The sequence below is a fragment of the Corvus moneduloides genome, chromosome 1 (assembly GCF_009650955.1).
Source record: "Corvus moneduloides isolate bCorMon1 chromosome 1, bCorMon1.pri, whole genome shotgun sequence".
NCBI lineage: Eukaryota > Metazoa > Chordata > Aves > Passeriformes > Corvidae > Corvus > Corvus moneduloides.
This window is the reverse complement of record NC_045476.1, coordinates 54,384,792-54,528,970: the sequence shown is the minus strand read 5'-3', so window position 1 is coordinate 54,528,970 and position 144,179 is coordinate 54,384,792. Positions and strand designations below refer to the sequence as shown.

At 38.2% G+C, this 144,179-nt stretch overlaps 1 protein-coding gene and 1 long non-coding RNA gene across 6 annotated transcripts; both read right to left on the bottom strand.

The window, feature by feature from the left end:
* Positions 1-13,751: 13,751 nt before the first annotated feature.
* On the bottom strand, positions 13,752-33,193 carry TMEM196 (transmembrane protein 196). 5 transcript variants are annotated; one of them, XM_032110141.1, is made up of 5 exons: positions 32,831-33,188; positions 20,912-20,968; positions 18,844-19,098; positions 16,878-16,951; positions 13,752-14,581 (listed from the first exon to the last, which is right to left on the bottom strand). In XM_032110141.1, the coding sequence occupies exons 1-5, from the start codon at positions 32,975-32,977 to the stop codon at positions 14,575-14,577; spliced, it is 540 nt and encodes a 179-aa protein (XP_031966032.1). In that variant the 5' UTR covers positions 32,978-33,188; the 3' UTR covers positions 13,752-14,574. The 5 variants fall into 5 exon arrangements, with proteins under 5 accessions (XP_031966032.1, XP_031966008.1, XP_031966017.1 ...); XM_032110117.1 differs by having other exon boundaries at positions 32,813-33,182; XM_032110126.1 differs by having other exon boundaries at positions 32,819-33,149.
* A 17,108-nt stretch (positions 33,194-50,301) lies between these two features.
* On the bottom strand, positions 50,302-114,910 carry LOC116444574. Its single transcript, XR_004240387.1, has 5 exons — positions 114,806-114,910; positions 80,404-80,461; positions 79,531-79,598; positions 51,509-51,648; positions 50,302-51,214 (listed from the first exon to the last, which is right to left on the bottom strand). It is a non-coding gene; the product is annotated as an uncharacterized LOC116444574 (long non-coding RNA).
* Positions 114,911-144,179: the final 29,269 nt, after the last annotated feature.

The following is a 144,179-nucleotide window of genomic DNA, read 5'->3' as shown; positions in this document are numbered from 1 at the left end:
TGTTTGCCAAGTCCCACAGTGGCTGATAAGACTGTTCTGAGCCTGTTTTTCTCTAGAGGTCAGGTTGCCAGTAACAATGGGGACCAAACCCAAAAGCTGCATTTGCAATCACTGCTGTTCTTTTCCTTCCTATTTTATCTGGGTTTGTCTTATTTTCTCTGTGAAACAAAGGCCAGATTACAAAAAGGAGATTCCTTGACAACCTCAAATTCAGCACTTCTCAGCTGGTCTTTTCTACCCATGCTGTTATTGCCATCTTGTATCCAGGTGTCTGAATTGACCATATATGTTGGGTAGAAAGCTCATCCAGTTGCTTATTGATGCTCTGTTGTGGCAGGTGCATTCATTCAGAGGGCAGCCCTCATCCCGCCTTAAAATCCTGGAAGTCATAGCTGTGACAGAGTACAGTGCATCTTATGCAGAGTGGAAGAATGCCTGTGGCAGTGTGCTGGAGTAGGAAATACCCTCCCCCTTAGGACTGTGAGCTCAAAGGACTCAGTGCATTTTGAAATTTATCCCACTGCGGGTTCCTTATACCACAGCTTGCACTCTATAAAAAAGATAAATGAAGAAATGCCTCAGTTGCATAGGAAGGGTAGATACGATACAAAACTTGTGCTCTGAACTTTTTTTTTAAATATTTCAGCTGGCTTCTCATTTTTCATTTTTAACCCTACAGTACTTCTGTTGACAGTTGTTGCTGTCATACTCAGAAGGAAGAATCAGTACTCAAACACTCAGTTTTGTTTTCAAAGTTGTGTGGTAATATGTTTGCTTCAGTCTTTGACGCTCATCTCAAATAGAGACTAATAACATGTTTGGTCATTGAGAACTAAGCATCTAAATGCCATTGTGGATGTCAACTTGTGGTCCTAAATACGGAATTCTGTTACGCTGGTTTTGTGGAAGTTATTTTTGAGAGGGCCACCATTCAATTATGGTGAATTATATTATATTTAGAAAAAATGCATCAGTGCAAAGGGTTAGCTGAAGTTAACAACAGTTACCATAGTAAAGGCTCTTTTGACTGCGAATGTGAGAGGAATTAAGTTACTACTGTAAGGCAAACATTAATTTGAGCAAATACAGGATGATAAGACGAATACTGTCAGTGGCCAAAGAAGGTAGATACTCCTGACAGTGTAGCAGGACTCTCTTTATTTGTACTTAAACAAAATGCACCAAATGCTGAAAGTCCACCAGATGGCACACGAAAGCCTTGATACGGAAAAGTGCCGTCATCCAGGAGAACGAGGGGAACTGCATGCCTGGCTGAAAATTTAATCTGTGTTACACTATGCAGACTCTGTTTTGTCAGCAATTAGTAGGTCAGTCTCTAATAGCTAGGAAATGACTTAGAAAAACATTCAGGGAAAGAATGCGATAAGACAGCAATTATGTTAATTTCTGTCAGCTAATAATTTATCTTGATTTGTAGTGACATTCATGATGTAAGGACAGGGAGCAGTTGGAGTGAGTCCAGAGGAGCGTCACAAAGATGATCAGAGGGCTGGAGCACCTCTCTGTGAAGACAGATTGAGAGAGCTGGGGTTGTGCAGGCTGGAGAAGAGAGGGCTCCAGGGAGACCTTACAGCACCTTCCATTACCTACAAGAGAGCTGAAGAGAGACTTTTTATGAGGGCATGGAGTGATGGGGCAAAGGGAGAGTGGCTTCAAACTAAAAAGGAGTGATCTTAGATTAGATATGAAGAAGAAGTTCTTTCTTGTTAGGGTGATGCGGCACTGAAACATTGTGCCCACAAAAGTTGTGAATGTCCCTTCCCTGAAAGTGTTCAAGGCCAGATTGGATGGGACTTTGAGCCAATGGAAGGAATCCCTCCCCACAGCAGGAGGAGTTGGACCTAGACAACATTTCAGGTCTCTTCCATCCAAACAATTCCATGATTCTGTGCTTGGGATGGACATCTTTGAACATTTGGGGACTGACTAGATTTGCCTTTGGCCCTTGATTCTCTTGAGTAGGTTATTGCCTGCTGGGAAATGGCTGATATGGTTGGCGATCACTCTTGTGGAGATAAAATATCTTGTTTATAGGTATGCTCCTGAAAGACCTGTGTTCAAGTAGCTCCCTGGCCTTATATCTGTAGAAATGAAGGAACCTGATGTAAGATGCCTGGTGCTGACTGTGGTGCCCCTGACCAGCTCTACTGGTGCTTGAAGGCATAGTTGCAGTAGCAGAGAAATCATGGCCTGTGGAGATCTGGCTCTTGGTCTAATGCTGAGACTCTCCTGTGTGTTTCCAGCCAGTGAGTGAAGTGTGTTCAGATAGTGGATTAAATAATGTGATAACGTGACTTTTCTCATATATACAACAAGTGAAGTTGCCACAGAAACAAGGGAGGAAAGCAGCTTGTGTCACTGTAGGAACAGTAAGGCTTTTCTACAGCATTGTGAATGCTTCTGATGAATGATGCTAACAAATGAGATGGATGCACAGGTTGTAAATGGGGTAAATGAGGTGTCCCTTGACAGTCTGTCTGTGCTATTTTGCAGTTTATACTCTGAGAAACTTCTAGCAACCCTTTACTCCTGTGTTTTTAAAATTGTCAGGAAAGATGGGAATTAAGGATCCACTGGGGATTGCCTCCAGAAAAGTCAGCTGCTATTCATTTTAAGAGTAGAAAATGTCTTTTTGTCATCCTGTTTAATGACTCCTATACTTCTTCCAGATACTGCAAAAGACAAAATAATCTTCTGGTTCTACTAGTAGTAGCCTACTCTGTCTTTTCAGTGCTCCTCATATCCTGAGCACTGTTGAAAATGGAATTGTGAAGACATTTGTAAATGTAAGGAAGAACATTGAGGCATTTATACCTTAATCCTTTCTTGCATGGTGCTATTCCTAATTTTTTTTATTTTTTTTTTTTTTTTAATAGAAACCTGTTAATCCTTCTGGCCTGGAAAACAGGTCCCAGATCTGAGGAGTTTGCCATTCAAGAGAGGTCCAAAGTAACCATCCATTTGATAGAAAGATAGCTGATTATATCTCCTAGGCTACTTTCAAGCCCCTGTACTGCAATCTCATTTTTACAAGTGAGTTTCGGGAGGGTTAACACTTGAGAAATATTAAAAACAAGGGTGAAGAATTCAGTTATGTGGATTTTTTTTTTTTTCATTTTATCTACAGACTTTAGCAGGTAGCTCTGTTATCAACTGTGTTTAGGGTAGCAAATTAATCTGGGGTTTTTTGTCTGTATTTTCTTCTGCAGTTAAATGTACTTTTGCATTGATAGACTGGAAGCCTTTGCCCCAAATGTAATGGAGATGAGAGACAAATCTTTTTGAAGTTAAAAAATGTGATTAGTTTTAGTCTCCTAAATGTATGGTTTTGTTCTGGATCAAATATGGACTTGCTTGGATAATATCAAAACAATTGTTCTTGTTGTATTTCCATCCTACAAGAATGAAAAATAAAATCTCAAATCTAATGGGGATTCTGTTTTCATATTGCAAGCCAAAGAGGCTGAGTAATCATTACAGCATTTTCCTGTTTATCCTGTTTATTTCCAGGAGCCACTGAGATTCATTTTTCAGGAATACTTTTTGATAACTCAAAGATAAGCTTTTAATTATTATAATCAGTATTTTGTATATGAAAATATGCCTCTGCTTGAAGATGAGCATAAAAGAAATGACATCAGTGTAAAACAATTCTAGATTTATTATTTTTTTGCTGCCCTTCTCAGGTAGTGTATACTACTTCAGAAAGTCTGTAATATAATTGATTTTCTTAGAGGAGCTGAGCCTCTGACTATCAATAGCAGCATTATCTATCTTCAGGAAAATAAAGGGTAGTAGTCATTATTTTGAGTGAATGCTGAAGAGCTTGAGGTCACTATTTTCATTTGAGTACAGAAGCTGGAGGTGCTGAAGCAAATGTACCTTCAATAGATTAGGTAATCTCCAATGTGCTGTGCCTTATCTTGAAAACTGTTGGAGCATTAGTCACCTCTGAATGAATCAGTGCTAGGTATCACTTGATGCCTGAATGATAACTGAATGTCAAGGTTGAAGACAAGGTAGGATAATTTTTAGGCAATTGCCAAGTTGTTCTTATTTAAAGAGAAAATTTTCCGTTCTCATTTGACTTCCTGCTGAGTTCATGGTTTAGTTTGGTACGTCACATTCTCAGTGACCTGGTTCAAGTGCTTACTATTACATTCACCCTCCTACATGTAAAAATCCCAAGATTTCAGAAGTCATGGTAATAGTAAAAAAACTGAAACCAACCAACCAACAAAAAAAAACCCACCCAACACCCTCCCCCAAAAAAACCCCCAACCCCCAAACCAAAACCAACCAATAAAACAAAACCCCAAAGCAACCAATCCCCCAACAACCAAGGCAAAACAAAACACGAGTGTCAGGGACTCTTCTGTGAGAAACAATTTTAGTGTTCCCTACACTGGTGAAAGTAGGAAAAAATAAATGAGCTGTGGACAAAATCCTGCTCTCATATCAGATTATCTTCTCACTTACCCAAATCACTTATGAGCATTTTTCTGCTTAGGCGGTGATGGAGGAAGGAAACTCCAACACCCAAACCTGAGAGAAACTGCAACAAGCTGACAGCAAATTCAAGGCCTGCAGCTGACTGTCCTAGTCAGTAGTTTCCTGAGCAGTGCTTCTGTTCGTGCTCCTCTGTGCAGTAAATCATTCTTACTTCATTCCGACAGAAGAGGGCCTCCCAGTGTAACCTTTAGCGAGACAGTGGATGCTGCTGAGAAATCGGAATGGGAGCTTGGATGCTTTCAGACTGAGCAAAATAGGCTCTTGCTGTCGAGGTGTGGTTCAGGAGGTAGGACCCTGAAGTCCTCTTGAGGCAGCCTGAGTTTTTAAGTGCCCAGTTTTTTAACAGGTTACTGATTTATGGTAAAATTTATGAGCTCTGGATTAGGAGAAATTAGGAGAAATCTTCCTCTGGAGAGCCAAAGCTCACCCCTTTCTCCACAACTAGCCAAATATCTAAATAAACTTTGGACATTCCACTCTGAGAGCAAGGGACATAAGATATCAGGCTTGCAAGACCTTGTTTGAAGCTCCTCAAAGCATTTATCAGAATCTAATGCTTTTTAATGCTGGACTCATCAGTGGGATTTAACATGACATGGTCCTAAACTGTGCTTACTCTCAGTTTGAGACCATGTTCACTATCTCCATTGGAGGGTCTCTAAGAAAATGCAGACCTGTTGTCAAACTGGAGTTCACTAGCACAGCCAGGCTCAAGCTGAACTCCAGAGAAGTGGTGTGAGGACATCCCATGCCTTGGAGTGCTCCCAGGTTGTCCATGGCTGGATGAGCCAGGTGTTGTGCGGCCGGGCTCGCTCGCAGGAGCCCAGGGCCAGCAGCTCCGAGGCTGTACGGTGGTGGCAGCCAGGCTGGCCAGCTGGAGGGGGCTACAGACTGTGCAGGCCATGGGCTTCAGCACACTTAAACCCATGCTTAGGCCTGTTCCTAATCTTGTGCTGATGAGCTATCCAAAAAGTTAAGTCATCTGGCTAAACCAGTACTGAGCTCTTTCTCGGTAAGTAGTGTCGCTTCTGCAGTGATCCCCACTGCCGTCAGTGGGGCAGTTGATGTGGCATATGCGGTTGTCATTTGGAAAAATACACTGTTTTTTTTAAATTTTGTTTTCATTTTTATTCTGGTTTCATTCTGTGTCTCAGAGCAGAAGGCAAGACGCCCATATTAGTGTTGCAAATCTTTGGACCATCTCTACAGATACTTGCAGACAGGAGGAACTGAACAGATCTCCCTGGCAGCCTCCTCACTGCTCAGCTGTGTGCATCCCAGCAAAAAGGACAACTTGGGGTGTCTTCGTCTTCTTCACTTTTTGCAAGTTTTCAGCTCAGCAGAAAATGATGAAAAACGTTTCCTGTAATTTTCCGCCACAACTGCATTCAACTGAACCTATGGGTTATTCTAACATACAGTACAATTATAATTTTCCTGGCAAGTCACTGCTTTTTCATACTTTTTATTTAATCATTTACCTTTACTGGAGATGTATATTTTTAATTATGCCTGTGCAAACTCATTATGTTGGATGAGCTCTCTCATGCAGGTTTATAGATTGAGAATAATTAAACTTCATGGCTGTCACACACTTTTGGTAAGAAATAATACATATGTTTATATGAAAAAGGATTTATAGTTCTTATATTTATAAAGACAACCTGAGTCTGCCAAGTTATGAAACTTTATTTGCAAATAAATATTCTACTTAAGTGTTCTTAAGACATCAGTATAAACATTGGAAATGTAAATGCCAAAGAATGAGTGCCATCAAAGAAGGAGATTTTAAATTAAATTCTTAGTTCCCAAAAAAATGTGCTGTTTTGACAGAACGTCCTGTCTTTGCCAGTAAGCTGGGGGGCATCTGTAATGTTTCCATTCCTTGATAGAAGCAGTATATATCCTGGAAGTCCCCAGAATGTACTTTTACTTGAAATCAAAAGTAAATTCTTCCAAACAAACCTGCAGTGTTCAAGCATGAACCTTTTTTGGGGGTTAAGAGCAGTGTATTTGAGGAAACCATTAAAAGGAGTCATCTTAAAGGCTTGCAGGTATTGCAGACTGTAAATGTAGGTGTCGTGAGGGGTGAAGGATGGTGCAGTCTATCTCGTAGGAGTGTGCAGGCAAGGCAGCTGTGATTGCACTGACTGATGGAAATGGGCATTTTTCACTATTGGGTGCTAATGGAAAGGTGGGGAGAAAGCAGAAAAAATCCCTTTGTTTATCCCTTTCCTTTTTTTATCCTTCAGTAAATCTGTACTTATAAAATTCATTTATTCTGATTGATCAGTTCTGTGTCTGCACATCCACTTACTATTTTTTGCAGTGTTCAGGGCAATGCAGATTAAGGCCCTGATTCTCACACTAACACCACTACAAAAATAGTTACTAATCATTGGACTTGTCTGAGTGTTAGGCTGCCATTAAAAAGGAATCCTTGTTTGAGACAGTTGTCCAGGTTTAACTTTAAACATAAATCTTAGTCCAGTTACTCTCAGTGGAAGCAGCTTCTTAAGCATATCTTTAAATACAGACCTCAAAAGAGACATTAACTTAGCATTTGAGAAGCTGAACCCCAAGGTACATGAACATACTACCTTTTGTTCATAAAGCATGAACAATTACTTTCAAATATTTTTCAATATTTTTTTCTGTTTGTGGGATTTTTCAAACCAAATATTGAATATAGTACTATAGAGCATTGGGGAGTCACAAGCATAACATAAAAGAATAAACTGAATACACAAAAAAATTGTTACAATGAAAGTGAAGAACTTAAAGATATATTGAATAGACCTATATTAGTGGGATTTTTTTGTTTTGGTTTTGCTTTTGGATTTGGATTTGTTTTGTTATTTCTTTTGGGTGTTGGTTTTGTTTTTTGGTTTTTTTTTTTTTTTTTGTCAGCCATTAAAGGTATGATGTGCCAATACATCACTAAACTCTTAAGCCCTTCTTCTCAGAGGTTTTTTTTCCAAATTTTCCAGTCTTGCAACAGATCTGCAACTGGCTCCTTTGTGCCTACACAATCTCATCACTGCAGCCATAGAATAACCACAGAGTTAAGACTGTTGCAACATTTTCTTGAAAGACCAATTGCAACAAATTAATATTTATATATCCTTGAAGCTGTTTTGTTGGATGCTCATTCTGGCTCCATCACTTGCCAAGAGACTGTTGTGACTCAAGTACATAGCGTAGACTCTGAAAAAGCTAACGTGTATCCTAAGAGGGGGAAGAAAGGTCATTCCCTCTTGAGCAAACCATTTAACATAAGGGAAACATCTTTCTTTTGACAGATGGGAATGTAATCCCTGCATAGTCTTCCAGCTTTGTTTGACAGCTGGGTTTGAAGCAGTGTAGGCGTGCCTGTGCTGCACAGTGCATCCTGTACGTGACCTGCAGCGTGCAGGAGCAGTGCGTCCGCGCGCGTGGGCTCTGTGTTCTGGTGTCAGCCCCACCTCCCAGCGTGCCCCAGAAGCTCAGCTCAGGGGTGCCTAACGAAGCAAATGCTTGCAAAACATGCTGATAGGCATGACTGGCTCTCTCACCTGTGTGTACTGAAGCAACGACTGCACCTGAAAAGGTATCCACTGATACATGTATATTTTTAAATTTCCCGAAAGGTGGGTGGGTATTTGGTATTAACTTTACCATGACTCTGTATCTGTGTTCTGCAGAATTCCTTTTGGCACAGCGTAAATGTTTTAAAATCCTAGATATATAGGCATCACTATTAAACTTGCCAGCCTGTGACAAATTCACACAAGAGATCTGTCTATCCATTGATGGAAATCAGGGAAGGAGACAGATTCTAAAATATAAAATAATTCCTTATTTTCCTCATTACTCCTATGGGTAAAGCAAGCTGTTTATCTGACAAGAAACTGGGCAGAGTTAGACAGTATGAAATTTTATTCAATTTTAATATCCTTGTAGGATAAAGATTAGTTCAAAGCAATCAAGGAGAGATGAGATGAGATGAGATGAGAACTCTTAGCCTACTAGCTGTTGGTCCAATGTAAGTTTGGTAAGGCAAAGTAAAGATACTGACATAATTCCTATGCACAGGACAGAAAGAATAAGTTTACATGGGAAGATTTTAAAGGATTCAGGAAAGAAGTTATGTGTGTGTATATATATATTCTGGAAATCTGCCCCAGGGTGAGGGAATTTAAGAAGCTAACCCAAGAGAAGGTTAAGAAATTATTTGATCCCACTTTGTCCCAGGCTCCTTAATTTAGCAGACAATAGCATAGTGAGAGCCAGTGCCTGGGAAATCTGCATAGAAACAAATCACTTTAAAGTGGGTAAGTTTGTGCTCACTGGAATAAGGGAGGTGATAGATTACATCTTCTGAGGGGAAAAATATATATTGCTTCCAAAGATGTTTTGTGATTGATAAAAGGATTATCAGATAAGTGTCCTGTCTTGTGCTATACAGAAGGAAAAGTTAATCATAAAATCCATTCAGGTATTTCTTCATGTTTGAATATTTTAATTTACAAACTCAACAGTTTTCTTCATAGTTTTATACATTATTTTTAGCAAGTGTAAAATAGAAACAAAACAATCCATTGCATAAATAGAATCATGCAGAATCCTGTTCCTTTTAGGTCCAGAACTCTTGGACCATTTTGAGATCTCTGCTGCTGCCACCATAGTGTGGGTATAAATATTAACCTACTGTTCTTCATGTGTAATAGTTAAAAAAGGAGCTCTGACACATACTTTTCCAGGGTGCTACACAGTGCTACAATGAATAGTCCTCAGAAAAATATTAGCTATCAGCATTCCTGGAGTTTATTCCTGGGTTAAGGGGGGAAGAGAGCAATGATATCAGTAATGTAGCAAACCACAGGCATTTAATACTGTCAGTCTGCATGTTTGGACTTCATGGTTTACATTTAGATTTGCCTTGTTTGCAATCTCACTGTAAAATGAAGGCAGTGATCAGTATTTCCTTTCTCTGGGCAAGAAAGGTAAGAATTGATTTGATGCTAAACACTTTAAAGGATACAGCTGCATTTTAACAGAAGAGAAGACATGATCTCCTAACTTGAACCAGCATGAAGAGGGAGGGAGAGAAAAAAGGGTTCACCGAATGATGTGGGAGAGCAGCTGAACAAGTTTGTGGTCCTGGTAACATAATTTGATTTGTCTCACACTGGCTACTAGCCATGGGATGCAGGAAAGAGGGTAAGAAATCCTAATGGTTCTTAGATCTCTTTTAATGTATGTATGATTTCTTAAGGATGCAGAAGGAAGTTTTGTTGACTCCCGTGCCTGGTTTATATCAGCAGAATCATATACAGCTTTTCAGTTGTGCTTATGGTGCCTCTTTGTCCCTGCCTTCCTACCATGTTCCCATTGCACATTATGCCAGCTCATTTAAACAGCTATTTTCAATATGCAGATGAAGTAATTTTTAATTAATGTACCTGGTCAACCTGTTCAAGATGCGATAACTGCATGTATTTTTGGAAAGACACACTTTGCAGTTTATGGCAGGATTTTAAATTAATGTCAGTGATCTCTGGGAAAAAAAAAACCCAAACCTTCCACTGGTTATGAAGCAAAATTGCACTGATATGGAAGTCACTAAAGCAGCCTGCTATGACTGGTGGTTAAAGGACATAAAAAGTACCTTACAGCAAATCAAATGTAAGGGGAAAAAACAAAAAACCTGCCGCTTCTGTATATGCTCGGAACTCATTTGAGGGAACCATAGAGCAACTGTGAGGTTGCTCTGCACAGCTTATTGTTGGTTCTCTGGCAGAGCTAGGTGTGTCTGTGCTGTGTCTTCAGTGTTTCTTTGCTTTGATGAAAAGTGGCAGGAGAGACCCTGGTGCAGCTCTCTGGACTTTCTGCTCCAAGTCAAAGCTGCTTCTTTCTGTAGCAGAACAACACTTTCATAGCCAAGCAAGTCTCTCCAGGCACACACCTTCTGCTGAAATTCCAGCTACTGATTAATCTTATCCAGTTCCTTTTTTTTCCTTCAGAATACCAAATTGCATTCTCATAATTTTATAATTAGAAGTAAAAAGGCCTTTCCAAGCAAGCTTCCCAAGGTCATTTAGAGCTCCTCAGGTTGGTGATATTAAACTAGGATGCGTTTAGCGTCTTCAATCAAATTATGTTTTACCAAAAATATTCTGCCATTTTCTTCTTATTATTTTTTTCTACCCCCTTGGCAACTCTGAGTCTGTCTGGTTAGCCTTTGGACAAGTTCTAAAAATATTCCTCAAAATCAGTCTCCAGATGCATGTACAGCAGCTTTGGTTGTTTATGTTGGAGGTTTATGGTGGAGCTAAAGATGTCACTTTGATACAGAAAAGGAAAGCTAGGCAGAATCATTTTAGGCAGGAAGATTATGCAGTAACATCTACAGTGATATGGTAGCCTAATACCAGTCTGCATTTAGCTGTTTCTAAGCATTTAATTATAAAAGTCTTCTTTTAACTCCTTAACCTGCCTGGGACTGGGATCTGAAAGGATTAAAAACGGCTTAAACCACTAGACTCTCTTTTCACTGTATCTTTAAAATCACACTGTCAGGGAAAATTTAGATATAAGCATGATTATTTGTGATTACAGCTTAATGTATAGCAATTTCCTATTGAATGTGGCCTGCTCCACTGTTCTTCACGCTTCTCCAGACGATCTGAAGGGAAATTTGGATGTCCTAATACAACAAATATATACTGAAGATTGTGCAAGAAAGAGATTTAAAACATATTATATGCACTTTTCTGCACAGTTTGCAATAAGCACTGCTGATTGTTGTAAATTCAAAACGTGTGTGTTTCTCATCAGCTGAGGTTCAATGAAATGCAAACTATAGTATTAAATATAGCCTAAGGTATAGCACATATCAAGGACTTACCAGCTAAGTCTTCTGCACAAAGTTCAATAAGTAAGTTCCTTCAGGAAGAGTGTTGCTTGACCTAGTAAATAACAGCTGAATATCTCAGAGAGAATCTGAGCCAGCATCTGATTTTACAGTAGCATGAATCCGACAACTGTGTCAACGGCAATACATGTTTCATCCTATTTAGATTGAAAAGGACTTTGGTGCCCAGCCTTCAAGCTATTGGTGTAGATACACTGACTGGTCACATTTTGAAAAGTGAAAGTTTTGTTTTTCATGCAGTTGGATAAGTGGAATGAATGTCCTTTCATCTGTACCAGTAATGAAAACATACAGAGAATGCTTCCATTACAGTTGAATTCTGTATGCAATTATGGAACAAAGCCATTAAACAAAGTGAAACTTTTCCCAGAATTCCCCTACCACACACATATTGTGGTAATTTACTTTGAATTTAAGAATTCTGATCCTCTTTTTATGTCTCAAGTAGCAGTGCTCTTTGTCACATTTGTTCCCAAGTCTTTTAATTTCCAGATTTGCATTTTCAAGGCTTTTATTAATGTAGGGACCAGCCAGTTTTTCTACATTCTAAAGGCTTGGCCCCAAAAGAAGGGAAAAGAACCCTACCAATTGAATTTGGGGCCCAGATCTCTTTTCTCTCCTCCCAGCACATCTGTGAATGCAGCAGAAATGGTGTGGTGCCATTTCATAATTTACAGCAGGGCATCAAACATTAGGAGATTAGAGAATGGATCCTCCTTTCCTGTCCAAAGTGGCTGTTGTACTGCACTACTGTGTTGGATGCAGAAGATCCACATATTTCCCTGCACTATTCTATACTCTCACTAACATGCCAGGAAAGTGTTTGTGATAAATAACTGGGTGGTGTTACGGTCAGTACTTTCATGTCATTCCTGAGCAGATTCTGAACTGCAACTCCAAACTGCTCCAGGATCTGAAGCTACCATTCCCAGTCCTGAGGTGTCACAAGAGACTCTGGTGAACTGTGATATTATAGTTGTGCTATGGAGGTAGTGATGAACCTCAGCCAGGTAGTTCCAAGGTGGATTTCTGAGTAATTTTTTAATTTACTCTTGATTTTATTTGATAAGGCCCTTTTACATGTTTTTTGCTGAGACAGTGAGGAAAGGAATGTTACAGAACCACCTCCTCAGGCTGTATGTTCAATGTGCATTTTTCAACATATGTGAATCTCTGCACCCATTTATACCGTGGTCCTGCCTTGGCAGGTTGTGTCCAGAGCTGCAGCAAAAATGCTCCCATAAGGGGCATGTACTGGGGACAGATATATCTCATGCTTCCTGCTGCAAAGGAAGAGGAGTATCAAACTGAAGGGACAATGCCACCTGTAAAGAGCACAAACAATCTGTAATGTAGTGAAGGAGACAGGTTAAAGACTGGCAGTGCCTGGGAAGGGGAGCACCTCCTTGAGCAGAGATACCTTAACATCTAGCTGTTTTGCTATGACAGTATCTGTATTCTTTATGAACCTGAACAGTGTCATTAGCAATTTCTAAGGTATGTAATAAATACTAGTATATCAGGGCCTTTGAGGAAGTTCAAAAACTCTTTGGGACAGTAAGTAAGTGAAGAGAAGCCTTATAAGGTGGACCGTTTTTTGACTCATAAGCTTAGCCATCCAACTAATTAGCATGGAGTTTAAGTGAGAGACTTAAATTGCAGAGAAGATATTCCCCATGTTGTAATTAGATAGGAAACTCCCTTATGGAATTCAGAAATTCTAAGACAGGTGATTTAAAGATTATTTTGTACCATATAGATTCACAAAACAATTTAATGTAATTTATAGCGGCTTTTAGGGCGTGGTTTGAACAGTAGTAAGGTTCTATTCATTCCTGTCTGGGAATATGGGTATGAATTACCAAATGCTGCCAGTCATCATTGATGCTCACATCTGAAACTTATGTTGCTGTGCTGGGCAATACTGCAAAGTCATAGACTCACTATGTAACATATGAGTGATTTTATACTAATATTTTATATTAATATTATGCTGTAATTGTTCTTTTACAGATCATACCTTCCATTTTTCACGGCTATACAAACCACTAGATTCTACAATAAAGTTTGGGGTCAGTTAAAGCTGCTACCTTAACATACCTGCAAACTTTATTGTGGGTGTGGAGAATTGCCAGTAACTTCTGACCTTGACCATGATTCTGTTCAGCCTTCATTTTTCTCCTTTCTGAGCTTGATTCACTGTTTTGGAAACTTTTCAATATATTGTGCTAAACTGCAAGCATGACAGTTCAGCTTTGCGAGATCTTTCTAACAACAAAAAACCCCAAAAATCTCTCTTAAATCTCTGGTTTAGATTTCATTTTATTTGTCATCTTTTATGAACAAATTACGAAATATACTTCATTCACAAATTGGAAATATTTACAATTTCTTTACAACAAGGCATTATTGAGGTTTTGATTTATGGCATTCTTAGAGCATTCTGTCTTTCAAAACAAAGACATTGGTGTTGTTTTCAGCACACTGTTCATTTACTCTCTGGATGTGAAATAGGAGCTTTTTGGAAGAGGAGTTTGCACTCTCTTTTGATATGATCTACTGAGAAAACTGAGGCAGGATGCATTCAAAATGTGAGGAGAGGGACTGTGCAGATGTGTTGCTGTACCATGCCATGATCTGAAGCCATTGTATTACACCAGATGCTGCTAAGTGAAGAGGAGAAAAAGATTCCCCTGAGCCATTCTTCCTCTGCCTTCTCCTTTGAGTGGGCTAAACGCAGTTCAGTTTAATTTTTTTCTGATTTTCGAGTCTTCATGAGAATAAGAGTCTTGAGAAGTCTATTTGAAATACTATCACAATTCAGAAAGATTATTCAGACAAAAAACTGAGAGTAGCCAGGAAGTGAATAAATATTGTATATCCGCAAAATGTTTAGGAGACAAATTTTGAACATGGTTCTAAAAGGGAATTGCAACTGTGCTGGTCTGCAGTTGTGACATTTGAGCCATAAAAGCTAAGATAGTTTCATTTTTTAATTTCTTGGAGTCTATTTTTTTTCCTGAAGAAAATTCTAAAACCACTTCCTTCCATGGAACTTTTAAAAATTTCTTAATATACACCTCCATTATAAATCAGATGTGGGCCACCATTGCTTAGGTTGTCTGTCATTTCCTAGAACAAGAATAGAAAACATTAATTAAAATTAGAATTACTGTAAGGTGTTCAAAATTCAGTTATCTAAGGTTGTGATGAAATTTGAACAAACTCTGAATTTCAAACATTCAGAAACACTTTACATTTTTATTTAGCTTAATAAATCTCATGATAAAAAAAAATTAGATTTCTTCCTACATAAATTAAGTACATTTGAAAGCTGATAGACTCATTGATAGTGATTGAATTGGACATTACACTCAGACCACACATACAGCATTGATGGCATCTGTACAAGTTTGTGATGTTGTCCTTTGAATCGCATCAACTCAAGCTTGTGTGCTGATCTACAAAAGAACGAAATGGTGAAGTCTCTGTTGCCATTCAAACCTCTATCTGTGCTGACATGCTACAAACAGATGCCATTCAATGCTTGCTGAAATAGACATTTGGGAAGTAGATCTACGTCCAAACAGGATCTAAGGTTTTTAACTGTTTGTTTTCCCTTGGGATGGGACTGATTTTAGTTTTCCCTTAATATGCCAGTCTACACTTTTTAGCAGTTTGGGGATTGCTTCTCCAGTGGCAGGTGAGTCATCCCAGAGTAAGCTGACCGGCTCATGAGTCAGAATCATAAAGCACCTAAACCAAGATTTGTTCGGAGATAGATTTTCTAATTCTCAAATTGAAATCCAAACAATACCCCCTTAGCAGCTGTCTAAGCATAGACATGGCTACATTAATTAAACAGTTCCCTGATCTTCAAGGCTGCAAAGCCACACTGAGTTTATGGTCAGAACTAACTTATTCTGAGCAGTCCCAGGCCTGTGTCATACCTAATTGAATCTGGATGCAGAAATAAGTGATCTGCTGCTTATGTCCAATGACAAGAGAACATTCAGCTATGGCAAGAGGAATGGGTACAGGTAAAAATGCAGCTTGGGGTATTTCTAAAATTCTGGTAGATGAGGTGGAGGTGCCAGTGTTGGACTAGTTCTAAAATAGTTGCATGATGACCAGAGGCTCTTCTCTGCATGGAAAGATTAAATTCATCTCTTCTTCCTCCTAGGTACACTTGGAGAAAATGTGGAATAAAAGGGATTTGTTTGTCTCCCTTCCTGCAGAAGCTTCTGTAAAAAAAGTGAAGCAAGATTCATTGGGCTAGACAGAGAGAGAGAGAAAAAGACAGAAAGAAAGAGCCCGACTCCATAGCATAGTAGCTGAGATTCATGGTAAAGAGAAGAAAATTATACAACCTGGTCTTTATTACTAGTCTTACTCTGTCTCTCTCTTATTTTAATCCACAATATTTGGCAAGCAGAGACCAGAACTCAGAGTAACATAAAGTTAAAAAGCACTGATGCCTCCTTTCTCAGGTGTTCCCAGCTACATTCTAAAGTAAATCAAGGACTTAATCATTCCCTCCACAGTTTTTGAAAGAAGGGACGTTATATTCTTCTCTACAGTGTAAGCTTAGGGTCATCAAACCAAGTAGCCTTGCCAATTAATACTCCTGAATCAAGCATAAGCTTCAGAGAAAATCAGGCGTGAAACTAATTTTGAGTATTTTCTACCACCCAGGTCTCCATTTGTAGATGATGGTGTTGGATGTTTTGGTATTATGCCTTATTCTTCTTACAGATTGAAGAGGAACATGCATGCCTAACACTGGACTACGGATCCCAGTTTGGGGTTGTCTGTTCTGAAACAAGGCACTGTAATATCCTTATTTGTGGGTGCCTAAAGCCTTTTTTGGATCTACACTGAAGATACATGTCAGCTGGGAAAGGGACCAAGAATACCAAAGCCATTTAATAGCAGCTATCAGTCAACCATATTTTGATAGTAATGATCTGTCAGAAGGCTACTCATGAGTTTCCTTTTGTCAGCTTCATCACTTGAATCATCCGCAGACATCAGCTATTAAAATATCATCATAATTTCAGAAATATATCAAAACCCATTTATTTTCCCCAATATTTCTATTTAAAAAAAATAATTAAAAAAAAAAGTTGCTGAATTCAGGGAATGAAGGAGCACAGAGATTAGAAGCAGAGTGAATCAATGGTGGCTACATCCAAATAAGAGTATTTGGATGCCTATAACTAGGGTGATTATTTTAAATACTCAACTTACTTCCAGATTGCAGCATTCACCACGTAGAGTTATGTCACTACCTGGAAGCACCATTCCTGCCTCAGAGTGACATCACAGCATCAGCCAACTTTGATTAGCTGAAACTATGACTTCCTCGTAGAGGTGGCCCTTCCTGAAGTGACATAACAACATGGTAGCTCCCTAGTGTGCAGCGTACCTTGGAGGTAACTCTGGTGTCGGGGGAATCACCGGACAGCTGGGCAGGTCGGTTATTTCAATACCCCTCAATCTCTAATATAAATATAACAATTATACAATAAATATAGCACAAACAAATGCACATGCAGTACATGTCTATATTACTGTATATCAGTATAAATATACAATATAGTCTTATATATAAAACACTTTCAAGCTATTTTCTAAATTAGGGTCTAATTTAATGTAAGTTTTAAGTAGACTTCATTATTTTTAGGGGCATGCTGTGAGCTAGTGTACTCAGCCCTGCCATCAGCAGGCACTCTATGGGTCTAAGAAGTCCCGAGTGAGGCCAAGTGTACGTGGATACTTGACCCTACAGCAGACACGTGGGAAGTCTGCCATCGATGGGGCACATCCCACATCCACTGAGCGTGTGCAATAGGGTAGCTCTGCACATGCATCATAGCCCAAGATACGTGGACACCTGGCAGTCCTTGCTGCTCAGTGTCAAAAAGCTCAGTAGGTCAACAGGCCAGGAAGGTAGGCAATGAACTACTGCTACACATGGTCATCTTCACCCCAAACTGATTGGGTTGGCAGGTTTTTTTTTATTTTGAAAGGTTTTTCTTTCCAAGCCATTTCTTCTTCCTTTCCCTCTCTTCTTTTCTCCCATCTTTGTCCTTGTTGAGGCAAGAATCTCTCTGAAAGCCAAGATCTAGCCTTCCATCAGCAAGACCATCATACTTGCCTAATAGCTCATCAGAATTCTTCTTCATTTTAAAATGAGATGGAGAAATGTATCTCTTCTGTTGATTTTATCACCCTGCTTTATGTTGCTGTTGTAACCTCTACTATTGAACTTTTTAAAACATGTTTAAATCATCATCTTTTTAAAATGTTTCAAACATCCTCTTTTTAAAACATGTTTCAAACATCTAAGATTAATTCAGTGTATTTTTCTACTTGGAGTCTCATCTCAGTTAAGAAACCAAAGAATAGTGACGAGTCATTTTAACTGCTATATCATATTTTGTCATGGAATCTGAAAACAATTCTACAGTCTGAGCAAATTAATCCTTGCTCTGCTCCTCAGAGGTTTCAGTAGACAACAGACTCTTGAACTTAACAGTCATGAAAACTTGCATGTGAAGGTTTAGGTGAACAGTCCACTTGACTTCTGTTCTTTTTTCTGCTCATTTCTCAAATGAAAGGCATTGGATAGATACTGAGTCCAAATGCAAAGCACAGGGTTACAGCGAACACTTAACTCCTCAAATATTATTCAGATGGTTAAGTCAAGGAAGTGATCTCAAGAATTCCATTCAATCAATTGTTTTGATCCTATGTGCTCAGTTTTGGGAGCTTCAGTTTCAAGCACCTAAATATGTTCCTACACACCTTGGTAGGCTTCCTGTTAATACAGAACGGAAGTAAATGCTCAGTGCTGCTGCAAATGAGACCAGTTTCATTTAGGTGTCTAAATATGCCCTTAGATGCTTAGGTTAAATCATCTAGGTTTGTGAACTGTGGCTTTTCTGTTTAAATAACCAAATTTATATGCTGAGTACTTGGGAGAGGAAGAAATTGATTAAATCCTGGAAGCATGCAATGATGTGGTTACAGAAAGCTTTCTGTGCTTTTTTTCACAGTAAAATACATGATAATCCATATTAATAAGGCTTCCAATTATTTATGAGGTGCTATATTTAGCAGCTAAGCCCCTGAATAGCTATACAATGGAATTATGTTGAAAATGGATGTACTTCATTGAAATGGATGTACTGCAAATATACAGTACCTAAAAATAGCTCCATATAATGCAACATAATAAAGCTTACACAGAATGGCAGCATTTCATTTTCCAGAAGCTCTTTCTCATATAAAACTGAAAACTGAACACATCTCTTGCCAATTGTAAACGTTAACACATACAGTAACATTTCAGGAGAAGCAGAACAAATAAGGGAGGACACACAACTCACTTTTTCTGCCATTTCATGGGAGTGATGCAATGAATGTTCCCTTTCTGAGAACATTCGCCTTTGTTCATAGCTGGCTAGCCGACAAGTGAGCCATGAAGAAAGGGTGCAACCACCAATTCCAATGCATGCAAGAGACATGGAGGCAAGATGCAAAGAATAGAGAGCAGATGACTTCTTTGTCAGAGCACGAAGAAATTGAAAATTTAGGATTCCTCCTATTAGTCCACAGATGCAACAGGCAGAAAAAAGTATCATCTGTCAGGAGAGACAAGAGAGGTTATGTCACAGTGATATTTTTCAGAGATGGATTCATGCTTATAAAATATGAGACTAACCATTGTTCAATTCTTTGATAGCATCATTGACTGCAAAACACTGCACAGACACTTATTTAACTCTCTTATCTCCCACATTGCTCCCAGGGAATACATTACCTTCTGGTATACAAGAGTTAAGATTGATGTTGCATGTAAGGACAAGTTGGGTAAAATGAGTAGGTAAAGCTAAAACCTATTCAATGGAAGGACTGCTAGGACACAAATGTGATTTCCAGCTGTTCATGCAGAACAGTAACATGACAGAATGTGTCGTAATTTTCTATTGTGCAGTTTATCACTCCTGCCTCAGGAGTGAATGCCTCATGTATTTGTAGTGAATCTCTCTTGCTTTGTGTGCCATCTGACTCTGCCTCCTGCTCAATTATAATTTATTCAGTCAGACAGCAGATTGGAGGTTTTCTGCAGCTTTTGCGGGGTTTTTGAAAGTGTTCAAGGTGAATGTGCTGGTCAAAGAAGCAAAAGAAACAACAAAGAAATCTGTGATGCTGCTTTGCAGAAGGTCAGTTAGGTGACTATATGGTTGGTTGGTTTGCTTGATTTTAACTTGACTAAAATGTTCCTGGGAATTTTAGAAGGCTGTGAAACAGGCTGAAATCAATGAGAAATATTTAAGGACCTCCTATTGCTTTTAACTGCAAAGATGTTATGCTGGTTCAGGATGTGCTTTAATCACAAATGACTCAGAAGCAAAAGACCTTATTATGGGGACAGTGCTAAATGATTGTCTTATTCACTTCCCTTGATACTGCTGCCCTGTCAGATGATGATCTAGATGGGCTTTTGATGTTTCTCGATACAGCCTTGTATATGTACTTATCTACTCTGGTGGCAAAAACTTATAGAGTCTTACAGACGACTTCTGTACACAACTGGGATGAGAATTTCATCAGGAATGTTGCACTGAGGATGTATATTGCAATCCACTGGCAAGTGACTATTCCATGAGACCCCCGGAACAGATGGCTTTTAGAAACTGGTTATGGTACACATTGTAAGAAATGGAACTGTCATTTTAACAGGGTTTAGGAAAACTCATTGATATTAAAAAGTAATCAGAGAGAACTCTTGGTTCCCATCACACTTATACTGGTTTTATGTGACTTCCATCTGTATGTGGCAGAATAATCAAGCTGACGGCAAATTAGGACTAGCATTATCACTTACAATAGGATCATGTCTTTAACGCAAAGTTCTGCTGTGACTTGTTGAGTAATAACACCATTTTTCTACAGTCAGAAAATGACTGTATCCAAAGAGACATCTTCCATCATTTTAAAACTTACTTACACGTGTTTCAGATTGCTAAACAAACTTATTAAAACCCTTAACAGCTATGATATCTAGAAACAAACTTGGTCAGCAGCCTTATTGAGATGGCAGCCCAGTGTTGTGTTTTTGAAGGAGAGAAGATACATTCCAGTGACATTACTGAGAAGCATTTATTGACTTGGCATAAATCTACGTGAAGTGGTTTCCCATCAAAGTTTATCCAGACACGGATAAATAGGGATGTATGGCTTAAATAGCATGACCTTCTTGGGCCATTTCAGAACTGCCTTGTTTTTATGATTATTCCAAAGTGCTGATTTCTTTTTCTGGATTGCTGACTCGCAATTTTTCTAATTGTTTATCAAAAACACTTGGATACAGAAAGCCCCCAGTAAAGAGTTCAAATTAGATAAATAAGCCTTTCAAATACTTTATGTTATAGATGCAGTGGAAAAACTTACAACAAGTCCAGATTTCTTTTTGGCGCACAATATTCCACATATGCCACAAAGCAAGAACTGCAAAAAACAAAAAAAACAAACAATTACTTCATCATTTAAGGTATGAAGTTCAAATCCCACTGTGTTGCCGTGGTGGTGACCACAGTTTAGGCAATGGTTACATTTGTCAGCATTTTTGCCACAAACCTTATGCTTCAGGAGGTTATAACTCAACCATAAACACTCTTATCTGATAAGAAACTGGAATGAGAAGTCAGAGTGACCATGATAACTCATGAGAAAAGAAAGAAAATCTGAATTTTAAGCTGCTTAGGTAAACAAGGTGGAAAAAAATCCCCCGTGTTGCAAGGATAAAAATGCCTTTTTACTGTTTTTCTCTCAGAAAAGTTTAGCAAGGTACTAGTCAGTGATCCAAATCATCTACTTCTAAGCATAGCATAGGAACTTAATGCCCTGATCCTACCATCTGAGCCACTGAAGAATTACATATGGATCTTTTTCTTCAGGACAGTGGAACTCTGGGCAAGAATGTAATTCAGTCATGTCTGTGGGTGCAGGTGTAAATATGAGTACATCTGTTGGTGTGCCTACTCTGGGCATGCAGAAAGATCTGTTTCAAACTCTTGATAGATGAATTTGCAAGAGATAGCGTGAAGGTATCTATACTTTTTTTTAAGTCATTCCATCACACAAACTGATCTGCCAATTGCAGCATCAAGCATCAGGCAAAAATTAATTAACAAAACCGGACAAAAACGCCTACCAGCTGATAAAAATAGATGGTAATGCTTAATAGTGACCTCTGTCAAAGACCAGTGATGTCCTCTGATGTCTTTTTCCTCCTACAGAAAAGTTTAACGAGGAAAACAATGAATAGTCCCCAAGGAAGCAGTCATGGTAGGAACTACAGTAGTTGTATGAAAGCAATAAGTCCTTCTCCAGGTGTTAGCAATACTGTCAAAAGATTTCCTTGATACCTCATAAACTCCTTTGTTAAGAAATCTGTGCTATTTATTTCAATAAAACAAACCCTACATCCCTATTGGGAAGTAATTTTATAGTTTTAAAACTGGATTTTTCCACATCCTTTTTCCTTTGAGATGGCACTTCTAGCAAAAGGCTCTGCTTGACCCTGATTTGGAATTAAATCACAAAACAGACCTGGCTGTTACAGAAGAAATTAAAAAAACCCAAACAAACGAAAAAACTGAGAGTTTCTATACAGCATTCAGGGTCTGTGTAATATATTGCAGGTACTTGTTATTCACACTCTAAAACTTTGGAACTTCACTATTTCAGTTGAGGAGTTGCTTTAACTCATAGTTTATCTCCCTCTAACTAAAGCAGTTCATGTGTATAAATATAAACCTTGAGGTATCCTTCTACTCTGAGTTAGACCCATGAAATCAGTTCCCCATAATGAATGTGGATAAATTTTGTATATTATTTACCTTCACACTAAGCATGGGATGTGAATTTAATACTACTCTGATTATGGAGAGGGCTGGGTCATGTAGACCATGGTGCTGAATGGCTCAGGACATACCAGAACACACAACTGGTAATTGCTACTAGAACCCACTGACTGAAATAACAATAAAACAAAACAAATCACCAGGGGCAATGCTCCCTCTGCACCTTTCCCACACACAAAGAAGATTTCAGCTCATCACCTCTGCTTTATAAGTGTTCACTCAGACTTTCTGTGAAGTTTTGGGGTTTCACTCCCAGTCCTGCCGTTGCAGATTGCCTTCAACTGAAGGCATGCTTCAGATTTTCACATGTAGTGTTTTGTATTCCTCAAAATGCAGAAACCGCAAATGAAATTTGTTGAAGACATCTTTGTAATTAAGTTCTATTCAGTCAGACTTGATAAACTGGATTAATAATATATTTTCTCTCTGTAGTGATTGAATAGGATTGAAAGGAAATTTTTGTATATAGAAAAATTAATTAGTGTTGGAAGATACCATCATAGATAGTTTTAACTTGTTAACTAGTTTAAAAAACTGTGGGTTTGATAATTTACCTTCAAAGCTGAAAGAGTATGAAAGAGGTCACCCATTTTTTCAGGAATGCTTTAATTCTGCTCCAGTTTGAGTCAATGAAGCTAATCTATGAGCCCTAAGGTACCACCTTCTCAAAACAAGGGGTGACTATTCCATTTAAAGTATCTGACTACCTGGAGTAAAGATCTGGATGCAGTAGTTAAATGCACATTAAGTTTGCTAATGATATCCATTAGGATATACTATACTAGGAGATATTGTGGGCTCTGTTAAGTGTAGAGAGGCCTTACAGAGAGATGTGAATAGACCTGAGAGCTGGGCAATCACCAACCATATGAAATTTAACAAGAGCAAGTGCCGTATTCTGCACGTAGGACAGCATAATCCTGGTTATACATAAGTATTGGGGATCAAGACATTGGAAAGCAGCCATATGGAAAGCGATCTGGGGTCTGGCTTGATGCCAAGCTGAATGTGAATCAACAGTACCCTAGCAGCAAAAAAAGGCCAGCCATGTCGTGGGGTACATCAAGAACAGCATCACCAGCTGGTCGAGGGAAGTGATTGTCCTGCTCTATTCTGCTCTGGTGCAGCCCCATGATGAGTGCTGTGTGCTGGGTTGGAGGCCTCAGTATAAGAAAAGCATGAAACTATTGGAATTTGTCCAGAGGAGGATGACCAAGATGGTGAAAGGCCTCAAGGGCAAGACTTACAAGGAGCAGCTGAGGTCACTTGGTTTGTTCTGCTTGAAGAAGAGAAGGCTGAGGGGTGACCTCCACACAGTCTACAGTCCTCAAGGGAGGCAGTGGAGGGAGAGGTGCTGATCTCCTCTCTTTGATGATCAATGATAGGGCACAAGGAAATGGAGTGAAGTTTCATCAGAAAGAGGTTCTTTGCTGAGAGGGTGGTCAGTAACTGGAATGGGCTCCCCAGGAAAGGGATCATGGCACCAAGTCTGTCAGAGGTCAAGGAGCACTCGTGGATGCTGCTCTTAGTCGTAAGGTTTAGTGTTAGGTAGTCCTGCAAGGAGCATGGAGTTGGACTTGGCAATCTTTATGCGTCCCTTCCAACTTGAAAAATTCTATGATTTTATGATAATATTGTATTGTGACATGTATACTCTGTATGTACTGTCTCTCTTTACATCTACAGTATTTATACATATAGGCAAGGAATAACATATTCCATAGTTAAAGAACTAAAAGAGTTCTTTGTATTCTGACTCAGAGGAATTGGATATTCATGCTTCCTCCACATTCTTCTGTTTAATCTTGAGGTCATGCTGAAGTTTTATAATCTGTATGGCTATGAGATAAACAAGTTGTGAAACCGAATGCACTCAAGTGCCTGAATATGTTAAAAACCTTGGAAGAAAAGCATTCGGGCAGTAGCAAAGGATTAATGTTACGTAGGTTGAGGGTTTTTTTATATGACAATGTATTGCATTAATAGAGAAAAGGCTTGCCCAAAACCCAGTATAGTTATTTATTTATGTCAGCAAGCATTTTGCAATTAAAACCAATGGATGACTTTGAGCCACAGGGTCAGGCAATTATACCTCATGCAAAGCTTTGAATATTATGAACCAAGTTTACCACTTTCTTCTAAGGCTGATTCACTGGAAACAGTGGAAACCTGCTGTATGAAGCGAGTATTAGTAATACTTGTGGCTCAGGAACACTGCTTATGTAGTTTCTTTAGCTAAGCTTCTCAATGTGGAGACTTCTAGATTTCAGTGGGACATTATGTGGTTAACTCTGTTCTCTGCTTTTTGATAGCATAGAGACGATTTTTTTCTTTTTTTGGTGGTGCTATAGGAATTTCCTGTAGAATTTTTGATGTCTCAGTGTTGTGATCAGCAGTAGTGAAAACTGGATGGGAAAAGCTACACTAGCTCTTTGTACCAGAAAAAGGATGCAGTAAAAATGAGATTGAAAGTGTCTTTAACTTAGAATCTTCTATTTTATAGTACTGCCAACTGGAATACAGCCATCAGAGGCTCTGTTGTCTTGACACTCTCTCTGTTCTTGGCTATCCTGAAAGACTTCATGTCAATATGTCAGAACAGTAAAACTTGGTTTGTAAATGTTGAGCTACTCTGGACTACAGTTTACCCTTGACTAACTAATACTGTCATGGTGAGGACTTGCTCCTTTCTACTTGATCATTGATTATGCTTACCAATTTTTTCTAACCAATCTCATGGACTCTTTAAATACAGTTATATTTTCTAACCATGTCAGTCTTGAGGTAGGTTAGACAAAGAGACTTCTACTGAGAATACAGTAAATCAGGAGTGGAAAAGGAATATATTACTGAAGATAAGCTCCTTGTAAAGAATGGTCAGTTGTTGAAGTGTTCACAGCTCATGCAGAGAATAAGGCTAAAACATTTCAGTAAGGATAAGCTAAGCTAATAAGCCCTACAAAATGCCCTGGAAGCCAGAGAGGGAATTTCAGCTGGAACTTTTTTAAACAGATGTCTCATAGTTGGGCTTCCATTTTAACTATGATTCATAAGAAAAAAAAAATAATAAAATGCTAAAAGACCCAAAGACTCACTTAAAAACCTACAAGATCAACAATTACACTCAGTCCCTATTGATTATAGGGTTACTTTTGGTTGCAGACTTATGCACACCTCCTATACATACATGATGCTTTGTGTCAAGACTAGCAGAGAAGTCATGTATTGAAACTGTTGGCACAAGTCCAGAGCAGGGCCAAAAAGTTGTTAAGAGGGCAGGCAGAGCAAGTTTGGGCTGTTCTGCCTGAAGAAGAGAAGGTTCAGAGATTCACAGATTGACAGAATATTCTGAGTTGGAAAGGACCCACAAGGATCATTGGGTTTGCATGGAGACCTCATAGCAACCTTGCAGTATCTGGGAGACTTCATCAGGAACTGTAGTTATAGGACAAGGAGTAATGAGGTAACTGGAAGAGGGGAAATTTAGACTAGATGTTAGGAAGAGATTCATTACTGCGAGGGTGATGAGGCACTGGAACAGGTTGCCCAGAGAGGCTTTGGATGACCCAACCATCGCAATGTTCAAGGCCAGGTTATACAAGGCCTTAAGCAACCAGGTCTAGTAGTAGGAGGGATCCCTGCCTATAGCAGGGACAGTTGGGACTAGATGATCTTTAAGGTCCCTTCCAAGCCTTAAGCAACCAGGTCTAGTAGGAGGTGTCCCTGCCTATGGCAGAAACAGTTGAAACTAGATGATCTTTAAAGTCCCTTCCAACCCTTACTGTATGATTCTGTGATTCTATGAGTTTATGAGACTGTATCATCAAGTAATAGACAGGGGCATAACCCCTCTTGGGTGAATGGTAAAAAATCCAAAGAAAGATACTACAAAAGCACAAAAGCTACTTAGAAACCAAGTGCCTCAATCCCACTTTCAGCAATGATTCACCATGGACCCACCAAAGTCAGAGTCGCTCTGACAGCACCAGTGTGATTGCAAGGTGATGTAGTAGTGTCTGTTTGTCTGAGGAGGTTTTGCCATTCACACTGCAGCGGTACCTGCTAATGTTCTATATGCATATTGGAAAACCTCTCCTTTTGTCTGTTGAACTTTGAACAAAAACCCCAAAGACCTCCCAGAAAAGTGGAATGTTTATTTTGAGACTGCTTTAATTTACTTTATATTGAATATTGCCTTGAAACAAAACCTCAGATCAAAAACCCCATAAATTTTGGTACGAAGGCCAAAATCTCAATTTATATTCAAGTTCTGTGGTTTGGATCCATCCCTATTTCATATTTTCTGTAACAAAAGACTTGTCTTCTTTCACTTTCTTCTGGAAAATGGGTACTTTCTCCCTGGTAGTCTGAAAAAAAGATTCAGTTTTAGTTAATCTGCAGGAAGCCAAAGATTTGTTTCTTTCCACCATGCAGAAGAAAAGGAGCTATTTTTATTTTATATCTTGAAGCTAAGAAACCTTTCTGTCTTATGTTTTGAAAAGGCAAAAGCAATGGTGAGTGTAATTCCCTTGAAAAAATGAAAATGGCACATAGAAAAATTTCCTGGACACAGGGTGAACAAAATAGTAGAGAAAACCTGTTGAATATAAGGACACCTTGATCCCTAGTCATTGTTCATGACAAAAAAGACAGCTAAACTGTATACACTCTATGGAAAGTCCTCCACCATTCCGGGTCATCCATATGTATCTCATGAAACAGAGGAAGGGAAGGTATTCCAAAATGGAATATAACACAGTGAAAATGCATCATATCTATTCAATGTATCATACCTATTCAAGTGACACTCTACTTGGAAGACTAAACCATCAAGACAGAATTAACAGGTTCCCTTTTATCTACCCTTGTCAGGTAGTAAACTAGAAAAATCTGTGTTTTACACTAAAGCTGCATAACCATGTGACTTCCAGGAGAAAAATCAGGAATTTGAATTTAATAATGTAAAGAAAGAAAGATTCTATTTAATAATGTTGTTTCAACTCCATCCAAATGAGAAAAAAGCTGAAATCCCTAATGGATGAACTAAGCAGAAGAGATATCTCTAATTGTAATCCTTCTCCTAAGCAGTATTTCAGAACAAAGATTAAATTTTCTTAGCGCAGGCACAAAGGGCACAGAATCTACTCATGAAAACAAAGACATCAAACTAAATAAAAATTACAACAGGCCAGAAAATCAAGCTTAGGTACTAGGTTTGCCCATTACCTCCACAGAGAAACACAATAATCTTTGCAAAAGGGGGATGGAAACTTCTAATGACGTCCCATGCAAGTGGTTGTGGGGACAGGAATGTCTAGCTGGCAGAAAGTCATCCAGACACAGAACAAGAAGCAACAGCATTTCTACAACCCAACCTTGTGTTCCACCAAATCTGTCATGCTGAGAGGGGAGGCTCTGTTATAACTGAGGCATGGTGTTAAAGCATGTCTAATCTGAGCCAATACCTTGTCTGGCAGTGTGCTATTGGGTCTTATCAGATCAGGTGCTGCTACACTTCCCACTGATTCAAGCCATATGCCAGCAGTTAAAACTCCATCCCAGTCCCTGTGATTAGTGTTTCCACTCGTCTTGTTACAGACCTGCAGAGACGCTTTAAAAATGGGAATTGGTTTTTAGAAACAATCAAGGAAATTTAGAAGTGTGTTTCTAAATTTGAATCTGAAAGTTTACCTAATGTCCATGATTCGAAAAACCTCCACCCATCTCTAAAAACACTTAAATTCTCAGCACAAAATAATAATATTTACTTTTTGTTTGTTTAGAGACTATCAGAATAACAAATAAGAATAGTGCTTTCTGTTTGTTTTCTACCAAGTATTTGGTTTCGAGTGTGACTGGTTACATCTCAAAAAAGTAATAAATGAAAGATTATTCCCTGCAGGTGAACTAAAGTCTTATCGTAGTAAAACATTTAAGCATATGCTTAAGTCAGTCTCTATTCAACAGAACCTCTAAATACAACCCAGGAACTAGATGGACCATCTTCCAGGTTGGTTTGTGCCTCTGGAGTCTCTGAATGACAAAGAAAACCTACTGAAAGACTTTAGCTCAATTCAGTGAATTGTCCTGGCTCCATGCAAGGCAAGGAGCTTCCACCCTTGGCATGTCCTTCCCCATCTATAGGTACAGAACTCTTTCCAGCTTCCACTGAGCTCACTGAACGTCCTGTGATTAATTTCATCACGAGTGAGAGCCAGATAGAAATACGGTCAGTTTGATGAAAATGCAATGCATATGTTAAAATAAAGTAGGATCACATCTGCATTTTGTCTGCATGCTAAACAATAATGTGATTTTTTTAGTGCTGTTTTGAAAAAAAAAAAAATAGTTTGACTGTTCTTTCCAAAGGAAACTTGGCAACAGTAAAACTAGATGCAAAATTTAGTGGTTTAAAATTTCAGGCCACCAACATTGATTTAACAGTATAAAAAGGTTTTCTTGCTCTGAGAAAGTCCATACAGACTGACACTTGTTCTTTTCCTTCAAATTTTGGATAAAAAATTAAAGTAATTTAAATCAAATATTTCAAGTGCCAACTAGGAACAAATTTCTGTAGCCAAATGCAGATTTTTAATGAGCAAGCAGACTTCCACTGTGATAAAATCCCAAATCATGGAAACAATAATTCTGCCTCTATCTACAGACAAGCAAACAGACCACCATACAGAAAGTGCATATCTCTCAAGTAAATTCAGATATTTGCCTTTATAAGGGAGAAAATGATTACTCTTGAGGGGTATAGCCATAAGTGAATCATCAGGTATCTCTCCTGCATATGAAGATAGATGACATATTTGTCTAAAGATGTGGGTTTTGTCTCTCATTCTCTCTCTCTGTGAGGGAGACTCATTTACAACAAGGATTTATTCACTACTGCAAAATAAATGAGGATTAGACCCATACACATGTATGTGTGTGTGTGAACATCTATTCACTACTCATAGTGATGGTGATGAAACCACTATGCTCTAAATATAGATGGGGAAGTATGTGACCATTAAAAAAAATATCTGTGAATACTTTTTGGTTGACTACCAACTGATTTTTTTTTTTTTTGTTTGTGCAAAAGCCTCTGCTATGGATGCTGTCATTCTTACTATGTTATTGTTAGTGGTTCAGCATTCTCATTGGTTGAATTATTTCTATAGTATGTCATATAACTGAACTGGAATGGTGGATTTCAGAAATATCCCTCCGTTCTGGGAAACAAGGAAATCTGGGAGACACTGATTATAGCCTGTAGAATAGTTTATCCCAAAACAAACGTAACAAACAGAAAGAAAATTCAGAAATCAACAACGTGTGCACTTTAGAGTATTTGGGACTGTTTTTATTGTGGGTTTGGTTTTGGTTTTGGGATTTTTTTGCAATTTAACAGCCATGGCCTATTTTAAAAAGAACAGATTGGTGATGATGTAAACTGGTTAGTTGTTTCCACATGCTCCAGATAATTTGAGAAGACGGTTACACCTTCAGTTGTTTTCTTTTGGCTACTTTTTAAACAATTTGTACTACCTTAATCCAATTCAACTCCAATGAGAACAACAGATTTGAAACTTTTTTTCCCCATTTTTATGCATTTTTTGATACAGACATTGCCTAGGCTTTCAATTTCTTCATTCTGGTGCACTCTACTTTCCCTGGCTTGCTTATACATAATGCATGGCATGCAATGATCAGGGTACTTCAGCCCATGCTTAACTTCACTCGTGTCCATAACCCTGTGGATGGAATCCACATGGTTAAAACTAGGTATGTTAGTAAATCATCTGTCTGAGTGGAGGCAGTGAACAATAAGAAAACCTCTTTTAATAGAAAAGCTAATGTTTGTCAAATGCAAAGCATCATAGGGAGGCAAGCATAGAAGATAGAATGTGCAGGATTTTTTAGATGCCCAAATTTTAGGAATTCAGGTTAAGGTTTCCATGGTGATGCTATCTTCATCTACTTCCTTATGAACTTCGGTCTCTGCTGAGTTCCACCCACATAAAAGGATAGAACAGGGTCAAAGGTTTTCTGTGTATTTCCAAGTAAATTGCAACAGGAGGACTGGTGCTGTTCAACTTAAGTGTTTTGTATCTTAACATGTCAAAGAATTAGTTTTTCCTTTAATGTCCCCTTCTTTTCCTTAGTGTTCACTTCTCAAAGGAAAACCCTGACTCAAGAGTGTGAATTGGAAAAAAATAACATATTTTATGCAAGACATATCCTTTAATAGAGGCAACACGAGCTCAGTGTAAGATTCAGTGAGCAGAAAGACGGCTTATGCCACTTCTGAAGCAGGACAGTCCTGAGGATTGTCCAAATAAACCTTTGTCCAGGTGTTTAAATTTGAAACTAGTTACCCATGGCCCTAAGCATCCCTGGAGAACAGTAAATCTCTGGCTTCTTTCTTGGCCTGCCTCACCTGCTGGTCCCTTAGTCAGAAGAATGCAACCTAGCAGTTTTACCTGCTGGAGTAGTACAAAGAGAGTGGTATAATGGTGACAATTTAGACAACATATCTTCAGTCCAAGGAAAAGTAAGTCAGCGTTTAGAAACGTGTCACCCCACTCTCCACGTCACTTTGATTTCTCATTTCCTCTGCTACATGAAGCATAAGCTTCTTGCTTCCACTTTGCATTTTCTTTGAGGCCTCTCTCTGCCTATTCAACTTGCAGTTTTTTGCTCAGTTCCCAGCACTTGATGCCATCCTCTGCTGACTCTGGTTGTGGGCATCCGTTGCCCACTTTTTACATTTGCAAACAAGTCCCTTTGGGTTACCTTCCATGCCTCTGCACTCACATATGAGAATAATTTCCTATAAACATCTGCAAAACCCCTTCATTGTCCTCTGTCTTATTCCTCTCTAAAACTCTATCTATGAACAGCTTGAAAGCAGCCAGACTGCTGGTGTGTTAATGCAACCACCTGTTATACCACTCAGTTTTGGTTTGTTGTTTCTTCATACTCGCTTACCCCCTTTTATACGGTATCTGTCTCTTACTACGATTATAAGGTCCTTGGAAGCCAACATCTAATATAACAGAATCTTAATCTATGCCTAGTACAAACTCTGGGGTAACAGAAAGCATAAAAATGAATGAGGCAGTTATGCAGGAAATGTGCATCGTCATGAAATGATATCAGCTGTGATAGCATTGTCACAAAATACAATCACTGCATAAAATACTGATCTCACTGACTGATCAAAGCTCTTTGACTTCAGTGAAACCCAGGAAATTGCCCTTTGCCATTAAATCTTCAGATAGACACATGGTTTAAAGTAGTTTTTTTCTTCATCAACCATGATCAGAAACCTCCCTTTTTGAAGTGATTTTGATAATATCATTACCTGTTGGCCTGGTAATATTACCTGTCTGAGCTGGTCTTCACTTTCATTTCTTGCCTACCTATTCTGCAGTGCAGAATTATATGTGTGTTTATATACTGCCAAAAATATTTATCACTGTTGTCAATAATTAATAATTATTGACAGTGCGAATATTACATGAAGCACTTTGGCTGGATGAATCTATAAATTAGAGGAGGTTATGCTGGTGAATAACCAAGAGTGTTTTGCATTTATCATATTATCTGAAACAAAGCAAACAATCCTATTAGAAATACTGCTGTAATACAAGCTGGCCAAAACCAGCTTTGGACTTCAAAAATGCCCACTCATGTTTAGACTGAAAACTCTGTATTTCCTATTCTTTGTTTCATAAACATAAACAACCATTTGGAGGAAAAATCTTCCTAGAAACATGCATATCTCAAACTGGAAAAATAAGAAACATTTTTGAGAAGTAAGAAATGCTCTGTGATATGAACGTGCTACTTCTATTAACCCATTATTTGGTTTTAATTTTTTTGTTCATTTTACAAGAAGCTCAGGGTGCCGAGATCATGAGAACATCATTCTCCTTTTCCTTCCCAATGCCTCTATTTTTCCTCCAAAAGCTCAGGACTCAGCTGGTATACCCCTGACATTAATTTAAAGCACCTTTTGACAGTCTCCTCATCACGGACAGGGTTGTTCTTTTTAAAAAGCAAAACTCACAGTCAATTTAGAGACTGTAAGCTATGGCCCGGGTTCCACGCGAAGCATCGGGCTTTGCCGGGTGTGACAAGGGGCTCAGAGAAAGTTCAATTGTTCACAGCAAGACTGAAAAACGGAAAGGAGCGAGAAAGAAGGGGTCTCCCCCCGCCCAACACACACATACATCTGTCCCCGCCGTGCCTCCCCCTCTCCCCACGACTCTGCAGACCGTACCCCAAGCACATCGGAAATGGACCCGGCGACATCGGCGCAACATGCACTCGCGGGAGGGAAGGGAAGGGAAGGGAAGGGAAGAGGGGATGCCTTCGCACGGTCTGATCATCACCATAAAGAGTTAAAGAGAGAGTGAAATGGCTAACGTACACACACCCCGCTCCATACCGGAGAAGAGTCTCCCAGCTGAGGTTTATGCTCTGTGAGGACCAGGCTGAAACTGACCGCCCCCACGGCCACGCTGGACACCCCTAACCCTATCTCCAGCACGGAGAGCACCAGGAGGCTCCCGATGATCTGGCTGCTGGTGCACATCCTCCCTCGGTCATCCTTCCTTCCCGATCAGCCGGGGAAACCGCGCATCCTCCTCCTCCTCCGGCGCTCCCGCGGCCCTAAGTCGCCCCCAAACTTTTCTTCCTTCGCCGGCAGCCGGGGCGGAGCGGCGCATCCGCGGCCGGCGGGCGCTGCCGAGGGACGGCGGGGCGGCCCCGGCGCCACCGGGCCCCGCGCAGGCAGCGCCGCGCCGGCCCCGAGCGCGGCCCCGAGCGCGGCCCCGAGCGCGGCCCCGAGCGCGGCCCCGGCGCGGCCCCGGCGCGGCGGAGCTCTCCAAGGTGCCGGGCCGGCGATGGGTGCGCGGCTCCGCGCCCCTAAGGGCTGCGCCTCCGCCGGGAAAGTCGACCTTGTCCGCTCGCCTCCTGCGCTCTCATTGGAATGACCTCACCGGGATTTTTTCCCCCCCTTCTTGTTTCTCTCCCCCTTCTCTTCCTGGGCTGGGGGGCGGGGGGTAGAGGACAGTGGCGAGCCCAGCCCGTCTATATTTATGTATGATTCTAGACCCAATGCACGGGCAAGGCGCACGGCAGCCCCGCCCCGGGGCACAAGGCACGCCACCTTCCCCGGTCCTCCCCCGGCACGTCGCTCGCACACCTCCGCCGTCCCGCGCCGATCGCGCTGGCGGCGGGACCCGGGAGCCGATGGCAGCCACAGGCGGACGTCTGAAAGGTGACCCTTCTCGGGGGATGGGGGGGAGGTCCGCAGGCCTCCCTCCCCCCAGGTGCTGCTGACAAAATTCAGGAGGAAGCCCGTCTTCCTCTTGTATTAGTAAAAGGGCTGGAGCTTGTTGTGTCTCACCACTGCAAAACTCTGGTCTTCTGCAAACCCTACTGCCAAAATAGGCAATTTCTGTAGCCGTTCCTGACACTGACAATGGCCAGAACTGTGTCAGTCCCAAAGCAAATGAGCAATAAAGCAAAACAGAACAAGAGGTTCAGGGCTGCTACTTAAACCATACTGGATTGCTTGGTACCAGTCTTTATTACTGTGTCTGAGATACAGAGAATGCTGTGCCACTCTGACTACAGTTTTGCAATCCAGATGTGTTGCACAACATGGTAACACACAGACACTCAATGTTGCACCTTGGCTTTCCTAAATGTAGATCACCAACATTTGGATATTTACCTTAACAAGAGGGCAAAAGAACTGCGTAGATAATTATATCCCCCAAATCTATACCAGGATTCAAAAATATTGGCATCCTGCATGATTTAATTATTTCCTCTATATACACGCTATTTTTTTATTCTAACAAAAACTTATATAGAATCTTTCCTTTTATCAATTCGTAGCCTGTATATAAATCTTACACTCAGATGTCAGAATCCAGAATGTCAGTCTAGACTTGTCCAGTATTTCATGGTGCAATTTGGAAGCAAGACCATAAGATTAGCAAGCTCTGACTGAATATTTTTCTCTGGACTTCACAACCTGTCTTGTGTTTTGAGAGTAGGTATTATATACACTTGAGAAGACTGGATCCACCACTGCAGTCCAGAGTTTAGTTCTCATTTGTGGAAATCCTCAATAGTTAATTGTGGTTAGTGGAGTTAGACTGGCATCAAAGTCTGTCACCTTATGGTGTATGTTTTTTAGGTATCCAAGGGTAAGAGTAAGTGGTCCTAAGATAGGATCTTATGCTTTCTAGTTTAGAACTTTATCTGTTTCATATTTTCACACACTTTTCCCACTTCACAGAAGCAGAACAGTTGACTACGTCCAAAGGAAAGCTGTGTTATAGTTAAAGCTGAATTGCCCCCTTTTCATGTCTTATGTTTTAAATGGTACGTGGCATCTCTTATCATTAAAAATCAAGGCACAGCATAAAAGTTCCTAAGCTACTATATTTATGTAGGAGGATGGAGAAAGCACAGATTTTCAAGTACCCACATGGGTGTAGGAAGGTGTTTCTGCAATGACAGTATCCTTATTATGTCAGATTGTTATAAACTCTAAAGTGTGCTAAGGTGCAATGCTTTTGGCACTCAGAGTATATTTTACCAGGTCTATAAAATCCAGTGGTGATAAGAGGAGAATTGCATAATGACAGATATAATTAATATATTTAATGCTTGCAGCCAGATAGAGAGCCTGTCACATCAGAATAGAGCTCATGTGACAGAAATAAGATTTCCATAAACAGCTTGTTTTATGTAACATTTCCACTTCAGTCATAATAAGCTGTCAGAAAGATGGGGGGAAAGAGACCTTGTGAAAAGTGTGCCCTAGATGGAGATCATTTCATGCAACAGTTAATAAAACAGAGATGTAAAACTGGAGTCCAACATCAGGAGAGCAAGTGTTCTGGGTACCTGCTTTCTAATCAGCAGGCTACAGAGAGGTGAAGGGCTAAGCAAGACCTCAGCCACAGTTAATAAGACTGCTCAGGAGGAGCTGTCTGAGTTATCTCTGTTTTGCACCCTTTCCAATAAAGACAGGAAGGAAATGTAAAGTTCTAATCACTACCTTTTTTAAAATTAAAAGATACAGTCTTTGTCCATGTAATCGCTTGTGTTTACTTGTACTGTGGTGCTGCATCATCATTATGTGCTGATCTAGGCAATTAACTTTACTTACGGGACTATTCATGCATACATTTTAGCACATGCTTACATCTTTGCAACATTAAGTTATTTAACTGCTTGCTGTCTCAACTGCTTGCTGGCTGGTTTTAAAATGTTTTCTGTATTTGTGATTCCAGTAACAAAAAGATTATGATGAAATATGAAGGAAAAAAAAGGAAAAAATCCTTCTATGTGCAGGGAAGTTTTCATTATAACTGCATAAAGTTAAATACTAAAATCCCATCTCCAAAGTAAAATTAATTAGAGTCATGAGGGGTTTGGATCTTTTAATTTAAACTGTTGGGTTCATGAACAAAAGACATCAATCTTATTCTTCTTGATTTCTTTGAAGGAAAACTTTTTTCTCTCTTTTTTGTCATTGGAGACTTTAAAAATGGTTCATGGCAAAAAAAATTCTAGTCACACAGCAGGATGAAGGGTAATTGGATGACATAGCACTGGCAATGAAGAAGTAGAAATCAGAGCACAAAGATTCATTTATACTTAGTCCCTTTTACACGTCTCTGATGACCAAGAGACCCTAAGAAGGTTATAGCCTCTCCATTGGAAATTACCAGCTTTATGTAACACTTGAGTATGTATTCATAACTGAATACACTCTGTTCAAGTAGTTCAGTTTATTGATTTCCTAATTTCATATGTCTCGAAAACAATACTGTATAGATTTTCATTATGAATAAGAACTGGGCCTATAGCATTAAATCAGAACTCAGGCCCTTGAATCGAGTTCACCCTAGGAAATTGTGAATAAAGTTGAAACTGTACACATCTTGTGTCTGCTTAGACAATGAGAAATAAGTTGGTGCAGTCCAAGAGGGGAAATACTCCCTAAATATGATGTTCCTAATATGCAGGTATAAGCTAGCAGTTTTGGAGAAATAAACACAATTTTGAGTGATCTTGAAAGCTGGATTACTCTTTTACCTTATGGATTTATTTTCTTGTCAGTACCAAGGCATATCAGTTGTGCTATCTTGGAATATTTGACATAGACTAAATGAATTCTACCAGGACATTCTCTGGGAAATGGAAAAAAGTCAGCCTCAAGGGCAGCTTGCAAATCCTCTTTTTTTCACAAGTACCTTATGCTTTCAACTTTGCAGATTCCATTTTGTTACACTGTTTTGTCACCTGGATCCCTTCAATTAAGTTTGACTGAAGCAAAACCAAGGAAAACCAGTACTCTAACAAACAGCTTTTAAGTGTTTGGAGTGCCGCACTGCCTTGGGTTCTACGAAGAGTTGCCTACTGATTTCATTCTAAAACCAGCTGTATCAACTGCATCCTATCTATAGAAATGTGTGCAAAACAGTCTTTAGCGCATTCCTTCTTTTTTTTCCTTTTTTTTATCTTTTTTCTTTTTTTTTTTTTTTTTTTTGCAGAATCAACTCTTAGTAACTCCCTGGTTTGTTCATACTCTAAATTAATATGTGCTGGTGTTCTAAACTGGGAAGCAAAACCTATGTAAATCTCATACAGCAGAAGATAAGGGACTGTCATTGATTTTGTCTGTTCAAAGTTCAATACCCAGGCAAACTTTCTGCTGAATGCGTAGTTCAGGCCCAATAAAGCTAGGATCTGTGTCACTGAAGTGACTGTTAAGCTTGTTAGGTCAAAACTGGTTTTTTTTGGATCAAGTCATTAAGGCATTGGCTTATAACACGCACAGAAAAATCTGAGGACATAATCTAAAATTACTTGGCACATATTTTCATTCTCACTTCTACTTTGTACAGTTGCAGGAAGTTATTCCACATCTCTATGTACATCTCATAGTTCCACTCCTGAAGCAGTGAAGCTGTGGAGAGATGTTAGAGAAGATCAGCATGAACAGTTGCAGAGGATCAGCATATAGCAGCTCTGCAAAGAAAAAGCCATCGCCATGGACTGCCTTCTTGTACTGTACCCAATAATTATTAAATCTACCAAGACAGTGAGCATTTTGTTCAGACCATTTCTGAAACCTGCCTACAACCATGAAGCAATTGCACTTTTCAGTAATGCACTACCATAGTAGGTGTGAGCATATTAAAGTTCCAGACAGTTCCTAGCTATGCCGCGAGTATCTCACTGACATCTTCTGAACATATCTCATTTTCATCTTGTCCTCTGCAACAAATGGAGTAGTTTTCAAATGACATTTGTGTCATCACTGCTTGCAAGAATCTCCACCAATTTACTCTGCTGTTTGGGAATACTGAAAATAAAAAAGGATTGGGATCTGAAATAAAAAAGGAACATAAATCTTTAATCCAAATAATTTATTCAATGCAATGATGAGGAAAAATACTGACTTAGTTACCTTTTTTTTGTTTTATTATCTCAGTTGGTTAGAGCATGGTGCTAATAACACAAAGGTTGCAGGTTGGATCCCTGTATGGGCCATTCACTTAAGAGTTGGACTTGTGGGTCCCTTTCAACTAAGACTATTCTGTGATTCTGTTATTAACCTTGTATGTTCAAAACAAAGCAAAAGTGAGATAACATCATTCCTGTCTTGCTATATAAACAGAATGTGTAAACAGTCTCTTCAGGATAATAAATTAATGTGTGCTTTGAATTTCATGACTTACATAACTTACCTGACATTCTGCCATCTTTCAGTCTCTGGCCTTCCCTTTTTGGGGTAAGTTTCATATTCCACAGAAACCCATTAAATCGTGATTTAATTAAATTCTTCTGATCTGAAAGCAGTCAAAATATTTTCTTACAATGAGGACTGTAATACAGCATTCTCAAACCTGAAATGCTGTGAAATGGGTGTCTAAGTAATGCCTCAGTATATTGTAGATCTGCCATTGTACTTTAGAACCCTGCAGCACTTTCAAGTAGTAAGGTTAGAAAGTGTCTCAGTAGTATCAGCCCTCATACAGTACAGCACTCAAGTGAGTTCAGAATTCACCTTATGTATAACACATTTCTGAATGAGGGTGAATCTAACACATGTACAGCTAAATATGCACTGAAGGGCTTTGCTGAATCAGTCATTACAGCTTCCATCATGTAGACTCCCAAAGCTCACATTTGTCTAAGTGGGAGCACAGCCTGAGTGAGGGCTAGAACAGACCTGCACATGTTAAGTGCCCTGACGCACCACATAACTCCTGCGTGAAAGGAATTTGTGCTGCTACAGTGACCAGGAATAGTGCTATCCCAGAAACTAGCACTTGAGAACCTCAGGACTAGTATCTGCTCCCATTTTCAGCATCCCATACACTGTAGAAAAAGGCAGAGACAAAGCTCCAGCTGTTGGCTGCTCATACATTTTGGATGAGTCATGAAAGAGATAACAGCTGGTGGGAACCCTGTTAAGAGCCCTAATCTGAAGCCTCTCAGGATAGTTTTGCTGTTGAGTAAGGAGTGTGGTTTTTTTCCTTCACCAGCTCTTTTAATTAGATCAGAATTTGTCTCTCACAGAGTAATTTTTTTCTAGTGATGAGATATATTGTGTTGAAGAAAGTCCTTGACCACGGGGCACCTGAGCTGTTACTTGAGAAGATTTGAAATGAGGTTTTCTTTTGTGGCATTGTTCTTTGCAAAACAATTGTTAAATTTTTTGTGTCAAAGGTACAGTACAGAAAAAAAATCATTAGCAGTCTAAAATAAAAATGAAAGTATTTAGGGACTAAAGTTTAATTATTCACATTCTTTCAATGTTAAGCAAAAATAGGAATTAATGGTTAACAAAAAGATTTCCTTTGAACTGTACATGCCTCCATCATCCCCTGTTCTCTGCCAAACTGTAATAATAATTTTTATTAGAAACACACTTTATGAAGAAAGTGAAGAAAGAGTCCAAAATAGTAAGCTCAGAGGGCACGGAGTTGAAAGAGTGATTTGTCAACATGCCTGGAAATCATAGTTTTTCTTGGACTCTACCCAGCAAATTGTTAGTTACTGTAACACATGATTTTATGGAAGACCTGTAGTCTGACCCAATTCCTTATCTAGTTGGTAAAAATCTTACAACTGAATGAAATGTAAGTTGAATTGCTGTATTATGGCTATTCATTGGTCAACATTTACAAGTAATTTGTACAGCTGAAAAAACACAGGGTATATTGCTAGACTAAAGTCCTGTTACATCCATCTATAAAACTCAGATTATTTTTGGCCAATCATATCTGCAGATTGCTGACAGTTTAGCAGCAGCAGACCTGCTGGAAAAGTTATCCAGTCACATCAGTGTCAGGGAATTAGGGGCTTATGCAGAAATACCCAATGCTAACAGCGTGAAGAAGCCATAGTTACCCCAGCTCTTTCTTTCACTTTATAAAATCACATCTGGACTATATAAGAATATGTGCTACAGATATAAAATTATAAATTAGAATTCTGGCCTTACAGCTCTGAAAAGCAAGCATGTCTGAAACAACCATCCCTGGAGACATCTCTGGGCTGCTGGTTGCCCATGGTGCATTTGGTTCCCACATGTTTTGGTCAGACCAGTTCACACATGTCTGTCAACAATATCAGGTCCCACAGACAATATCTCCCTTCACCTAAGTTCTGACATAATTCACTCCAGGAGAGCTCTGCTCACCCAGGTGAGTACTCTGCACCTGGTGAGACAAGATAGTGTGCTTTGGTTTGCATCTGACTCTTTATGGTCTGTGCTATCATACTGTACTGCTAATCAGCTCTTCAACTCTTTCTAATGAAATGTTAAAAACAACAGCACATCAACAAAATTATATTCCTTAGCTAAACTGCACAATGATTAATTTCATAGCGTTTTATCCTGGGTGAGCAAGAAAAGAATGTATCTCAGCAAAAAACTGCTGAGGAACATATTAATTGCAATTGTTTCAAGATAAAGTACTGAGAGCACAGGAAGGATTACAAATAATGATCTTAAAATTGCATCCATCTGGCAGCAGTTAATGTAGTTGAGCAATCAAAAAGATGTCATACCTTCCCAACCAGCAGAACAGTGAGTTCTAGCTTATAGTAAAGACTGATTTTGTAATAATTTCTAAGGGTTGTATTACAGTAGTATTTTCACTTCTGCTTAGTGCTTTTTAATTCACCTTGAAAAGGTGAACACAGAGCTGGTTTGGTTTCTGATTCAAAGCTCATACCCCAGTATGTGTTCCTGATACATTTTTTGACATTGTCTATTCTCTATGATAATTACAGTAAACTACTCTTAAAACTGCTGATTACTGCATAATAATTTTTGAGGGTTGGTTTTTGCGTGTGTGTGTAGAGAAAATCAAAACATCTTAAAATAAAACAATGGTAACCTAAGAAGTGTGTATTTAAAAGACCTTCACCAATTGTCTCCTGTCTCTGCTGGAAGGGTGCAGGTTATTTTCATGGGACTGGCATTTCCTTTCAGAGCTGGGGCTGAGCTACTCAGAGAGAGAGAGTCAACCAGACCTTCAGTAGGGGAGGAATAGCACTGCCTTAGGTCATCTCAGCCATCTCTAGGACACTTCACTCCCATTTGATTTTTGCATTTCTTTTTCCATTGGGACTGAACAGACTGCCTCTCGTGAAAGCGTGATTTCCCTCAGCTTTGTTCCAAACTTTCTTAGTTTAAACCATACTCGTAGAAGTCACTGATCATGTTTTACATATTTTGACTGTTTTAACTACCATAAAAAAAAAAAAAAGGAAACTATTTTTATGACCTACCAACCATTTGAGGATGTTTCCCTTTTAGTACAGTCAATATGAGACTTTCCTCCCAGGCGTATCAGGAATAATTTTTAACATGTTTGAACTGTATATTTTTCCCAAAAATTAACTCTTGGTCTAAATGAATTGCCTCCTAAACAATATTTTCCTTCTGAAAACTAAATGCTAAATGTACATATAATTAATAAAAATACCTTGAACTTATTTTTAAGATTAAAGTTAAAAAATAAGGTAAATTGTATCATGTCTGTAAGATGCCTACATGAAAAATGGTGACAGTTCAGAAATAGATGCTTTTATGAAAAAAAAATATTTTGAAGAAAGAAAGAGAGGCCACTTCAATATAATAAACAGAAAACATGATTTTCCTCTTGCCATGCTACCTCATCTCCCTCCAATAGCACTCTAGAAATAACAGCATAGATTTCTGCTTACAACATGATATTTTGGAATCGTAAGGAAAAGATAAAATATTATTGAAATAAGTATATTTTAATCAGTTCCTAGCTATTGTGGTCAAATGCAACTCAACATAGGTCAAAAAAATAAATTTCTGTCATTTACAGACTTAAGTAGGCTTCATATTAATCATTGAGTGCATTAATCTATTTTAAATCTGGTGGAGCTGAACCAATGAATTATCACCCAAAAACCTACCCTGCAGAAATAGACATGAATAAAAACATCCTCACCCATATTTAACACCAGAATAATTAAGGTTTCTAAATTTACCAACTCCTACCACACCACATACAACTTTTTATTTGTCAGCTATTTCTCAGAGCTATAGTGCCTTGGGGAAAATTGTCACCCCGGAAGATTGTCCTGTCATTCATAATTCATCTGTGGTTCCACACACTGTAGATATAGGTTACAAACCAAGACAGGGAATTTGAAATATATAGGAAAAAAATCAGGTTTTTTACAGGAGATGTTCTTTTTATATTATATTTGTTTCATCAGTGCTTCAAATTATTTAATAGTCCTCTTTACTGATATAGAAGGAAAATTTTCACAGAGAAGAATATGATTGCCTTGGTTCAAATAATTTAAATATGTCAACCAAATTAATATTACTTGAAATTATACTTGAATTATATTATTTGATCTAAACAAACACTTTACTGAAATCTTCTAGCATGCAAACACAGGTAAATTATTTCTATGTGGCCCTATCTATTTAATATTCATAAAGAAAAAAAACAAATACAAGGGCATCACAACTTGGAAAAAAAACCCCAAACCAGAAAACATTAATCAGATTAAAATCTACAAGGCTAGTGATATACCAAGCCAAATTCCTACTCACATTTAAAGTTAAATAAGAAAAAAAGTCTTATCCAGGTATATTTCCTACTCCCTTATATCACTGTAAATTAGGAATATACAGCTGAAAGTAGTGGGCCATCAGCAGACATAAAAATGAAGGGAAGTGCTTCTGTGACCAGGTACGTAGTTTCTACACCACATGCTCATGTATAACACCTGCATTTCCAGAGCAGCATAAAGAGATTTAAATATGTATTATAATCAGAATATTTGCTTCCCATTAAGCTTGGAGTTTATTAAATAAGAATCTGTTGTTCCCTGAAAATAGCCTTTCCCTTTTGTAAGACAGAAATAATCCTTGTGCTTTTCTTTTTGTCTGATTTGATGTAGAGCATGCCCTTTCTCAGAGGCGGGTTCTTGTTACATGTCAGCACTGTGCCTCACTCCAGTGCCGTTTGTTGTCATGGAAGAAAGCAGTAAGTGTTGTCACTCCAGGTCTGAATCAGTAGGATTTGGCTGTCATGCCAGCCTAAGGCACAGTATTCTGTGGTTATGGACAGACATGGGGACGCTTCAGCCCAGAGCCTGTCAGTAGGAGAGTATCCTCATTAAAGGGAAGGTCCCCAAATGTTTAAGCTTTAAGGTTTCTTTGTGAGATGCTTCAGGATAACCACCTGGGCTCTTGAGGACAGGCCATATCCCTGACTTCCCCTCTTGTTTCAAGAGGATAAAGGTCTTCAATTAACTGGAGAACCACTAAATCAGATTTTCCTTATTTGGAAATAAATGAATGATTTTGGTTTCAATTTCCTTGCTCTCCATTTACAGAAGTGTGTGAAAAGAAACATTAATTACAGATTATATAATTTTAATCTTTGCTGCTGGGCAGAGAAAATGCTGCATAGTCCTGAGAATTCATAACATGTCGGTAGGCATACAGTTTTCTTAATTTAAATAAACAAAACAATTAGTATATTAACAGAAGGGACTGAAGTTATTTCTTGTTTTTCAGTTTCCAAAACAAATGACTATTATTCATTGTACTTTAGCTCCAGAACAACATTTTTCAAATTAATTTAATTCAAAGAGATCAGAGGAAAATGCCTCTGGATGAGGGAAATACAGCATAATCTATGACACAGGCTATTTTAATAGATGCCACTGGCTTCAACTCTTTGTGTTGCCATATAAGCATAAATCACAGTTTGAAATTATTTGAACATTAATGCAAAAACAAACAATGTCTATAAATAGGGTAAAATAATTTTAAGAGAGTCGTTCTTTTGAGAAAATATAAACTACATAGGAATTATTTTATTTCAGTAACATTTTTAATTAAAAATATGACCTATTTTCTTTATTTCCTATTAGTCATTTTGATTTCCATTTTTTGTGGATCAATGTGAAATTACTCTCCATATAATAATAACTATTAACTTGATGATGATGTTCTGCGGCAAAATAAAATATTTTAATTTGACTTTGTTCCAACAGGACAGAAATCAAATTAGAAGCATTTCTCTCAAAAAAGAAATGCCTTTCAAAAGAGAAGGGGTTTCTTACACCTTCCACAACTTATCATACCGGTTTTATTCCACAGCTATAAAGATTAAGGTGTAAGCCAACTAGTTTGTCTATTCTGCATACAACTTGAAAACTAGTTTTCCACACGTAAGGAAATTGCCTTACTTAAAATCCTAAGCCAGGTACAAGACATTTCCTGCTCCACTGGTCAATCTGCAAAAGAACACTGCATCTTGTTTCCTACTCATTCCTACTCATCCTCTCTCATCTTCCATTTCTCTCTCTGTCGTAGGTAAAAGTCTTTCAACAGGTTACTGTGATATTTTAGAAATGCCAATACTGCGGTATAGACTACTGCTCTTTCATTTTTGTTCCTTAAAGTCACATTTGTTTGAAAAAATACTTTATCAGCTTCTTCCTCTGTGAAGGAAGACACCTCTGTGTGTCCGCAGGAAGTGGTGTCAGCTCTTAAAGATTTGATCCTGCTGTCCCTGAAATAATTTAAAAGTGTCTGCCGAGATCTGGTACACTGGAATAGCTGCAATGGTAAATCCAACTGGAAGATTGTAAAAATTCAGTGACAGCAACATTGTGGAGTATATTAACTTTCTACTGGGCAGGAGTCCATCCCAGCTATTTTGCTGGGCTTCTTACCTGGCTATGTAGATGAAGGTAAATATTTGCTTACTGTTTCACCACTACCACCACCACAAGCTATTATATCAGTAACATAGAGCTAAACCAGATTTGGAAGAACAACCTGGATTTTTGTCTGCCTTGTGTATCAGCAGGAAAATTGCCAGCTAAACCCTAATTGTGGATTCTTTATGACAGGTAATAATAGGAGATGCAGAGAAGAGCACAGCTTGTATTTCATCTACCATGCTGAGCTGAAAGAGCGAACAGCTTAAAAAAAATGTTTTGATTTGTAAGCAAAGCACATTTTATTTGGGTGTCACCAAGCAAGGATATACAAGGGACTGTACTGTAGAGTGAAGCTGACCCTGGGGAAGTCGATAGGAATTTTCCTAATACTTTAGTGAACCAGGAATTAATTCAATATCTCTTTTCTCAACAACCCACAGCTTTTCAGGCTTATTAAAAAAAAAACCAAACAAACAAACAAGCAACAAAAAAACCCCCAAAACAGAAAAAAACCCCACAGTACCAAACAATACTTGTAAATAATGCAAGAAAGATTTCTTTGCAGAAATATATCTTTGTCAAACGCTCTGCCTTGCAGTGTAGACATGCTGCTCCCACCAGCTTTGTCAGGAGCAGGGCGTACTCACAATGGGAAGAATTTGGCCCCTGAACTTGGTGCCCGTTTAGTGGTTTGGCACACGACCACCAGACCCTTTGGATCTTGTGGCCTTATTCCATCTATGTATTGACTGTAATTTAACATTACATCCTCAGCTAATCTAGCTCTTGATTGATTTCTGAGCAAATCACAACCTTGAATCATAAATGACACTAATTCTTTTCAATGTGTAAGTCCAGCTAGAAGTTTTGTGTGACTGCAGATGGTTTCTAAATCAGCTTTCCCATAATGTGACATAGGATACTGTGTTTTCATTAGTACAATGCAACTTTCCATATAGCCAGTTTTGTGCAGTAACTGGCTCAGTAAATCTCTCATTTAAAGTTGTTCCATAGCCGATGACTGAACTTGGAAACACACAGCAGGGTTTTTAAGATAAGTCTCAGACACGTTTCCTAGACTATGAATCCTTCTCAGGTTAGCAGTTTTAAATATAGTCTGGTTGGGAATGACTTTTGCCCTCACTTCATTGTAGTTGTCAATTATTTAGACAGACATCTGACATTCCTAGGTCTGGTGTCTCTTGTAAAGCCTCATGCCTGGCAGCAGAGAATAGGTCTTTGAGCTCATTCTTTTCTACTTTGCCCCTGCCAAGCTCATGCTCATGCTTTCTTGTAGAAAGTAAGAAGCGATTCTAAAATGTCCCAAAACTGGAATAAAGTCATCTCACCACAAGAATATGTGTCATGGACAAAAAAAGCTAACAGGTAGTGGAACTGTGGACCTAAATCTGCTTTCTGAGTCATAGTATTGATATTCTTATTTTGTATTTATTCTTTTCATTGGCAGTGTAAAGGTGGATTCAATCATCTAAATCTTAAACTAGGTTTTCCCTCCCTGGAATAAATGATTTAAACCAATGCTGTTAATTTTTATTCTGTGGTCTTCCTGGTTAATCTTTGTCTAAACATTTTCATTCCATGGAAAAGTGCTTACTAAGAAAAACTTCAGTTAAGTATGTAAAGAATTTCAATCACATGCATTTTTCAACATGCCACTTCCTTTTTAAAAACATTTTGTATTGATTCTGCAAATTACAGGCGACTTTTTATTTATTTTGAGGACAAATTTTTAGGTGGAGAATACCTTGAGCTAAAGCTTCACAGAAAGTTAATAAAATTCCTATACATAGTTTCAGTATTAACTACTTAAATTATGTATTTTGACGGAATTCAGTTTTTAAATTTTTAGTTTTAATACTAAAATTGTCAGGAAGAATCTTTAATAAAGAAGTTTGCTTCTCATCACTTTTATGAAACCAATTACTCTCAAATCAGCTACTCTGAAGCTGATTTTCTAAGGAGTTTCTTCTTGGGCTTTTCTCCACTAACCTGTGGGACAAACAACAAAGGTATGTGGTAATGGCATGTACTGATCTGAACCCATACCAAAAGACGCACACCGTTGCCCCTCCTGATCCTTTGGAGCCCAGGAGTAGGAAACAGATGGCTGATCCAACTCCCCATGCAGCACTCATTGCAGTCTGTTCTGGCCTAGCTACACTGACTCAGTGGATCCTCGAGGCCTGAGTGAATATTTGATTGTGGTCTTAAAGAGCTAACACTGTTAATTATTGCAGCTGCTAATAGTTTTTGAGCTCTCAGCTTCTTGGAAAAATGGGTCCTGCACTCCGCTGTTGTGCTGCAACTCATTTTGGCCAGTGGAATGTGCTTTGTGTCCACAGAGCATTAATGGGTACCTACTCATGGGTTGGCATAGAGCAATTCTGATAGCATAACTGTTACAAAAATGCCATTTGTTTGTATAAATATGCATCTAATCACCCTAACGATGCTGGCTATACCAGTTTTTCTTGTCAGTAACAGACTTCAATCTCCACCAACAGCTTTGCATTGAACTTCATAACCTTCAGATCGATGGCAGATTGAACATAGCTGTAGGTTGTCTTAATACTAGAGGGGAACAAAAGCCACCTCACCGCTGGTGCCAGCCAGGCTAACCAGGGCTGCCTGGCAGTCAGGCCAGCTCCTGAGCTCTGCGGAGTACATTGTGTCTCCAGTTCCATTAACACTCAACTCCTCTGCTTATGTTCAGGTCCTCATGGACTGCAGGAACACTGCTGAAGAGCAGTAGCCTGCATGAGACTTTGTTGAAGACCAAAGGAGATGAGACTCGTGTTCTGGCAAGCTGTGCCCTGTGGTTCAACTTTATTCTTGAGGAGAACATTGGTCTGGCAACAGCTGCTGTGCCCTTTTCACAAGCACATTAATTGGTTTCCAAAAGCATGGCTTCATGGAACCTGATACTTTGCAATCATGTTGCTAAATGGCCTGTTTGGGGGGATCCTAATGACTGACCTGGGGGAGGATGTTAGGGACTGCTCTGGTCCAGACACAGTCAGCTCCAGCCACCTCGATGGACGCATGGCAGGTCAAAACTCAGTCTGACAGTGTGTGCCAGTCTGTCCAAATCTAGAAATACATCCTCTGAGAGAAGGCAGGTCACAACCACCTCTCCCCCACCAGGTTAGGGAAAAATAAATTTTCCTTGAAGGAAAGTGAAAGAGATAAAAACTATTTATTTAACAAACACATGGGAAAAGGATAATAATGCTAAATGATAAAACCTCCCGCTATACTGAGAGAAACCTGGGGGAAAATTTCAGAGTCCTTCCATAGATCTCTCTACCCCTCCTTGGAGCTGGGACGGGGTGGTGGGCCCACCTCCAGGGCCAAGGCCTCGGTGGAAAGTCCTCCCAATGTATTCTGATGTTGAAACAGTTCAGCAGAGAAAAAAGGAAAAAAATGAAGTCCCAAGAAAAACAAAAGTTCAGCTCTCTGGAGGAAAAGGAGCTGAGAAAAAAAAACCTGCCAAAAGCTGGCTGGAAGGAAGAGCAAGCTGGGTGCTTCCCTTCCCTCTCCCTCTCCTGCCACTCTGAAAAAAATGTCTCTATCTCTGTGTGACCTTGGAACATGAAAGCAAACTGCTTTGAAAAAATTTTGCTCAGTTTTTCCTTCCCCCTCTCAGGCTCAGTGTAAAGGCATAGAAAGGCAAAAAAAAAAAAAAAAAAAAAAAAAAAAAAAGAATCTGGGCATGGGGCAGCGATAGGGGATACACATCATTAAGTCACTCCAAGACACAGTGGAGTTGATGTAGTTGATGTAGCCTCCAAACCAGAGAAGGCTGCAGTGATGCAGTGAAATCATATTTCAGAAATTACAGAAAGTCACAAGGCCAGAGGAGCAGGAGGTGCTTTGTGCTGGAGCAGGGACATCCCCAAGGTAACTGAAGCCCATGCACAACCTGCACCAGAGCATATGCGCCCATTGCAGCCCTCAGCATTTAAATGTTTGTCATCATTGTTTCCCAATACCTGAAACAGTAATTAAACATTGCAAATTAAGTTAAATCCCCCAAGCCAAGTCTGCTTTGCCCATGATAGTAACTGCTGAGTGATTTGTTTTGACCCACAAGCTTTCTCTTGTACTGCCTGTTTTCTCCTCTGTTCTGCTAGAATGTGGGGAGTGAGTGAGTGCATGAGTGAGTGGCTCTGTGTGCTTGGCTGCTAGGTCAGGGCCAACCCACCATGTGATGCTCATTTTTTCTAAGGACTATTTTTTTTCCTGGCTATTTTTTGTACTTTGTGTATATTTTAACACTTTCAAAGTGCAAGAAAGTAGATTTGACAGTAATTCATGACAGAAACAGGGAGAGAGTAGACAGCTTGTTAGTTCTACATACTGCCAGGTGTGTGAGTGAACCTAATGACAGGCATCATGCAAGGTATGAACATATATTTGGGTTCCTTAAATTGAGAGAAAATTTGACTGCTTAAAGATGTATTCATATAAATGAGAGTTACTGACAGAAAGACAAGTATTATTTCCCTGATAAAAATGTTCAAATGTTTCTTCTTCTGTTTTCAGTTACATTTATATAATTTTCATTTCAATTCCAAGTTACCTATGGGGGTTATTTTCTCCTAAGTATATAGATATTAATTCTTGGGAGCAGGTGGCATGCAAACATGCAAGATGACAACTATCAACATCAGGGTAAGATATTGATATTTCAATCCATGTCAAAATTTGGCCAGCCCTTTCTATTCTCTATAGAACAATAACAGTTGAATTCCTCCAACCACAAATTGTGAGATCTTGCTCACTTTTTATTTGAAGACTGCACATGCCCAGGGTTATGCAGTATAGTAGCCTCTTTCTTTTTGAGCTCAGAAAAAATTCAATATAAACAAAAATGCTGCAGCAAATCTGTTCAATGACCCAGAATAACTCTGTATTTTTCTCTCTTTGTTCCTTTTCATATATGATTAGAAAAGCTTTTCCTTTGTCTCTGATGTGCCCTCCGCCTCTGTTTATCCTTGCCTTTTAGTTATTTCACTCTGTAATTGCACTTTTCTTATTCTGAGGATTCTCTTGTCATGGCATCTTTATTATGTAAGGAGAGGTGGTCTGAAAGTAATAATCACAACTTTGTGAAAGTCATGAGCTGCACAATTTGTTTGAGAATACTAAATTTTTTAATTTTTTTTTTTTTAACTGAGCTCTAGAAGTAGTCTTCCATCAGTAATTGTCCATCTGGAGACATTGTTGTGCAGTCACTCTGAAATACAAAGAAATATCTTTATTTAAAAAAGCCCTATATTTCACAGAACATTCCCCATCACCAAGATCCCATACAGTTGAACTGACGGGTTAGAAATCTAAAGAAAGAGGGAAGAGGCATCTACTATAAAAATCTCTCCTGAAAAGAGTGGTAAAGTTACAAAGAACATGACAAAAAGAAGGTTTGGAGCCAGTAAGGATTTGCCTTACCTTTGTGAAAAAGGGAGAAGTATTGGAAGGGTTTAATTTTTTTTTTTTTTTTTTTTTTTTTTTTTTTTTTTTTTTTTTTTTTTTTGGTTTCTGTTAATAAGTAGCTCTTCCTTTTCGTAATTAAATCTGTCTAAATACACATGGGCTTCAGGCACCTGATGATGGTGATGATGGTAATAATAATGCTGTTTGCTATGTGTGTAATTAAAAATCCTACACTGATATTTTGCAATGTTATTTCTAGAAAGCCTTAAATAAACTCCAAGGCAAATTAGAAGCTATATATACTTCATAAGGCTTAAAAAATGTTTTAAGCACACCAAGTGCTCCAGTCATTTTTTTCAGTGTCTTCAGGCAAGGTGGTTCACCTCAAAGCATCCAAAGTGCACAGCAAGAGATTGTGGGATATTTCTTGCTGATTCAGATGGGGTGCAACACGCTCAGTCTTGATCTGGCCAAATAACAGAATGATTGCTTGGTGCTGTGCTGAGATACAAGAATTTCATTCTCTCCTCTTCGGTAAAGCTCATCCTCTGGTATTTTCTGGATATTTTCTTGGCCTTGCAAATCTCTTGACTCTGTGCTCACTGTTTATTTTGGTGAAATTGCTAAACATCAAGCTCCCATTGCCTGCTTTTTTCCCTAGTTTAGTGAACGATATCAACGGTGCAATTTGGTTTTCTACCAGGTGACAGAACTGAAAGAACAGAAAGAAACTGTATTTTCTCATGGTAACTTTTTAATTTAAATACAAGTCCACTTAACTAATCACATTTATTTGTATTCTTCTTGGACACTAGGTTTCTAGTTTGGTAGAGTTAATGGAGTATGCACATTAAAAATTAATGAAATCAGCATGAACAAATACAATAAATAACTTCTTTGTTTGCCTGGCCACGTAATTTTGTAGACTTTTCTTCTGTTTACTTAAATGCAAGAAGTGAAACATTCACAGTATTAATCCTATGTGGTTGTGGGGATAAATGGTTTCTCTACATTACCATGATGATGGAGGCTTATTGCCAGACTTCCAGTTCTTCATGCATTACAATGCACAAGCAGTAGAGCTTTGACAGTGCTGTCAGAGTATAAAATAATTATTAAAAAAAAATTAGTCAAGTGGAATTCTCAAAATGTCAACCCAAGATAAACTATTTATCTATATTGAACGCAGACAAATATTCTGCTTTTGGAGCATAAGTAAATGCTTTGAGACAAGGACTCAGTGGGAAATTCTGATGGTACTAGAACAATGCCAAAGTGGGAAAAAAGTCCTTCAGGCCTGACTTTATGGGGGTGTGGACACACAGTAGGATGTGTTTTGGATGACATCAGAATGAAAATCATAAACATTGACAGCTGCCCACAGTACCTGCTGTTATAGCTAAGAGCAATCAGATGGCTGACAGGATATGCGATTTTTCAGGACCTCTCCTTTTAGAGGCTCACTGTGGTTCTTCTGGCCTTGGTGGAAGGACTGTTTTATCAATGGCAAGTGTTTTGGTAATCCAGCTGGAGAAGACATAAAAATTTTTAGACAGAGTCTGACAGGGCTCCCAAGAAAAGTTGCCTCTGCAGAAAAGAAGTTAGACTGAATGAAGGGGACAGGCTTTTCTCTGTGTTACTCAGGAGATCAAAGATCTGTCTGGATAGCCAGATTGGGCTGTAAATTACATTGGGTACTCTTCTTGCCTGAACAAGTCTTTCTAAATAGTACTGGAGATAAGCCAGAGGGATCAGTAATTGTAGGCTGGCCTGAGAAACAATCAGTTCTCTCTGACGGCTCACAGCAAGCTAACAAAAGGTTTTCTGCAAGCCTTTGCTTATTCCGAAGCAGGTAACTCTCTTGAATGCTGGAGAAATAGAGCTACTGTGTTAGAAGTTTCCTACTAGCTCCTTCTTCCTTTGTGGATCATCAGTGTATTTATCGCTTTCTGAGAGTGACTATGTAAATCAGAAGTGCAGCTTGAGCAAAACACAGTGAGAATCAACTGGGAGATCTGCCACAAATCTCAGTGAGGTTGCAATAAATGATGATCAAAGCAGGCAACTATTATCGACCCCAATAACACTGCAAATTAATCACTGTCTCTACAGAAGAAATAGCTCTAATTGTCATGCCAGCTCCTTAACATTAGGTTTAGAGTTCGGCTAAAATCCAATCCTTAAGAAAATATTTGAACTTCATATCCTGCAACACCAATTCAGCTGGACAATTTCAACCATCACAACATACCTGCAAAAGAATGGATTTTGAATGATAAATCCAACATATTTTGTTGCAGATGAAGGGAGAATGAAATGCTGGTTGGGGGCACTTTCCTCAATTCCTCTCCCTCAAATGTGTCCTGGCTAGGAAGAAGCGCATGGTGTATACAAGGCCATACTGACCATTTTATGTAACACCCAGCCTCAGTTTTTAAAATTCCTGTCTTGAGAAGTCCTAATCAAGTTCAAAAAGTGAGGAAAAAGTATTTGTTAGTAGAACAATCTCTCAAAGATAAGGATGAATATATAAAAGAAGAAAAACCTCCAGAATTTTCTCCATACAAAGATGAATAAAAAAAATCTTCAGCCTAGAGCAGTCAACATCCCCCTTTGTTTTTATTTTGTTTGGTACCACAAAAGAATCAATAGAGCCCTGGGAGAAGGATACTGGGTGTACAGTATGAGTTGTGCTCTACTTTTCTAAACTACAAAATAATTGTTAAAATGAAAAACTTGCAACATTACTTCAATCACCAAGGACATCCTCCAGCTCAGTGAATCTGTCAACAAAGCTACAAACTACAGGATTTTACATTTTGGGGAAGAAAAATGAAACAGAAAGCTTCTAATTTAAGCAGGTAGACGAAAAGAAGGAGGTTGTAGTCTCTAGCAGGAGAATTCCAGGTAGCATAATTTACAGAAAAATGAAAAAGTCTGAACAGGAGAGTAAGTATCAGAATAAAATACTATCTAATAAAATCATATTTAAATGCATCAATCCTGAACAACAGCAGAGAACACTTCAGAAAGCATTTCTGGTATCATCACTCCAAAGGTCACAATGCAAAACCATGACATACATTTTCATGCAGTCTTGTATATGTAATAGCTTTATCTGAGACAAAGCAGAACTCCAGATGGAGTTGTATGGTATAGCTTGACTCATGAAAGGTGTTCCTCCTATATTTGTGCACATACATATTTGTGCATAGTAAGTCTTTTCTATGTAGCACACATAAAAATATTGACAAGGAATTATCTCTAACAGTAAAACGAACTGAGGGGAAAACATGCATCAAATTCAAAGTTAATATAACTGCATTATTGTCTGCAAAGTCATACCACTTTGTGATATTTACCTGAATTCAATTACAGCAGAGATTAATATAAAACAAGGTCTAATTCACTGAGAGCTTAAGAACTAAATGTGCAGGTATGTTAAACCTGCATGTATCTAATTAAAGCAGATTAATAGAGAAAGAGATGAAGATGCAACCAATATCCCACTAACGTCTACAGCTAACAATGGAATGCTAAATGTTTTGAACTCATGCTTAGCTGCCATAAGTATAAATTTACACCACACAGGGACCTACATTTTTATTTATCACAATGCCCAACATTCTAAGCAATTTGTTTCTAATTTAAGTGTATAAGTTTGCTTCTGCTCTAGTGTTTATTAATGCAAGTCATAGAACTGAAGTAAAATGTACAGCTTTGAGTAGATGTGGCTGGATTTTTGGATGAAGCAAGAGCAGTGACTGCAGACTTCCAGGCTGCAAAGTAATTCTGGGGATATTGGAAGCCTGTGAACATGAGACAGATGTGCTCACTTGGCAGCAAAGAAGGTCAGCAGTATCCAGGAGCATATAAACACAAGTAGAGTCAGCGGATGGAGGGAAGTAAGTACGCCCCTTTACTTAGCACTCATTAGAGCACAAATCATTAGATCTAGATATTGCATCAACTGTTGGGATCCTCACGACAAGAAAGATGCTGATAAATTGGAATGAGGTCAGTGTAGGGCCACCAAGATGTTTGCAGGCTGCAGGATTTGGCCTTGTGAGGAGAGGCTGACAGAACTGGCCTTGTCCAATTTGGAGAAGAGATAGCTCCTGGAAGCCCCCACTTGGGCCTGGAGAGACGCTATTGGGAATGTAAGTCAGGCTCTTCACAGCTGTATGTACAGTTGTGCATAGTGGGAGGCTGGGAGGCAACGGGCACAAGATGAGAGGCTTCAGAGAGCTCTTCAGGCTGGATATAACACAGATAAAAAAAGATTGATCATGAAAATAGTTGAGCAGTGGAACAGGGTGCCTAGAAAATTTGTACTGTCTGTACACCTGGAAGTTTTCAATATGAGGCTGGACACAGACCTGGAACAGCATGGTCTGATCTCTGAGCTGGTCCAGTTCTGAGCAGGAGTTTGTGTAAGAGACTTCCTGAAGTCTCTTCCTGACTTGTATTGCCATTTGATTTTAGGGCGGCTTTCAATATGCGTTCGTGAGAATATGAGGAAGGAAATATTTCCTATTGCAGATTCTTGCTTATCAACACAAAGGTCCCTGGTCTGTCTTGTGTCGTTTATTTTAGTCTTTTCTTTTCCCCTGAGGAAAGTTCTGCCATTCAGGAAGCAAATCTTAGTAATAAAACTGAAAAACTCAAGCTTGACTTCCTCAAACTGAATTAGAAATGATTCATCATTAGTTTAAACAGACCCAAGTCAGTATTTTATATAATTATACAAATATTCACCATGAAAGAGTTGAATCTGAGATGATTCAGTACATAGATCACCTAGTATGATTCTGCCCCAATCCTGGATGAGTACATTAATCTTAGTCAGGCATGAATATTTACAGTAACAAAGGATAAACTTTTGTTTTTAAAATATTTTTTCATCCTCTCTTAGAAGTCACTGTACTGGTAAACAGAATGAAACTGGATTCATTTATCATAATATTTGCAAAGAAGTGACAAAAATGGAAACATTGAAAAATGAAGCAGTTGAAAAATTTCTTAAAGTCCCTCAGACTATTCTGATTTTAGAAGTTTTAGTTGGTGTTCAATGATTGTTAACTTGTGCACATGGCAGGAAGATCAAGGCTCATTGCTCTTTCAGCTCAGAAAGTCATGAGACAGGCAAGGATGGAACTATGCAGTCAAATACTTTAGCAGTCTGCTTTTACTGGCCTTATTACCACTTTTATAAATATATATAATGTATATCACTGGAAGAAAAAGAAAAAAATCTGATGATGAATGGCTTATTCTTTTAAATATGTCAACTGTTAAGGAAATCTCTGGATAAGATTAAACTACATAGAAAACTCTTATCTGTATCATCTACTCTTTCCAGTTTTCTCATACGGCCTTTCTTTTCATTCTAATAATCCCAATGATTTTAAGTCATCAAGGGTATAAGTTTATGTAATTTTCCTATAATAATTTCATCTGAAGGTTATTGAATATCTAGGAACTGTTACCATGGGGAAATAAAAGTAGAATAATTCAAATACAACTTGAAAACATGAAGGGCTACTCTAGAGAATTTCACATGGTGCAGAGTAATCCATTGCAATGAATATTTCAAAGTGGAAATTTAAGGCTACAGTTGTAAAAGATTCACATAACATTTATAAAGAGTCAGCCTAAACTGCAAGTGTCACTCTTTCTTAAATGCAGTGCACAGCCATGCAAGTTTCAGGATTTGGGAATTTTCCTCTTTTCAGTTTGCCATTACGGTCAAGCCACAAAAGACAATCTAAAAAGACAGGAAGCATGGAAACAGATGTTCCAGCTATAAAATATAAAAGGAGGTGTGGAGAGGAGGAAAAGAGTGAGTTACAATATGGCAAAATTGGCATATTATGTTTATCAAGTGTATTAAAAGATAGGGAAGGGGCAGAGGAACAAACTGGTCAGGGACATGTCAGCATGGTTACTACCAGAGTTTTCATCTGCTAATTCTATCTCTTATTAACACTTGATCCACATGTCAATTCCTCTGCAGAATAATATAGTGTGGTGGGCTATTTAGAAGTTGATTACTGATCACAAATGAAAAGCAATTGAGATTTTCATTTTAAAAAGTAACAAAATGAAGGAAAAGCATTTAACTGCAAAATCAGATCCATAAGAGTGAGGAAATCCAACCCACTGACTTTGATGCCTGACTTTCATGTTGAATTCCTGCAAGGACAGAAAAGGTAAAGGGCTTCAGGTGCTGTGGCTACCGAGCAGAATTTATTCCACGGTTGTCTCCTATAATTTACAGTACACAGAGCCAGATTCTCTCCTCAACCTACATCCAGTTGGTGCAGAAGATATTAATTATCACTGAAAGTGAACTGTATATACTGCAGGTATTTTAGTTTGCTGCTAAAAGCTGGCCTGTACATAACCTAGGGCAGCCACAGGGCTGCCCTAATTTATGGCAGCTTCTTAACACCCAAACATAGTGAATTAGAGCTCCTTTCTGCTTCTCATCTTGATCAGGTATAAATAGAATATAGACAGTTGTGCCCAGCCAAAGGAAAGAAGACAAACAACTTATCTGGGATAATCTTCATACCAACAGAGGCAGCCTAAATTGGCTATTTTGTCTGAAAGTGGTCAGATAAACTGACCCAAGGGATAGAAAAACACCAAATCAAAATACCTGAAGTACAAACATGGCCTGAATATAACCTAGGAAGTTTGGTTTGTTTTCTGAAGCCATGACCTGAACTGAACCATCTAACAGGATGGTCCCATATTTGTAAGAATAAACAAATAAAAGCCATGACATTCTTGGTTCCAGTAAAGTCTGTTTTCTTCCTGGGCTGGTATTGAAAGATTTTACATACAGCTGCTGTACATAGGCAGCTGCCAGTTTAGTCAGCATTTGGGAATCCCCAGATGCCATAAGAAAGGACAAAGCTTTTTCACAACTGCAATAGTTCTGTGCTGAAGAACATTTCTAGGAGAGCTAGGACAATACTTCAATTTACTTGGGGACTTGTTCATCACTGTACTAAAATCACTGAAAACATCCAACCAGCCAAGTGAGTGAAAACCAAAGCTGTATAACTCCATTGATCAAGCCACAGCATGGCCCAGGAAGTGATAATTGAATCAATATGACAAGCAGGTCAAAAGAGCCTGATAGTTTTGGCTTCTTCTGAGGAAAGCAGTGAATCATTTTAAGACAAAAGTTGCCTAATTTCTTGTCCACTCTTATAGCAGAATGAAAACCCAGTCCACAGCCTTTACTAGGGAAACAAAATCCTGAAAAAACAAAAACAAGTGTCATCATGATGTCTTGAGTTTTGGACGTAAATCTTAAAAACAACTGGTCTGAATTGCCAGTAAATGTGTGCTTCCTATGCACAGTAAATATGGAATGTTATTCAATTAACACCTGCTGTCCTATATCATCAAAAATTTTACAATCCCTTTTCATCAGAATGAATAGCTATAGAGAGGAACACTAGTGGAAAAGCAGACCTTTAGGTAGAATATTTAATTTCATTTCGTCTTAAGTATCTTATATGGCATCTTATATCTTTTAGACCTACAGTAGAATCAGACATTTAGATTGCAGGAAACTTCATTCCCTCACTCCAGATTCCTCATTGTCTAACTACCATATCCTTTCATTGGTTATTTTTGACTTATGGGGAACATTTTTTTTCAGACTACTGTTGAAAATATTTGATTTCTCAGTGCTTTGCACCATTAAAGGAAGATAGCCATCAGCTTTGCCCAGATTTCATTCTTTCTTACACCAAAAATATATCTTTGAAATAAATGTATCTCTCTTCTAATAATGAAAACAACTATCCCATTCAGCATCTGATTTTTGGAAGGTTTCTGGAACTCCTGCATTAAATCATGCTCTAGAGCTAATGTCCTCTTACTGTCGTTCTTTTAAGTATGGCTGGCACTGTTCTTAGACAACAGCCAAAAACTTCTGCTGTTCAGTTTACAATGCCATGTAGACATGTGCATTTTTCCTCTGGTCATCTAATACCTTCATTGTGAGAGGTCTGCCTGGATCTGTACACCAAAGTGTGCAGCTTCTTTAAATGCTTTCACTTGAGACTAACAGAATGTTAGGGGCAGCCAGCTTGCTGTCTGCAGCCAATAGATGAGAGCCTCTAGAGGAGGGCCTTCTGCTAAGCAGGGATTTGTGAGTAACCCTGGCCTTCAGCATTGCACAGAGAGCATTTTTATGCTGTTATTTTCTTCGCAAATGTACGTGTAGGGGTGGTAGATAGTTCTATACTTGGCTGTCCTATCTAGGATGTTGGTAGTCTTCCTGTTCAATGAGAAGCAGGTTTTTCTTCTGTTACATTGCATAAGCATTTACATTAATGGTTCACTAATGAACTCCAGTGCAATTTGGTTCCCTATATACATAAAAGGATGGAAAGAAAACTTTCTACCAACACCTCTATTATTGTCCCCAAGCCCTTTTGCTTCAGGAGCTTAGGACAATATGAAATATGCAGGATAGGTTTTAATATTAATCAGATGGTGTGATTGTAATACTACCAGTTACTGAGAAATGGCTAATTTTTCAGAGAAGTGGCAAAAAAAAACCTATGGGAGAGCAGAAGTTGAAAAAGAAAAGAATATAAGTTATAAAATTGATGTCACAGATAAAAAGTAAATCTGCAGTTCCACAGGAATCCCTGTTCAGCCATTCAGAAGAAATACTTCTGAAGCAGCACAAGCTGGCATTGGACTTTTTGAAAAATTTGAAAGTACTTTTTCCATTTGTATTTAATTTGTCTCATAAATCCTTAATTCAAACACATTGAGGGGGGCTTTGCAAATTTCAAATTTAAGTCTAGAGAAAGAGTCAAGTGAGAAGCATAATAAAAAAGAAGTTCTTTCAAGAGAGGCACAGAACAGGTAAATGTATCAGTGTGCTGAGTGATGGGGAGGATATGAAAGGAGGAAAGGAGAGAAGACAAAGGAAGATATTCTAAATTTTAAACAATCTCTTTGTGGCATGATGTTCAGGGACCAACACAGAGATAAGTGCTGACATCCTGAATGTGTGCCATGCAATTCAAATTTTCCTTCTATTGTCATCTAAAATGGCTTCTGCAACAATTGATTCTGGCCAACACAATCTATTTGAATACTAAACTATATAAGGTAGAAAGTCAGTTATCTTTGTATTTAAGGCATCTACATTTATTTCCATGGTAGTAGAGTAGCTAACAATACACCTCAAACTAGCATTTCAGTATGGTAGTTTTGTGCTTAGTTTGTTTGGATTATCTTTTTAAATTTTACATTACCATTTCCAATTAAGCAAATAACAGTATTTTTCAACTAAGTTCAGTGAAAACGGTGAAAAAAAAATGTTGGTTACTTTTGTTTTACACTTCCACAGATGCAAGCAAATTTTCACCCAATGCCGAACTCAATTGTAAACTCTTTAAAACACGTTGAAACATTGCAGAGCAGAATTCAAAATGACACAGGCTTTTAAGCAATGAAGATTCAGGAAAGACTGAAAGAATATTTGCCTAAAAGCTTGGGTGAGAAATGTTTCCCCATTGTGAGAAGAGTTGCTGAGATTTGTTTTACATTTCATCACAATGAGCTCAGCATAACTGTAAAGATTTTCAGACTGGTTACAGCTCTGACAGGAACACTATCACTGTCAATTATTTCACCCATAATGCCAGAAAAATAGAAAAAAAAAAAGACAAGAATGAGACATGAAATTCCAATGAAGTCTTTGGATACTTGTGGGTTTGGGATTTTATCTGTTTCACTAGTTGTACCTGTGATGACTGGATTTGAATTTAAGTGTATTTTTTCCTCACAGCTTTCATGAGTGGCTTGGCTTGTTTTTTTTAAGAATAGGAGCATCATGAGTTCTTCAATTTTCTAGTTGTATCACGAGAGTGACAAAAGCCTGTAAAGCTAAGGAAAACGAAAAGAAATTATAAAATTGTTTAAATGTGAGATACCTATCTTTCACACTTACACTTTGCTACAGAAAACAGAAAAATTAAATCAGTGCAACAGGCATATTTCGAATATATACTTGCTTTGAGCTTAGCAAGAAATTTCACACAAGGAGAGAAGATGATTAATGATGAATATGTAACAAAGAACTCTTTCCATATGACAAAACAATTCTCTCCTAGAAATTTTTGTTATCATTCTGCAAGGGAAGTAAGAGAGGTTATTCCTTCCTGTAATACAAGAAGTCCATGGACCTGCCTCAGAAAAAGAGGGAAATATATATAAAATGTTTGAAAGCAGTTGGTGTAGATTTCTGAGAGCAACTGGAACTGGGTTCTGCTAAAAAATGCAGCAAAATGCTCCATAAAAATTCACTTATTTATGCCAAAATACCAGCAAACTCAGCGGCCAATCACTTTGAACCTGAATGATGATCTGCATGTCACCAGTTTGGTGACACTTTTTTCACTCTCTTCAGTAAATTATATTTCAAAATATAAACTTGCAAGATGCCAGTTCCTGTACATGCAACTTCCAAAATAAAGCAATGTGGTATGAGTCATGATTTCTACACAAGGTAAGTTCAGAAACAAAAGATTAGAGAGCAGGTCTCCTAGGACCAATAGGCCTACAGAACCTCACAGGTTACTGTCTCTAGATCTGAGTTCAAAGGCAGTGCTTCAAGTGTTTCAAAGAATGTCTTTGACTTCTGTAGAAATAAAATTCACTTTCTTTTAAGAAGAGTCCTTCAAATTGCTATACATGTAAATGCTCTTTACAAATATTTGAAGAGATACCAATTGAGTACTTTATTTTTGGTCCTGTTAATACCTGCTTGTCTGTTGTTTTGCTCTCTTTTATGTGTGGGCATGAATAGATGAATTAGAGAAGAGCACACAGTCAGTAGTGCTATGAAACATCATAGTTTTCTTCCCAATCCTCATTTAATACGTGAGCTAACAATAGAAGAAAAATTGGCATTAAAGGATATTCTTATTAAGAGAAATACAGCAAGCAAGCAGTTTTGCTGTTTACTGTTTGATGGAATTAAATACAACTGGTTTTAAAAGCTTTAGTCACACAGTCATTTGTATTAGTGTTGTCTTAAATTTGTCTTGCATTTTCATTGGCATGGTAGGTGACTGCAGTGCCTACATCATAGTTTGATGTAATTTAGGGCAATTAATATTTCAAGGTTGATTTAGTTGGGATTGATGATGATTTCTTTTCAGGCTAGCATGCTCTCCCCAGATGGTTCAAACTACTGCCTCAGTGCTGGTCTCTCTACAGATTTGGGAAGTCTTGATGCATGCAAAAATTTACCATATGCATGTATTTTCACAACATTGCAGCTTTTCTAGGCAGAGATGATGGTTTGATGTGTGAAGGCTGGAAACCAGACCTTTGGTGCTAGCTTCAGTGTTCCTGAAACTATTTTTGTACTCCTGACCAAACAAGTGTTGATGCTGTCTGTATATGTTACCCACCCGTGCTCATGTGCTGTGTGGAGCTGTTGAGAAATGAGGGTCACAGTAGCTGCTACCCACAGAGAGACTACCTGCTTCACCTTCATTTTGAACTATGCTCTTCCTGCCTCTCATCTTATTGACATCCAGTGCAGCCGGTATCTGTGACAGTGACCCAGGACCAAAACATGCTGTACACGATTGTCACATTAATCTTCTAGTAATCTGTGTTTTGATCATAATTCCATAACCAGTATTTCAGATTGAAGCCTGTTAATGCTTTGTTATGAGGACATAAATTTGTTTGTACAGAAGTTTGTACAGAAGCTCACCTAAGTAGCCTAGCTATGCAGGTGGAAAGACTGGGCTCTGGAAGGGTGTCTCAGTGTTGACTGCATATTTAAATGTAGAGCTGCATGTTTAAAACCAGCTGGGCCTTAGCTGTGACCCAGAAAGCAGTGTCATAGCACACAAACATCTTCCCAAACAAAGCTCAGGGAGTGGTATGCTGCTTTACACTGACAAATGATGAACTGATAATGTTTTCATAATTGCAATCCTTTCAATATGAGGGCAAGTTAATGATATTCTACTTCTACCTAGCTAAAAATCATGCTAAAGGCTCTTCATTAACAGGTATTAAGGTTTTCAGAAAGAGCAGTCTCTGATCATGTCTTATTGTATTTATGATGACGATATTCTGTCTTTAAGAGTTTGCAAATGTCCTTTTCTTGAGACATAATTTAGAGGGTTAGTTGAAATCTTTTAGAACTGCACTTTTCAGTGATACAGTGAGGTTATCTGTAAATGCTACCTTTTGTTTTGTTTCTGTGCTCAAAAGTTCATAATTACAAGGTTGGCAATTTTAAAAATTTTATGGAAAAGTGAGTTCTGAGCTGCAGACTTATGAACACAGCAGCAATTTCATAAAATTCACTGTGAGATTATAGTGTAGCCGAGACATCAATTCCTGAGAGATTTAAAAACCTGTCCAGAAGCATTCATTTTTTCAGATGTAATAATGTTAAATGTGAAGATTGAGTCATTAATGTATGAGTAACTCATTCTGTGAAGTTTTTTACAAAACCATTTTCAGGTTATTATGATTTCCCCTTATGCAGAGGTATGAAACCAGTCAGATATCTATTGTATGAATGACTTAGCAGAAAGCATGGTTTGACTGGAATATTAAGACAAGGTAGATGCTATTAAAATGCTTCATCTTTGTTATCAAGTTATCTAGGTGAGGTGAAGAAGGAAGAAAAGAGAGAGGCTTATTGATGAAGCACTAATGCTAAAAATTAAAAAGAAAAAAGCACTATTATTATTATTATTATTATTATTATTATTGCTACTACTACTACTAACATTATTGCTATTATAATTGTTGGTTGCTATACATTCAGGGAAAGCTGAACAGTAGTCAGCCTGTGATTTGAAAAACATTGCTAACCTAGTTCTAGTACTATTTGCATTAGCTGCCTGATCAACACACTGAATTTTTTAACATTGAGTCATAGGTTACAGGTTTTACAAAGTGCTAGGAAAAAAATTCTCATGATCGACTAAAGCAGTAGCTCAGTTCTGAATGAAGGGAACAAGCTGAAATTATATTAGTTGCTGCATGGCTGTATGCCATCCCTAGACATACCCAAATCAAATCCTAAACCTAAATGACCCAAGCAGTCACTTGTTCCTGAGAATTGTAATAACTTCTTTGACTATTCAGTATGAATTGTCTTGGAGGAATCATTTATTAACTGGACCTCTGCTGACTACAAAAGTGTTTTAGGCACCTTACTCACACGCAGTTACATACACTTAAATGCATAAATTAGGCATTTTAATTTCATCCTGAGTTCTACCTGAAATAATTTATATGGACTATCCATGTACTTCCTCAAAAGCAGTGGTTCCAAAATGACAGCAGCTCACTTTTTCTTATATCCAATCCTACCTCATGCCACAGATTGAAGGGTACCTCAAAAAACCAAAAACAAACAAAACCGAACCAAACCAAAACAAAACCCCACAAAACTATAAACAAACCTAAAATCTCGTAAGTACAAATAATATTGTCCTAAATTTAGCCCTGACATGTTTTTTAACCACAATATGAAAATGAATCTTAATCTCTTTGTATTATTTACCCCAAACTCCAGATTTAACTCTGGCGCAGTATAATGGAAGTGATGGAAAGTCACTTACCATATTACTTCCTTTCATGTACAATTCCTAAAGGTTATGTTAGAGAACATTTCTAAACCCAGAATTTACTGCAGCTCAGAACTCTTTACATTTCAGAATCCTAACCAAATTCTAACTCTTGCAATCACGCCACCTTAGAATTAGAAACCTAATCTTGTATACGTTAGAATACCGTGAAAATACCCTGGAAATATCCAGAAATAATATTACTCAGGATCCTAAGTGAACTAGCCATAAGCCTAGGTTGATTAATGTGTCTAGATCCTAAAATAACAGGAGCTGCTCAGACCTTCTATATCCAAATAGTGAATGCTACATGTGCTTTACTTCCAGAGTGGTACCTTGGAATTTTATATCCTAATCTAGGATTATAGTTGTAGTATTTGATTTAATTCTAGAGAAATAAATTAAGTCCATCAAGTTTTAGGACCTTTAAGACAGGTTAGCAAACCTACCTACACTATGACTCAGCCCTCCCTCTATTCAGCATTACTGAGTCCCAAACTGAGAGATCTTAGTTTCTCCAAAATAAATCATGTCAGGTTTGTCTTTCCCCTTGCAGAATCAGATGTAATAGTCAGGAAGAAAACTTATGGGAACCCACCAGTAACTGCAGTTCATGTTCCCTGGCATTCCCAGGCAAACCCTATATCTAGACCTAACCCTAATCCTGTTTATGTTGCTTGTTCACTTGCACCAAAGTCAAGGAGAGAGAAGAGCCTTAATGCCTTCAAGCAGGTTACTAAGAATAATCTGCCTGCTCCTGTCCAGAGCCTCCAGATAACCCCACTGCCAGCTGAGAGCCGCTGTCACATAGAAAATGGCACACACCCCTTGTCTGTAGAAAAGGTTTGAAGATATAAACCAGCAACATGCATCCCAAGAGCTCCCTCTGATATTCTTCTTGTGCTTTCTTCCTTAATCATCTGTCTGCTTCTGTGTGGAGAATACTTTACAGTACCTCCCTTGCCTGCCACAGGTCTATTAGCAAAGTAACAGTTATCAACAGAATAAAAAGCAGCCATAAAAGGAAGAGAAATAAGCTGAAAATAAAATAAATAAGCACTGGATTCAAGCAGCAAGGAATATTTAGCCTAGACACTAAAAAACTTTTTCGTGATTTGAATAGCTAATTATCAAAATGGATTCTTGAGGTGGTGCTGTTGTGTATCTGAAAAGTTTGCAAGTTTCTATGCAGGGAAACAACAGGCTCCTGAAGAGGAGGTCTCACAGTTCCTCTTGTTTTCCTCTGATTTGTATCTAAATAACAGAGTCAGGTGATGCCAAACATCCAAATGTAAATCTGTCTTTCCCTTGAGACTAAGGAGGCGACCATCTCTAGATTCCTGCAGTGAACAGTGCTGTGTCCCAGATAAGCTTCATGTCTGAATAATCCAGTTGTTTTAAGTATCAAGAATAAAATGTTTTTGATACTTCTTCATTGCATTTTTATTTTCAGTCCTTGCCTGACATTACTTAGATATCAGCCAGATTCAAACTATGAAATGCTTTAAAGGGATGACAGTTGTATCTTCACTAGCATAAATGATGCACTTCTTGAGAATGTTCCTATCTATTTGTTCACATTCTTTAAATGAGAAATGTGAGTTTCTATTAACAACCAAACAATTCTATTACCCAGTTCTCTCACTAAAAGAGACACTTTGGTCAGAGTATGCTCTGCAAGACTTTACAGAGTCTAGACAAGCCCTATAACTTACACTAAATCAAGTCTGTTTTGTCAAACCAAGCATCTGGGCAGGAGTGGCAAACAGCATGAACCTGTACCAGTAAAATATAGAAAAAGAAAATGTGCTAGAAGAAACAAACAAACAAACAAAAAAAAAGAAATAGGTACAGAACACAGACAGTTTAACCAAAAGTTTCAAAAGTATTTTAGGAGCTGAAGGAAAAAAAACCCAAACTGCAAATGTCCAGATGATTTATCGAAGCCATAAGGTATTATGTTCTTTAGTGTTTAACATTGTGACTATTACATAATGCATTGCCTGATTGCAGAATTCCTTGCAATTAATAAAAGTGTTATTTCTTTCTTGTACATTGTACTGCTGTAGAATGAACAGTTAGCAAGAGTAATTTTCTAAGCGGTCTGATTAATATCAAATTAGTCTTGTTTAAGTTTCGGTGGCCAAATTCTTATAAGAATAATTTTCCTAATTAGCTTGAGATGTACTCCTCTTCCTGCTGAAAAGAAAAGGAAGTTTGGGTGTTGTTTTTTTTCCTGTGGATTCTCATCTAACACTAGATGAGGTGTCAACCATAGTCCATTGTCCTTTCTGAACATCTGTAAGTTTCACAGTCACCCTACTTTGTTCTCCGTGGAGCTGGCAGGTCTACTCCCACTCCTAAAACCACAGGTCAGTGAAAGAGGGCTGGAATGGGTCAAATTTTGATTTACAAGAGGTTAAGAGTAGCAGGTCATAGCAGGACATCTCCCCTCCTTCTTCATTCCCAAGGGTGATATAAATTCAAGTTCTTCCTAGTTTTGAATTTTCTTACTTTTTTCCTTCTCTCCCCCATCCTGCAGTGGGCCAGGGAGGGTCAGTAATCAGCTGTGTGGGACTTAGTTGCCAGCTGGGGTTAAACCATGACACTGTGGAAGCTTGCACTAGATCCAGCTTTGCTGAATTAAGTAAAAAGGCAAAAAGCCCCAAACCAGAAATGCCAACAAGTGGTAATGAAAATTTAACTTCCAGAGGAAATGAAAAAGTTATTTGACTGTGGTGCTGTTTATCCTTTGAAACTGATCAGGAATTGATTAAATGGAAGGAATCAAAAAAATTCCGTGGCTCAATGAACCTTGTGTGTGTATCTGTACAATTCATTATACCGGTAATAAAAAAAAGGCTTATAACATTACCATAGTGTTATCTCATCCTTGATGAAGAGTACAGTGGCATAACATAGCAAATTCTCTGTCCTCCAGAGACCCATAACAGTCACGACCTGTCACTTGCATAATTCTATCTCTTTAAGATCCGTTTTTAAATTCAGAATATTCTGTGATTCTGTGGTAAGATGTGTCACTGTTGGACGTTACAAAGGACGTCTAAAGTCTTGTATGTCCCTAACTGGTAAAAATTCAGACAAATTTCAAGTTTAAATAATGTTTCAGCTTCTCTAAAATACTGATGTAGGGATGCCTCGTAATTTTCATTTTTAAAATTATCCCTCATAAATGCAATAGCATTTGAAATAGCGTTGTTCTGAAACCAACAACTTGGAGGAATGATAAGAACAGTTCAATATCTCAGTTCTCGAGTGGCACTTCACACTTCCCAGGAAGGGCTGTTTAGCACTCTAGAAATATGAGCAAGTATGTTCTGTTTCATTTAAACAGACTCTGCTCATGTCCTTTAACAGGCAAACTGTTTGCCTTTCAAAGAAAACATTTGGTTAGATGCAACCACAAGATGTGTTTCTTTGATCACTATAAATAGCTGACTTTTGTTTATACAATGTGATTTAAGCTTTAGCACAGCTTGAGAGGTGTCATAGTGCAGCACATTCTTAGGGAATATTTTTATCTGAGTTTTCTCTAATATTCTTGGAAAATCAAACCCAAAGTCTGAAATTTCATCACCCTTATGAGGACTTCTGGTCTGCATATGCATCTCAGGCCAGCTACTGCTGCAAAGCATTGGTGGCAGAACACAACTAAAAATGAGGTTTTGCCTGAAGGCACCTATGCTTCTTCAAGCAGCAAAAAACTGGTTGCCTGGTGGAGCACATTCTTCACACACTCAGGGTTAAATTGTGTCAGGAAGAAGTTTTTGTCTGGTCAGGTGGACAGAGAGGTTTTTGGAGGGATAGCTGGGAGGACAGGCTACGTTTCTAGTCTCTCCTCTGCTCTGCTCTGCTTGTGGGACCTTGCAAATTTTGAGACCTCATTTGCAAAAGTCCTTATTTTACTTTCTGTTCCAAGAAAAAAAATGTAAGTTTTCACAGATTTTATATATATATGTGTGTGTGTGTGTTCAGATAATGTGAATAACATGCTAAGCAAGATACATGCATTTGCCTGCTTTCTTTACCATCAGAAAAACAAAATATGTATGAGCATGTTTTGTCAAAGCAAAATACATGTAGGAGATAAAGGGAAGTATTGCTAAAAATGGTGGGGACATTTAATTTAGTTGGCTTTTCTTACACCTACAAACCATGCAGTTTCCTTTACATTTAGTTGCAGTGCACTCACAAATGTTAATGTGAGCAAATAATAATGAATAAATCTAAATTGACAGCAGAATTCAGTTAAAGAAAATACAGTTAAAGAACTCTGTGTTCCCAAAACTTATACCAGCAGGAAACGAGGGCAATATGGAGATAACATATGTGATTAAACCCGTGGTGCCAATAGTGAACCCTGATGAACAGCATATAGTAAGTACTGGCTTGCAGACAAAGTTTTATGTCCTGATAATGCCCATCACACGCTGTGTGAGCACGTACAGCATGCTGCCCTCCTGAGCAGCTTACTATCTAACAAGCATATTTCATCAGAGTGTTTGGAAAAACAACACATATTTCAACACATTCAGTGATGGTTTGTGAACTAAAAATGGCTACACTTGTCCTCTATGTTATTTTCAGTGAAACATTCACGAAAGTCTTGTGAAGTTGCAGACCTCATCTGTCTTCTGGCAATGCAAAGGAAATGTGGATCATGCAACTAAAAATGTCATTTGCAAGGTACACCTTGGATTAGATTTTGTATATTGCTAAACAGTCTTTATTGAGAGACTGGAAGCTTTTTTACTGTGTCCACAACAGTACCTTGCAGCAAATGCTCATGTTTTCCTAATTACTTTTCTCTACAACATTTTCCAGTTTCAGCAGGAGCATAATTAGGCAGCATTACTAAACAGCTGAAGATAAGACATCCCTTGCTAGGCTTTTATCTGGTGACATTCATTATGAATAAACACATTTTCATTTCATTTTAAGGAATGTTGTTTTAAGAAAGATGCACATATATTGCTGTTAAGTTGCAGCCTGAATAGTCATGATCTCTAGTTATTCAGATTGTTTGGGATGTATTATTTCCAATTTAGCAAATATTGTGCTGCAAAAGGATGAGGTTTGGAAAAGAGCTGTCTAAAAATAGAACTGCTGATTCCACAATGGTCGTTACTTTACCCTCAGGCTTTATGCCTAACTGAACAGCAGTGCTTGCTGAGGTGCCGATGCAATAACCTCGCTGAATGTACTCTGCTATTTCAGGATTATCACTTCAGCATCTATACAGACTCCAGCTTTGAAATCTGCCTCTCCTAAACTGCACATATCACAGCAAAAAGCTACATTCTGTGCAAATTGTATGTTTAAGTAATTTCAGGACATAATGTAGAGTAAATATATGCAGGAGCACATCTACAATAGACAAAGTGCTTATGAAGAAGCTGTTTGTAATGTAAGGGACCCTTTTCTGAACCACTGTGGGTCAGTGGCTTTTTCTCTGTATTTTTCAAAATATACTCAGTGCTATGCTGTGGCACCTTCCACAGACTATATTTAAAGCACCATAATCATAAATCATATGCTACTCAATACCCGCAGGCAAAATCAGTTATAATTCAATTGGTTAGCCTTGCTAAATGCTGCAAGGGTCTCAACCACCCAGCTGAGGTGAAGTTTAACCATCTGCTTCAAAAGAGTAGCAGCAGAGAAAAACTAACAGAGCTGACATGCAAGTCTCTCAAGGAGAAAAGAAGCCTTGGGCTGCTAAATGTCAAAACTGCTTACTTCTCAACCCACCCCAGTGCCGAGTCAGCTGTGGAGTTTGAAGATAAATGACCCACTGAGCCTAAAAACAAGTGCTTTGACTGTTGGCTGAGCCCAAAAGGAGGGTATTTTAATCTATCACGTTGCTTCCTTTATCAAGCCCATTACACCATCTGAAGCATAGTAGCTTTGTTTCCAAATTAACAACACATAAGCCTACGAGCAAAACAGAATAGCTGAAAAGCGCTGGTAGTCCCTCAACTGTGCTTCATTTGCTAGCAAATATACAGCTGAGCAGATGCACGGGTGGCTTTGTGAGACATTTTTAGTCAAAATGTCTGCTGCGCTCCCTTCTAACCCCCCTGAGAAGGTGCCATGCTAACACTAAACATTGTTTCCTTTGATTTCTTTGCTGTTTCCCCTCCACACTGAGTGCAGACTTTCAATACAGAGTGGTTTGCAGGGTAGTTTGAAGCCTAGGATGCTTTCATCAACAGCCCCCAAACAGCAGTTAGCCTAGACATGGGATCTTGCTTCTAAAACTGCTGTGCCATCATTACTGATACTTGTCTCTGCTTGCAAGAAAGCTAGTGCCCAGCAAAAATAACAGAACAGATCTTCTTTGAGCCCAGGAGCACTTTCCTTAGAAGGATCCATGTATTTTGTACCACATCAAGGAGAAAATTAAAATCAGTATCAGTATTCCCTTTAAAAAGCAGAGCAAAAATAGGCTGCACAATGTAAAGAGAGGACAGGAAAAGAGGGTAAGGCATTCAGATGTTGCTCTGTGAGGCCCACAGCATGGGCTGCTTTGATATGGCCTCCCTAGACTCTACAGATGTGTTGGGTAGCAATCCCACTGGCCTCTATTATAATTTCAGGCATCCAGTGAATCAGTCCCCAGACATCACCAGAAAAATTCCTAAACTAGTCCACATGACAACAATTTTCCAGAAAGAAATCCTGCATAGATAATTTTAGATCCTAGCAGTGGTGTTGACAGAGCTGCTACAAGGGGCTCCAGAGACACTTGCCCTTGCCACCGCTGAGGAGGCAGACAGGCATTGGTTTTAGGAGTGGACCTCTGAGGAACCCCATGTGTATCTATCAGTTAGGTGCTCCTCTTGTTTCATACACAAGGACACCCTACTGACTCAGTTAGACATTCTGAATTTCAGCTTCCCTCATACTAAACTCTCCTTTTGAAGTGTGGCAGAGATGCAGACATGGTACGCTTTACAGGAATATAATTGATGTTATTTATAGCAAGAAAACTTTAAAGTCATTTTTCCCATGATCTCATAAATTCTTTCAATTTTTTTGTCAATTAATAGTGGTGAATTTTTTAATCTTGTACATATATTTTTTCTTGAAGTAGATGCTGTGGAGAGATTCCAGGTTTCCAACACACCCCTATGTTCACTTAATTATGAACAAAAACTATTTGGTGTCTTACACTCTGCATCCATAGTCTCATACTCTAAATTACTTCTTTTTAAATGAAAATTTTAGCAGATATCTGCCCATTCAGGCAAAATAAACAAAAAATCTTCCATGTGCATCATTTTCTTCCCACTTTTAGAGCACCTTGAACCCAACAATCTCATCAAACTTTTCCCAATACTGGTCAGTATTGCAATGGAACTATAAGACTGCATTAAGGCTAACACAGCCTGTGCTGGTGGAAGACTGCTGATGTTCACAGGCAGCTGGTTCCTCAACACTAAATTTTCCTTTAAGTATCAACTATATGCTCCCTGTGAATGTTAATGGAGCTGTGATTACCTCTCACAGCCAAGGAGGGAGATGAAAATGTGAATTTGAAAGTTATTTGAGTTGAAGAATGAAAGCCAAAACCATGCAAAATTTTCAAATTAAAATTCTGAACTCCAGTTATCTTGATTCAAGTTCAGTATTCATTTATAAGGACAGATCATAAATAATATAATCAGAACAATTATTGTGCATTATGTTACTTGTGTTGTCCCTAGCTATACACAGTATAAGAGCAAAGTTTGCTAGCAAGTCTCAAGTAAAAATGGTATTTTAGAGATGTGACATTTCTGCTCTATTTTTTATGATTGAAAGAGGTATGAATCCATCATACTTAGATTTTGCATAGCCATTACACCCACTCTATTGTTATTTGCTAAACATAAGCAATTCAAATCCATCAAAATATTCCAATTCTTTAAACCATTACCTGTGTTTAGAGACTGAGTTGATGTATGGTGGAATGGAAGTCTAAAATACTGTTGAAGTCAGCTCTTAAATTAATTCAGGATTTCCTGATATATAACTCAAAGAAAGTACAATTGTGGTGACTGTGCCTTTGTGTCTGAACCCCTGGCAGGAATCATAGGAAATATGTCACCTGTCCTAAGGTTTCTTTTTATGTGAGCCCATCTATTTCCTTTTTAGTCATTTTACCTTTGTGAAAATATGTTTTGTGCATTTTCTGTAGTTCTGGATTATTTATACTATCTACCTAAGAAATTTGGTCACTATAAAAGCAATAAAAAAAGATTTGCACTCCAAGATGTTCCTTAGAAGACCCAGGATGCTGAACAGAGGGAATTCTCTTATTCTCAATGACAAAGTTATGAACCCTAAATTCATTTTCTACATCACAATCCCGTGACAACATCTATACTTGTTCTGTCACTTTATATTAATAAGCATTTCCTTAGCTCAGATTTCTGAAGTATCCATTCACAGAAAAGATAAAAAAGATCTTATCATTTATTTAGTAATAGCCCTTGTCTGTTAATCAAGTATTGCACACTCTCTATTGGCTATCAAATACAAAGAATTCAAGGTTCACCTGAGATATCTGCATCACACCCATTCATTTTCTCCCATAAGGAACACAAAACAGTAGCAAACTTTAGTTCACAGATGAACTAAATACTTCAGTCACCATAATCTAATACTAATGCACAAATCTGGTATCTTGAAAAAATACTTTTTGTCTAAATTGGATTTTTAGTGCTCCTTTTATTAAATCAGAATAGAGAAATGGGTTTTCTGTGTTTTGAAACCATATTTATTTGCAATATTAATCTCTGGAGACAAAGCTTGCATGAAGTTTGTTAACCAGGATGCAATTTCACCTGAATTACAGATTTCATATACAAAAGTCTATGCACTAAGGTTTGGATCCCACCGGGAAACTTAGAATGTAATAACTCCAAATCAATAAAACTCCCCAAATGTTAGTTAAGAAGGATGGTCATTAACATAGTCTGTTTACTGTCTGAACAGGAGATGGCTCCAGATAGCCATACCCAAGGGGCACTAGCATTTTCTAAGTGCAATGTAACACTATCATGAAGTTATAAATGATGAGAAATCTTTCAGAGAAGATACAATGCAACCTGAAAAAACCCACATAAACATAAAAAGAGAGGCTTGTCTCCAGATGCAAATCATCTGAACTGTGAGTGGCGTCCAGAACTTAGGAAGTTAAAAAGAGGTAGCGATCCCCTGTAACCTATTTGTTTCTAAATTTGGTAGCTGTGTTAATATCGGGATTACAGAAAATACGTATCTAGTTTACATTAAGCAGCTGTCTGATTTTGAAAGTGAGTGCAGGGAACTACCAAATAAAATGGCATTCCATCCATAGCAGGGTGATGATCTCAAAACCTGGAGTACTGTGTATGCTGTCTTAGACTACCACTTCCTAGCATTCCAGAATATTAAAAAACTTTCTTGCCCTTTCAAAAGGAACAGATTTTAAACACAGGTATATACACTCTATTTTAACAGAGCCAGCAAATTAATTGGTATGAGCCAACTTATCTCTGAGGCAACTGATTTCAAAGTTCCAGAACGGAAGAAAAGTTTAAACCATGAACTTCCCTCTTTACAGCCAAAAAACTTATTTTGGGGGAAAAAAAGTCACCATAACTGCCCCAGTACATGCTTATGATTTCCAGAAGTGGATGAACTCCTTCATGGATCCAGAGATGTGCTGAAAATAAACGTTTTCCTTGGGATGTCTGACAATTTTCATAAAAATATGGCAGCTGCTTTGGTGATTTTTAGGAGTTCAGGTCAGATATACCAAATATATGGAGCCTGTGTATCTAATTGAGGACCTCGGATCCCATCAGGCCAAAATCCTTTTGTGGATGGGACTATACAGAGGTTGCTACTATTGTGGCAGAGAAAGGAGCTCTATTCTCTAATGCCCTCCACTATCATCTTAACAATCAGGAAAAGCAGAGTAGGACTATCCTAATGAGACTATCCTTTGTACATTTTTATAACACCTGTTTTGACAGCACATACCACAGTGAGACAAGGGAAGGAGAAACAAAAGGAGATTCATTTTCTGATTTGCAACCAGGCAAACTTTAAAGTAGGTATGGAATAGAGTGGGAGGGATGTGGAAATGGGCTGTAGTCATTAAGCTATGGAATCAGCAATTTGTTTAGCTCTCACAAAGCCCTTGACAAAACATTCATTGACTTAATGCAAATGTTTTAGCCCCAAGTAACACACAGCAATACTCTGCAGTCTCTTTGTTATGGGAAAAAAAAATCTCTGTGCTGAAAAAGCAAAATACTTAATACCACTTTCAGAAAAAAATGTCTTTGCAATGCCTAACAGTAGTTAATGTAGAAAATAACTCCAGCTGTGCTGTCTCTGTTTCCCAGCCAGCTGACATCCCTTTTCAGCTTTTTGACGTGTTATCTTGTGCCTGAAAACATTACTTTTCCCCCCATTCCATTTCCTTGAGCTTGAGATTCAGAATGCAAATATATGGAAAACAGCATATATATTGTTTACAGCAAGCAGCAAGAGGCCTTCATTGGCTTACTTTTTGAACAAGAAAGGAAGGTTGGTCAGTCTGCAGTTAGACAAGAAACTGAGTTCAGAGTTCAGGTCTCGCACAATTGTCTGTTTCATTTCCACACTCCTCTGTAAATCATTTAAAATACAGCACATTGGCACTGCATCATATTTCACTATGTGGAATGTAAAGAATAATCACTCCTTGGATGAGAAGCCAGAGCAGCAAAGATGCTAGTGAAGAATAGCTGGAAAAGGGTTAGTTCAGGTCAAAGAGCTGTTACACCATCTAGCACATAGCATCTGAGTCAATTGCTGACACAGACAAATTTGGAAGATAAACAGGGGCCTCATATAGAAACAGGGAAAGAAAATGAGTTTAAAAAAGGCCACCAGGAAACTCTGTAAGTATTCTGCCATCGGAAAATGATTCTGTAGCATATTGGAAAGGACCATACAAAATGACTTTTTCAGTGAGGCACAGTAAATGAAACTTTTAGTAGTTCTCTGCAAAAATGAAAGAACATCCTTAAAATAATATAAAAAAAAGGAAAGGATGGGGATAGCTATAGAAATATGTCTTCTGCCCAAGTATACTGTAAGGAACTTGGTATCTGTGGAAGCAAGAAGTTATTCAAACATCATAAGTTACCAATTTATGAAGATCCTTCACCATAACCACCATACCATAACATAAACTATAACCTATGGGCTTGCATGGGCATGCATGGGTATACATATACATATGTATAGAATACCTATGTGTAGTATCATATACCTATGTATACCTAGGAGTGTAGTATTTAGACATCTATAGAAAATATAAAAATTTGCATTATTTCTCCTTTGGGGAACTGGAACAAGGCAAATGTTTTAGTGAAGAAATTACATGAAAAAAATGAGTCCAAATGAAAGGCTGAAGCGATCAAAGAAACATAGTAAAGAAAATATGAGTATATAAGCAATATATATATGAGCAATAAATTTGAGTGTCTATTCTACATGATTTATAGAAAAAAGCAGAAGTAGTGAAGTTAAAATGACATTAAGATAGTCTCAGTCTCAGGATTTTATGAAAGATATCTAATACTTGTGACTTCAATTTTCTTTATTTAAAAATTATTTCTTTGAGGAGCACTCAGGTCACAATTCAACCTTCTTGTTGGGTAACCACAAAACAGAAAATGTAATTTAGGGAAAAAAAGAGAAAGCTAAAAGTTCCAAGGTGATCCTCTAAGGTCAGTTAAAAAAAAAGTTACATTCACAGTATCTGTGACATTTGGTGACATCCCAAGTTTCTTCATCTCCTACAACAAAAAAGGAGTGACAACCTGAAGGCAAAAGGCATTACACTTAAAAGCCAAAACTCTCCTTGTACTGCATCCTAAGGTTTTAGTGGAAACCCCCATGATTCCATCTCATCTGATTCCCTCCTCCCAGTCAAAGGGAACACGATTGATTTACTCACAGGATTATCCTGATGCTGTGAATTGGCCAGGGATGAAGCCTACTCTGGAGAAGTACTCCCCCAGAGTGAAACTCCTTGCTTGAAAAAATGCATCACTACTCATGACTCCCACACAATTTCCCTTTTCCTCATATGCCAAGCTTAAAAGCAGAAACTCATAACCAAACTGGCATCAAAACAACTATTCCCCCAGAATTTGCATATTATGTGCCAAATGCTCTCATGTCAAAATGAGAATACAACTTGAGAGGAAAATTGCTGAAACATTGCAGGCCTGACTCTGGTTGTGCTGATCTTAAGGAAACAATGTCCCACTAAGACACTGTGCCTGTGCAGCACATCTCATGCTGAGCATTCCAGCCAGCTTTCCTTGGGCCAAAGAGTGAACCGGACAATTTCATACAGTGTGCACAGCCCTGCCTGGCAAACATACTCGCTGCAATGCAGGGTGCTTTTGCAGAGTGTTTAATTCAGCTTCCAACCCATCCAAAGAGTCTTCCAACCCATCCAAAAGCCAGGACACAAAATACACTGGACTTCTATACTGCTTTGTGGGTAGATATGCTTCTTATGCTAGACATATATCCTAGGGAAGTGACTAAAGGGCTTCCAGGGACTGAAGACATCCCTTTTTTGTTGGTCTCTCAAAGTTACAGTGACACAGCTGGTTCTCCATACAAGGTTTATGAATTATGAACTCACAAACCTGAATGGGAAAGAAAGCCAGGATCAGAAAAAAATCCGAATCCACATACTGATTTACATAAAACAGCTAAGGTGCTTGTCATGAGAATCACTGATTTTTAGACTCGGGAAATAAAGGAAAATACTTGAATACGTTAATATAGAAACAGATAAAGAGCAATATCAGGAATGCAATTTATTTTTATTTTTATTCTTATTTTTCAAGGCAGTTTTGTATTCCTGAATTCTTTTTTAAAAAAGAAAGGCCAAAGTTGGAGCACTGGTACCCAAAATCTGAAGCAGACTACAGCCTTTTCTGTATTTGCTCTCAGTACAGAAAAAGCAGGGATTTTTCCAACACATTTTGCTGCAAGGATGCCACCAAGACAGCAGCATATATACCTCAATGCAAATTAACAAGGGATGTTATTTTACCATTTGTCATAAAGGCTCTTTCTGAGAACACAAAGCACATATTTCATTTCACATAAGATGCAGCTTTACAGCAAGGCCCAACTTAGTGCACCTCCTGCAGTTAGCAACAAAAAGCTTCCAAATAGTTTTCAGATACCACTGATATTTCATAAGAACACAAAATTTTGCTAATTGCCATCCTGTTGAGTGACTTTTGCCTGAAGAACAAGAAACAGAAATCCTTGCTCCAGTACGAGCATCACCACCAATTCCCATTGACATCAGTAAGTGCCCTGAGACCTTCAATATTCACAGATTAGCTGAAGTCATTAGTCACAGCAGATCATATTGTTGCTGTTAGTCATTGATTTTCTATTTACGCTTAATGGCAAATTTAGCACTTACCAAAGCTGCCAAATTAACAACATTGACTAGAAAACCAAACTTCAGGAATGAAAAAAAAAAATAAATAACACAGTCCAAAATTTTCCACATTGTCAATATTGGCTCCTTGGAGCATGACTGAAGAAAAAGGATCTTGTATATTACTACTCATTCCACTCTGGTCAGACAGCCCAGAAAAGTGCTAAAACACAGCAAGGTTTCAAAACCCTGCAAAGATTCCTTAGTCATACTCTTATTTAACTTCCCTGATAAAATTCCATTAGCTGGTTATTTTTCTCCAAAAAGAATTCATATTTTTTTAGAAGGACTTCTTTATTCTGAATCTACCTGGTGCCATTGTCTCTGGCCAAACTACTAGAATACAGAAGAGTACAGGATATACCTTAATATAAACCTTTATTTGTGGGTGAGACTGTGTTTATGGGTTTATATAATCACCAACCACAAAGACAGCTCAGTCCTTTAGAAAAAAAGGGTTTGACATTTTAAAAAATTCAAACTTTTGAATTTGAATTCTCTTAAATTGCAGACTATCAAACAAAATTAGTTAAAAAATTAGATCAGAAATTGTACTGGTATTATTTCTATTTTTTTCTAAAAAGTTATTTAATACAACCATGGTAAACCTTGGCTTTGAACAAAAGTAAAATCATAAGCTCTTCTCCTCTGGCATACTTAGATTATAATCATGGCATAAAAATGTTTATTTTTAAAAAACAATAAAACCTAAACTGGGGAGGATATCAAAGAGCTGGAATTAATATGCTGCTTACAAAGACCTCCACCTTTATAAGGGAACTCTTATAAAAAAAAGAAAATAATCTTCTGTCCCTCCACCTTCCCCTCCCAAAGACCTTGTTTTCTTTTACTAGGAATAAGCAGCCTGATAAATTTTGCATTTTCATTTGGTAGGGTTGGAGTGGGACATTTAGCCAGGGAAAATTACATAATAAACTCACAGTCTGGCATTATTAGCAAACAAAAAAATGCCATTCTGTTAATGAAGCTTGGAAGATCTGAGGAATATAAAATCTAGCATCTCCTACTGAAAGCAATCCTGCCAGCAAAAGGCAATATTTTTCTTAATGAATGTTTTATCCAGAAGGCTCTCACCTCCCAAATTCCTGAAGCTGAAAACCTAAACCATGGAGGATGAAGTCAAAATATAGAAGAACAACAGTAAAACCCCCAACCCATCCCTAAACCTTTTTCAAAATTCCCAAATCTTAAATAAACGAAATGAGAACTTGTCAGAAATCATTAATCTCTGCTGCCTTTGGTAGAGTATATTAACTAAATGCAAATGCTATCAAAATGCACCAAGGAATTTCTCTTTCTTTTTCACAGGATAGGGAGAACTGTCAGGGCCTCAGTTACTGTTTTCAGCTCCAAAGCACAACCCAGATATTCTGGAGCATATTAAGAAATATCAGTTGCTTCTAACTACTTCTCAGGAGCAACCTTGATTTTTTCCTTTCCCCTCACCCACCACCCCTCCCATTTCCTGTGATACCTTTTGGTTGCAATTTTTAGTCCTTGTTTGTATTGTTTATTAGAAGTTTTTATAAAATGCTTTACAGAGTGGGTTAGTTAGGGCTTGTAGACTATTTTCTATAATGACCACTGAATACTAAATGATCACTGTATGGGTTTGGGCATTTGCAAGGACAGGAGGCTGCTCTCAGTGATGCAAGTGGTCCCAACAAGTCTAATCAGGAGGAAGATAAAGAGGTAAAAAAGGAAATCTCCAGAAATACCCTGCTAGGAGTCATATGTGGAATAAAATAACTGGAACAGCAACACACAGACCTGCCAAGTATCTTGTCTCTGACCAACTGCCATGCATCCTGTTTTCCATGGCCTTTGCCTGCTCCTCCCATTTTAGTTCAGTACCTACTTTTCTTGCAGCCTATACCCGACCAAAAATCCTTCTTCATGCTCATGAAATTTTCTTTTTTCTCAAATTTTCTACTTTTACTTAAATGCTGTTATTGGTGGTCTTGGATGATTTGGGGCTGGTTTTATTTTACTCTGTGCAGTTCCAATTCTAAACCCTATAAAATGGGGTGTAAATTCAATTAAATGTTGGTACAAATTCCCCGTAGTAGAGAAAATACAAGCTTGATATTCAAACATGTTTCTACTAAACTGGTGATAAACTCACTGACTCTGGCTGTAGTCATACTATCACAAATGAGAAGACATTAAGACCATTTTTTAAATCCTATAAATATTACAAACCTTTTAAGAGTTTGTTTGTTTGTTTGTTTTTCATAAAAGCCACATCCTTGAACAAAGCAGAGTTATTCCTATGAATAAAAGATTATGTATAAGAAATAATAAAAGGACACAAATAATTTTAAGAAATAAAATTCTGATGATAATTGATATTAATGTATTATGCTAAAACATGACTATTTAAAATCAACAGAGCTACAATTTGAGTACAGCCTTAGAAGACAAGTAAAGAAATATAGACATGAATATATTATATTATTCACTCCTGCACAATCTTCTGAAAATCACACAGCACAAATTTTCCATAGATCTTTTGTTTTCAGATGGCAATGGCCTCTTAGAGCTACTTGACTCCATATCTTTCAGTTCTCTGTATGCTAGCGGACACAGAAGTAGATCTGACTGAAAGTAGGAGATGCACATTAGATGATTTACTGGAAGGTACTGTGCTGTATAAAACGCTTCTAATCTAGCATGACTAATCATTTGACAACATTTATGTTCAGGGAGAAGATCTATATCTCTTTGGACCTTCACCCTGACAGACTCTATGTAGCCAAAGACTTTGCAAGAGGGTAATTTACTAGCTAGCAACCCTGAGATGACCAGCGCAGAGGGTGATTGTTCGGTAGGAATCAAGGGATCTATGAATACAACTGTATCTTTTGGCAAGGTTAGGATAGGCAAGGCATGAATATAAAAGAGGATTAACCAATCTCCCTTTGCTGGTGAGCGAGTGGCACATAGATCAGTGAGATGACTTCACACATTAAGATAAAGCAAGAAAGTGAAGCCAGAACTTTCAAAATCCTGAAGTATTTTACCTTACCAATTGATCTTACCAATTTAGCTTTCCCCAATTTTCTTTTAACTTACCTTCATGCTGTTGTTTCCCTCTATGCTATCCCACCACATCAAGTGTGTCTCCCTCAGCCTGAAAGTTACACAAGAAAGCAAAATGTCATAATGTACCTCATTTTCCAAAGCCCTTTAAAATATCACTGAATGAGCATGATGTTGATTCATTGGTGGAGGTGTTTTAAAAAAGCTGCATTCTCTTTTTGAAATTAATTTTTAATACAAACAGGGTAATTTATGAGTTAAATCCTTAACTACATCAGGCTTTATGGATGAGTTTCAACCATGATGAACTAAGAGTTTAATAACACAGCTGTCAGAGCAGCTAAAGTTAGCAGAACTTTAAAAGCTGTCTTTCAAAAAAAAGTGTCCTAAATCTTATGAAGGATAAAGCACCAAAAACAAATTTGATGGAGAAAAATCCATAGATCTTTGGTCCTGGCCATTTACGACCTTTTCCTCTAAATTGCTTCTCATTTAAATGGAAGTATGAATGATGGGAGGAAAAAATTCTGTGTCTGCTACATAGTTTTGAAAGAAAAAGTTCCAGTTCAATTCAAGTCTTGGCCTAATAATCAAAGCCCCTTTACTGGGATGAACTTTAGTCCCCTTGAGAAATTTTATTTTTCTCTTCTCTTTTCCTTTCCACTTTGAGGGAGAAATTGCAACCTTTCCTTGGGACATGGTTCATTTTACTCATATAAGAACTGTAGATGATATAGCATAAATATTACTGCTTCACTAATAACCATGGGCAGACAAATTCATCAAGAGTCATAGTGAGAGCAATTACATGAAAAATTAAACAGAGAGAGAATCATAGACATAGAATCAAAGAATCAGTTAGGTTGGAAAAGACCTTTAAGATCATTGACTGACCATTAATGTAGCACTGCCAGATTTACCACTAAACCACATCTCTAAGCACCACATCTACATGTCTTAAGTACCTCCAGGGATGTTGACTCACCCACTTCCCTGGGCAGGTTTTTCCAGTACTTGACAGTCCTTTCAGTGAAGAAAATTTTTCTGGTACCCAACCTAAACCTCTCCTGACACAAACTGAGGCCATTTCCTCTTGTCTTGTTACTTGGGAGAAGAGTCGAACCCCCATCTCACTACACCCTACTTTCAGGTGGCTACAAAGAACGATAAGGTCTCTTCTGATCTTCCTTTTCTCCAGACTAAACTCCCTCAGCTCCCTTAGCCACTCCTCATAGAACTTGTGCTCCAGACCCTTCCCCAGCTCTGCTGTCCCTCTCTGGACATGCTCCAGCCCCTTAATGTCTTTTTTTAATAGTGAGGGGCCCAGACCTGAACACAGGATTTGAGGTGTGGCTTCATCAGTGCCCTGTACAGCAGGACAACCACTTCCCTGGTCCTGCTGGCCACACTATTGCTGATCCAAGCCAGGATGTCACTGGCCTCCTTGGCCACCTGGGCACATGCTGGATCATGTTCAGCTGGCTGTTGACCAGCACCCTGAGGTGCTTTTCTGTCTGACAGCTTTCCAGCCACTCTGCCCCAGGCTGTAGCACTTTCCCCCAGCCTGTAGCACTGCCTGGGGTTGTTGTGACCTAAGTGTAGGACCTGGAATTTGGTCTTGTTGAACCTCACACTATTGGCCTCAGCCCATCGATCCAGCCTGTCCAGATCCCTCTGCAGAGCCTTCCTGCCCTCCTGCAGGTCAACACTCCCATCCAACTTGGTGTCATCTGCAAGCTGAATGAGGTTGCTCTCAATCCCCTCATCCAGGTCATTGATAAATATATTAAATAGGACTGGCCCCAACACTGGTCCCTGCAGAACACCACTAGTGATCAGCTGCCAGCTGGATATAACTCTATCCACCACCACTCTCTGGGTGGCTATCCAACCAGTTTTTTGCCCAGGGAGAAGTTCACCCATCCAAGACATGAGCAGCCAGTTTTTCCAGGAGAATTTTGTGAGAAATGGCATTGAGGGCTTTACTAAAGTCCAGGTAGATGCATCCACAGCCTCTACCAGCAAACAAAGTAGGAAAAATGTTTTTTCTCTAGCTGTTGGTTTCCCATACCTAAGGAGAACTAACCAAAATTTTCAACAGCTTTCAAAAATAAAAGTGGCTCTACATTTTTCCAGAGTATATTTTATGTGCAGAATATAGCTTACTTTCAGGTCAGCTTTATTTCAGTAAAAACATTTACCTGGTTTTGCATTCTGCTGTGTTGTGTCCAGTGGAGCTGAGATACTGACAACTCTGGCAGTGCTGAGGTCTGCAAGGAAGTACAGTGGCCTCTGGTCAGACTCAGCACTGCTGTGAATTGAGAGAGTTGTGATTGCTGTTGCTTTAGGTGGGCTGTGTATGCAGAGACTGTGGCTTCTATAATGTAGTGAGTGCAGTGTTTGCTGAGGGCTGCACCAGAGTCCATCTGACCTGTCCAGAAGGAGAAGATTCACTTTCTCTTTGAATACTATTAGAACTTCTCATGAGCTACATCCTCCCAGGTGGATTAGTGTGAAGAGGAGTACAGTACATGAAGTCCTGAAACAATTTTTCTGTGCAGCTTTGTGTATTATTGTCTTGGCTAGGACATGTGGCACCCACATGGAGCTCACACAGAGTATACAGTCAAGGTTGCCTATTTTCCCTTCCACTGCAGCACATGTGCTGATCTACTTGAGTTCAATTACCTTGTTCATTATTCAGTACAATTCCACTGAATAGAGATGACTGGAACTAAGTAACAAAACAAACAAACAAAGAAACAAATAAATAAATAAATAAAATCCCTTGTATCTTAATTTATATTCTACTCACAGAATTACCTCTTTTGATGATACTTCAACACTTGGACTCTAAGATCTTAGAGGACTTTTCCAACCTTAATGATTCTAAGTTTCATAGTTCTGTGACTTTTTGAAAGCTAGGCATTTAGATAAGGTTAGTATGGAATTTAGTTTTGTACAAGATTCAGGCAGAAAGGCTTTCTCAGATCGATTAGTGTTCTTAATAACTGTTAATTCTTTCATCTCTATCTAAATTGAGGTTCTTGGCAGCTGTAATGTTTCTCAGAAACAGCTTTATTGAACAAGTAGATTTTTAGTTACTTTAAAAAAAATCATATTATTTTGATAAGAAGCGAAACACAAAACCAAATAATATTCTCACTTTGGCAAATTCTTGATGTTCATTTTTACCAGGAAAAATCTTCCCATTAAATTTTGGAAGTCACTTGAGCACACTTATTAAAAGCTATTTCTTATCAAAGGTGGAGCCTAGCAGGATTTTACCTGCTTCTTACTTTTTCTCAAGACAGAGTTTACATCAAAATTTATGCTGGAATGTATGGGACTCTCATAATTTATTTTTTTCTCTCTGCTAGTTTTTGCCTATTCAGTAACTTCTTCATTTTATAAGTTCTAATATAGATTGATTATTATTTTGGGAGCAGAATTATACGCCTCCAAAGCACCCCCTCTGAGTCAGTCTGTGGAGGAGAAATTCATTCTATCTCCATACACTGTAAATAAATTGTATGCTAAAGAGATCAGCCTTTTTAAATATCATCATGTCTTTCTTATTTTATGCATCTTCATCTTTCCAAGCTCAATAAGCAAACTATTATGAGTCAGACTAGAAAACAGAAAAAACAATCAAAAACAGAGAAGTGCACTACTACCTCTGCTTTCCAAATTATTAGGCATTTTAAATTAGATTATGACATTATAATCTTTCAGCTAATATTTAGTTTTCCCTTACCAATTGCCACTGTGAAGTGTATTTAATATAGTCCATAACTAGAGGGAATTTGAACAAGATTACTTTAGGTCCATAGTTCTGCAGAAACTATTGTCATCCCCATTTAGCACTTTCTAGGTCAGCAGTTAATCTTCCAGCCAAGTTCTAAATCAATCCTGATTCTTAAATCACTCTTGAATGATCGTTTGACAGCACTGATACTGAAATCAGTGATCCTTCAAGCATGCTTGTCCTGCATACAGTCTAACAAAACTTAAGCCCCCAACCCAGTCACAGCTCTCAAAATCCCAGTCAATTGTGTCCCACAGTCCCTGCTCCTGGGTCCCCACATCCTCTTCTTCCAATCCCCTACCTCAAAGCTTCTTCATGATTTCCTTCAGCAATGTCCGAATGTTTCAGAAGCAGCAGAATATCTCAGACAAAAGTCAACAGACAAGCCATGGGAAGGAGAAGAAGAGGAACTTTCATTGTTAAGGGAAGGGAGAAAAGAGAGTGAATCCAATTCCCTCTACTGAAGAATGTCACGCTAAACAGCAAATATTAGGAGAACCAGATGGCTCTTTGTCAGGTCATAAGCCAGAGGAATAGGGATAGATCAGAAGAGCTCTGCCTCAGACCCAAACTTTGTGTGTTGTGGGATCCTGCTCTGGAAAAAATCCCGTCTCCGAGACTAGAACTGAGGAGTTTAAAACCCAAATGTCCATATAGCACCAAAAGCCTTTGAGAAGATCAACATGCTACAAGAAACCCAGAAAACAATGACATATCATTATGCTTGTTCCAGGTAAATTTCACAGGCGAAAGCTGTGGGAGAGAAGGGCTTTGGCTTTACACCTGCCCATGAATATAAAAGCCCTGAGCAGCATGTCTATCCCCTGGGTGACAGAAGTGTAAGAGGTGTGGGAAGCTGCCAGACGCTTCCTCCATATCCAGCAGAGCCAGTTCTAGATGGGTCTAAGATGGCCATTCTCCTGACAAGGCTGAGCCAATTAGAAGTGGTGGTAATGCCTCTGTGATAACATATTTAAGAAGAGAAAGAAAAAAGTTATTGCACAAATGTAATTGCAGCCAGAGAAGAGCAGGGTGAGGGTATGTGGGGGGGACAGTTCTGCAGACACCAAGGTCAGTGCAGAAGGAGGAGCAGGAGGTGCTCCAGCTGAGATTGCCCTGCAGCCCATGGTGCAGCCCATGGTGAAGCAGCTGTGCCCCTGCAGCCCATGGAGGATCACAGGGATGCAGAGATCCACCAACAGCCCATGCAGGAGCCCCACGCTGGAGCAGGTGGATGCCTTAGGGGAGGCTGTGAACCTGTGGGAGGCCCATGTTGAAACAGGCTCCTGGGCAGGGACCAGCAGAGAGAGGAGCCCAAGCTGGAGCAGGTTTGCTGCTAGGACACCATGGGACACCCACACTGGAGCAGCCTGTTCTTGCACTCTGTGGAAGAGTACACCCTGTGGAGGAGTGACCCAAACTGCAGCAGTTCGTGCAGGACTGTTGACAGTGGGATGGATTCATGTCCAGCCAGGTAAGATACCAGGGAAAGGTTCTTCACCCAGAGGGCGGCTGGGCACTGGAACAGGCTCCACAAGGAAGTGGTCACAGCCCCAACCCTGACAGAACTCAAGAAGTGTTTGGACAATGCTCTCAGGCACATGGTGTGACTCTTGGGGTGTCCTGTGCAGGGCTAAGAGCTGGATTAGATTCTTGTGGGTCCCTTCCAACTCAGCTTATTCTGTGGTTCTGTGTAATGCTAATTCGCAATTACGGTATTTTATTTTTGTTAGTATTTTTCCAATTATGGTTCTCATTATTTGTTTTGCTACCATTTTTGATCCCTGCTTCCCTCATCTATCTGTGCTATCCATCCATCAGTGTTTTGTTTTATCATAATTACTCAGTTTTTGCTTTTCTGATATTTGGCCTGAAGGACGTATTTCTTTTTCTCTTCACACAGCCTAATTTCCTTCCTCTCTAAATCTCTAAATTGCTATGTACAAAATACGTTACATCAAATACATGCTGCTATAGAAGCTGAGAATAAATGGTTTGGCACCTGGTAGATGCTGAGTTGCCAAGTTACCACTCCAGATATCTGCAGCCTCATTGTGAAAATGCTAGTACCATTCCTTTGCTCACATACACTATAGAGTTATAGGAAATAAAGAGAAATCATATTGAATATAAAATATTACCATTTAAGGAGATGATATGAGAAAAAAAATTGATGAAAAACTCCTAGAAAGGTTTTATGAGACCTTTAAACCTCCTGAATCATTTCCTTCAATGCTAGTGTCCTTAATTAAATCCTCACCAGCTCCACTCTAACTCCAGGGTAAAATTAAAATGAAATCCCAATGAAAATTGATCTTTTCATTGGGATTTCTAAGCTCTCCCATTCACCAATTTCAATTCTCTTTGTAGAGAAGGAAAGGCTGAGAAAATTAGGTTTGTTCAGCCTAGAAAAGAGGAGGTTTCAGGGTGCCTTAATCCCAGCCTTCCAGTACCTGAAGAAGGAGTGGGACTTTTTACAAGACATGTAGTGACAGGACAAGGGGGAATGGCTTCAAACTGAAAGAGAGGAGGTTTGCATTAGATATTAGGGAAATATTCTCTACTGTGAGCATGGGGATATACTGGAACAGGTTGCCCAGAGAATTTGTGGATGCCCTATCCCTGGAGGTGTTGAAGGGCAGGCTGGATGGGGCTCTGAGACACTTGGTCCAGTGAAAGGCGTCCCTTCCACCAGCAGCAAGTTGGAACTAGATGATCTTTAAAGTTCCTTCCTTAAACAAAACCTTTCTGTGAGTCTATTCTTTTTCAAGTGCCCCTTGCTGTATTTCCTGCTTGTAACATGCCATTTCTGCTGTCTTCCCCATCACTCTGTCTTCCTCTTAGGGACACTCTTGCTAGTGGTACCACTCTGTATTAGTCCTAAAGTCAGGTAGTCAAAAATAATGACATTGATAATTTTCCTTGATCAATTTTTCTGAGATGGTTGTAGGCGCTGTATGATTATTGAAATGGAAAACATATACAATATGAACAAAAATATATTAACCTGTACTAGACATCTCTTATTGCCTCAATGGGTTTATGTTTTGTGCCACCTTTTCTCATTAAATTATGCTTTTCCTTGTATTTGCTCTTCATAAATAGTCTAACAAATATGTTCTAGCTATTTAAACCCTATTGTGTTTGGCAACTTCCATACATTTTGTGGGGATTTTTTTTTACTGAACAGGTTTGTCTATGGTTGAAACTATGTATCAAGTCCTTACCTGTGATGAGTGAATATAACATCTCTAACACAATTAATTGAAACTTTTTAACCTCTTTCTAGATCTCTCTCCGCCTTCTGTTATTTCATTCAGAAATTATTGTTTCGGAATCCTTTAAAGAAACAACACTCATAAATTTGGGATTATTTTATTTCTGAAGTTATTATTATTAAATAGCAGCAACTTTTTCAAATTTGCTTTTCCAGCAAAATTATGTAATCAGAATGATGGCAATTGAAATGGGAATGAGGATACAGTAAGGAAATGTATGGAAAGCATAGAATAGAGGAGGTAGAAATATTATTGTCAGTCTTGCGAGAATTATTTGTTTCTGTATTTGTATTGTCTTGGATGGGATTTAAATTTTTATTTAACATTTACTGTTCTACCCAAGCCATTTGTCTTGATTGTTTGAATGTATTATGACATTAATTGTTTCTTTGGGCTTTTCTTGGATTGTTTTCTGTATGCATTTGCTTTGGTTTTGTTTGTTTAATTCTTGCTGTTCGTATTCTATCTTTAATTAGTTCAGTGGCCTTCATTCCACTCCAAGCTGCAAAATGTTTTTTTGTAGTAGCAAAGTAGGTCAGGAGGGAAAAATTCAGTTCTTCAGGAAATGGTGAAATTTCGACCTTTTTTTCCATTATGAAATGAATCTAAAATGACCTATAAAGCATATTTTCAAAAACATCACTAAAAACATTTGGGGCAATCACATTGCTTTGTTACAAAAATGACTAAACATTTTATTGTTAAAACATTTTGGAAAACACATGATTGGTACTAAAATATAAGTTATTTTAAAAGTAAGTTTGGAAATAAATGATTCAAAACTTCCACAAATGTCAAAATTGGGCAAAAATCTACATGGAAAAATGTGCCAAATTATCCAGAATTTCCAAATATATTAATTTCTTTTTCTAATAATTTGGTCAAGATTAAGTACTCTCCACACCAGGGTAACCTTCAGGCAATACAAAGCAGACATTTCTAAAGGAAACACTACAACTTCCTTCTCTTAGAGAAACCGTTCTCCTCTCCCTTTATGCCCCGCTTACCTGCTCCCCTATTTTCTTCTGAACAGCACCAAATAGCAGTGCTGTCTTCTCTTTGCTCAGGCTTCTGGCAGCCCCTCTCCTGGTAACTCCTGTTCATGGCTGGCATTAGCTTAAAGAGCTCTGACTCTTTTTAGTCAGCTTCACTTCAAGTTGGCTTTCTTGCCTGCCTTTGAATTGGCAACATCTGTTATGGCTTTGTTGCAGCCAAAATGCAGAACTGTCCCCATCTGGAAGGACTAACAGCCATGCTTTACACTACCCCACTTTTGGCTTCCCTGGCTCCAGCTGGTCTTTTTCTGCCCTTGGTGTCCATAATTTCCATTTTTTCTCCTTCTGTCAGGGCTTCAATAGGTCCACAGGTCTTTGACATAATTTATTTCCCCCCATAGACCCATTTCTGTGAATACAAATTCAACTGCTGTCCTGATACTGATGCACCCTTCTATCCAAATAGATTGGTTTTTCTCTCCAATTCCGTCAGTCCAGTACATCCAAAACATTTTCTTTTCCAAGTTTTCTCTGCCACTGGGGTTTTTGCTGAGCACTACCCTTTCTCCTATACCACTTCATAACTGGGTATTGACTTTGATTCACTTGGCATGTGAAGCCCTACAGAAGTTTATAACTATGTCCTCCTGATAGTTTTCAACCAAGCTTAGTAAGGACACATCTACCAGACACAAACATTCATCCAGTAATTCATCTTGCATTTTGATTTCTGCAACATCCTGAAATTGGGATTGAACTAGAACTGCTTGAGAATTGGACAGGATAAGCATGGACTGGAACACAGGACCCAAAGTGAAAGGGCAGCTAAAGGCACAATTTACCAGTATTCAGAGAGAGAAGCAAATAACGTGTACCTGCTAGAGTGCATACTGTCTGGAGTTTGACATGGAACCTGGGATTCTTAATTGTCACGATTTTGTCCACCATTAAACAACAATTTGGTCTTTTGGTGGTTAACTATTGTTGCTACCAGTCACTTTAATTTCTCAAGTGGCAGAAATTTACATGAATCTAAATACTGTTACTCTGCTGGTGAAATACGTGACATTCAGAGTCAACATAAAATGATGTTTTTCTTTTTGCAATGTACCTAGGAATCACCAGAAGAAAGTTTGTCTACAGAGAAAATTTAAGTCAGGAGGTATATATCTCTTCAGTGAAATGGGTAAAGTAGAAAAGCATGTGAATGGTTAACTTTGTGCAGGAGGATGAAACACCAGGTGAAAGCACACTCATCTTAACCCTTTAAATCTATCTCCAACCACAGCTGAACTCCCTTGCACAAAGACCCTTCAAGGAAACAAATTAAAGAAAAACCCATAGTGTGTTCCAGTGGACATGAAATACCTTCTCTGGGGTTGGATTGGGGTTTTATATTTAAGGTCACTGCCACATGCCATATTCCTACTTCATTTCTTGCAGATGCTGTGAGAGATTGCAGTACTGTACCAATTAGAAATGGAAAAATTGCACTTTCTGTAAAGTTCCTTTGCCTAGAGTCTGAACTGCAGAAGTGCTTAGCATGTGTGACTTGTGTTCTTGCCAATGGAAGCTGTGCTTCATATTTTAAAAATATGGGTACTGCCTGCATATTTAAAGGAAAAATTTGGGGGCAATTATTTTTCAAGTTAATTTTTATGTCTGTAGTTTAGATGCCTTCCATTTCCACTTAGAACAGCAGGAGCACACTGTCATCTCAGAAAGATCTTGAGAAGATTCAGTCACTAATACACACCTGATTGAGTGAGGCCCCAGCTGAGAGCTTGTGAAGGAGATCCAGACCTAGCTACTGCTGATGTATTGACTTCAATTACTCTGAGGGTCTTCAGAGCAAGCTCACAGGGCTTGAACACCATGATTCTCAAGTAATGTTTGCCAAGGTTAAGCCCAGTCCCTTTATAATTATATCTTCAAAACACATTTTGAAAATTAAGTAAGTTCTAGAAATGATGGGGTAAACATAAAAATATTATATAACTAGTCATTAAAGGGCATTACCAATTTTGTGCACAGGAGGAGACAGACATTTTGTGGAAAAAACAGCATGTGAACATATCCTAATGTATATGTGAAATAAAATTAATTATGGGTGATGAGGCATCCTTTTTTACAGCATTTCTTAACTGGTAAGTGTTTGACCCTACAGTTGCAGTAGTGTTATTCTAATGTAACTATGTGTGTGTAATTGAACTAATGAATATTCTGCACATACTCTTGACTTCTATTGATTTCGGCTGATTTCTGACTGGTTCTTCTCATTAGTTTCTCACTAGTCCCCAGTACATGATAATATGTTTTGCTGCAGTAATGCTGATCACTCAGGCTAAAGTCTAGTGAAGAAAACCTGTAATATATTCAGTGCAGAGGAAGTATAGCACATTTCAAGGAGTCAGCACAGTCAGCTCAGATCACTTCTTGTGCATTGGCAACAAAAGTTAAGCTCAAAATCTGTGCTGTAACTCAGAATCTCTGAAGCATGACAGACCATTCCGAGTGCTTTCTAGTGACACCTTTTGGTGATAAACCCATGGTCTGTGATCTCATTGAATGCACAGTCTTGTTCCTCTCTTTTCTGCTGGCATATTTTTCCCAGCAATTTGTCCATTTAAAGACCCTTTTTAGTGGCTGAGAAAGAAAAGAGAAGAGAAAAATCAATGTATTATTTAAATAAGATTTAAATAGGGTATGAGGTAGCAATGCAAAGTATAAGCAAACAGGATAAACTCTGAAAATAAACACTGTTTGTAGGCTAGGATTAATTACCTTGTATCCCAGCTAGGGTAACATCTGGAAAAAGTCGAACATGAGAATTATCTTTAGATTTAAGACTTCAAATTTCAGAAAAAAATTAAGTGATGATCTGGTCAAGGTCCACTGAAGTACACAAGTCCAGCAGGTACACAGTTACAGTGATCACACTGACAATTGAGGTTTGAAATAAAATGGTCCAAAGTCAGTTTTCTAGAAAAAATAATCAGTATAGCAGCACTCCATAAAATCCTTTCTTGGCTAGATAGAAATGAGTCTTTTGTATGTCTTATTTAATAAGATACATGAGTCCTTCAGTTGTACACTGACTGTTACAGTTTAATTCTCCTAATTTTAGCCAGTGTGACACAATGACTAGGAAGAAGGTGCACTGGATTAATGTTTTAGGAGATATTACTTATTTACACATTTATTAGCTCTTATGTCTCTTGACTCATTGATATTTAAACCTATGAGGGACTACTGTGATCCTATAGATGGATTTCTTGCAGAACATAATCTATAAACCCAGTAATTCATGTCTCAAATCAGTAAACTCTGTTTGAGGTACATCTTTCAGAGTGAGGGCCTTGCCATATTCATTCTTCTCCCCTTTACCTGTTCCTGTTGCTTCCCTTTCTTTTTCCTCTGAAAAAGTGTCTATTTTCATCCTACAACTCCTAGCAACCCTTTTTCTTAAATCGCTCACAAATCCCAAATGCCATATATTAGATACTGTGTACGACAGTCATAGATATGCTTATTTTTTGAGCACCTGCTCTGTACCAACTCTGACCTGTTCCTGACATGGCAGTGGTAATTTTGCTCCTGCATTGGACATAGACACACTACACATAAAGACTGTGGTTCTGTGATATAGTTTGTCATATGTACAGGAGGCAGAAAGGCAGGTGGAGAGTTACCATGACCTGTCTTGAATAGCTCTTCTAAGTGCTCTTGTTACTGCCACAGCCACAGAAATCTTGCCAAAGGGGGAGACCCCAGGGAGATAATGTTACAGAAGTCTTTATGTACCTTTCTGACTAGAACAGATGAATAGCTGACATCTTTTTGTGGAGGAACGCCGGGGTGTTATCAGGGAGGCAGGAAACATTGTCAATATAGAGCAGAACTTGATCAGAATAGAAAACAGATATATTCCCAACCTTCCCTTATGTGTGAGCATCTTCTAAGCCACCAGCAGCAACCAGTCTCTATAGGGATATTTAATTGGGATATACAAATAATGACCTAGAAATACATTAATCTTTAGATACAAAGGAGCCAGATCTTCCGGGAAAGAGAGAATAAAGCTGGTAGGAAGTGGAAGAGACCTTTAATTATGGATTTTAAGGAAACAATCATCCATAGCCTTCCTTGGACCTATCTGGTCTCCTTTCTATCTTGAGGCCTATCTTCCATTCTTTCCTCCCAAGGCCTAGTTATTCATTGTCCTTTACAGCACACAAGCCACATGACTCCACTCTGCAACAGCCACAGAGGAATTCCAATCTGTCCCAAGCTTCTGAAGAGTCCTTGCTCTGGCTTCAGCCTCTGGACTTGCTCTGGGAAAGGTCCAGATCTGTCCTTACTTCCTTCCAAATATTTCACTGAACCCAAGGGCCGAGATTTGAGATCAAGACAGCATCATTTCAAGATATGCAAGATATTCTTCTGCATTAAGCACTGAAAAGTTAGCCAAAGACTGGAGGAGCATGGCAACAGCCCTGTGATCTCTAAAGAAAGCTGTATAGAAAACTACTCTCGATCCCTTGAAGGAGAAATGTGGCATGTCCCCTTACCCTTGGTGCAACAGAAACAAAGAGAATACTGTTGAAACAAAGAGAATACTGTTGAACCAAATACACCATAATATAAGCTAGTTCTCCATCAGAATGCTATATTTACTATGTGCACTACATAGGTGCATATATATTTATATAAACAATATATATATATGTACCATACTTACTGTATTTACTATGTTTTAAATTATTATATGGTTTTAATATTTAATGAAATATGATTTTTCATCCTATGTCCAAACCATTCTGGTCTTTCCCTTTTGTGTGTGAAATGGTGTTTATAAATTCCTAATGAATGCTCTGTGAAGAATGCAACAAACATTACAGCTGCTTTCAACTATAGATTCCCTGAGTGAAGTGTATTGAGCTGCACTTTTCTCTGACTGTTGGAGCACTGCAGTGTTGCAAGAGGAAAATACAGGATTTATCCATGAAAATCAGATGTTATAGCAACAGAAGAAATTATGATAATGTGAATAATTAACAAACTGTATTTCTCACACCTTTATCTCAAGATTTTACACTTAGGGAGACTTTATGATCCAGCCATGCATAACATCTGCAAATGACACAACCAGTTCATATGAACAATGCTGATACTGAATTTATTGTAAGCTGGACATGGTGAAATGAATGACTTGAGTGATTCAAGAAACTACAGTAAATGATTTGTGCCTTCTCTTCATTAGCAACTTTTAAAAATTTTTCTTGCAAGATTTTATCTCATTACTTTGTACTTATTGAAAATTTTCATTAGACGATCCCAAAGTTCTGAGACTGAACATGCCGAAGAGAGAAAAACTTTACTGGTTTTTTAATAAACTACAATTGAGGTTGAATTAATGGCCAAATCAGTGAAAAAGCAGAGAGTCAGACCCACTGGGCATCTGGGCTGAGTGCATCTGAGCTCAGATATAACCACCTGCCTGGAATTACTTGAAAGGGCTTGCTACATTGAAGACTTTTCTCATTTGAGTTATCCCTTTCTAAGCTTCCTAAAACACAGTCTAAGGTAGCTTAGCTAAAAGATGTTGTATTTATAAGGAGAGAACAAAGGAAACTTGTATTTAGGTGTTATTTCAGCCACCCTTAGAAGTAGTATTATGCCACCTGAAATAGATATAAAGATAGATAGATGATAGATGATAGATAGATAGATAGATAGAAAATTGGGATCTAGTATTGAAGACAGCGGAGATGCAGCTAACAAATTGTGCATCTGGTCTCTACAGAGTCAAGTGCAATTTGGCACCCTGCAGGAATACCACCTTCTGAATAGACAGATGTGAAACCAGAAGTTTTATCAAGCTTAACCGTCGTATGTGATTATATTAATCTTGCTTATAACATTGGACTTTAAAGACAAGATTCCCAGGTTAAAATTAAGCTTATTCCATTTTCCTCTAAATTGTTCCTAAAACATTAATGTAGTAGACAAAGTCAGGGATAAGGTGCTGAAGAATGCTGCATATATCCGTAAAAATTATGTCTGCACGAAAAGGAAATTCAGGAAATTTCTGTGTATTAATGTAACCATGCAGCATATCCATGATGCTGCATTTTATGGATATGTTTAAAAGAAAGATGAAAGAAAGAAAATTGTTTTTCTGCAACCAGAAGAGAAATTCAGTTTCCTGTTTACACACTATAAAACAGTTAATGAATACAGAAACTTAATGGCTCTGTTAACCCAGCACAGAATTATGGTACATCCAGATTTCCCTAACTTCTGTATTTTTTTCAGCATCAAATACCAAAAGATATTTAAAGCTTATTGTCTTGGAGATATTAATAATCCTCCAAACCTATATAGATGTGTCAATCCATGATGTAGGGCCCACATAAAATGTGCAGGATCAGATGCTCTTAACCACTGCACCCACTGGCAGGTGTAGGAGTTTAAATTTACAAGTGTTTTCAAGGCAGAATATGTATATTCCTTTGTTATAACCAGGATATTACATTATTTTTCCCTCATACAAGGACACAAGCTTGTGTCATATTTATGTTGAACTCATTTGGGAACCAGGAAGTTGGAATTTGAAAGGTTTTCATTCAGACTGTATGTTGAATTTAACTGTGTTAGACTGGTAGTCCCCCTGGTTTCCACTCTGGCCTTTAAAAGCAGAGACAGCCACTGCTTCCTCCTTTGCTGTGCCTGTCAGGGAGGTGGTAAGAGAAGTATGGTAGCTCTGCACGCAAAGTTACAACCTCTGACACTGTTGTAAAACTAGGACTTTTATGCTGGTTTTATGGACCTGGTCATGAATATGAAAACAGAAGCCTGGATTTTGGCATCTAGTTTATTAATCCCTTTGCTTTAGGTTTCAGATTCCCTATGCAGTGTGGTGGGCAGCATGGCAGTCCAATAAATCATATTGACATCATGCAACTGAGAAAAAGGCAATGCCTAATAAAAGTCTTAAATGTCACCCCTTTCCAGAGCTGAAGGTTAAAGCTGAGTTCAAGTTGACAGCTCTGAGTACTGAGAACCAACACCCTGTGTGCTATACAACCACAGCCTTATTCAATTCTCATCTCACTTCCATTTAAAATCTTTCCATGCATATATATATGGTTACATGTGTATCCTACTTTAAATTTAATGAGTGAACTATGTAGTTTGCAATTGACACTATTGCCATCCCTGGAGTTCTTCATCAGCTTTTTTTTTAAGTCTAAGCTATTTTGTGAAGCCTGCTATTTCTCAAGACCCTGAAATCTTAACATTGATTTTAATCAAGAAATTCCACATCATATAATTCCACAGAATTATTACTGTTTTCACTAAGACGAGTTCTTTGCAGAATAGTAATATTCAGACTCCATGGTTTAAATCCCTACCTTAATAACTGTTAGACACAAAAATTTCTAAATGTGTTTCTATGGAGACCTGAAAGAAAGAAGTAACAATTTATAATCCTGGTAAGTGCAAGTCTTCTGTTTTCAGATCTGCAAACAGGTGCCAGTTTGGATAAGCTCTTTCATTCTTAAATGTTATTTTATTCTTATCTGACATCCAGTTTTTCATATACAGAGGAATTTTATGTTTGATAAATAGTAGACAACAAGAGGATGACACAACCAAAGAGATGTTAGGGAATGTTTTTCAAACAAGTCAGGGACTTAGAAGTGTAGAAAGTGTCTAGGCTGTTCTGACTGCAGAAAATAAAAAGCATTACAATTTAAATTACATCATTCTGTTTTATTCACTCTTTGGGTATGCTGAACATCAATAATTCTTTTTCTTTAACTTTTCCTCCTAAGTCACCCTGAGTTTGTCTTGGGTTTTTTTACAGAGAGTTTTACGAACCCCACCCGTAAAAGAGAGATCTGTCAGTAGCATGGCCTCTACCCAGCACTATTGCACCAAGAGAATATGGGTTATATGCATGTGATCTATCAGCTATGTAAGTGACTATACTCCAGACCTATTTATTTAGAATCTTCCATCAAGATACATCATTCTTTTGAGTACATTTGGGGGGAGAAAATGCAGAGAGAAAGAAAACCAAACAGTAACACTTTCTCTAAACAAAACAGTACCCTAAGGACCTTTGGTTGGACCCTTTAATTTGGTCCATTGCCAACACCTTTGATTTCCTTTATCTCTTGAGCTGATCCACTCAATCAGTCTTATTTGGGACAGAGCTCAACAGGCTATGTGAGGTTTGGTTCAATTCTGCTTGAAGAGTTATCTACAGATTGATTCAGCAATTCTGTACAAAGTATACATTTACCAGCTTACCTGTACCCACACATGGAATATCTCACTGACTAATAGGCTATAACATTTTGGTTTTCTATTTATGGAATACCCTATGGAATAGATGTGAGATTCATAACTCAATGCTCCTGTCATGGTGCAAAAGGAGAATTCCCACTGCAGGGCTGGCTGACTGCATGTCCCAGGCTCTGACTCTCTGCCCTCAGCAGATCTCCAGCTCTGCTCTGAGTAAAACCAGCAGATATCACATAAGTGTTATATTCTGTTAAGCATCATCCAATAAAAGTATTTCTCTTACTTGTATTGGGCTTGTATATGCTTGGCTTTCGTATTCACAGCCTGTTTTTAGTTCTTGCTTTATTGTTTGATGCAAATAAAGCAATCTTTTTAAAAAGTAATAAAAATTATATAAACTTATTTCACAAGGGCAGAGAAAGGGAAAACAATTCCACAAAAGTAATTTTTTTGTCATAAAAATCAGGGTTCTGTCAAATATCTACTGGTATTTATAGTCAAGTCTTTGCACCCAAAATTATGAAATACATTGAATAAAGAAAAGTACAGAGTGAAATTAATAAACTTATTCAAAGAAAATGTTTAGTATACAGAACCTTCATGTCTCTAAAAAGATTTACACTTCAACACTAAAGATGATTATTTTATTAAAGAGTTGTACTTTGCCTTCATTGTTTTTGAAGGATATTTGCTTTCCAAGTTCTTAGATTTATAGACGCCATCATCATTCCTGCAGTGTGTGTCTTCTGGTAAGGCTGTGTTAAGCATGCTCTGCTAATGTATATGCCTCACAGGACTCTTCAGTCTAGACTGGAATTCAGCAATTATTCTCTTTTAGGAAGGGATTTAAACTGAGGCCTTTGAGTAAAACCAAACACTTTGAATAATTTTAAATGCTGTGGCATGGAGGTGAACATGCTTGCATTTCAAGAGGGCTGGAGACTGAATATGTGGCTCTGTGCTGCCACAGGGCAGTGTTGCCAGGGAATTACAACCCACAAGACTGCATCAGCTGTACCACTGCTTGGAACCCCAAAGTGAACTCCATAGTCTACCAAGACACAGTTCTCTTTTTGTTTTCTTTTATGCTCTTAAAATGACTTGCAGATGTGTTGGCAGTCACAACTCTTGCGGAAGGCAGTTGGGATTGCAAGTGCTCATCTCAAAGTGATTAAAGATCAGATTTATGTAAAATGTAAATATTTCATAACCTATCTGTCATCCCATTCTGAAGTGAAAAGAAGTGTAACAGCTGACTAAAAGCTTCGGTTTGATATTTAGAAGAGAATAGCTCCTATAGTTGTATAAGGGTTTTTTTTGTTTTGTTTGAGATCTATTATTTTAACTCTGTCTATTTGATAATCTGTATGACTTAATCAATACAATTCTTGAATTAGTTATGTGACTGTTATGGCAGGTGCAGTTCTTTTGCCACATTAGCAAGAGCTCAAAAATGGTTTTGTTTTGGTTGAGGACTGCAGTCAGCCCAATGAGGCAGCACTTCTGCTAATGTGCTCTCATGAGTTTTTCTGTCAAGCCACACAGGAATAGAACTGCTTTTCCTTCTCAGGAGAAAAAAGCTGGCCAGCATCTGTGTGGGTGAAACTAGTCAATGGGTCCCTCTTGCCCACAGGTTGTTTTTCCTTCCTACAGTTCTTTAGCCATAGGAGGAAATGATTAGGTCCCTCCTAGTCAGGTCACATTACAGCTCTGAATATGCTTTCCTGGGAAACCTCTTTTTTTTCCAGGTGTGCTAATAAAACTTGGGTTTAGACAGGTGTGTTTAGAAACTGGGGTTGTCTATGTACATTGTCTTTCTTTTTAGATATCTGCTTTACTGGACTTGGAAATTCTACCAGTCAGAGAGGTTTATCCTTGAATAGTCTCATTAGGAGTCACTAAAGAGCGTGTTACTTTGATATGAGGTGAGTACTGCTCTTTATTTTTGTATAACCCTTCAATTTCTAGATCCTAGATTTTAGTATCTAAAGAACTGGGCATTTAAATACAGCATTTACTGTCAAGAATACTTTTTATTACATGAAGTAGCCCTCACATATGGTAAGCTTTCCTGAAATATTTGTCTGGAAAAACTTACTCTTTCTTGTAGGATTTAAAATTGCATTCACATTTGAAGGTTTGACCCTGCCTTCATTTAATCAATTTCTGGTATCTATTAGAAATATCGTTCTCTCAATCATTGTACCATCCATGCTAAAGCAGATTGATTACTTTATTATCACTTATTTCTTATGTCCCTCTGTAGAATAAGAACTGTTTTCAGGATGAAATATTTCTTTGAATAGCATGTAATAAAAGGAAAACAATAAAATCAGAATTCATAAACTTTGAGAAAGTACATAATTTAATTTAATTTGAACTAATTATCCCTAGAAAAAATTGCACTAATTTTATAGCTTTATCCATGGTTTTTGCTTTTGTTGTGACTAAACATGTGGCGGTGATATAAATTGTCTCTCTTTTAGTTTAAAAGAGCATTACACTGTTCTGCAAAGGAGCTAGATAAAGTTAGGGAGAGGACTTTTTTGTCTTAAATGAGTATTTTAAAATACTCAAATGAGTATTTAAAACTTCAGCAAAATATCAGGCAAGCAGGGGGAAAATAGTCTTAGACAACACTTTAAAAGGAAAACCTACAAAAGTAATAGTTTATAAGGAAGATAGGTTCAAAGACACCACTGGGTTCCAAGACAAGATTGGGAGTCTTGGATTTACTTCTTGCTCCAAAGAGAACTGTTTGTGTAGTTTAGTTGTTCAGCTTCTGTTTACATTAGCATGACTGTACTACTTGATCTACCAGTGTAAGAACCTTAAGATAGGCCAAAATAGAATTAACTCTCTTTTAGGCCACTTTTCCTATTAAACATCATGAGAACAGACCTATTATAGCTGAAAATCAGATCTCCCTGCTTTCATTTTTCCATTTCAAGAATAAATGGAATGGAAAATAAGCAGAGATGCGGCTTTGGAAAATCAATTATTTGGATCTCCTCAATAAAAATTTGTTTGATTTTTCACAGAGGAAACCTGTGAGAATATTATAGGTGCTATGTTTATAGTTTCTTCAGTCAGTTTATCATTTACTTTTGGTGGGTTTTTTGCTATGTTTTTGGAGGGTGGGTGTTGTAGAATTTTTAGGCCATGTAGTCAAAGGCAATAATTCCTTAGCATTTCTGAGACTGGTTTTGGAAAAATAAATTTCTTGCTAGAGGGAAAATGAAAAAATGGGCAGCAACAGTGTTTAGCTTTTGCTTTATTTGTTGCCAGTTCATTAGTACACTTAAAATATCAGTAGTCTGGGGGTTTTTTTTTGCTAATCTTTGGTTGGATTTTGGGTACTGGTTTGTGGCTTTTTCCTCTGGACCAGAAAATTCTGCTGTTTCTAGTGCTCTTCTCTTTAATTTTGCTAATAAAAATCCCTGCCTTTTGTAGAAGCCTACAATTTTCTTTCCTCTTACTACAATTTCAATTGCCTAAAACTCAACAATCAATTCTCTTAACATAAATGTACAGGGGATTCAACAGAATACAAGAAACCATATCTTGTTTTTCTTTATATCCCTTATTCCAAACCCAGGAATATCTAACTTTAGGGGAAGGTAAGGTGCAATCCATTGATAAGGAAGTCCTGTGTTCAGCTCTGGGCCCCTGGTATAAGAACCTGGACCTGTTGGAGTGAGTCCAGAGGAGGGCCACAAAGATGACTGGAGAGATGGAGCACCTCTCTGTGAAGACTGAGAGAGCTGGGGTTGTTCAGTTTGGCAAACAGAAGGCTCCAGGGAGACCCTATAGTTCCTTCCAGTACCTAAAGAGGACCTACAAGAGAGCTGGAGAGAGACTTTTTACAAGAGCATGGAGTGACAAGATAATGCTTTAAACTGAAAGAGGGTAAGTTTAGATTAGATAGAGGAAGTTATTTATTGTGAGGGTGGTGAGGCACTGGAACTGCCCAGAGATGTTGTAGATGCCTCATCCCTGGAAGTGTTCAAGGTCAGGTTGAATGGGGCCCTGTGCAACCTGATCTAGGCAATGGCATCCCTGCCTGCGGAAGGAGGTGGGGTGTGAGCTGGATGATCTTTAAAGTCCTTTCCAACCCAAACCATTCTATGATTTAATAAATCTTATTAAAAGGAGTAGATGGAAGAGAAACAGACCACAGACAATTTTGGCTATGGTCTTGCCTGCTTGAGTATTAAAAGAAGAATTGTAGTGGATATGAAAAGTCTTATGGACTTACATTTTCTCAGCATGAGTTATTTGAAAATAATACAGCTTCCAATAAAAGTGCTACTTTTATATTATAACCTTAATGCCCACCTTCCTTCTGGCTTTTATTGTAACTTTCAAGGAATAAAATGCCAAGCACATTCTTCAGTTAGTAGCAACTGATTCATTGATGAGAAAATTCTTGGCGTTTAAAGCATCTGACAAACACCTTCACCCTATACTGTCTGCTGCTAATACGCTATTATTGGGTGTGTGCATGTGTGTAGGCATCTGTCTGTCTATCCAGACATAGATTATAGTGTATACCTTGGCATTTAAAGTTTTATCAGTCCACGTGTTTCACATGAAATCCAAGAAATTACATGCCTCAGAAAACTTCATAAAGAAGAGGTATTTGACATAAGACTGTTGTGACTTTTTCAGCACATCCAACAATTGACTACAGCACTTAATTTTCTTCTTAGGTATTAATATTACATTTGATATATTCCACACCATACTGATTCCTTTGACATCAGTAGAAATTATATCTGTTAATCCGGTGAGAGCAAATTTAAGCCTATGGTACTTACAGTTAAAGACATAGCTTGGCAACAGAATTTACAACATGATAAGCAAGGAGTAGGTTGTATTATTTATCCCATTTAACCTATTATTTTCCTACTCTACTGAGGCAAATAAGTGCATTTTGTTAGTTAGAAAATCACTCTCCTTCAGGTTTATTCTTCTTTAAACTGTATGCATTTTTTTCCTTTTCTCACTCTTAACTTATACCCTAGGCTCTAGTATTCTAATCTAATATATTCTAAGACAATTTAGGATTTCTAGTAACTATAGAGATTATGTACTACATACACCTAACAATATGAGTATGATTATCAGTTACAGTATGGTCTGTAGGCAGCTGAAGGTAGAGGAATTCAGTCTCTTCATTCAAATGGATTCTGGATCAAGAACTTAACTTTTGAACAAGAAAGAAGATAAGATTACTGGCAAAACTCCTCCAGCAATTTGTCATTAATTTGTAGCTGGAGGTCATAACTTCCTTGCTAGACAGATTGAAAGGACAGTGTTTGAAAGAACAGTTTTACCAGTGGTTGCTTCACTGTGAGATCTGTGACAGGAGTTATTTCCTATTCCAAATGTCTGCAAAGGCTAAGTTTCCCAGGCAATGACTAGGGAACACTGAGTGTTTATAGGGAACTTCTGTGTCTGGTGTCCCTTATGAAAATCAATTATATCCAAGCAAAATCTTTCTTGTCCAAGGGAAAAGAAAAAAAAGGGAGGCTAATTATAGATACATCTACAAGGATTTTAGTATATGTTTGCTTACAAAATGGCTCTTTCCAGTTAAAGAGAGAGAATTGCACAGTTTTTAAAATCAAACATGTATGTATATCTCCTGAAAAATTCAGGAAAATCTGGAGAACAGTAGATTCTATTCAGTTTTGATTGACCAAGAACCGTGTGCCCTTGCACAGTTTAAGAAATCCTCTTTTTTAGAGTTTGATTATTAAGGGAAAAAAACCCAAACAACCAAACCAGATTTCCAACTGACTTGCAGGTTTCCTTCTGTTCTACTCATGCCTCCTGCCTCTCTAATTTTTTTAAAAAATCGGAGGATTAAACTCAGAGTTTTTTGATTTGATTTTCTTTTTTTGTTTGTTTGGGTTTCTTTGTATTTTGATTGGAATTCAGGTTTTTGTTCACATCCTTGCAAATTAAAACGTGATAGTTATCACTACTAGCTAAATGTGACAACAAGATTTTAGGTCATTTTTTTTAGACCCTTTTTGATGACCTGATTATCCAATGAGACCATTCCACTATGGTTTTCCTAAAAGCCTAGCAGGAGGTGTGCACGAGAGATAAAAGCTTTGACTGCTGTAGTGAGGCTCTGGTGAATATCTTGTTACAAGAATAGCTACTGAAACACTTGTTCTAGTTTTTACACATGCATCTCACTTTTCCAGCTTATCCCATAAATGGTCCAGGTGTCCCTGCCTCAGTCCCCTGACAACCTGAAAGTTTAAATGAACACAGACGATGCATGTGGAACAGAGACCACAGATTGTGCATTCTTAAAAAGTCACAAGAAAACTGAAAGAGGTGTTCTCCTAAGCACAGTTTCTCGTGACACACAGCTGGCAACTCTGAGGTAGCATATGCCTCATGCAACAGTGAATGTCTCTATTTATGGATGTACAGAACAGGACAACTCGAACACAGAAAAGGCAGTTCACAGAAGTATTGTCACTATGCCGATAGTCCCTCTAAGAGGAAGGACTACACAATCCAAATGAAGTTCAGGAGCCTCTTCAAGTTAATGAGTAATTAAGGGAAAAGTTAACAAGCCTCAGGGAAATTGACCATTTCAATTATGACCATGCAAACTGCAAAAGACCCTGAAAAATAGTAATATTTTAATGTAAGGGATACAGAACTTGGGATAAATTTGGGAAGCTGTTTCAGTCACACAGAAAATGATGTGTATGAGGTTTAAAAATTACATTGAAAGACCATGTTAAAAAAAATTATGGCGACAGAGGGGAACCGTGGACAGAGGGAACAACAAAGCAACCAGATATCTTTCTGGAGATGTCTTTCTGGAAACAAGCTTTTGAATATCATAAAATGAATGTTATTAAACTAAATTAAGTTATCAACAGTGTTTCTGTTTTCCTGTTTTTCCTTTCATGCCAGATTAAGAATTGGGACAAAAGGAAGATGTATGGGTAAGAAAGACACACAATGAATAAATATTCTTTCTGTGAACTCTGCAAAATACCATGAATTGTGACATATAGAGTCATCACAGAACTAAACAATTTCCTGCCACTTTTGCACAGGCTGGATTGTTGATTCTTGAAAAAAAAAAAAAAACTATTACAAATAAGCAGCAATGTGATGAGGAATGTAGAGATCACTTACATCAGCAAGTTCTAGGTGCTATGTGCTTTACCCAGGTCAAATTTTGTACTGTGAGGAAACTTATTCAGGCAAATCTCCACTTACCAATATGGATTTAGAATTAGACAAAATAAAACAAAAGAAAAATAGGAGTTCATTTGAACTGATTCTTTCCTTAATTTTTTTTTTTTCCTTTCTAGCTCTTCCAGGTACATTGTCACCTTTTGCTTAAAGAAGTTGTTACTCTGATCTAAACCACCTATTTCACATACTTGTATGTAGATACAAGCTATAGAAACAGAGAGGACTTAATAAAAATAAAAGGAAAAAGAAGGTCAGTTCTATTTTGCAACCAGATTTTAGCACATAGCAAATTTAAAAGATCCAACGATGAATTTCCTTCTCGACTGACATTGATGGTGAGGGATTTCATTCTGCATAAGAAATGAGGAATTGCTCACTTCTTCCTTGCTTACTTACGGTTACACAGAATTTCCTGAAATGTAAATATTGAAATATCTAAATTCATAACTAAGGGCCTGTGATTGCCTGTAACTTCCAAGGAGATATGTGTCATGGGAGACCACCATTCCTTTTTACATGGATGAAGGCCAGCAGTAGTCTTGCCTTTTAAAATGTTCTGGAACACTTCACACTTGTATCAGCTGACATTAATCCTCTGTTTGTACAAGAAATATCACAACCATGTGGGAAACATTCACTGGCCCAAGCAGCAAAGAATTTGAAAATACCATACCCAGTGTGTCAGTGATTTATGTTAGTGGGAGGAAACACAGGCATTAAATCAAGATATATGTATGCAAACTTCATTTTACTGTATATTTGGCCTTGTTATGAAGTTATTTATAGGTATAATTTACTTAACTAGTGCTTCTGTGTCTGGCTCCTGTTTCAAGAATTCATCAAAAATTCATCATGTGGTCTGTTCAATAATATATACTTTAAAATGGAAAGCAACAAACTATAAATGACAGAGGAGGGAAAGAAAACACATGCTGCTAGATATTCATTTTTAATGGATATGAATCACAGAAGTGAGTGCAGGTAAAATAAATGGGAACACTGGTTTGCAAGATAGCAAACAGAAAGAATTTAAAGATGTTTGTCTTTCATAATTTCTGAACATCTCCATTACCAAAATTTAATGGAGGGAGGTGCTTTTACTACACTCATCAGGAAGCTTAGATTCAGATCATTCTGTCATGCTGCAAATTGTACTGCATTGCACAGGTCCCTGCTTGGTATAAAGGGCCCTGATATCTGAGTTCATAAAAACTCATGGGGAGGATTGGACCCTTGAAAGTCATTGCTTCTGAACTGTTACCTTTGCTTTGCTGCAGAGGTTCAGTCCTGCATTTCCAGCCTGGTCCTAGGCAACATCACAGAGATGGTGAAAGGATTTGGATACGCTGTTTATTGCTGATATTTGCATACCCTCTCTACCTGAAAGAAAAGTCTTCCCTGAAACCAGCACAAATGCTGCTGTGAGCAGTGAATAGGGTGCGTTCTCAGACTTGTAGTTTTTGGGTAGGTATCTAGCAAGTATTGAGTAAGAGGAGACAGCACTGGGCGAATAGGGAAATGGGATTTGGAAAAAACCTTCTTGCATAACCTTTGATTCATCCTTACAATAAAACTGTGTTCATGTCATTGTTAGTGACAAGAAGATGTGTGTAATCCTTGTGGGATTTATCTGCTGGGGAGTCTTAATCACTTCTCCCTGCAGGCTAGTGAAAGGCTCATGTCAGCAGTCAGAGTGCAGACAGCGATGCTCAAACAAAAACTTCTTAAAGTCTTCCTGGCAAGAGTTCTTATTTTGATTTCAGTTACTGTCAAAAGCACTGCAAAGTCCCCAGGCATTTCTTGAAGTAATGAAGTGGAAGATTTCTCCCAGAGGAAGATGGACAAAGTTAGAGAGACCCATATTGCCTTGCATTAGCAGTGCCAGAATCTCAGGAGAGCCCTATGCAGTGCTTTCCAACCAGCATCTGAAACTGCAGCAAGTAATTGCATGTCAGAGAGCCTTATAAAACGGTGAGATGGACAGAAAGGCTCTTTGTGAAGGTAACCAGCATTTTTACGCTTGGAAGAAATTTGGTTTTTCTACTTTATGGATCCATGATCAAAAGATTTGCAGACCCCATACATAAATATTTCTCAAAACATTCAAGTTCAGTTGTGATGTAGGATTGAGAACCACATTTCCTGTAAAGTATTTGTCTAAGCTATTCCAGAAGCTTAAAAATGAGCTGAGATTTCTCTTGCTGAAATCCAGGTGTGGTTGTCCTCCTTGCTGTTAAATACCAACATAGAGATGTGAGCCCCGTGGTCCGAAGGAGTTCTAAGATAACATGTGAGCCTGGACCTCTGTCTGCTTTGGTTTCCCTCTTACCGCCAGAGTCCAAGTCAGTATTTCTGCTCTTTTAAAGCCATTTCTTATATTTATTCCTAATAGAAGAACTTATCACCCTTCTCTCTTTTACCTCTTCTCTCAAATTTTTCTGAGGTGGGCACAGGCTCTGGGGAGCTGTGAAACCTCCCTTTGGTCAATCAGACAAATAGGTCTGATAATTTTAACAACATTTCTGAGTCATAAATTAGGTAAATGTACATGCTTTTCCATGGACAATTTTGAGTTTAGCATGGTCTGTTGACACAAAATGTTGGGATTTACTGAATTAGAGAATGGAAATAATTAGAACAGAAATAATCAGAACTGCAATGAGAAATGTCATCCTGTTGGGGCTTAGCACAAAACTTCAGTATGGCTTTTTCTACAGAGTCCTTCATATGCAATTGCATAAGTGAACTTGTTTAACTTGTTTATAGAACTGGACTACAGAAAGTAAGGAGTTAATAGTAGAATCAAATATTTGAAGTTTTTAAGTGATAAAGAGGAGAAATTATATACTTTAGATAGTAAAATATACCTAAGTGACATACTCTTGATGGAAAGGCAGTCCTCAAAGAGTTGTTTCTCCCCAGAATTATACAGTGAGCTATTAGACTGAATTCAGGAAAACTTATAAATATAGTGCTAAACAAGACTTCTTACCAGGAGTTTAAGAAACCTTTAATACTAGGCTCAGAAGTGTGGGGGGTTTTGCCATCTGTAGTATTTCTAGGATGTCTGTTTTGTTTTCAATCTCTTCCTGGATCTTCTCTCGAAGTGCTGGGGAAGTATTTGTAGCAGTTTCAAAGTTCAGATAAAGAAGGGTTTTTTTCCTCATGGGAAAAGTCATCCTTTCTGTTATGGAGACGAAAATGTACATCAGGGTCCCTAACACTTTGATACTTTATGTTACTCCTTCCCCATGCCCCTTATCAGGGTGGATTTTGTTAAGTAGCAACAGTAATGAAGAAGAGTCCATCAGATTCTTAATTTGGCTCCCACATGAATCGGTCATTTTCCCATCTAAAACCAATGAATATTTGTCTTCCCTGGACGCCTGAAAATCACAGTCCTTTTGATTGTAATCATTATTGCTATCTTATCCTATTGTTACCTTATTGTTGTTGCCATCTTAAATGCTCTTTTTCATTGACATTTTATTTGTAGTGGTTACCCACAATGTAAGATTTGCAATTAAACAATATCAAATGACTCAGTGCCTTCAGAAGAAAACATAGCTGATAGCATGCTTCTGATTTGTGTGATAAGTATTTTTATTAGAATTAGATTGCAGATTCCTCCTTTCCCTCATTCTCTTTAACCAATCAGAATAATTATGGGTGAATACAAGACAAAATATTTCTTTATCGTCCCTTGTAAGATAATTGTTCATAATGGTAAAAAAAGATTATTTGCTTGTTTGCATAATGAAATGCAAATGAAGGCAGACTGAGTGCAAAGGGAGAGCAATGACAGCAGTGCACAGGGCTCCACATGAACATCAGGGTGGCTGGTGGACTCGCTAGGCTGAGTCAGAAAGCCATGAAATATCAGTATACCAATGCAAGAGCTGAACTCCCGTTCTGCTACAGCTATGTTTACATTTTAAGAGGCATTTATTAGGGTATAAAAACAAAAATGCCCACAGATTAGCTCTCCACAATTCATTGTAGGGGGCACAAAAATCCCTTTGTTTGGCTTTGTGTATTTAATCAGAATAATTAATGGGCCTGACAATTTAATTCTGTGTCATCATATTCTTATAAGAACCTCTACAATTCCTCATTTATCAAATTCTGCAGGAGAAGCAGAAATGTTGCAAAAATAGGCACAAAAGAAAACTTGACCTCCACTGGGTGCTGAGGCACCTGAAATTTCAAGAAAAAAAAGATGTAATACAAAAGTATGAAAAGTAGGCTGTTCCATCTTTAAGTTAAAGATTTTGTGCTGCACATGTGAAAGATTAGGAAGTAGATTGGACTCTTCCTGTGGTTCAGATTATTGGTGAGCAAAAATCATGAAGAATAACAGGAGCTGGGGGATGTAATTGGATGATGTGGCTAGTATCAGCCCCTAGGAAAGGTATATCTCTTTGAAGCCACCATTGCCCTTCCTAAGGACACTTTTCCGGTTAAGAGAGACCAAACATTGACCAAACACAGTCTAGAGACTCTCCCTAACCATCATACAGATCCAGTTTTCCAAAGTACCCTCAAATAATTACAGTTACTGTTATAATTCTATAAAAGTGACTTAAGCACTTTGAAGGTTAATGGTTAGTGAAAGACATTGGGACATGAAGTCTAACAAGGACATCATAATAATGATCATTTATTATATTGGGGTTTAAAAAAGCTGCTTTATACTGTACCTGACTACCCATAAGCAGAAATGCTGCACCACATTTGGTACAAGAGTTGTTCTTACCATATGGCACCCTGATGCTATGCATTTCCTTTGTAGGCACAGTATTAATATTCAAGTCCAAAACTTTATGAATTGTCTATAATTAATTTTAATTCTTACCAAAGTTATCTATAGTATTCAGCTGTCTTCCAAGGGATCAGGCATTAGGCATGCAGAGTTCACAACAGAGATCTGGTCTGCTGTTATTTCCAACCTCATCAGGAGATGGAAAGTCATAGAATCATAGAATATCCTGAGTTAGAAGAAACCCATGAGGATCATAAAGTCCAACTCTTAGCCCTGCACAGGACACCCCAAAAATCACACCATGTGTCTGAGAGCATTGTGGAAACACTTCTTGAACTCTGTCAGGCTTGGGGCTGTGACCACTTCCCTGGGGAGCCTGTTCCAGTGCCCCACTGCCTTCTGGATAAAGAACCTTTTCCTAATATCTAACCTAAATTTCCCCTGACACAGCTTCAGGCCATTCCCAAGTCCACTTATTTCTGCTCAGATCTGGTGTCTCTGCCAGTTGTTAGCAGTGACTCTCAAGTGAAGTGGCAGATCCTCCAGCATTTCAGATTTGAGAAATATGTCATAAATTTCTGGCAGCATTGTTTGTTTGGAGTAAAGGCCCTGTGAGACCCTGGGGCAACCTATTGTGTCTCACTACTGTTTGCAAGTGTTGGGTTTTGGGGGCTTTTATGGTGGATTTTTTGTTTGTTTATTAGTTTAGTTCTGTTTCCAAAGAATCATAACACTAGTTTCCTGCTTCTAGAACATTAAATCATACCAAAGCGTCTTTGTCTTGACTTTTATATCTTTTTATTCACTTTTTTCCTTACTAATCAGGAGTGCAAATATTTTAACAGATGAGAGGTTCTTACTGCAGATTTCTTTTAGCCAAAAGCAATAAATGCTATTTTGCAATTAAATCATGCTAAATACAGATCATACTTTGACTCTGCATTCTTTCTATTTAAGATTTCTATTCTTCTGTCATTTTCATTCTCTGCCAGAACATTGCCTACACATTATAGAGGGTGTGCTTATCCAAGCTATGCGCTGACATTTTAGGACCCAGTTTATCCATTTGGTGAATGCTAATGCATACCTGGACTTCACCCAGGGGGGAACTAAACAGCTCCTATTCTGAAGAAGCCTGACAAAGAAGTTACTTCTTCTTGAGGTTCCTTCCCTCTCTATTTTATGTCAGTACCAGAACTCTCAGGTTTCTATGGACTCCAGTGATTTCATGCTTCTCTCCTCTCCACAGAGCCTTATTTCACTGCACAAATTGTTTAGTCTTGTAGAGACAGTGCTCAAACTGATATATTCCTTCACTAGGCCTGTACATGTAGCTTTGCTGCAGAAAGATTTACTACTGCACTTTGAGGACACATCTACCAAGGCAGGTACAGTCTGGTTTCTAGGAACCAGCACATCATGCTGGATCAAATTTCAAAAGCTGAAAAGTGTGAAGTCTAGGACAAAAGCTTTTATTCAGAGTCAGGTGTAAATAACTTTCAGATTCTGAGACATCTTTGAGATGATAATCCCTAAGCATCTGGCTCTCCTTTTCCTTCCTCAGAGTAAGTACAGGACACCTGCTCCATCAGTGGCCGTCACAAATGTCAGAGCACTAAGCACACTTGCCTCCCCCTGGGTTTGGCTGCCTGGGCTTAACATGCACAGAGGTAATGATGCCCATGTCAAGCCTTGAACACTTTAGAATGCTCTGCCAAGATGCCTTGTGAGAGCTTTTTCTCCTTGTTTTAACTCCCCAGCCCACTTTGTTCAGGGACTGCTTTTGAGCTATGGTGCAGCCTTCTCTGTGGATGTTCTTTTATCTCCCTTGCTCTGATCCTCTTTTGGGGTTTAACTCCAGCTGGCAACTCAAGACCATGCAGCTTCTTGCTGTCTTCCCTTCCAATGGGATGGGGAAGAGAATCAGAAGGGTAAAAGTAAGAACTTGTGGGTTGAAATAAAGACCATTTAATGGGCAAAGCAAAGCAAGGAATTACTTCACTGCTTCCCGTGGAGGGGCGGGTGTTCTGCCAGTCCTAGGGAAGCAGGCCTCACATAATAGCTACTTGGGAAGACAAATTCTGTCAACAAATCTTCCCCTTATCTTATTCTTCCCCCAGCTTTATTTGAGGAGCATGACACCATATGGTATGGAATATTCCTTTGGTCACTTGGAGTCAGCTGTCCTGGCTGTTTCCTAATAACTGCTATGAAGAAAATTAACTACACCCCAGCCAAAACCAGCACAACACCATGATTCACTGATAACTTTCTGGCTTGTCCTCAGACCTCCCTATATGCTACATGCTACAGGAAAGAGGGTAGCATATGGGAGTCTACATCATTTATATATAGAAGCAGACTGTCTGAAAGTCATACAGGTGCTATTAACGAATAGCATGAAAAGGTAGGTGGGTAAGATGGCGTCATCTGCCTTCTCCACGAGAAATCCAACAGCAGATTTGTAACTCCAGACTGGTTCTATAGTGGTCAGGGATCCAGGCGTCATTCTGGCACTGCTCCTGCCCTGGAGGGTGAAACTGTGGGGTGTGGTGTGAGCTCACACTATAGCACAGATACCAGTTTCTCACCAGGACCTCTAATGCAGACATTTTTTTAATCTTGAAGCTCATTCTTTCTTGCTAAACATCCGATGTCAAGGAGGTTGGTACTAGATGATCTGGAAGGTCCCTTCCAACCCACATATTCTATGATTCCATGACCAGCTTCAGTGACTAGTATCCAAACTGGAAGAGACTAACTCTTACTACAGGTTTAAGACCTAGGGAGAGGATTATGGGGGAAAACTCTGAGATTTTTAAAAGCAATTTTTTACTGCCTATGCTCTAAAAATGTGTAGCTTCTAATTGCCATTTCTTATGCATAAGGAAAGTTGTTACTTCCTCACTTCTCACATATGCACACTCACACACTCTGCCACCCTGCTTCAATTCTTCAGGGAAATCTACAGTTAAAGTTGTGCCTGTGAGGAGCTGGACTAGGATGAAAAAGGAGAAATGTATTGTGTAGAGGTGCCTATCACAGACTTCTTTAAAAATCTAATATTTAGGAATATCATCAATTTAGCTGTTTGCAGGAGGGGGTTGTCTCTTTTAGTGAAGAAAATAAAAAAGTTACCAGCATTAAATTTAGTTGGGGTGCTGTGCCATCTATCACAAGTCTATTCATCCCACAGCATAAATCCCATTCCCAAATCATTTTTGTCCTTCCTGGACTGGGTAGATATGATGAAATGCTTTCTGCCATCATGAGAACCGGTTAGTCCTTTCATAGCAGGACCTGTACATTCTAAAATGGAACATTTCTAGGAAAATGCTACAGCCTGCTATGGTTTGGAAGAATTACTGTGTACTCTTTTTTTTTGTGATGCCTGCTAGTTAGAGGACAATGGCTTAGAGAATGAGGATTGCAAAAATATGTTGTGGGAACAGTTGGAACCAAAAAAAGCACAATCAGTGAAGTAAGGAGCTAACATCACAGCTGATTGTATCAAGAGCTGATGATAGACCTCAGTTCATCATATATTGCAGAAGTTCTGTAATTACACTGAAACAGTTGAGCAGGAGTAGCATTGAGCTAGGTCAGAAAATACTATTTCTTGTTCTCCTTGCACATATGTTAAATTTAATTCAAAACATTAAACCTTTTTTTTTAAAGACTAGCAAAGAATTTGGAGAAGCCTCATAATGGTTTTAACTAGTTAACTATGAAGACACATTTAATCAAAGCTCTGTCTCAGGTAGACATGAACTGCAGCCAGCAGGAGGACACAATGTGTTCAGTTTCCATGGAAATTTACTCAAAGGAAAAGGAAAGGTAAGCACTTCTTCTATAGATAAGGTAGTAAAATATTCTTTAAAATATTGTAAAGTCAACTAGTCTGCTATAAAAAAAAAATGGAATGCAACAGAAATTTTGAAATTCCATACCTGTAAAAATAAGCAGTATGAATTTCTAGAGGCAAAAGAAGCAAGGGAAGAGTACAAAACTGTACCTGTTAACGAGTTTGCTTAGTAACAGGTGCAGTCTGCTGAGTGAACCAAAGCTGTCTTTACCAAAGTCCTATTTTTAGAAAGATCACTGCATTCTGCAAGCTCATCTATGACTTCACTGGTTAAATCAAAACATGATCTGGCCTGAAAAGAGTCAAAAATGATGATGATTTTTAGGAGTACATCTGCCAATATAAATGAGGGGCTTATGCTGTATTTTACTGATCATAATTTTATACTGGTGATATTTGGGTTTGTTTAAAAAAGTCAGGAGTCAGTCTGAGAGTGAAAACAAGTGATCTTTAGTAAAGGACACAATCGCTGCTTGACTATATAAACAAAAGGGGGTTTTTATCATTTTATTCTAATCAGAGATATATGTATTTTTTGTACACTTAATATCAGTATATGTTTATTGATTTGTTTTGAAGGTCTATTCAGGCTTTTTTGTTGCCTATCTGCAGTCTGAAATACCCTAAGGGAATTAGAATTAAGTCTTTTGCAAACAAGGTCTGCATCAGCTCAGCTATTGGTCAGCATCATTCAGAAACATAAATACCTTCTTGGTAAATTAAACAGCATCAATCCAAATGCAAATGCTAAATTCCATAAGGACAAGCTGTAACAGGTGATTAATAAAACTCAGTTTAATTTCAGTGAATCACAGTCCTTCTGAAGTCACCTCTGCTGCCTGATGGCTGTACATTAAATTGCACATCTAATAGAAATCTGCCAGTGCCAGCATTGACGTATTTTAAAGGTAAATTCTTGTGAATATCTTGTTGAATAAAGGCCTTATCATGAAATTTTGATAGTTTGCACAAGTCTTGTTTCATGAAGCAAACAGGTAATTCCTGGTGACCTTAAGTCCATGGTACAAGCAGTATTGGTATAAGCCTTCCTTCACTACTTCTTTTCATTACTGAATCAAAGCAATCATTTATGCTCTATTTTCATTTCAACCCACTTATTTCCAACAAGGCTCACATGTGATAAACATCATAATTTCAGCTCTAAATGTTAACTCCTACTACTTTGTTGGCTGGAGGTTTGTTTGCCTCTCATTTTCTATCATATGAGTCCTTCATATGGGGCAAAGCTAACATAAATCCATAGTAAATAATTAGATATATAATATTCTTGCAGAGATTTTGCCATTTAGGTTAGCTACACTGGAAGTATACAAGGTCCTGAGATTTATGTAGTAATAATCTTTTGCTTTTAGGGTTTGATCCAGATTCCACCGAAGTTAATGCACATTTTGTCACACCCAGAGCAGTTGACTTAAGCCTTTAGGGGTGAACTTATTAAAATAAAAATAAAAATAATAATAAAAAATTAAAGGATCATCTTGCTTTTGTATTAAAGTAGTATCATATTAAGGAGATAATTAGGCTTGATGAAACTTTATGGGTTTGGCAGTCAAATGCAAGAACAATTTCAGAATAAAAATTCTATTTAAAAGACACACAAGATCATTGTTAGTCAAAGTAAAACAGTGCTAGGTTGAAGGAAAGGGCTGAGAGTTTGGCTGACTTCACTGGTTTTTTACCTTTTGGAAGGCACTGGAACTTGCACTAAAACAGGTCTCTCTCTACCTGAAAAATACTTTCATACAAACTTTTATAGTCATACTTTGCGACTGGACCTTTTCTTTTAGTCATACAGCAATTACAATATTAAGTAGATAAAAACAATGAATATCACATTGTTAGCATGTGTACCACATAGCAGATGTGTGAATTTGTGAAAGCATGGAGCACCCCTCATGCTAAAAAAGCATTTTATTTCATATTTTCCCCAATGCTGAAATAAACTGCTGTGCAATTGTATGTCATTTGGCAAGCAAGAAGCAAAATCCCTACAATGCTGAGGATATCTTAGTTATGTTGCTACTATTTTTGATCATCCAGAATGTGTGTGTCATATTTATGCCTGAAATATTTCCTCTGAAGAACTAAACTGCTATTTTAATTACCTAATGCAAATTCCCCCCCAATCAAAAACATAAACAAACTAACCTCTCAGAAGCCGATAATGAGAACAAATCAATAATAGCATTGTAAAACAGTACTAGCTTCGGGAGACAGCTGCACAAGTAAATAGGTCCATTTGTTTTGAAATCCTTCCTGAACATCATGACTCATCTTCTGGTTCTATTTTGGGCTCTGTCTTATGTGTGTGTGGCTGAGGTCACACAAGCCAGTAATCCAAGCAACTGAAGCAGTGAGAGTTGTCAAAAAGAATAGTTTGTTATGTGGATTTGCTGTATAGAAGTGTCTTTTTGTACTCTACCTGTTCATAAAAGGATATAAGCAATAGTCTACCTTGTCTGCAATGACTTAAATCTTCTTATGCAGAATTGGAATGAGCTTCAAATTCCTTCTCTAGGTAACATCAAATCTAACCCTATATTTCCAGGGAAATCAGGTAAAACCAGTTAAGAGGTTTTTTGATTTTATCTGGAAAGCAGCTTGGGAGGGGTCAGAGAAATAATATATATTTAAAGTTGAAATAGATTTCTAGGTTTAGATAGTAGCTTTTGCTGTAATAATGCCCTCAGGAAACTAAAATGGTCACTTTTTACCCATTCATCCTCTAATTAGGAAAAGTCAGTACATATGCACTTGATGAAAAGCATAATCATGAGTGTTTTTTAGCTTGGGTGTCAAATTTGAGGGCTGCAAAGAGTGCAGAAAAATGTTCACTGGCTGGGGCATCTGCACGGGGATGTCAGGCTGGGGCTTGTTCAGGGCACATGATGAGTCATCTGTGGCTGGCAGAGAGTGCTGCTCAGCAGGGTGAGCAAAGCCCCCTGGCCAGACTCTTACCCGCCTGCAGGGAGCAGATGTGCAGGGAAAGGAGGGAGAGGAGACATCCAGCATTCACATAGAAAATGCTATGTTTTGTCCAGTTTTTAAGATTTTCATTTACCCTTTTGAGAGCTGGGAATACTGGTGTACTCTAATACAAACCTCTGTATGAAATGATGGTAGCTCTTAAAGTCAGTGAGAGGAATAAACCTCCACTAGTTTCAACAGAGTACTGTCACTGTGCACTCATCACTTCAAAATAATCCTTGGTTTTAGATTTGACAATTTTGGTATTCCAGGAACAGTATTGTGTTACAAACAGACACAAAGAAAAATAAAGCCTGTGAACCATAGTATGCAGTAAAAATTCTGGGCAGTTTATGTCTGCCTCAGATCCTAAGTTTCAAAGAAAACTTGGCTGGCAGTTTGGTTTGGGGATTTTGTTGCTGCTACCACTGCTGATTACCTATTTAATTTTTGACTTCTTATTTTATTATTTTTTCTCCAAAGAATTCCAAAGCCTGTCACAGTATGGAGACTTACTAAATTTTCTAGCTTAATTGGGATGGGAGTGGGTGTTTTTTAAAACACTAAGACTTCAAGATCCATTAGGAAACTTCTTTGGACTCATCGCTAAACTTAATTATTTTCACCAGTGTCCTGGGAATAATGTCCAATGGGAAGAAAGTCATTTTATGGCTACAAACATCAGGCCCAGCACTCCATCTGCTTTCTGACCTGTTAGTTTCTCAGCGCTTCTTCCAGTGATGCCTTTTCCTGGTCTTAAAGTCGAGAGTCAAACACAGTTTGAAGGGAAAAAGAGATTTTACTTTCATATTTATTTTAAGGATCCTTAGGTGCACTACATCCAGGTGGAATGCACCCCAATGCACACCACAATGCCCACCCCCAATAGATCTGGTATAACATTATAGGTCTTACTAATTAGCATATCTATCAAAAATTCCCCAATGAGAGGCTCGAGTGAGCCCCTCCCTTCAAGGAACCTTCCCCTGGATGGTTCTATCTTAGTTTACAGAATGTGTTCTGGAGAGGACCTTGGGGTCTGGGGCACACTATCCTCTACCTACAAAGCTTTTATATGTTTCGTCTCCTGGCTGAAAAAACAAGTCCAAGAATGTACGCAAAAAGCACTAAGAATACAGAAGTTGTAAAAACATATAACAGGGGTATAAATGAAAAGGCAAAAAATCATCATGGCATCATCAGGACTTGCTGTAATGGATACCCTGATACTACCACAGCAAAGCTTTGAAAAAACAGAAATGATTGGCAACCACCAGTAAAATAACCAGTATAAGCTTTATGAAGAGTTCAGAACACAATGGCATCTGGACACCTCAGAGTCAGCAGATAATGTAGAAAAAAAGGTATTTATCAAACAATAGCATAAAGTTCCTTATGTTTCTTTTTCTCTTATTACATGTAACCAGTACACTTTATGGTGGATGGCTTTAAAACCCTGCAAGAGTTTTTCAGACAAACTAATAAAACAAGTGAAGAAACAGTGGTTATATTTTTCTATTCAACTGTCCAGAAAAGAGGTCTTTCCATTTCTTGAAGGAAAGGTGATATTTGCAGTAGATTTATGCTCCACATAATCTCCCATCTCTGCCACATACAAGTGAATGTCTTCCAAATTCTGTGTAATTTGTCTCGTATACAACAGTTACAAGAGACTCCAGTACCTAGAATAGTTCTGGAAATAAAGTTATCAAGGAGTCTGAACAGACAGCAAAACCTAGTAAATTCTAATTAGAACAACATATGTTGTTATTAAACTAGAGGTGCTAAACATACTCATGTTCATTCATCTGGAGGAAAGTGATCTCAGCAGCATAGCCAGCAGCATTCTAAGAAGGGAAATGTATGAAGTATCCAAATGATTATTAAGTTGTCTTCATTTTGTGAGTGTAGTACAGACATTAAATGCTGATGGAACAAGCACATTTGTCTTACGTTAAGTCAGCCGGGTAACCCCTTTCACCTGTCGGAGCTCATTGTCTAGTTTCTCTCTGATATCAATATAGACTCTGGGAAGAAGGGGTAACTTGCTCTGATTCTCTGAGATGTAGTCTTCACAGCAAAATGACTGGCTGGGATCAGTATATCCTGCTTCAAAATAAAAAATTAGAGAGAGTATACTTCTTCCAAGGTACAAAACAATTATAAAAATTATTTTGCCTAGATTCCATGTTTACCAGGCCCAAGCTGTACAGACTGACTTGTTTGTGGCACAGATGTAAAAAGCTCTAATAAGGCAAGCCAGTAGGAGCTTTTGGTTTGGCATTTGGTGAGGTTTATTTTAATCCAGACCATGGTGCTTGCCTACCTCACAGCAAAGCTCTGGCATTTTAATTAATGCAAATCATAGTCGAGTTGCAACAGATGACAATGTGCAATGGAAGCATAAAGTGCTGTTGTTGGTCGTTGCCCTCTACTATGGAAATTTGGAAGCTGCAGTACAAAGAAATCTGCTGAAATCTACAAGAAAGTGAAAAAGTAGAGATTTTTTGCAGAAATATTGGATGTCAGTTAATAGGGTCATTTTTCTCTCAAAGGAGAATAGATTTTTCTTCTGTAAAGATTTCTTTTATTTCCTCACAGTGTTCAGAACTATAAATTGTATGCAAGGGACTTGGTTGGAATTTACAAATGACTATATCCTTTTATTGTGTTTTATGCACTTGTCAAACTAGAATGGCTAGTGTAACTGAAGTAATACAGTAGTCATTTTCTAAACAGGGAAATCTAATGTCTGATGAGAACTTATTACAGGATTGAGCATTCATATTATTTCCTGCTCTTTTCTGGTTTAGTATCTCCCTTAAAACACAAAGTTCATTGACATTCTCCCGGTCATGCTCAAGGTTATTAATTACATGATCATTACTGCCTACCTTCAACTCACTTTTGGGGAATTTCCAGTCTCAGACAATTCCAGTATTTGAAAAATCCTTCAACAATTTTAAAGTTTTGCAAAAATATATAATACTTGCTTCTTCAGCACTATCCAAAGCTCTGGGTGCTATTGAGTCACGCTGTCACGCCACTCTTACCCCACATGAGGAGCTGCAGGGGTAACCCCCAACAGCACATCTGTACCTTTGTTCCATGTCACTGATGGCAAGTGAAGTTTCCAAGTTTGCCATGGGCCTCCACACCACTCTTATCCTTTGATGTGTGACTTTTATTCCAATACACTTAAAGCTATTTCTTGAGATGGATTTGTGCTAAAAATAAGGACCATTGAACCCAAATGTGCCAGAACTCTATAGGTTTGATTTGCAGGGAACATGCCTTTCTGCACTGTCAACTTTGTGATTTTAAGATGAAGTCTCCTGACATTTGCTATTTAAGTAAATGACCTGTCTCTTGAAGATTGGTGATTGTAAGACTGTCTACTTTCATTTAGGTGAAATCTCTAGGCCTCTAACTGCATGGCAAAGTTTGAAAAGTTATTCTGAGTTTGCTTTACATTTTTGGAAACAAAGACAGAAGCCTTCAAACTAAAAAGTAAGTTAGGCTTCAGGACTATTTCAGTTTTTTCTTAATGAGTTTGCTTTTTTTCTGGTGGAATTTAGGGCTCTTTTGAGGCTCTGGATTTCTTATTTTCTTTTTGGATTGTGGCACGTTTTCTAAACACAGATCATTTGTGCTTGGCAAAAGAGCACATTACCTCTACTGTCATTTTTGTCATTGTGGTCAGTGAAATAGTGGCAACTGCTGAAAATTTCTTTGAAGGTCTCTTAGATCACTATTTCTTATTCAATCAGGCTGTAAATTATAAGAGTTAGCATAAAAGATGGATTAACCAGCTGACCCAGGGATCCCTTTGTGAAAATCAATGACATTAGATTTTTCAGAAACTGAATGAAATGAAAATGCATTAGGTTTGTCAGATTAGCTTTTTGGTCTTGGCCAAAATACCCTATCTATAACAATGTATAAGTATAAAAAACTAGTAAAAAGTGGATGTCTGACAAAATAAAAAACAGTAAGGTGTTGGAAGGGAAGGAAAGGAAAACTGAGAAAATCCAAGTAGTTTTCTTCAGGAGTATCAATTTCAGAGAGCTGATTAACACTGAGAAGTCAGAACTCTTGTTGCTGACACAAGGCAAAGACAGGCTGCCATGTTGCAATAAAATAATCTTCTGCTGCAAGGAAAACAGTTCTTTAGCTGGAGATGTTTTATTACTTCACAGAAATAAAGCACTGGGAAGTGCAAAATACCACGCTATATAAACCCTCTCCAGCTATAGTAATTTTTGACAGACTTCCTGTAATAGTTTTCTGCAACTTCCCTCATCCTAATCCCTAAACTTTGAATGCCACAAGTAGGTGAGGGATGCCTCCCGGATGGAGCAAGGGGCAGAAAGAACTCCAACCTGCTCTAAAGAGGTCAAAGAGGGAAAATTCCAAGTTTGGAGGGGAATTGCTCTATCAGAGTTATAAACCAGAATGAAATCAGTATTGAAGAACACCTCTGAGCTTGACTCTGCAGGCTAACCCTTAAGGCACTTAATTGATAAGGATCTTGTTTAAGGTGCATGTTCCATGGGGGATATGTGAATGTATTACGCCATCCTTGAATTTTAAAAAAAATATTATATTTATAAACACCAAACCAGACAGAAGTAGGTGTTCCACATTCATCTGGGTTCCCTACTTCCTAGGTTACAAGGCTGGGATATTTCATCTCTGATATAATTTTAGCCTTCTAACCATTAAGTTTTAGAATGTAGCCCAGATTTTTTTGGGTTAGAATCTTACATTTCATATGGTATTTCTTCTTTTTCAAGCCAACACTGAAGCTTTATCTCCTCCAGTTCTTTGTCCGAGCTCCAGCTGGCATGTCATGGCAAAGCTTACCTTGTATTGGCAACAAGTCCACACAGCTAAAGGGTAGCAAGGGGACTATTCTGTTTCAACCAGTGTCATTTTAAGCTTTCCCTGAATTTCCTTGCCTTCCTGCAGACTCCAGGAACAGCAGGGTTTCACAACCTCCTCAGTAGCTGGCTGCCACTTCATAATACCAAGAGGGTGTTCAAACAGTATATTCAGCAAGTACAAACAGCCTCATTTCAGTATTAAATTACTGCTAGCTGGTAGCTGGACAGTAACCAAGCCATGGCAATGCAGGAAAGACACAGACTTAACACTTCATGACTTTCTCCTTCATCTTGCCAGATATTTTTCTTTTTCTTTAAACAATCATTGAGGAAGCGTATGATGAAACAAAATGTAATCTAAACATTTCTTCCTCATAAAGTTTCAATCATCACTAACATCCCAATAACCACTTGTTTGAACTCAGCAGACTGTTTGTTGAAGCAGCAAAGTACATGAAGATTTTATAGCCTAACTGTAACGGTGTTTGTCATGTACTAGAAAATCACTTAGAAATGTTTTTTCCATAAGCCTTCTGTCTTGGAGTGCAGAGGGTTTAGCATTTGCATAAGGTGTGTCAGTAGGCTTTGTAGGTCAGACCTATGTTCTTATATTCCATTAAAAATCAAAATACATTGGAGGTTTTTCTCCTTTTCATTTCATAATTATTTTCACCTTTTCATTTGGTTTTTTCCTCATATTTCCTGTGTGTTTTTCCCCTTCTCCTACTCACTTCCCTCTTTTTAACCCCTCTTTCCTGTGATTATCTAATCAGACTTGTTCTTACAATGACTTAAGCTGGAATTGGAGAACAATGTTTGCTCACTTCTTAGAAATAGAAAATGGCCAGGAAGCATGCACATTACCTGTGACCAGAAAACAATTGAAATGGTAAGAGATGTATATCTGGAGACAGGACACTCCAGGGTATCCTTACAGGTGGTGCTAAAAGACCATGTCTAAGGAAAACTCTCCTTGCACTGCTGAGAAGAAAATATTGAAACATTAACGTTCAAAAAACATTGACCATGGGAAAGGAAATACTTTGTGAATCAAACAGTAAATCTAAAGAGTGTATTGGTAGAAATGTGAAGTGGGGGAAAAGAGGGGGAATAATGCCACGTTTCATGGAAATACATCACATGTCCGTCTAGAGACAGTCTGCATCTGGGACATCTCACCAGCACGGCACTTTCATCCTATTTCCCCAGTCACCTTTTTTCTTGCTCAGTCTGGGTAAACATTGTGGAGAAATACAAAACAAATTATGCTCACTATGCCAGAACAACCAGTTCACCGGAAATTCAAGGAAAAATTATGAGGGAGGAAAAGAAAGATGGAGCTCAGAATGTAAAAGGAACTGATTTACTAAGGAACAAGTGGAATAGGAATATCAGCATTCCTTACTGCTGATGAATGGTGACAGCAGGCTGATTTAAAACAATTATTTTTCTAAAGTCACTTTTACAGCTAGAAGGTGACTGCTACGTATGAATCTACACCTACCTTTAAAATATGCTACTAATTCTGCAACACACATACAAGGAAGTCTTGTTTCACCATTTGAATAAACAAGAGGGGGGTTTAGTAAATGTCCCAATATATTTGTCTCAGCTCAACTTTGCTCAGCTTTGTCTCAACTGATCTGTGTGCTATAATCAAAAAATCAAATTTTTAGTGTATTATAAATATGTTTGTCTTATTTGCTCATTTATTTAAAAAAAAAGTCTTCGTGCACTGCGCATGAATAGATGTGAGAGCTATAGAAAAATAAAGTGTTTTTCCAACAGAAGTCATAAATAGTAAATTATGCAGGAAGCAGTTACTAATTCTAACATTTGAAAAAAAAAAATTGTGCTGAAAGGTGCTGGGTTTTTTTCACAAAGGCAGGTGCTTATTACTTACAGACCTGATGCTGAATCAGTGTAAAACTTATTTAAGAGATATTTTTAAAACTCCTGGTGGAACTGAGAAGCAAAGGTGGCTAAACTACAAAGTGTTCACAAGGACTGGAAAAGTGAACAGTTTGCAGAGGACCCTGCAGCAACACCGGCCCTGCCTCTGTAGCCCAGGAGGGACAGAGCCACCAGGGAGATCATTATGCAGGGGTTACTATTCAAAAGCTTCATACCACCTTATAAAGAAGTAGCAAAACAAAACTATGGCAGAGACAGATCTCTAGGACCTCAGCACAGCCGGCATTGCCTCAAAAATAGGTAATCCTTACTTTCCCAATCCCCTAAGAGATCAATTATGGAATTCTTTTGAATAATAAAACATAAGTCAAATTTCAGTCTCAGCTGCTACCTTACCTTACGTTTAAATTCAGTCCTCAGAAAGCCTAGCTCATGGCAGAGGCAGTGGGGCACAGAGGGTCAGAGAAGTTTATAGCTTATAGTTTATAATTTATAATTTATAATTTATATATAGCTTACAGTGCTCTAACTTGACATGAATAACGTAGGCACCTTGCACAGAAATGCTTTAAAAATCTTATGGTTACAGTGTCTGTGGTGTTACTGGTTATGGGCACATAATTTCCATCCCATCATTTTTAGAAGATCTAACTGTGCTGCTGCAGAGACACTAACCCTGGAGGGCAGTTTGGTGTGGGAAGTCCCAAGCTGGCAGTGGCTCTCAGGCTACTCCCCTCCTCTCACTGAGGCAGTGCTCCCCACTGTCCACAGTTTGCTGCTGCCCGGGGACACCTGGCATGGGTTATACAAGCACCACACCACCCAGCCTGCAGCCCCTCTTGGTAAGGAACATTTACACATTGATTGCTGCCCAAGGACAAGCTTTTAGTTAGTGCCACTTCTTTGTAGTTGATGCATTTGCTTATTTTAACCTCCCACAGCAAGAAGTCCTTTTTCTGTAGGACTTCCAGATAATCCTGGTTCTACCTCCAGTTTTTCCCAAATGGTTAGTGCTGGAGCTTGCTGGTTGTTCACTTAAGAGTGAGGCACAACCTGGAAAATGGGGCATCACTTTTGCATCCCTTGACACATGGAGCTTTTCCCTCACTCTGCTATGCTAAGATACTAACATAGCATGTTACTCTACTACTATATTTGCAAGCAGTATTTGAAAGCAATATATGTAGAAACAGCTCCTGTACCATGAAGTAAATTTAGAGTGAGAAAGCTGCAATACGAATACACAGCTTGTTTTCCAGAACATGCCTCCTTCTTGCTGTGAAATCCCTTTGCAGAATGGCTGGGCTTGCACATAGTTGCTAGAAGAAAAATGTGTACCATTGCATGCTTGGATTTTTTTTTTTAAAGGAGGGTTTGTATTTATGTTGACAGAAGAGAGGCAACTCCAGCCGGCCTGGGAGACCAGTGTGATGGCACAGTAAGGGGTCCCTGCCCCAACTCCATGGACTCCTGGACTCTAGCTCATGGCCAGGCACCTGGGAATCTCAAAGCAGTCCTTCAGAGCAAGGGTGTGGGATTATGGGTTTATTTCCTCTGAAATTGAAAACTTCAGCTACTAAGTTATCACCATAAATCTCATAAAGGTTTACAGAAATTTTCTAGATGAAGTATAGATGTATTTGGAGGTGTTGCATTAAAAGCAAATTGACTATTTAGACCTCCTTTATGAGTAATGCTTAACCAAAACACTGTTTGGAGATTGAGACTATTATAAGCAAGTCTGATCATGCAGAATACCGTGATGGTATTTGAAAGGTTAACATTCAGTAGTGAGAGTATCAGAAACATCTCAGCCAGAACTGACAGTTTTATAGCATCCTAGAAAATATACCTTTACTTTGCTCAGCAGCACTTCAGAGCCTTCATATATCAATCGTCCCAGAAGGAAAATGGAAACATTATTGTCTTGTCTAAACAAAACAAATCTGTTCCAGTAAACTTTCTGTCCAAATTTAATTGGGCTAAAATAACATGACAGAAACAGTGCTTAATATCAGTGTGATGTTCACTTGTTTTTGTTTGTGTCTGTACATTGGCAAACATTTATGGAATATGGAGTCCTTTTGAAGTTCCATGGTTTTGCAGCCTGTAGATAAATTCAGTAGTATAAAAATACATGTGATTTATGACCAGTACTTGAAATAATACTTCAGAAGTATTGGTAAAGGTCAGATTCTTCTATGCCCCCATTCCATCTTGTTTTCTGTGGAAAATGTCAGTCTATGTTGCTGAAGTCCCAGTGTGGCATATATGGGTCCACTTGTGTCATTGCACAGATCTTTCAAACTTATCACTGACCAAATAATTTTTCTGGAGGCCACTGAGGTTTGTGAGGAAGCTATGCCAATTCCAACCAACCAATATTAAGCTCAACAGAGTGCAAGGCATTTTTTTTTGCATTACAGCTAAAACCTCATAACCACCTCTATCCAAAAGAAATATGAGCTTTTAACAGCTTTGAGGCAAAACCTCATAATAATAACTTTTTATGTAGCATTTTTCATTTTGGGATTGCACAAAGCACTTTGATTCATGGAATTGCTTGTAAGCCAAGAGGAATCACGATTTTGGCCTCCTCAAAAACACAGACCTGTAGTTCTTCTACAGCGCCTTGTAACTTGGGACCACTGCAGTAACCTTGGGAAACGCCCATCAGACAGGTTATATCAGACTTATTTTGAAAAGAGGAAAATTGTGATATTCAGTTAACTGGCTGACTTTCAGAACACACAGCAAGAAGTGGCAGTGCTCAACATAAATTGAGATTAATCCAGGAATTACTTGTTTTACCAGCTGCAAAATGCTTAGCAGTTTTCAGACATGCATTTCATAGGGGAAAAGCAAGCTTTGAGCACAGTCCCTTCTTTGAGTTTCAAGGACTTGTGTAAACAGAACTAACTGTATTTACCTGAAAGGTTAAAAGCAGTGATAGAAACATGCTGTTAACAATTCTGAAGTTTCATTATGGTATTTGGAGTCACAATGTAATGTAGATGAGGTCCAGTTTCTCTTCTTCATATACCAGTAACAAGCCTGCTGGTGATGCAAACAAGTCATAAGGAGTGCTTTAAGGAGATTTTATTACATTTCTTCGCCATGAAAAAAATGATGAAATAATAATGAAAAAGAAGTAAATCTAAAGGCAGCAAAAGAAAGGGGAGATTTAACATCGTTTATTTTCCATGCCAGTAAAGGGTACTTGCTATTGTTTTCATGATGCTCTAATGACCAGGGCTGTGTGGATAAAGACAGAGCAATTCAAACAGAATACCAGGGACACAGGGATTATTCCTTTAAAAAAATTTCTAATGGGAATGATGACATTATAAGGTTTATTTTTTAATCTACAATGGTGACTTTCTGAGATTCAGTGCAAGATAACGCTGTTAAAAGTTAGGATCAATGCAACACAGTTAGCATATCCAATTTATGGCTAAATTAAAGTTACTGGATTGTTCACTTGCTATAGGAAAACATAATATTAACATCAACTCAAGTTGCATGTAAGTCTTTTAGACTTGGTTTTAGATGCTAGGGCTAATAGCTATGTAAAATGCTTAATAACCCCAAGTCTGCCAAATTCTTTTTGTAAACCTTTATTTATACGTTTCCATACAGCCTTTTTTAAAAGAGTTGCATGGATGGGATTTTTAGGGGGTTTTTTTAAATCTACTTTCCTTTTGTAAAAGTTATTTTGTATGTTGTTACTTTATCACATTACAGCATTTTAAATACCTGAAGCCAGTGATAAATCTAGGGCTTGTAGGGGACATCGTTCCCTATAGAAAAGTCTCCACTCTTTTGGGGAAACTGCTGTTTCATTAATACGGACATGGTTTTTTCTTTAAATCAGTACCAAAATGATCCACTTAAAAAAAGATAATTTCTTTCTCTAGAAGTGCAATATAGCCTTTTATCTCTTTAGAAGTCTGAGAAGTGTTTCTTACACTTGGAGTCAGGTCCTGGGTATTGACTGAAAGACTCCATCCTGTTAAAGGATGTCTTTCATTGTAGCACTAAGTAGATGAAAGGGCTGTTCAAACAGGGTCACCTTGTTGTTTAGGTGGTTTCTCATCATTCCAGAAGAGACTTTTCCAGCTTTACTGAAAAAGCCAAGGAAGCAAAATAAAATTTCCCATTTCTTCACCTTGCACACTTAGAGCCACTTGAGATCAGTCTCCTGCCTTTTATCACAGAAACACGTATTGTTGCACACTCCACCAGAGGAATTTGTTAGGATTTTTCATATGAATGATAGAAATAATTAATAACTTTCTTTTTATATTAATGACATTTCTTTCAAGATGATTCTATGCTATGTTCAAACTAAAGTACCCACATCATTGATTTTTAAGCACAAAGACATTCCTGATTTCCTGCAGATTCAATGATGTTAGGATGTTTGGGAAATGTTAGTTTATCCCGACCTTTTTTTTTCTTTCCTGATGTGTTCAAATTTTTCTTAGTTAGTGCTGTATTGATTTTAGCGCTAAGTGACCTATGATTATGGTCTCATTTTCTAACACTGGAGGGAGGAATGACTTTCTCTATATCAATTTTCATTCTTACTCTAATGGCTAGGAAAGCACAAAAATTTGAGATAAGCTGTGTCAGTGAGATTTCAGAGACGAAATGTTGGCTTCAAAGCATTCAGTTTATTTTGAAGTATGAGATGCAACATAGCAACCTGACTTCAAACTACTGAATTCTCTCATCTACAGTCTACATTCTTTGCTAGTACTGTTAGAAAACAATGAACATGCTAAGAACAATGCAGGCTTTAATTTCAGCACTGCAGAAAGGTACACTGGAAACTATTTACATCAAGTAACATGGTAAATTTTACACTGAGCACCTGAAAAAAAGAAAATTATTTGAAGCATGCCTTTGTGTTTTACTGTGACTATAAAATTACAAATTTAGCAAATTAGAACATTGGCACAGAACAACCTCTATGGAGCTGAAGAACTATCATTAATGTGGTGCAGAATCCATTAAAACAACATATTGTTTTATGCAGGGTCTTTGATAATCTGACTGGAAAAATGATCTACTGTAGACAACAAACCTAAAGAAAACAGATGCAGTTGGCATTTTGCACAAAAACACAGGAGAACTGTTGTTATTATCTGGTATGCCTGAGGCCATCACTTGGTCTGCAGCATACTGCAAATGCTGCAGTTGGGGTTTTCATTAAAAACTCTTGTCTAAGCTGCTCAGAATCACACAGTGGAGGGCACGGACATCACCCAGATCTGAGTCTTGTATTGCCAGAATGTTACCACCTTTGCTTTTCCTGCTGCTACTGGCATAATGCTATTTCTGCATTATAGAATTACATGGCAGTTCTAGAAAATCTACTGATCAGAAACAGGACGAAAGCAAATCCTTCCTAAGGTTTTCCTCCCACTTCTGAAGTACTGGATTATCAGATACAGTCCAGAATACCAAGGACTTTGGTTGTAAGGAGACTCCGGTTGCACGTGAGTCACAAACACATGGAACAGCCAATATGACTCAGATTTCCTGGTCTGAATTATGACACCTCTGGCTTTGAACCCAAAGTTTCTTGCTTTTCACCTGAATGTCCAAAGTACAAGAAAAACAGTATCTGTGATAGCTCAGTAGTTTTGACTAAAAAAAATGTTTTCAGCAACTTGAGAAATCCTTCCTAATGAAAATTGCTGAGCTTGATACCTGAAGTGTTTAATATCAAGTAACATAATAACTGCAGCTTGTTCTGCAGTTTCATTGTCCCTGAATAAGAAGACTTGAATAATGTAGAAGTTGGGGTTTGACAGATATTTTTTCTGTACTTTTCCTAAGGGGGTTGGGGGAGTAGTTCTGGGGATTTTTTTAGATTCAGATTTTATTTTATTTTTGGTCTTATCATGCATAGACACTCTGGAAAAGATAGAAGTATCCCATAAATCTCTCTCTTGCACAAATAGACTCTTCCATTCTTGTATAGATGCCCATCATATTGGAGAAACAAATTGTTTATTGTGGTCCTTGGACCTCAGCTATGATCTGTCTTCCAGAGCTCACTGCTAGACTATTCAGACCAGTATGGAGAATGAATATAAACTATCGAGAATATGTTCCTGGGAAATGCAATGCAACTTTCTATACTCATTTCATATCTGTGTGGGACATCCAGGAGCTAACTTACACATCTATAATGGAGACTAACTCACCATCTGCCAGTGACATGTAACCAACTAATTGATCAGAAATGGTAGGTAGCCACATATGTCAGAAATCTTACATGAGATCAAAATGTCCATAGGGCATGCAAGAGAGTTTTTAAAGTTCTCTGTGTATCTATGTCAGTTCTGGTCACAACCCATCCCATAGCTGTACCATGATATGGCAGCTCTGCTAAAGGAATATCTCTGTGCAAAGATTATCTGAGCTATAAAAAGATGAAGAAATATGTGTAATGCAGCAATTAAAGAAGATACTAAGTATGAAAATTAGACAGAGATTAGGAAAGTTGCTTACAACGTGAAAACTTCACTTAATTATCAGCTGCATTACTGAGGAACTAGTCTTGTATCTTATGGTTGCTGATCTTTGTGGCATCTAGGAAATCCAGCTATGAATGCACCAAGGCAATCAAAAACTTTATCAGATATATGATACTTGTAACAGAAATATATTCTTGTCTCAGAAGAACTAAAAATGTAATAGTTGGACATCTAAGAGACAGCAGAGGTATGGATATAGAGAGAGCAGTCCTCAGGAATTATGTTTAACCTCTCACTATTCAAAAATACCAGCCAATGGGCTAGCAAAAATCCCATGTGGTGACACTTGATTCCTTATTCTTAATGTCACATCTGAAAAATCAGAAGAACAACCTGCTCTAAAGTTCTTCTGAAATGATGTTAGAGAAACAACCTTTCCCTTTCCCTGCCTAAACTACAACTTCTCTTTCAAGTTAGCTGGGAAAGTGATTTTGGATAGTCTTTTCCCAACTACTCAAACTGCCTGCTTATATAATGAGTACAGCTTTAGAAAACAATAATTTAGTTCTTGGATTAGAGGCAAGTGGATGTTCACACCAGAGTGCCTTTGCTCATTTAAAAAAATCTAAAAGATCAGTCAATACAGTTTGCAGATTCATATGTCATGAAATCATAGGATTATGGAAAAGGCATCTTAAAAAGTCATCAACCCCATTCCTTTGCTTGAGGGTGGGGTCAGCCAGGTATGTGGCATTTTAAGAGTGGAGATTGCATACCCTCAGCAATGGTTATTCTTGACAATGTACCCCCATTTTATCTCCTGCAAGAAAAGCTCATCCACGTGTTCCGGCAGCTCCTGCCTTAGTAATATATTTCAGCACACTGTATTACAACAAAACTGAGCAATGTTCAGTAGGGGATGCACCAATTTTTAAATTATGTTCTCTTTTAATACAGTTCTTTTTTTTGCTGGTAGGATAGAAGGTGAGGAGACTGACAATGTCCTTTAAATTAACTTTTTTTTTAATTGACGTATATTTGAAAAATAGATCAGGGAAAAAGTAAATGTAGCACTTAATGGTTTCTGCTAGTACTGTTCTGCTGTGATAGTTCAGATAATTGCAGTACTCTATTTTTTGAGTAATCAAGCAGAATTAAAGTTTTCCAAAATAATTGTTATTGGCAACAGTCATATTGTTTCCCTAAAAACAGTGCATCCAATATGTACAAATCCAATTAGAATCATATCAAATCAAACTAGACAGAATCTTTTTTTTTGGTTTTTGACAGCCCCTCTATAAAATTTTTTGCAGAATGAAGGTTGGAATACTTAATGGAACATACTAGTTTGACAACTAGCAAGTTTTACCAGGTAAAATGGCTTTTATATAATACCCAAATATTTGATCTGTGGTTTTTTTCTGAACCCATTATAAATGCTTCTGCAATATTGATTTTTTACACATTCACTTCGGTGTTAAAAATTAATTTCTATTAAATAAATTATTTAGAAACATGAAAATTTAACACTGATATACAGTGCTATATAAATACTTCATTTCAGCGAAGACTACAGATCTGATACTAAAGAATCAATTTACCAAAGCATTTTAAGGATGAGCACAAAAATGTTTGATTTCGGTGGAACTTAAGATGAACTGAATTTTCTTAACACATTTGTAACTTGTTTAATACCCATTTTGCAGTGAGGAAAATAAAACTTGCCGTTTAGCTTGGCTCACTTTGTCAAGAGCAAAGGTAAATAGTTTGCTTCCTGCACCTTTCTACCATTACTGTGCTACTTCTTTAGAATAAGGGGAAAAGCTGCTGAAGGGGAAGAAGGCCACAACATCTGAACTGTCAAACGTGTGATATTCAGCCTGTACATCTGGTAACTGCAGAGATAAGGAAACAGACAGTGCCATCCTCTTGCCAGTACTGCTAGTGCAGAATGGACAAACAATTACTGTCCCAGGCCTTAGTCTGACAGGGAAATCGGGGAGACAACTTCAATGCACTCCTCTGATCCAGCTGTCTGACCTCGGGTACATCAGTTTTCCAACTGCAAAATAAAGATGAACCTATCTCCCCATTCCTTCAAGTGTAGGGAAAAGATGAAATATCAGATGTTCAAGAAAGACTATACCGGCAATCTATAAGGATCCAAAAATATTCAGTATGATGCCTTTTAGGAGCTTAATACCAGGTGAAAATTTAACCTATCTAAAAACATTCTGAAGACTTATTGCTAGTTGGATCTTTAAGGGAAGGAATATGTCAAAAATTGAAAGAATAGTAATTAGATTTTCATTGTAATTTAACTGAAGAGCAGTAGAACACTGAAGAACAGTAAATGACTTCGTGGCACCAATGTAATGTTATCAGAGTGGTCCAAACCACAGATTCTGATCAAGCTTTTAGCAGACTAAACACTTAAATTGCCAAATTTTAAAAGAAAAAATTCTGAAACACAATCCTTAAAAATTGTTTTAAATTGGTGATTCAAAAAAAGACAGTTCAAGTCATTAGTATATTTTGAACATCTCAGACTTGACTTTAGAGCAGATCATCATATTTTGATAACTCCATTTCATTCAAAGAGCTCCTTATAAGTTCTCCTTCAGAAGTGTGGGACATGATAGTTAATGTAAGCAATTTCTACAGCATAAGTCATGGGGATAGGTTTCAGCTTAGACACATTCTGGTACAGTTAAAGATCTGAAAAATGAGTACAGAATAGAAGGGCTGGCTCAGTGTTAACCTTGTGCAATTAAATCAATACTGTAATACAGACCCCCGAGCTGAGGCAGCATCACCCTTCCTGAGCAGCCCTACTTACTGCATGCTCCAAAGCACTGTGTGATTCCTGCCTTTACCATTACAGGGAACTATTTAAAAATAGAAATGAGGTGAAGTGGTTACCTTGGGTCTGGCTTTTAGAAAGTGAGGATATTGCAGACATCAGAGAAAAATCTTATCCTTTCCTTCTAAATGCACTGGCTGAGAAAGACATCTTGTGTTAGCTATGACAACTTTATTCTGACACAATACCGGTAAACCTCCCATCTTTTTCAATTTTTTGGCAAGTTTAGAAGCCCAAAAGTAGGACCAGACCCGCATACTTGATGCAGAAGACAACAGACTGCCTTTTGGCTCTGGGATCCCCAAAATTTTTCCAGCAGTTTTGCAAATAATTCTGTGGTTTAGTTTATTGTGGTTCAGTTACTGATCAAACAAAATTATTAGGTGGACTCAAAAGACTTTTTTTCTAGCTAAAACTAATAACTTAAAAAAAAAAAAAAACTGGGAAAAAAACCCCCAACAAACAAAAACATGCATGTCCTGTTCCTTATTTTCCATTTTTGGAAGGTATTTTTCTTTAATGAATGTCTAAATTATCCAACTTGTTTCCACTTAGAAAATGTCAAAAAATATTCTGATACTTCAGGAGGTTTTTTATTATCCTTCATTGTTGTTTTTTGTGAAGTCCTCCTGAATTTTTCTCAATCTTATCCAAAAATTTTGAATAAATTGGAGAGGGGAAGACTTCTCTGTCAAAGAGATTTTGCTAAATAAATCACCCATCTTAAAGATGTTCCTATCTGTATTTAATAGTCTATTTAAAATATGTGTGTGCATTCAGTCCAGTCTTTAGAATTATAATCAGCTTAATACCACTATTAAGCAAAAAATCACTGTCAAAACTGATTCCATTGTTGGCAGTCTTGCTGAGCAGCTCAAAGACTGAATGGACTGTGGGGCTAATTAGGCATCTGGAATGGGATTATTTCTTATCTGTAAAGCTTTGCTGAACAGGACAAGACTAGGGAGGATGATGGAAGAAGAGCTTTTCTTTTTGTCACATGAGCCCACCGTGTTATTTTCCATTTCATTTCATTAAAACATAGAGATGTATTGAATGACAACCTGATGATTTAATTGTCATTGTGAAACTAACTAGATGATCCATGATTTTAAAGATTTGAGTTAGAATTCAGCTCTGATAAGTATGGAAATCATTATACGGATTTCCAATTTGCCCTGTCAGAACTATTTTTCTAAAGGTAACTAAAAACTCAATATAATGTACTCAAATATTTTAAATATCATTACAGAAATGTAGTGATCTAATAAAACAGTATCAATAAACATTAAGGAATCTTATTTTAAATCACTGTAATTTTTTATCACTTTTGGTACTTCCACCAATAGGCACCTTTAATATGGATTTTGAATTCTCAAATTAAGTTTCTATTCTTGGCCAGAGATTCCTTCTCCTGTCTTTAATCTTATTAAAGAAAATTTTCCTGTTATTTTAAGGATTAGTTTATTAAAACTCTTCATCTCTCTGCTTACACATTCACTTCTGCTGCTTGAACTGCTACACTCCAATAAGTCAATGCTGAAATAAAATCTATTTTTCTTTATAGCTGTCAAAGTGACTGGTTTTTTGTTAGAAACAAATTGCTCATTTGCAATTATATTCTGATTTATCAGAAAGCATTCGTACAACTTTTATTTTTTAATTCCTTGTGGGGATTAATAGTCTTTGCTTGAGAAATTATTTACCATGGCTTCTAGGCAAATCTCACTTATTCTAAAAATGCAGCTGAAAGTTCACCAAAATTTTATAACAATTATGTGGTCTCTTCATAATCTTTTCTCAGCATGCAGCACAAATAGAAGATGTTTAAGAGGATATCAGGAGTGCCAAGTGTTTTCTATAAAAACACTTGCTTATTACAAGAGTTTCATAATCATAAGACAAACCTCGGAAAAGGTGAAGTTGTAAAATACCTTTTGTGTGTTTTATACTTACCCTGTGGTTTTCACTTTAAGATATGCTCTTCAGATATATTTTGCACCCTTTCCTTTGTAATCATTTGGCTCCTAAAATAAAATGCAAACTGAGATTGTCTGAATAGACCTATAGAATGTGGAGGTTTAAAGAAGATGTAGACTGTGAGAGTTGATAACTGTGCTTTAGGATCTCACCAGTTAGTATGGAAAGTGACTCTTACTGCTGAGATCTGACTACAACCCTCTAGACTGGAGACTTAGGAGGTAACTGACTTAGGTGGTTGTGATGTTTATTAATTAAGTAACACAACCACCAAGAAACTACTAATTTTCTAAACTATTTTTTATCTGAAAAGATACAGCTAGAAGTATTAAGTCACCATTGCTATGGAAAACCTGTTCAAATCCCACGCAAACATATTCTTTCCCTTTCTCCATTTAGTGTTAGGATGCAAGTCTGTCCCTGCTTGCTTTGTCCTGTCATGCCATGGTATACATTTGATGGGAAACCCAGTGGGTTGTCTAGGGAGTTCTTCCTGGCATTCCATGGGACTTGGACGAAGTGTTGAAAGATTTTTAGTCCCTCCCTCCTCTAAACAAGTACATGGTTGTTTAGTTAAGATGATCTGCTTCTTTGCTTGAAAGAAAGAAAGAAAGAAAAGAAAAATAAACTTATCCATAAGAAACATATGTGTGGCACATGGTTCTTTTTGAAAAAGTCAACATTGTGCTGAACTAAGTATTTGTTACTGGAATTCTAAATTGCTTTAGCCAAATCTGGATCTCATGCCATGATTCCTCACTGTAGAAGTCTGTGGTATTTATCTTCTTAATCATGAGTTTCTCGTCCTGTGTTCTGAAGGTGAGTGTGATGATCTTCCTGCTACAGGAGCCCTACTTTGCTTATAAGACAAAGTAGAACCCTTTTTAGAAAGAGGGGAGTGATAGAGACACTTCTAACTGAAGGGCTGGTGTTGGGCTGAGCTGCTAATCAGGGAGTACTTAAGAGAAGGTAGCTAGAATGTTTAACCAGCGCAGGTCGTGAAGGTGCAGTTTAAGGTGTCTTAAAACTTTTACTTTAGTCTCTGGGAATAAAATACTAATATTAAAATCTTACAGCACTTTATGTCTGTGTTGCTCAATTAACATTAGTTAATGGTAAGTCAGCACTCTAAGAAGTGGAATCTGGCTCAGTCATCTGACTTAGATTACTTGTGGTTTTAGTTAAAAGATGAGAAAAAGATACTTGTCCAAGAGTGTCAAGTTCATTGCAGATGAAGAGTGAAAACTCTAGCAAGGCCTCTTGGCTTAGTCAAAACATAAAATAATGTAGCCTCTAGTGCTTAGAAAATATCTGATCTGTGTCTAAACAACTTTACAACCCTATTTAGAATAAATAATATACAAACAATATGTTGTCCCTTGCTTTTCATTTGAATTAGGCTGGGAAGTCTTACAGGGATCAAATAGCATGTGCACAGCTAGGCATCCCTCAGCTGACTTATGGTATTTTATGGTGTAAAACTAAACCACCATTCACAGTTCTTAAACAAAGATATTAAAATTATGCCAAACTGGACATTTCTGAAAATTGTTCTGTATTTGTTATGGTTTTTCTCTCCACAAAGGCATGTGTTTGAAGAGAGAAAGAAGTATTTTTTCCTCTTATTCAGTATTTGGCAAATGCCATCACAGAGAGTGAATTAAACACCTAAAGATTTTGAGCATCCAAGGTATAAGACAACTGTGAAAAAGACTCAGTCTGAGGCCCAGGTATCAAGTGGTTCCATTATTTTCTGCTTGGACTCCACAGTGGACTTTGTTTTATGTTCCATGAGAACCATAATCTATATACTTCAGGCAGTTAGGTAAACACTATTTTTTTATTCCTATTTTAGACATATTTTTAGCTAATTTTACAATATAGATGTAAGAGGAGTGGAAAAGATCCCAGCACTTGAAGTTTATGATCAGTGAATATTTTCAAAAGTAAAGAGCTCACAGTCAAACAAATAGAGTGTTACTGAAAAATAATTAGAGTGTTTTTCCTCTAGGGGCATTGCTTTTAAACCTTATGCAGTTTACCCTGCTCTTGGCATCCTGCTGCTGACATCAAATGGACAAATTTTACTGTTAGTTACCTAGGCTGTCTCACGGATGTGTATGTCCCAGGAGAAGGTAACCATATAAAAGTAGCTTGGCAGAACCATCAAGCCATTTAAAAAGTGTCTCCAAACACTCCCTGGCTTTTGCAATAAAATTCCAATGGCAGTTGCCACAGCTCCCAAAGAGCTGCAGAGCCTGCTTCTCATTTGGATGGCAAAGAGGGTGGCTAGCTCATTTTTGTCACTGTTGTAATTGAAGCACACTTCCAAGAAGACTTTAAAAATTATTTTTTAAATGTTGTATGTGTGTGTATTATATTAGATAATTTGTATATATTTATTGCCACTTTACAAATTTTGGATCCAAGCCTCACTTAGTGTAAGCTTCCACTAGTGATGCTGGATTAATTATAGGTCAGATGCTGTCCATCTGACCTGTAATTAATAGTCATGTGATTTTTATATCTGTTTTATAGCCCAAAAGTTTAAGCAGAAAATTTTGAAGGTAGCCTCTGATAGTGAATGAATCACCCACAGACACATGGTGTTATTCTAGAAGGGCTGTAACTCCTTCCTTACCCTTCCTAATATGGTGCACTCACTTTCTTACCTGTGATGCTGACATGCCTGGTGAAATATTTCTTCTCCTGTTCTGTCTGGACAACTGCTACCTCAAACCCTGAAATGATAGCAGGGTGCTTACCTATAGGCAGCTCAGCTGAGGTTTTCCAGTTGATTGCTTATGATTACACACCACAATATCTACACTAGCATGCACTATGTCATCCTTAAGAGTGCTGATCACCCCAGTCCCTTTTCTTTTCCTCTTTTCCATTGTCATTTTCTCCAAATGACACCATGTTTATTTTAATTCAGAATGGAAAGACATCTCCTGGTCAAGAAACAGATTCAAGGTGGGACTTCACAAGACAGCCGAGCCCTGCTCTGACAATGAAGGTAGCTAGTCCAACTTACTGAATAAGTAGAAAACTAATTTAGGAAAACAAGGGATTGGTTTTCTTCCAGGATAGTATATTTCACATATTTGTCAGAGAATTGCAAAGGAGAGAGAAGGCATTTAGCCCTTTAAGGAGAAATTACTAATCTAGCTGGCCAGCTGGAAATCTTCTCCTTGAGCTTTAAAAAGCTAAACCTATCCACATCCCCTCAAAAAGGCATTGAAGAGTAGACTGGCTGTAAAAGTCCTTATCCCACACTGAAACAATGTGCTCTCTGATGAGGTCTGTCTAATCATTGACTCTAACAGCAGGAATTTCGGGCACACAGACCTTGGAGAAGGACGTGACAGTAGGCCATATTTATAAGAGGTGTAGAAAGAGTGATATTTCTAATTTCTTAAGTGTGTTAAGCACACTGGGTTTGTTTATTTTTTTGTTTCCAAATTTGCAGCTGTCTTGTATAAATAACAGTGTTGTCTACTTTGGAGTTTCATGAATGTGTGCATTCATTTGAATTTGACCTTGAATTGCCTTGAATGAAGTGAAAGTTCATGGTAGTAAAATAGCAGGAGGACATTCCTTATATAACAGTACTGGAGCACCCTGGGTCCCTCCAGAGGATCTGTAAAGTGAGAGCACTTTTCCAGCTGTGAGGGCCAGTTAAAGATCTGGTACCGCAGCTGTCTGAAAGAAGTTTCTTCCCACAGAAGGTGGTGAATTCAAGTTGCAGCAAGATGGTCAGATGCATGTTTGGACTCCAGTTTTTCTGCAGCAGTAACTCACAGCAGTCAGTGAAGTAGGCAGCTCTGGAAGCTGACCTAGTCAGATGACTGAGCCAGATTGTTATTCCTGATAGTTTCTACTGCCAGTTGTGTGAGTTGGGACAAGTGAATAATGAGAGCAGACACACTGATAGTGCTCAAATCAAGGTGTTTGAGTCAGTCTGAATTTTCAACTGACTGCTGTCTGTTCAATATCGCAGGAGGAGCCAATGTAAGAAATGGCTGGTGCAGTGGCTAGAACACATGATTTTCAGTTCTTTATTTCATATCAATCACCTTCACTTGTCCTGTCCAGTCAGTCATGAATATTCATGTGTGTAAAGTCCTTGTTTGCAAGAGAACTAAGTCTGTGGTTCTCAAACTGCTGTTGCAGAATCAGATGGCTAATGGTATTAAAATAACACTCATGATCAAAGGGACTATGGCAGTTGAAAATTAGTGGACATCTGTGACCTTTCAGCATAGATGAAAAGCATCTCTGTGCCCTTTACAGTTAAATTCTGTGGTTGCTTCAAGGAGATCTTGACAACTGCTTTTTGCTCTGTCTTTTATGCAGTGCTTAGCATAACAGTACTAATGCTGCCTGTTTCTGGATCAGTTACTACAAATAGCACAGTAATAAAACCCTTTAAATACATTGGTCTAAATTATCTCCTGACCTTCAGCTGTGTCCTATCAGCATCAGACTACAATTCTCCACAGGCTTTTTCAACGTTTTCATCAATAGCCAAGATGTGTCAGAGGCTGAAATAGGTTTAGCTATAATAGAAGAGTAATGAAACACGAAGACAGTGTTATAGTATTATATGATGCCTTCAAAGTAATCTTAATGAGTCTTGATGTTAATATGACAGTGAAGGGGGAAAAATTAAACCAGTCTGTAAACAATACAGAACCAAACAAACCAACCAAAAGCCAAAAATAAAGAACTCAATTATATGAATAGGAAAATAAAAGGACAGAATTCTGAACGCTGAGACTTTGAATGCCATTACTTTAATTTCAGTAGGTATTTTGTAGTTACTTAAAATTTTGAAACTTTCCTATGATCCTCTCCTTCATTAATTAAGATAATTACAAATAGGAGCACAGGCAAAATTATGCAAGCTACTGAATGGTTACTGTATTGTGTTCAGAAGTGATTGATTTTTTTGAGGAGAGTACTAGCTACAGGGGAATATTTTCCAGAACTGTATAGGAACTAAACAAGGTTAGGAAAAGGAATCCATATTTTGCTATTATTGCATTCGCGAATGAAAACTGTGAGGCTTTTCCACTGCATGAAACACAGGAAAGAGAAAAAGCTCCAGAATGATGAAGACTCACTCTGGTTTTTATTAGTCTCTGACTTGAGACAATGGCTGACATCAGCGTTTATTTTGTTTTAAGTCATGTTGTTTTGCAAAATTTTGGTGGGCCATAACTAATAACAACATACAGGAACTCTCTAACTAACCTCAGCAATTATTTTTCTGCCTATTACTCTGTACTGTGATGGCCTCCTCTTAGCATTTTTGTAAGCACTTTTGTGCTCATTATAATCTTAGACATGTGCTGCCAGCATTTCAAGAAGTACCTCCCACAAAAATGTTTCTTTGTACTGTGTACCAAGTGCTGCATCCTTGTGCACAGAAAAGAAGGAGAATGAGGGGAAAGAAAAATTAGATTTTTAAGTACCTTTTCTAAAAAAGAGGTTAAAAATCCCTGATGATTTGCGGTATAGGCCATTTAATATAGGTAAGTACAGAGAAATAGTGTGGGATTTAGTGACGTAATTTGTCAACATTTGCAAGACCACTGTGTAAAATTGTAATGGTTAGTGACATAAAGCCATCAGAATACAGGCCACTGTTGTTATATAGGTATTTTAGTAGTACAGTGAAAACTATTACTGCTGCACATAATAAAGGTGCAAACCATCTTTAGCTTATGAACATCTTTTAATGCGTCCCTTCTGCCTTAATTAGAAAAAGGGAGACCTAACAGCACTATTCTAAGTTAACAGGTATTCTTGAGGACAAAAAATAATTGGACTTGAGGGAAAAAAATTTATGTAAAGCCAGTACCTTACTTGGAGGCTTGTAGGTGGGTCCAGATTCTCATTTAGATTAAGTAGGCTGGGATGTTATTTTCCTATAATCAATGATATCTGTTTTGAAAGAGCCAGTCTGAGAGAAAAATCTCATCTGAAATAATACAGTTACAAGAAAACTGCTCACTTTGGGAACGGTGAAATGTGAAATAATATTTCAATTGATAAAAAGTGATCAAAAATCTCACTGCTGCCTATTCTAGAGATGTACCTGACATTATGTAAAAAATATGTCTGGATTATTTAAGTGTTGTCTTTTCTCAAGATAAACTTCCTGGTTTGGTGTTACTGTTTCTGGTGATACTTCCAGCTGAGTATTACACAGAAACAGGGGGCTCCTCTATCAGTGTCTTTGTCTGCTAAAGATATTTCCCAGCTTTTATTTTTACTGGCTACACTTGCATTGAGAAGGCTGAATAAAAGATGTACAGAAGTCACGGCTTCTACAAAACGTCCTGTCTTAGATGTCCATTAGTATATGAATAAAAACATCTCCTACATAGCTAATCTTACAGTTCATCACAGTTTTTGGCCTACAGTTGCAATGCAGGCTAGCTCCTCTCTCCTAAAGCTTCAACCCATATCTGCATATGGTGAGTGTCCTGGGTTGCAGTGTATTCTATTACCATCCTCAGGAGCTGTTGAAACCAGGTGGGGCAGTGTTTCCTTGCCTCCCCCCCAGACTATCTTTCTGTTAATTGCCCATCATTGTCCTGCCGCCTGACTCAGAGATAACTCCCTCCGGACTATCTTCTGTTAATGAGCCTAATCAACACTTGGCCTCATGACTCATTACCCCATTGTGAGATGCTCCACCCAGAGGGAGGAACCAAGCATCCCATCATGGATATAATCTGAGGCTGAACACCAGAGACACCGGCTTCCCACTGGATTTTGAGAGGACAGGAGCTACATAGCCACCACTGGACTTCCAGAGGAAGAGCAGACTGTTTCACTACAGGATCACTGCTTCAGAGGACTGCAGCCACCATTCTACCAGACTGCTACCACCACCCTGCCTAACAGGGACTCAGGTTGTATCTTGACTCTGTCAGTTTGAACCAGTGTTTTCTTTTACATTTTTTCCCTTTTCTTTAATTTCCATTAAATTGTTATTCTGACTTGGTGCCTCCCACTGGTTTGTTTTCAAACTAGTACAGTGAGGTTTCAATGAACCCTCCCAGGAGTGACCACTAGTCAGGTGGAGGGTACTTTCTCCGGTGCAGTAAGATGCACAGATCCCATGTGCAGAGGATGCCCTCAGTTTGGCTAAGTGAAAGAATATGTGTCTTTTTGGATGACAAAAACATGCACACTCTGAATAACCTGCAAATGCTCCTGGAAGAACCCATGAACATTGCTATGCAAAACCACAAGTATTTTTTAATATGCAGCTTCATGATAATCCACATAATTATTAAGGTAGCAATGCTTAGCAGATAAGGCCTGAGCAAGAGTTTAGAAAGGTCCTGGAGATATCCTTTGAGTGACCTTGAAAAAAAGGCTTTACTTGCTTCACTTTGCTTCTTGTTCTTTTTCTCACTTTCCATTTTTGGAGATCGTTGCACGGTACATCTTCAGCTTCAAACCAGCCATTGATGTAGTACAAATAGCTAACAATCATAATCATCCAAGTAACAATAACCTCTCTTTTTCCTCTCTCTCCTCTTTTACCTTCATCTCCTCTCCAGACATAAAGCAGGCAAAAATAAACTGAGGAAGACCTGAAATGCATGGGGCTTGAAATGTGTTGATTGGCTGTTAATATCTTGTAGTGGTTTTAATTACTGTGGCTTCCACATCCTGAATCTTGTTATATTTTCCTTCTCTGGTGAAGTAACCTGACACAAATTTCTGTAGAAATGCAATAGTCCATCAACATCAACTGCTGTTCTACTGTGCCAGCAGTGCCTACCTTTATGCAACCCAATTTCCAAAGCAAAATCCTACTTGTTAGAAGTCTTTCAAAAGGACAAAAGCCTTCTGATGTTAAAGTCGTTGCCTTAAACAGATACTGACCGTAACTACTGTGTTTCTCCTAAATATTGTGGCTTAATTAATTAAAAATGTGTAAAATAGCAAGAAACCAGAAAGCCGTGAGAAAGTGTATTTAGCCTAGGGTCAAAATTCATATTTCATCTTTGGTTTCTGTCTATTAAAGGACACAACTACCAAGTTTCTGGTTTTGCTTTTGATTTTTGTCTGGATATATTCAGCTCTCCTGCCTTTGAAGTTATCTGTGGGTAGATTTTTCAGCTGAGGCAACCTATGTCCATGTTGTTTTCAGTCTCATCAGGGGCTGGATCCTGGAGTCTATTCCTCAGCAAGGAGCCAAATAAATGGCTGTGTTCAGCCACTATGGTGCTAAGGGGAGAGCATAGCATCGACTGACCAGGGATCGAGCAACAGGTAACACAAGATTTGTGAAAATCCTGCAAGGACCTGCAGGGCTGGGATGGGGTGGGCACGGGGCAAGGAAGAGCTGGAGAGAAGCTCACAGAGGTGTGTTACAGGTGGTAGAAAGCCTAGGGAGCTAAGGTTGTTGGAAGTGGTTGTCCAGCTTAGGAGGAGCTTTGGAGAAAGAGGAAAGTACAGAAGACTGGGGGTCAGAGGAGATGGGTATCTCGTTTCCCAGGACCCAGAGCAGTGGGAGAGGGAGAGCAGCCGAGGTGTGAGGTGGAGTGGCAGCGTACAACGAACGACTGCCAGCTAGGCTGAGGAGAGGATGCCTCAGGGGAGAGGGGAAAGAGGGTTTGGGGACATGAGAAGGGCTGGGAAGGCAGGCTTGTAGCATGGGTTGCAAAGAGGTCTGTGCCTCCGTGGCACTGATGTGAACACTTCCAACCAGAAATCTGTGGTGGAAAATTGTATCAGACAGCCTCCACATGGATCTGCACTGTTCACTCTCATTCTCCCCATCTCAGCTACACCATCACTTTTTCTTTATGGTGCAATATAGGCCTTTTATAGGCAGATAAAAATTGAGGAAAGGATGAGGTTTTTGCCCTTTAGTTTTTCTACAGTGGTTTGTTATGTTTGATACCCTGACATGAAGGGTAAATGACTTGCCACTGAAGTCGTCCTGCTGGCTGGAGGTCCCCAGGTGAAGAGACTTGTTCATATGTATGAAAATGAAGCTTCTGACCCAAAACCTTTAATGAAGCTTGCAGGCATGTGGAGCCAATTCAGATTTCTGTTTCTATGAGATAATCCCCTGGTACTAGTGGCTGAGGTCTATAATTTATTCAGCAAAATGTCCCAGCTCCTTCTTGCTGAGGCTTCAGAGCTTTGGGAGTTTTTTATCTTTTTTATTCTTTTAGATTTGATAATCCTATTTAACCCTCCTGCAAATGGGACCCCAGGGAGAGCTTTTCAGTTGCACACAATTAGTTTTATAAGCAGCGTTATTAAATCATCCATTGGCTGTTTGGTATTTTTAAATTCCTTTATTAATAGCAATAGAGGCTTTTGTATGAAGAACAGAGGGTGGCATTATATGAAATAATTTCAGACTCTAATAATAACTTTTCCTGCTTGTGAGTAGAACTAAGAAATGAGCTCTCTTGTCTAAAATTTTGTTCAAAATCTGCTACTGCTTTCCTCCACTCATCCTTCCCCCTCTTCATGATTTTCCCTCAGATTCATAAAATAGGACTATGCTGGATCCTGAGGGAGAAGAAAGTTCATGGAGCAGGGCCAGCCCTGAGGAGTCTTGGTACATTGATGTCTCCCTGCCTAAAGTTAAGGATCATGCTCCCCTATCAGTGACCCCATGGCCAGAGGCAGCATGTCAGAGGATCACAGCTCATTCCAGCTACTCTTGGCACTCAAGGCCACAGAGCTGGAGAGGTGTCATGGTTGTTGCTAAATAAACTGAGGAACTGTTGCCTGAGCTGGGGCAGAAAGGAGGCAGGTGCTAGAAAGGAACCTTCTGGGATATGTGAGGACCATGTGAGTCTCATGGTTATGAGACTGCAGGAAGGGTTGGGTAAGAGCAGGCATCTGCCCACTCCAGACCCACAGTCTCCAGAGGAAATGGTGAGAAACTGGATAAGTAGAGTATAGTATTTCTCCCTGCTGCATTTTTAGTATCCAGGTCTGTGTTATATGAAGCTGGTGGCTGTAGACAAATCACCAAATCTACTAGGCACTTTTTTTCTCTCTGTAAATTTGACTGATTTTCTTTCGCACCCATGTGTCATTTTTTCTTCAACAATATCCCATAACAACACATTCCCCAATTCCTCACTGTATGAAAGGGCACTTTTGCTTATTTTTAAACCCATTGCCTGATAACATCATTGTTATGAGACAGACTGAGCAGTCATTGCATATTCACTTCCCCCTTGTCACTCCGGATTCTATTGTTCTCAGGGTATTGTATTTGACAAGGTTGTATTTTAGATCTTGTACTGAATTTAACACAAACACAATGTTTAAGGCTCTGAAGTCGTGGAGTGGAGCTGAACGCATTTCGTCTTTGTCTGCTCTCCTGGGACTATTGTGCTGCCATGCCTATTTCTGCC

What these genes read in the sequence shown, in the direction of transcription:
- TMEM196 (XM_032110117.1), bottom strand. Translation starts at nt 32,977, where the DNA reads ATGTGCACCAGCAGCCAGATCATCGGGAGCCTCCTGGTGCTCTCCGTG. An exon ending in AAAAGAAATCTGGACTTGTT is followed by an intron (nt 19,099 to 20,911) that starts GTAAGTTTTTCC and finishes CTCTCCTGACAG; the next exon opens with ATGATACTTTTTTCTGCCTG. An exon ending in CCCATGAAATGGCAGAAAAA is followed by an intron (nt 16,952 to 18,843) that starts GTGAGTTGTGTG and finishes TATTTATATTAG; the next exon opens with AGATTGAGGGGTATTGAAAT.